At 36.6% G+C, this 106,057-nt stretch overlaps 5 protein-coding genes across 17 annotated transcripts; 2 read left to right on the forward strand and 3 right to left on the reverse strand.

Annotated features, from left to right (window-relative positions):
* Positions 1-2,593: 2,593 nt before the first annotated feature.
* eif5b (eukaryotic translation initiation factor 5B) lies at positions 2,594-25,305 on the reverse strand. Its single transcript, XM_048196472.1, has 24 exons — positions 25,156-25,305; positions 21,244-21,351; positions 19,135-19,213; positions 18,348-18,999; positions 17,026-17,237; positions 16,795-16,945; positions 16,624-16,716; positions 16,452-16,538; positions 16,072-16,140; positions 15,660-15,964; positions 15,469-15,576; positions 15,279-15,389; positions 14,268-14,335; positions 11,753-11,894; positions 11,549-11,680; positions 11,249-11,431; positions 9,264-9,425; positions 9,024-9,155; positions 8,706-8,837; positions 6,387-6,463; positions 6,147-6,311; positions 5,337-5,475; positions 5,019-5,180; positions 2,594-3,712 (listed from the first exon to the last, which is right to left on the reverse strand). The coding sequence occupies exons 1-24, from the start codon at positions 25,188-25,190 to the stop codon at positions 3,605-3,607; spliced, it is 3,612 nt and encodes a 1,203-aa protein (XP_048052429.1). The 5' UTR covers positions 25,191-25,305; the 3' UTR covers positions 2,594-3,604.
* Positions 25,306-26,749: 1,444 nt separating this feature from the next.
* lipt1 (lipoyltransferase 1) lies at positions 26,750-28,070 on the reverse strand. Its single transcript, XM_048196473.1, has one exon. The coding sequence runs from the start codon at positions 27,889-27,891 to the stop codon at positions 26,773-26,775; it is 1,119 nt and encodes a 372-aa protein (XP_048052430.1). The 5' UTR covers positions 27,892-28,070; the 3' UTR covers positions 26,750-26,772.
* A 275-nt stretch (positions 28,071-28,345) lies between these two features.
* pnpla6 (patatin-like phospholipase domain containing 6) lies at positions 28,346-73,202 on the forward strand. 6 transcript variants are annotated; one of them, XM_048196477.1, is made up of 34 exons: positions 28,346-28,364; positions 38,293-38,375; positions 43,291-43,344; positions 44,568-44,655; positions 44,789-44,963; positions 45,404-45,544; positions 45,686-45,845; positions 47,618-47,698; positions 47,977-48,105; positions 48,202-48,282; positions 48,426-48,555; positions 50,501-50,575; positions 50,712-50,815; positions 50,973-51,140; positions 51,260-51,337; positions 51,835-52,040; positions 52,187-52,318; positions 52,950-53,073; positions 53,185-53,374; positions 54,563-54,712; positions 56,837-56,900; positions 57,001-57,169; positions 57,413-57,595; positions 57,696-57,814; positions 58,152-58,308; positions 58,430-58,546; positions 59,721-59,790; positions 67,557-67,673; positions 68,939-69,087; positions 71,026-71,178; positions 71,356-71,472; positions 71,569-71,656; positions 71,763-71,911; positions 72,006-73,202. In XM_048196477.1, the coding sequence occupies exons 2-34, from the start codon at positions 38,331-38,333 to the stop codon at positions 72,081-72,083; spliced, it is 4,041 nt and encodes a 1,346-aa protein (XP_048052434.1). In that variant the 5' UTR covers positions 28,346-28,364; positions 38,293-38,330; the 3' UTR covers positions 72,084-73,202. The 6 variants fall into 6 exon arrangements, with proteins under 6 accessions (XP_048052434.1, XP_048052437.1, XP_048052432.1 ...); XM_048196475.1 differs by lacking the exons at positions 28,346-28,364; positions 67,557-67,673 and adding exons at positions 30,475-30,612; positions 63,052-63,168; XM_048196474.1 differs by lacking the exon at positions 28,346-28,364 and adding an exon at positions 30,476-30,612.
* On the forward strand, positions 73,053-75,486 carry LOC125272000 (flagellar attachment zone protein 1-like). 7 transcript variants are annotated; one of them, XM_048196486.1, is made up of 6 exons: positions 73,053-73,172; positions 73,221-73,244; positions 73,293-73,496; positions 73,555-73,902; positions 73,961-74,522; positions 74,570-75,486. In XM_048196486.1, exons 1-6 carry the CDS (start codon positions 73,107-73,109, stop codon positions 74,635-74,637), a joined length of 1,272 nt encoding a protein of 423 aa, XP_048052443.1. In that variant the 5' UTR covers positions 73,053-73,106; the 3' UTR covers positions 74,638-75,486. The 7 variants fall into 7 exon arrangements, with proteins under 7 accessions (XP_048052443.1, XP_048052442.1, XP_048052445.1 ...); XM_048196485.1 differs by having other exon boundaries at positions 73,221-73,496; XM_048196488.1 differs by lacking the exon at positions 73,221-73,244 and having other exon boundaries at positions 73,067-73,172.
* A 7,917-nt stretch (positions 75,487-83,403) lies between these two features.
* map2k7 (mitogen-activated protein kinase kinase 7) lies at positions 83,404-105,284 on the reverse strand. 2 transcript variants are annotated; one of them, XM_048196489.1, is made up of 12 exons: positions 105,053-105,284; positions 100,596-100,643; positions 96,996-97,140; positions 96,830-96,896; positions 96,623-96,736; positions 92,104-92,223; positions 88,977-89,084; positions 88,683-88,862; positions 88,374-88,454; positions 87,621-87,763; positions 87,473-87,518; positions 83,404-87,360 (listed from the first exon to the last, which is right to left on the reverse strand). In XM_048196489.1, exons 1-12 carry the CDS (start codon positions 105,174-105,176, stop codon positions 87,220-87,222), a joined length of 1,317 nt encoding a protein of 438 aa, XP_048052446.1. In that variant the 5' UTR covers positions 105,177-105,284; the 3' UTR covers positions 83,404-87,219. The 2 variants fall into 2 exon arrangements, with proteins under 2 accessions (XP_048052446.1, XP_048052447.1); XM_048196490.1 differs by lacking the exon at positions 100,596-100,643 and having other exon boundaries at positions 105,053-105,283.
* Between the last annotated feature and the right edge of the window lie 773 nt (positions 105,285-106,057).

Here is a 106,057-nt window from a genome sequence, read left to right on the forward strand (position 1 = left end):
GTGCTGCTTATTATTTTTTTAACGTGATATTTTTTTCAGGATTCTTTGATGAATAAAAAGTTCAAAACAGTGAAGCATTTATTTAAATTAAATCTTTTGTAACAATAAACACTGCTGTTCAAAAGTTTAGGGTCAGTAATTTTTTTTTTCTTTCTTTTTTTTGGAAGAAATTAATAAAAAAAATTCAGCAAGGATGTGTTAAATTGATAAAAAGTGATAGTAAAGATTTATATTGTTAGAAAGTATTTCTATTTTGAATAAATGCTGTTCTCTTTGACAATTTATTCATCAATGAATCCTGAAAAAAGTATCACAGTTTCCAAAAAATATTAAGCAACAGACTGTTTCCAACTTTGATAATAACTGAGTATCAAATCAGCATATTAGAATGATTTATGTGACACAAAAGACTGGAGTAATGACTGATAAAAATTCAGCTTTGAATTACAGAAACAAAATTATATTTTAAAGTATATTAAAATAGAAAACTATTATTTTAAATTGTAATAATATTTCACAATATTACTGTTTTTTCTGTATTTTTGATCAAATAAATGCAGGCTTGATAAGCATAAGAGACTTCTTTCAAAAACATTAAAAATAGTAATGTTTCCAAACTTTTGAATGGTAGTGTATTCATTATACAGGTGCAGGTCATATAATTAGAATATTGTGAAAAAGTTCATTTTTTTATTGTAAATTATTTTTAAAAATGAAACTTTCATATATTCTAGATTCCCTACATGTAAAGTAAAACATTTCAAAAGTTTTTTTTTTTTTTTTTAATTTTGATGATTAGAGCGTACAGCTCATGAAAGTCCAAAATCCAGTATCTCAAAATATGAGAATATTTCCTAAGATCAATCAAAAAATGGATTTTCAAAACAGAAAAGTTCAAGTTCTTTAAAGTATGTTCATTTGTACACTCAATACTTGGTCGGCAGCACATATTACAGCAAATGACTTGCTCCTAGCACAAATTACAGCATCAGTGAAGTGTGGCATGGAAGTGATCAGCCTGTGGCACTGCTGAGGCACTATTGAGCCTTCAGATCATCTGTATATTGTTGGATCGACTGTTTCTCATCTTTCTCTTGAAAATATCCCATAGATTCAGGGGTCAGGCATGTTGGCTGGCCAGTAAAACACAGTAATATCATGGTCAGCAAACCACTTGGAAGTGGTTTTTGCACTGTGGGCAGGTGCTAAAGTCCTGCTGGAAAAGGAAATCAGCATCTCCATAAAGCTTATCAGCAGATGGAAGCATAAAGTGCTCCAAAATCTCCTGGAAGATGGCTGCATTGACTTTTCACTTGATAAAACACAATGGACCAACACCAGCAGACGTCACACCCCCCCAAATCATTACTGACTTCAGAAACTTCCCACTAGACTTCAAGCAGCTTGGATTCTGTGCCTCTCCAGTCTTCCTTCAGACTCTGGGACCATGATTTCAACATGAAGTGCAAAATTTACTTTTATCTGAAAAGAGGACTTTCATCCACTGTTCACTGTCCAGTTCTTTTTCTCCTTAGCTCAGGTAAGATGCTTCTGACGTTGTTTCTGTTTCAGAAGTGGCTTGGTAGTCCTTTTCCTGAAGATGTCTGTGTGTGGTGACTCTTGATGCGCTGACTCCGGCTTCATTTGACTCATTGTGAAGCTCTCCCAAGTGTTTGAATCGGCTTTACTTGACAGTATTCTCAAGCTTGTGGTCATCCCTGTTGCTTGTGCACCTTTGCCTAACCAATTTCTTCCTTCTAGTAAACTTTGCATTTAATATGCTTTAATACATCACTCTGTAAACAGCCACCACATTCAGTAATGACCTTCTGTGACTTACGCTCTTTGTGGAGGGTGTCAATTATTGTCTCCTGGACCATTGCCAAGTCAGCAGTCTTCCCCATTAGTGTGGTTTCAAAGAACAAGAGATACCCGGAATTTATACTGTAGGGATGGTCATTTAATGAAACTCAAATATAAATATTCTAATATTTTGAGATACTGGATTTTGGACTTTCATTAGCTGTATGCTCTAATCAACAAATAAAAAAATAAAAAAACTTTTGAAATGTTTTACTTTACATGTAGGGAATCTAGTATAAATGAAAGTTTCATTTTTTAAAAATAATTTACAAAAAAAAAGAACTTTTTCACGATATTCTAATTATATGACCAGCACCTGTATATATATATATATATATATATATATATATATATATATATATATAAAATGTAATAAAATATATTAATATATGTAATTTATCAGTATACTAATATATATATATATTACATACATTATATATATATATATGCATGTATATATATATTATACACATACATACATATATACATACATGTATACATTTACACAAGTGAACACATATGAAATACTAAATTCGTATAATAAACAAAATCTCATTCTATGCGTTGTAATGAAGTGTGTGAAAATAATCCTTTAATTATTAAAATCAGTATAAATTAAATAGCCTACAACAAACACTATCATAATGTATACTTACATTTTTATTTCACTTTTTCCACATTACATCTGATTATTGACATTTTGGGGCAAAAATAATATCACGAATCTCTGTTGTCCTCAGAAAAGGGGCTCTTTTTATTTAGGCAAAATATGTAATTTCCATTTAGTTTTTGACATTTTGTAAGCTTCACCTTCACCTTTATTATCACCAAAAGCAAAACAAAAGGACAACAATGTCTATAAATAGGCCATCTCTTTATTGTTGTTGATTTTCACATATCAATCTCTGAAATTACATATTCAAAATGATTAAGGGAAGGGCTTTCATCCAAGTTCACACACCCAAGAGATGGAGAGGAGGAGAGAGTTAATCTCTGGCTGGAGGAAGAGGAGGAGGATCGTTTTAAAAAGGACCATTTAAGAACTGTACTCCAAAAAGGAAGGGAAAAAAAGCAGGGCAAAATGAAAATACTGATAAGGTAACTGTTTTTTTGATATCTAAAATCCTGGTCAAATCTCCAGCAGTCATTCACGAAAGCCACACTGTCTTCAATTTATACCATTTGATGTTTTAAACCTATATCTAAGGTCAGACTTCAGGCCCAAATCAGCAGCTCAAGTTTAATCCAGCCATAGTGAACTTTGAAATGGAGAAAATCATGAAATAAAAAATAAACTGGATTGATCCGAGAGAACAGGCACATTTGGAATAATTGTAAAGGTTGTCTAACATTTTCTAACATTTGTCACTGTTTAAAACAGTGGTAATAGTTTCAGTTTCTCACAGAAAAACTTTTTTTCCTTGCTATTTTTTCCACTTTTTTTTTTTTTTTTTTTTTTTTTCCCATCTTTTTTTTTTTTGGTCTCCAACATTTCCCACCACCCAAAAAGAGCTGGAGAGGAAAATAGGAGTGGTGTGAGTTTTCTCCCATGCACACAAGAGGAACTAGTCCTCGATACGGGACTGTGCAAGGCTGTGTCTGTGTACAAATGTCCTTAAATGTATGAGCAACACTGATGACTCCATAATCACATGTGACCTTTAGGAGTGTACAACATAAAGCATTTGTTTGTGTGCACGGGGGTCATTAGAGCTCTAGAATCAGTCAGTCGCTGGTGCGTTCAGATGATTTCAAAGGTTTTCTTCAGTTCCATGATTAACTGCCAGTCTGATTTCTGCATCTCGTCTCTGAACCAGTTCTTCAGAGTGTCGATTGACTGACGAGTGATCTACAAGAAATAAATGAATTAAATGTGAGAATCGATATCACGTTTAAGAGGGCATCAGATTGAATACAGACATTATTTTAGTAATATTTGTATACTGGTGTAGTATTTATTAAATATTTTGAATTATATTTTATATATTCCATTTTCATTTTAAAGTGCCCCAATTTTGCCATTTTAAAGGCTCCCAATTTTGTTTTGGAGATGTAGGTTTACATGCATACAAGGTACAGGCAGCACAATAAATCGCAATTAACATGAAATCACAATTAAACTGATTTGGCTTAGTGATTGTTAGCGATTATTTTTTATGAACATCTAATTAGTCATGTTTAATCAAAGCATTTCAATCTTCTGTTTATTCGTATGACACCCAAAGGGATTTCCTGGAATGATTCTGTGAGTCATATTTGAAGTTCCTGCACATGAGCGCCCTCTGGCTTTCAGATAGAGCGGCATTTACTACTGATCACAGAGCCGTGCTTCACTGAGAAGTTGCGCATAAAAATAATCTGCAGCCTTTGTGAAATCACAAGCAGTTTAATTTCAATTAATCGTGCAGCCCTAAACGGTCAAAAACTTTTTTTTTTCCTCATAATATACATTGCAGCATCACCTCTTTTCTCACAGTATCTAATCTGATCAAGGATTCAGTCTTTCTTAACCCCTCCTTTCTGAGAGCCTACTCTGCTCTGATTGGTCAGATGGTCCAGTCTGTTGTGATTGGTCTACCGCTTACAGCGAGTGTTGAAAATGAAACACCCATTACCGAAACTGAATTTCAGCTCCGGAGGCTTCATCAGCGCTTGTGTACACAGTGATACGAACAGCAACGATGGCGTCATTGTTTGTGGGCAGCCAACAAAAACCACAGGCTGGCATTATGCAAATTTGTTACAAACTTACATTTGTGCAGGAAGTAAAACTGGAATTACTGACGACTCGTTTCGGGCAGTTCAGAATCAGTTCTTTCTTTTGGGAGACAATAACTCCATTTAACTTTGATCTTTGAAAGTTTGCAGACCTTTTACATTCACAAACAACTATATTACCCACTACATGAAGGGTAATATCCGAAAAAGCATAATAGGGGCACGTTAATTTTAGTTTAGTAATTTTGTCATGTGCTTATTTTTATTTTATTTTATTTTAGTACTTCAACTTATTGCATTTCAGTTAGTTGCCAAGGAAACATTTCTAATTCTCATTTTTGTTCATTGAAACAATGCTCGTAATTAACAAAAATCAACACTTGGCATCATGAGAGCTCCAGTGGCTTTATTTCAGGATGTAGGGAGAGAGAGCATACCTTGCTAACAATGATGTCTACAGCCTCAAAGTGTCGGCCGTACATCTTGGGTGATTCTCCAGGAATTGGCTCTATTTTCACACAGATCTCCTGTCCCTTCTTAGCGCTTTCCACAGACTTGTGATTTATTTCAATACCAGTCACGATGCCAATGTCTACAAACTGTGAAAGAGAGAAAAATGAATGCAAACAATAGCACTACAAATTTGATTTTACTGGAAAATAAACAATGTAGAAACTGACAGAAGATGAAAGCAGTTTCTCTGCTGCTTCTTTTATTATTAAGCATATAATGCACACACTGTCTAAATTTCTCACCCCTTTGCTGGGCACACACACGGGAGTGCCTGTTCTCAGAACTCCAGCATCCACTATGACGCCCATGACGATGGGATCTCTGGAGTTGAAGATGAACTGGGGCAATATACGCAGCTTACAGGGGAACACGGCTAGTTGTCTGAAAAAAAAAAAAGAGAAACTTTCAAATATTCAGACTGCAAACATTCAATATACACAGGAAAAATCTTGAGAATCTTTAAGAATCTTGACTTGTTTGTGTTGTGAAATGACACAATGACCCAAAATCTTTTGGCTAAGATGAGTTAAATGTTACGCACACTACTATGGGCAGAGTTAGATGTGTTTCTTGCTCAATAATGCTGAATTTATTTCATTGAGAATACAGTAAAAACAGTAATATTGTGAAAAATTTAAATAATGCATTTTAAAATGTAATTTCTGTGAATTTTCAGCATCATTACTCCAGTCTTCAGTGTCACATGATCCTTCAGAAATCATTATAAATGCTGTTATGTGGCTCAAGAAACATTATTATTTTCATTATCATTGTTGCTGCATAATATTTTTGTGGAAGCTGTGATAATTATTATTATTATTTTTTTTTTTTCAGAATTCCTTATTGAATAGAAAGTTCAAAAGAATAGCATTTATTTGAAATAGAAGTCTTTGGTAACAAATATATTTGCCGTCTCTATTGATCAATTTAATGCTTTCTTGCTGAATAAAAGTATTAATTTTTAGTATTAACTGTACTGTGGTGTAGTGTAGTGTATATCAATGTTAAAATGAGAAAAAAAGGGATGAGTATGAGGGCGGTAGATAACGCACTTGAACTCATCCTGTTTCTGTTTCTTGTAGTCTTCTCTGTATTTGGTGAAGGCGTCAAACAGATGGTAGATGATCTCGGCGCTGAAAATGCGCACGCCGAGACTGTCAGCCATCTCCTGTGAATCTCGCTCTATTTTCACATCAAACGCCAGGATCACTGCATACCTACAGGAAAAAAGAGAGTGATTAGAATGATATAATCTCATAATAAGAGATAAATGTATTACTCAGAATACATACTGTGGATCATGCTCCAACATAGTGGAAGCTTTCATGACGTCTTTCTTGTGGACAGGGCCAATGTTGATGCCAGCATACTGAGGGACAGAGAGAGAATCAAAGTGGGAATGCAAAAAACTGCAACAAGCTCAATGGAGAAAATAAAAACAATTAAGGCTGCCACTAACAATAATTTTGGTAATATAGTAATCATAAATGATTTATAAATGATAACCGTGCAACACTTCGCTATGAAACACATAGTACATCAGACCTTTTTTTTTGTGTTTTGAAATGCAGGTTATTGGAAACCCAAACAAACAGCACATGCAGAGACGGAGTTTGTGTGGAGCAGCATTTACTGTGAACCGAGCAGCTCTCAGAAACAAGTATCCTGCACGCATGTAAATAAAGTGTCGCGCTTCGCGAAACCCACTGTGCATATAATTAACTGAATTGCAGACTTTGTGATTTCACAACAGCACTATGCTATATTATGATTTTTAAAAGGTTTAATATATTGTGCAGCCTTATAAAGTGGTCTAATAATGCGGTTCATGGATTCCAGTGATGCGCGGGTCAATGTATAAACAACCCGCACCCGACCGACGTTTTCAACTAACCCGCCCGCAACTCGGACCGCAAAAAAAAAAAAAAAAAAGGAAAATATTGTACCCGACCCGCTTCCTGACCCGCATTTTTTAAAAGTAGTAAATGCTCATTGTAGCGTCATTGGGCCATAGACGTAAGAACTAGGGGTGCGGGGGGTGTGGCCGCCCCCCTCCCATACGCCCCCCATCAGCCTCCCTGGCCAATAATATCCATTAATCCAGCCTGTGGAGGAGAGAAATGTTTCAGGACCTGACGTGGTGCCCTCAGAGGTGCAGCGGCGAGAGCAGGCAGTTCTTGAGGCGGCCCATCATTTTCCATTTCAGCTGTCTAGATGCATATTATTGATGAATGCGATGTTTATGTTTCGACCCTGCTTGAAGAATTAATCAGCAGGTCAACTGAGAGAAGGCCCACTTTTGGAAAAGTGTGAAAGCCCTTAGGAGCGCAAACTGTTCTTTTTCTGAATGTTGTATGATATAGCCTAGTGTTATGTAATAAAGGCTTGATTTATTCATTTATTTCGTTTCATTTTCTTAACAATTAAGATGCTGCATGTGTTTATCCAATCTAATCGAAGTGTGCGTCTCTCCCCCGACTTTCCCAACAAAAATCCCGCCCCCCTCTCAGAAAATACATAAAACTGACATTACTGAGCTATATGCGTTTAAAAGTAGGCTAGCCTATTAAAATGGTACAATGGCATTGCTCAGTTCAACGTGTTGGGAAATCGGGCATTTTGTCCCGCGTCAGCATTTATTCAAAAGTTAATAACGCTCAACATTCAAAAGGTAGCCTAAATAAGGATTTTTCACTTGTAGGCTTAGGCTATTTCGCCACGTGAATGCCCAATTGAAGCTCTCACAAGCACAAAATGCAGGGATAGAATATGTTAATAAAGTATTTATTAACGCATTTTAGACGAACAAAAACAGGTAGGCTAAGCCAAAGACTGAGGCTACAATATTCATAAATAAATATTCACAAATAGGCTACCCATGAAAGTAAAACTGAAACCTTTAGTAAGTAAAACTGAAATTTACAAAGGTTTAATTGGCATCTTTATTTCAAACGATCCGACCGACCGCGACCCGAATATCATTAAAAATATTTTTGGATGACTCGTAACCGCGGGTGACCGCAGGCACCCGCTCATTTTGGATCAACCCGCGCATCACTGATGGATTCTCTTCCTTGGAATGTGCCATTTCCGGTATTTTTCCGGTAAATCGACACAGGTAAATTGCAATTGGATTTTTTTTTTTTAAATCAAGTACTCGAATTTAATCAAGGAATCGTGAAGGAATCATTCTTAATTCTGACATACTCCAATTCTTGACACTAGACATGAATATTCTGTGCATTTTGAGCACTTTTTGTGTGAAATCATATTTATTGTCCATTAAAAGTGTACTTTCACTTTAATTGAGCGTCAGCAGCGCAGCAAAAGTAGACTCGGCGCCGAGTCTGCTCCTGCTCCCGGTGTGAACGCAGTCATTGGTTAACGCACACACACACACACACACAAAAACTGCACTGCTCACGCACCGCTCACGGTTGCGGTGTGAAACCAGAGTTAGAAGGCAACTGCTTATGTAGGCAGCTTGTTTGGTTTTGAAAGCACTTAGATGACAACATCTATTGCAAAACCATAATAAATCCAAGTTAAGTTCTTCAATAACTGATTTATAGAAAGGGTTTTACGAGAGTGTGAGGTGTTTGAAGACTTACAGGCACTTTGGATGTACGCAAGAACTCCAGTAGAGCCTCCAGAGAGCCGAGCGTGGAGGCCTGCACATACACACCCTTCTCCTCCAGCTTTATGGCATTCAGAGTCTGTTTCAGCTCCCGGATCAACTCGTCCTACAAACAGCGAACATCAGGATGCAGGAAAGCTCACCAATGTAGCAATTAGATTAATGGTTATGGCTGACTTGATTAATGAAGGGGCACGAAATGAGAGGAAAGAAAGAAAAGTACAGTGTGTTCTTAAAGAGAGAGAGAGAAAGAGGGACAACAACTGATTGGTTTGTAAAGGAACATGGTTACCCTCAGCACTGGAATTTCATCCTCTTTATGAGCGACGAGGAGGGGCAGACCTGCCAGCGTCTTCTCCAGATCTTTCCCCAGGATCTTCACTCCCTGAGCCGTGGACACTTCTTTATGCTTCTCATACTGATTCTGTGCATAGAGAGAAGAAAAATACAGAACGTGATCAAGTGAGACAAGCTCAGACCTCTAATCGCAACATAACAGATATGGCGAATTAAATAGAATTGTGCATGAGACCTTCACTCTGAGCTCTTTCAGGGGTGGAGGGAGGAGCAACCCTCTGATCTGAGTGACGATTGGTCCATCCACACCGGGGACGATAATGGTCTCGCCCTCCCGCAGACAACCATTGATCAGGATCACGTCTATCGTCGTACCCATGCCAGGCAGAGCTTTAACCTGAGATATAGGAGATGGACCACAGAGTTTATTTTTAGGTAATTACCTTATTAAATGAATCTGTGTCGACTTGTCTCAAATACTTAAATTTAACCAATTACTTTAATCAAAATACTATAGATGGTTACCAATAAAATTATCAACATCAACAAAAAACTCTGCAAAGGTGGAACAGAAGTTGCATCTGACATGGCATTTTAAAGCCCAGATCAAAGAACAAGAACTAGTGTGACGTCATTTTGAACAAAATCGGGCCAAAACAATGTTTGTTTGGAGTTCATTTCGGGAGTTTGAAACAGCTTGCCAAAGCAAACTTCCTGGGAAAAAAAAAAAAAAAAAAAAAAAAAAAAGGCTCACTCCTTCAAACTACCTATTATGTAAATTAATAAAATATATATAAATAAGTTTTGCGTTTGGGGAAATGGCACATATTCTGGCTACACTGACAAAACAAGGTAAAAACCGTTTCCACATTAAAAAAAATAAAGACCATACATTGATTATTTTAGTAGAATGAAAAACAAAATGGTTATTCAAACAACTGGGAATAAATTATATACAGAGAGCAAAGAACATTCTCCATCATTGAAGCGGTCCATGACTTAAAGGGTTAGTTCACCCAAAAAATTAAAATATTGTCATTTATTACTCACCCTCATGTCATAGCCAGCAATGACATTTCCTCTCTCAAGATCCATAAAGGTACTAAAAACATATTTAAATCAGTTCATGTGTGTACAGTGGTTCAATATTAATATTATAAAGCGACGAGAATATTTTTGGTGCGCCAAAAAACAAAAAACAAAATAACAACTTATATAGTGATGGCCGATTTCAAAATACTGCTTCATGAAGCATCGGAGCACAAATGAATCAGCGTGTCGAATCATGATTCGGATTGCGTGTCAAACTGCCAAACCGCTGAAATCATGTGACTTTGGCGCTCCGAACAGCTGATTCGACACGCTGATTCATTATGCTCCGAAGCTTCCTGAAGCAGTCTTTTGAAATCGGCCATCACTATACAAGTCGTTATTTTGTGTTTTTGGCGCACCAAAAATATTCTCGTCGTTTTATAATATTAATATTGAACCACTGTACTCACATGAACCGATTTAAATATGTTTTTAGTACCTTTATGGATCTTGAGAGAGGAAGTGTCATTGCTCCCTATGGAGGCCTCACGGAGCCATCGGATTTCAACAAAAATATCTTAATTTGTGTTCCGAAGATTAACGAAGGTCTTACGGGTGTGGAACGACATGAGGGTAAGTAATAAATGACAGAATTTTCATTTTTGGGTGAACTAACCCTTTAACATAATAAGCGATCGATTCTCTTTAGAAAATTTGGACTAAACCACTCTATTCTTGAAGTTTTTGAAGCATCAAAATTTCAGTTACAAAGGCAGTCTATGGAAGAAAATCTGACAGCATTCTGTCAACAAAAAAAACCTTCATTTGTCTTCCGAAGACGAACGAAAATTTTGCGGGTGTGGAACGAGATGAGGGTGAGTAATTAATGACAGAATTTTCATTTTAGGGTGAACTAACCCTTTCAGTCAAGTGTATCTGCTGTCAGTACATTGTATCTGCACTTATTTGTTTATGATGAGAGAATTTGTGAAAGCAGTCAGTAAGGGAGCACACTGTGGCTAATTTAAATGCCTCTGATTGGTCATTGTATTCATATGCTCAACAGGAATGTGTGTGATTGGATATAATGCTCAATGCTGCAAAAACTTGTAAAAGCAAAAACTGTTGCAATGTGAGCAAATCTAAATGTAATGTCAACTCATTGAATCTTCTCCTTTGATCTCTTACCTCCATGACCTGTGCCCGAAGTTCGTCACAGTGAGCCAGTCGGCGGGCTAGCATGGTTTGAGTGAGCTCAACCAGCAGGGCGATGAGGTTCCCCATCCCATCCCCCGAGTGGGCAGAGGTGGGAACCAGGGACACAAATGTACGAGGGTCTTTGTTCTCAAAGAAGAGGGCGGCATTAAGACCCTGAAGATTGAAGGACACACAAGATAACACTTAAGTTAAGCTCACTTCTTATATACATGTTAGAGTCAACAAAAACAGCATTTATAAACAAAATGAAAAAGGAAAGTGACAACAGACCTGCTGTGCGAACTCTACAATGATAGATTTAGCCCTCTCATCAAACTCATCCTTGGTGTTCTTCTTCTGCTTCTTCAGTGTGGCAACCACATCTGTGTCTGGACTCTTTTTCCAGTCATACAGACGGTCGATCTGAGAAAGAAACATTAGTATTCATATACTTGTAATCATCAGTATCAGTATTCAGTAGTCACTATCTGGTACCTTGTTAAGTGCTACTATGAAGGGGCATTTCTTCTCCTTCAGCAGGTTGATGGACTCGAGCGTCTGTGGCTCTAAACCGTGCATGATATCCACCACTAAGATGGCGATGTCACACAGAGAACTACCCCTGTTCCTCAGATTACTGAAGGATGGAGGAGAGTGCAATTAAACATACAAATGCTATAAAAATAGAGTTCAAAACGTCATGGTTTAGTAGATGACTGGTATGGATTTTCTACAGTATCTACACATTATACAAATTTAATGACAGCAAGGTAATATTTAATAATGATTTTAAAATGAAAAAAATAATATATTTCTAAATATATATACACAAACAACAATCAAAAAGTTTGGGATTGGTAAGCTTATTTAGTCTCTTATATTCACCAAGGTTGCATTTATTAATCTGAACAAAAATACAGTAAAACTCATGATGTAACAACTGTGATCTTTTGACTTGACTACCCTTCTTGTATTTAACATATAAAGGATATTTGTCTTTGACATCTCATTATTTTGTTTCCACTTAATTCTGTATGTTTAAATGTATACTGTACTGTTGTTTCACATTTTGGACATTTTGGATGTTTGATGAAGTGTATGCCTTACCAGAAAACTTCAAGAATGTATATATATAAAAAAAAATATCCAGTAAAACAATTACTATGTAAATTAATGTGAAATAACTTGTCAATTTGAATATATTTTAAAATGTCATTTTATTCTTGTGATGGCAAATTTTCAGCATCATTACTTCTTCAGTGTCACATGATCCTTCAGAAAACAATTACTAATGTGCTGATTTGATGCTCAAGAAACATTTATTATGAATATCAAATGTTGAAAACTACAGAAGAGGATTAGGGCCAAGCAATAATAATAATAATAATAAAAAAAAAAGAGATTAAAGTTGTTAAATTTCGAGAAAAATCTCATTAAATTTCAAGAAAAAAGTCGAAATAAAATGTTGAGAATAAACTCGTTAAATTACGAGAAAAAAACTCGTTAAATTTCGAGAAAAAAAGTCGAGATAAAATGTTGAGAATAAACTCGTTAAATTACGAGAAAAAAGTTGTTAAATTACGAGAACAAATTCGTTAAATTATGAGAAAAATGACGTTAAATTACAAGAAAAAACTCGTTAAATTTCGAGAAAAAAAGTCGAGATAAAATGTTGAGAATAAACTCGTTAAATTACGAGAAAAAAGTTGATAAATTACGAGAACAAATTCGTTAAATTACGAGAAAAAAACTCGTTAAATTTCGAGAAAAAAAGTCGAGATAAAATGTTGAGAATAAACTCGTTAAATTACGAGAAAAAAGTTGTTAAATTACGAGAACAAATTCGTTAAATTATGAGAAAAATGACGTTAAATTACAAGAAAAAACTCGTTAAATTTCGAGAAAAAAAGTCGAGATAAAATGTTGAGAATAAACTCGTTAAATTACGAGAAAAAAGTTGATAAATTACGAGAACAAATTCGTTAAATTATGAGAAAAATGACGTTAAATTTCGAGAAAGAAGTCGAGATAAAATGTTGAGAATAAAGTCATTAAATTACGAGAAAAAAACTCGTTAAATTTCGAGAAAAAAAGTAGAGATAAAATGTTGAGAATAAAGTCATTAAATTATGAGAAAAAAACTCGTTAAATTTAGAGAAAAAAAGTCGAGATAAAATGTTGAGAATAAACTCGTTAAATTACGAGAAAAAAGTTGATAAATTACGAGAACAAATTCGTTAAATTATGAGAAAAATGACGTTAAATTTCGAGAAAAAAGTCGAGATAAAATGTTGAGAATAAAGTCATTAAATTACGAGAAAAAAACTCGTTAAATTTCGAGAAAAAAAGTCGAGATAAAATGTTGAGAATAAAGTCATTAAATTACGAGAAAAAAGTCGAGATAAAATGTTGAGAATAAACTTATTAAATTATGAGAAAAAAGTCGTTAAATTATGACTTTGTTCTCGTAATTTAACGACTTTTTTCTCATAATTTAATAAGTTTATTCTCAACATTTTATCTCGACTTTTTTCTCGAAATTTAATGAATTTATTCTCATAATATAACGACTTTTTTCTCGTAATTTAATTACTTTATTCTCAACATTTTATTTAGACTTTTTTCTCGAAATTTAACGAGTTTTTTCTCGAAATTTAAGAAATATTAGAAATTTCTCGAGATGGTTTTATTTTTTTATTATTGCTTGGCCCTAATCCTCTTCCGTGGAAAACAGTTGTGCTGCTTAATTGGAAACAATGATTTTATTTTTCAGCATTCTTCGAAGAATAGAACATTCAAAACAAACGGCATTTATTTGAAAAAGACACATTATGAATGTCTTTACTGTCAGTTTTATCAATTTAATGCATCCTTGAGGAATAAAAGTATTCACTTTTTATAAAAAAAAAAGAAAAAAACCTTTTGAATATTTTGTATATAAGCTATTGGTCAATATAATATGGCACACACACACACACACACACAAAAAAAAAGAAAGTATAAGGTGTACCTGAAAGACTCGTGTCCAGGTGTGTCGATAATGAGCATGCCAGGGATCTTCACATTCTCCCTCTCAAACTGATATAAACATACAAACATTAGGGTTCATTCACATTATTTCCAATAAATTTCCATGACTTTTGAGGCAATATTCATGACCTAATGTCCCATGAAACCTATATATACACACACACACTCATAAAATAGAAATAAAAATCCATGTTCAAATTTATCATAGCATATCTGAACTAAAATTAATGATTATTAATGCTATTGTTTGCTTGCTAATTGTTTTAATAATAAGTAAAAGCTGCAAAAAAATATCTCTCAGACAGCAAACAAATACACTGGCCTGATTGGGCAAGAGACAATTCCGTCAACTGTCCTGAAACGAGAGGCTCAGAGACTGGAGCAGGTCAGTGCAAAGACACAGTCCCTCAAGATAATGGTGTCAAAGAGACTTTCGCTCTCGTTTCAGGACAGTTGAGGGAATTATCACTTGCCAAATCGGGCCAGTGTACTCGCACGCTTTCTGAGAGATGTTTTTTTTTTTTTTGTGCGCTCTCAGCCAAAGCGTGCACACATAAAGCAATGCAGCTCATTTTTAGCGCAGAGTACAGATGTGATGTGCAGATCTGAAGCCATTTGTGCATCATAAGCTAGTGAGAGAGGAGAAACACCGAATCACTCACACTGTTTTCAAATTACTGAATTGATCTGATATTCTGTGTGGATTCATTTACCCATCTAACCTACATGCTATAGTGAATACATCTTTGTGGGAATTTCTCATTTTACAAGCACGAATGAGTAAAACTATGCTCAATACCTGCAATCCATTGCCGAAATTCAGGTTAAACATTCTATTATACAAATATTTGTGAAACAAATTTCAATGATTTTTCTAAAACTATTTATTTTTCCAGGTTTTTCAAGACCCTGAAACACTTCTTTAAAAATAGAAGGGAAAAAAAATGCATGGGAAAACAGAAGAGAATGTGTATTACATAAAGATACTCACATTTTTCACCATCTTGGTTTGTTCTAATATGGTTTCCAGGGGCACATTTGTGGCTCCGATCTGCTGTGTGATACCGCCAGCTTCACCATCCTGAACATGTGTGTGTCTCAGCTGATAGACAGAGAAGAAAACAATATTAAACAAAAACCACACAGGTGCTGAAGTCCACGTCAGTCACTTTGAAACGCACCTTATCCAGGATTTTGGTCTTCCCTGTGTCCACATGACCCAGTACACAAACCACAGGAGATCGGAGCTTGTCTAAATTAATGTTCTTCAGGTTTTCCTGCCTTCGTTTCTGCACACAAATAAAAACATGATCGATTCCACTTCACTGACTAAAATGTGTGCAAATCTGTACACCTTTTGTAGTATCTGTACCTCTATGCGCCTCTTGGCCTTGTCGTAAAGTCTCTCCTCTTTGCTTCGGTCATCATCTGAATCGCTCTCGCTGCTTGAATCTGAGCTCGGCTCTTTTCCTGCTTTGTTTGTGGTCGCCTTGTTGCTGCTGTTTTTGATGTCCTCCTCACTCTCCTCCTCTCCTTCACCCTCTTCCTCTTCTTCCTCCTCTTCATCCTCCTCCTCTTCATCATCGTCCTCTTCCTCGCTGCCATCCTCCTGGTCTTCTGTGGGTTTGTGTGTAGCTGTAGTGGTTTCCTTCACCTCGATGTGAACCTTCTTCATCTCTGAGTGCAAGAATGTCAAATTAATTAGCGCCCGTAGCAAACTACCATCATATGACTTTATGATTTTAAAAGATATGCATCTGTGGAAAAGGTTGCTTTAACCCCACCTTTCTCTTCATCGCTGGCCATGGCCTCCCAGTCGTCCAGATCAGCAGCCTCCGCCTTTGGCTCCTTGACTGTAACAATTAAAATTACCATTTTAAAAAGCCATCATACTTCCTAATAGCCATAAATCATGAACACACAACTTTACTGTATAGCATGCAATGTCACAGAACTTGGCAAATTTTGGATTAAAAACTCAAAAGTAGGGCTGTAAAATTAATCAAGTTCAAAATGCGAATCCAGAAAACTTTATACGGAATTTGGGGGGAAAAAAAATATACAGATTTCATAGGGTTCTAAATCTGAGAAATCAAAGTAAAGTGTTTTTATTTCATTTTAAATCTGTGTAAATCTAGCAGAGCAGGCTGTGATTGGTCATTACCTGGCTCCGCTTCAGGCTTGTCGACTTTCATCTCTGTTATGATTGGCTGAGGTGTCTCTGATGTAGGTGATGTCACTTCTGAAGTTTCTAATATGAGCAAAAAAAATTGTTAGGATATTTTAACCATCTTTGATTATAGCAGGGATCAAGTTATTGTCAATTGAGATCTAACCTTCAGGAGTTTGTGCTGTTGGCTTCTTTCTTCTCTTGTCAGAGTAAACAGGCTTCTTCTTTGGCATTGCATCTTTGGATGGCACTTCAACACCTGAAAGGTAGCCAACGACACCACCAGGTCAAAAATCTATCATAACTTCATCATAAGCACTATCAGACATGTTCTCACCCTGAGCCTGCAGCGCTCGCAGTGTGGCTTCTGCTCTGGCTCGAGCCTCTTTCTGGGCCTTGGTAAGGAGTTTTCCCTCCTTCTTTAGTCTTTCTTTTCTCTCCTTATCCTTTTGCTTCTTCTTCTCCTTCCTCTCGGCCTCTAGACGCTCCTGTGGATGAAGGTTTCAGAGATGAAGGAACTATAATCATTTGACACCATGATCTTGAGTGACTATGTCTTTGCACTGACCTGCTCCAGTCTCTGAGCCTCCAGCTCCTCCAGCCGTTTCAGTCTCTCCTCCTCTTCTCTTTTGGCTCGTTCCTCCTCTTCCTTCATTTTGGCCAGGGCCTCCTGCATGGCTTTCACCGTCGCTTTGCTGGGACCCTTTTTCTTGTCTTTCTCCTCCTTCTCGCCTTTCTTCTTCTTCTTGTCCTTTTTCTTTTTGTCACCCTCATCCTCCTCTGTAGAAAAGTAGAGGAGAGAGGAAAATTAGCACTAGAAAGAAAGAAGCAGTGATCATGTAGGCTTGAAATAACCCTGACGAGAATCTCGGATATAAACCAGTGTCTCTCAGACATTATCAACTAATTTATGGTCTTAAAAAAAAGCTTAGGACTTGGTGATATACTGAATATTCACAATCATGATGCCTTTCATCATCTTTTTATTTTTCGACCAAGTTTCCTAAATTAAATTAAATCTAAATTAAACCGCACGCGATTTAGCAAAGGCTGCGATTTTTTAATACACAGCTTCTCAGTGAAGCACGGCTCTATGATAAGTAGTAGTAAATGCTGCTCCATCTGAAAGCCAGAGGGCGCTCTCACGCAGAAACTCCAAATATGCCCCTCAGAAGCAAGATATAAAGCATGTCAGCTGAATAAACAGAAGATTAAAACGCTTTGATTGATGATATATATATATATATATATATATATATATAAAATATACACTGCGTTCCAAATTATTATGCAATTGACATATCAGTACGATTTCAGTACAATAAACATTCAGATTTTAGTTTTTCTAAGAAAATGTTTGTTTGTTTGTATGTCTTTTTAGATAACTGGTATCAATCTCAGACAAAATAATTTGCCAGGTCTATGGAAACCCTACTTAGAGGTTGTTCCACATTATTAAGCAAGTCACAGTTCTCATGCAATATGGGGATGAAGAAAGATCTTTCTGAAGATGAAAAGCATGAAATGGTGCAATGTTGTGCAAAAGGCATGAAAACAACTAATATTGTGTGAAACTGAATGGAGATTATCGAATTATCATAAGATTTGTGAGTGATTTAGAGCACAGCAGAACTCGGTCATATAAAGGCTTATTGATGAAAGTCCCCGTCAAAAAAATGTATTGTATTAAAAGGGCAGCTATAAAAAAAAGCCAGTGTTGAGCAGCAAACAGGTATTTGAAGCTTCTGGTGTCTCTGGAGTCTCGAGAACCTCACCATGCAGGCTGGCAGTTGTGCGTAAAGATGCATTTTAGACACCACTAACCAAACCTAACAAAGAGAAACATTTACAGTGGGTTTACACTCCTAAGTGGACTATGGAAAATCTGACCTTCTCCCTGGACATCAGCTTCATCCTGCTCCAATGAAGCCGCAGTCTCTAATTTCGTGCTCTCTGTTGAAGGTGTGGTAACAGGTTTCCCTCCATCTTTCTTTAAGGCCTCTTCCTCTTTCTCTCTCTTAGCCCTCAGCTTGGCCCTCTCCTCCTCTTTCTTCTTCTTCTCCCTCTCTTTTTTCTCCGCTTTCTTCTGCGCAGCAGTCTTCATCTTGAAGGACGAGTCTTCTCTTTCGTCTTCCTCACTCTCTGGTTTACCTTTGCCTTTACCTTTCTTCTTCTTGCGTGCGCTTTGAGAATCATCATCCGATTCGTCATTGTCGGCTGCTCCTCCACACTTCTTCGCACCACCATCTTCATCGTCCTCCTCCGAGTCAGACACGCCCTTTCGCCCGCCTTTCTTTTTAGCCTTGGGTTTCTGCCGTGACTGTGAGCCCTCGTCCTCAGAGTCTGAAGCAGGACCAGCAGGAGCGGGAGCCGCCACCGTCTTTGTGTCTTTCGTCCTGTGCTCGTTCTCCATGTTGTTCTGACCCTGATCTTCATCACCTTCCTCATCCTCCAGATTCGCCTTCTTACCTTTCTTGGCCTTCTTCTTGTCCGCTTTTGTCAATGTGGGCTCAGGTTCAGCGTCCTCTACTGAATCAGATTTCTAAGATGGAAACACACGGAGGAATTGCTGTCAATGGCACGTGACTCAACTTATGCCTTATACACTACTAGAAGGGGGAGGGAAAAAAAGAAAACGTGTGTTGAACATATGCTTATCAGTGTTACTAAAGAATACCTTTGCTGTTTCTTTTTCTGGTTTTCCTGGTTGGTTTTCTAATGAGAGGGTCTCCAGTTCTTTTAGGATGTCATCCTCACTGCAATTAAAAAGAGGTAATCAGTAATTTGTTTTAAAAAAAATTTTTTAATGTAAGTTAATACTTTTATTCACATATTAAATTTATCAGTGACAGTAAATACATTTATAATGTTACAAAAGATTTCCATTTCAAATAAATGCTGTTCTTTTCTATCCATCAAAAAAATCCTGAAAAAAAAAAAATGCACCACATCCGTTTTCAACTGTGATAATAAATATTTCTTGAGCATCAAATCATCATATCAGAATGATTTCTGAAGGATCATGTGACGCTGAAGGCTGAAGTAATGATGCTGAAAATTCAGCTTTGACATCACAGGAATAAATTACTTTTTATAATATATTGAAATAGAAACAGTTATTTTACATTGTAACATTTCACGATACTAATGTTTTTATCTTAGATCAAATAAATGCATCTTTGGTGAGCAGAGAAAACCAACAATATTAAATAAATCTTAACCCTAGGGATGCATAAAAAATATGCATATCACAACAGCTAGTGTTATCTTAATAAGCTAATTCAAAATGTTGTCGCCGCATTTAGCACAGAATAGACTGGGCACGCGACTTTACGCGTGACTTACCTCATGTTAAAAAAGAGTTAGTAAGCGCAATAAGCTATGGATAACTCATTGCTGTACTCGTGCTGTCTGACACACACCCAAAGCGCGCACAGAAAGCCGTCTCTCAGACAGCGTGCGATCCCAAATTTAGTTCTCTTTCGGGGCAAATACACAGAGAGCTACACTTATGACATAACGAGCGGATTCGGATTTTATCCAAAATATCTTAATTTGTGTTCCGAAGATGAACAAAGGTCTTACGGGTGTGGAACGACATGAGGGTGAGTCATAAATTACTGAATTTTCATTTTTGGGTGAACTAACCCTTTAAGCCTTTAACCCTTTTTCCTCCAAAATTACCCAGAATAATTTGTCCCAGGAACTCCCCCCCGCCAGACCTGTTGCTGTCTGCGTTTCCATCGCAGTCTAAAGTGAAGAACAGTCCGGTGACGTAGGACTGCGCACGACTTTCCAGTTCCCGCTGGATTTCGTCCTCCGGATATAAGCTTAATAAAGACTGAACCTCGTCATATTCAACGACTCCATTGTTGAATCTAATAGCAAATAACTCTTACTGCACGCACCGCAGCAGACTTTTAAAAAATGGCGGTTGACATAAAATGCTGCGTGAACTCAACCAATCAGTATGTTCAGCGTCCTTCAAGTCCCACCCCCGAAAGTTCCTGATCTTTGAAAAAGTACAGTAGGGACTTTTTGAGGGGAGAATTTTTACCCGGAACTTTATTTAGACCCTGGTTCCCGTGGTCAAAACACACAAAGTACCACCCCAAAGTCCCTAGTTCCTGGGGAAATTTCCTGCGTTGAAAATGGGGCTTTAGATCTAATGAAGGCCTACCTGAAAAACTTAAAGCAGTGTTTATTTAATTTGTATCTTTGTCTTATTGTATTTGTCCAATTGTTTGTAATTTGCCTCTTTGTTCATATTTTTAATAAACATAAATTAAAATAACAAAAATAACAAATTGTCCACCCCAATTTCAGGTGTTTTTGTTTACCAAGTTGATATAACTATATATTACCAAGTTGAGCAAAGAGTTGTTGGTATTTAAAAATTTTTTTCTTTTTTTTTTTTTACATTGATGTTAAAATCACATTGTCAGATTTGTGACAAATATTTATGTAATGCTAAAACACTGCTGTTCACTTTCCAAAGTTGTAGTGATGCTTTCTTTTCCCAGAAAGAGTGTGAAAAATATATATTGGTTATATCATTTTCAGTTTTTAATTATTTTTAAATATAATTTAAATAGATTTTACACACTTTAAGCATTATTGTATCAAATATCACATTATTTAACAAGATATATCGCATTTGTCTACAATATCGTGCAGCCCTACATGACCCCAAACTATTTTAGCAGAAGGTTACCTGTATAGCAACGGAAAATCTCTTCAGGCTTATCAACTGTGTCAGTGTTGGAGAAAAGATATGTACACTTACTCATATTCTTTCTTTACTTTCTTTTTCTTGCTCTTTGATTTGTTCTGCTCCTTGCCTGCTCCCGCTCCTTCAATCTCTGCCGCAAGTGCGTCGATGTCGTCTTTGGCACTATGAAATTCAGAAAAAGACGGTGAATATACATTCAATTTGACTAAGGAACTTTTAAGAACTTTTTTTTCCCATGTTCTTTAACTTGGCGGTCTTCTGCATAGTAGTGCATTTCTAAAAGTTGACTTAAAAAAACTTAGACACAAACACACTTAACATTTACAATGTAACTCTTCAAGGACAGCTGACTATACACAGACTCTCTACAAGAAAGATTAAATGGTCAAGTGAATTTTCAGGGTCTTTAAATGGTGTACATTTAAGATACAATATTTTGCATTTAAATAAATGTGGAAATGTTTTGAAAAAGCAAATGGAAATGTACATAAAACTCCAATATTTGATGGAATTGGGTTAAAACACACCTATAATGCATTAAAAAAATTAATGGTCAATGCAGACCACCAAAAATGATTAACTATAAACTGACCAGGAAAAAAACAAAACAAGATGTCCTATTGTGACTTTACATCACACTTTCACTAAAAAAAACTACCATTATAGACCAGTGCTGTACGCCAATACACTTCTAACAAACTCATCAATCAGCATTACAACAGCAGCACAGATGCATATTACACCACAAAAACAAGCAATGAAAGCACATATCTATATTTACAACAAAAACTGAGCATATTAAACACCTAAACACAAGCACCTTACCTATCAAGTCAAACACAGCAATGAGGAGGAAGTGAACTTGTGCTGCTTATATAGTGGACTCTAAAGCCCTCCTTGCATGCTTGTTGCATCAGAAAGGGAAAAGCACCATTTACTGGCCTGTCATCACAGGGCAGAGCCCTCTCACGTATATAAACCTGCTGCCCTCAGCAAACACAGAGCAGGTGATGAAAGACCAGCTAATACAAAGATGGACAAATGACTTAAATGCATGGAGGAAAGATGGGGATGTTTAATAAATGCAAAAAAATGTGTTTTGCAGACCACAGTCATTTGACACAACGCAAAGCCTTTTCAAAAGTCAGTAATAGTTAAGTAACAGGTAATCTTGTTTTGATGCAACTGAAAGTCGATAATTCATGGCTGGATCTCATGACATCTTCTGAGAATACTGGAGCAGGGAATGACATAGCAAGCAGGTTAACGCACTCATTAGGGCGCTAATCAACTTAACCACCTCCAGCAAGGCCAGAAGAGCAAGAATCTGCTCAGCATCTGACCCAGCTAAATTTAGCCATTCAAGCGACTATATAAAATGGAAGGAAAACAGGTCAAACCAGGTGAAACTACTGACCCACATTGGCCAGTATTAAAGCAAAACCTAAAATCTAAATAATTTCAACCAAATGAACTAAAAACAAACCAAAGCTTACAGAACAGAAGAAGATAAGCTTTATAAACTAAAACATCCTCCTCGTTCATTTTTTAAAGTTGGACATCATCCTTCTTGGTATTCCTCAATTAATTCATTATAAAGAATATAACAAGAAAAAAATCATAAAATTATAAAAGAATGCCTATTTTTGTATTCATTTTTTGTAAAAATTATATAGGGTCGCTAACGACCCGAGCTGTGTATGAGTGTACGTATATTTTTTCTGCACAACAATAATTGAATCTTAGATGACGGAATAAGTGCAATTCACCTTTATTCCACAAGGTGGCAATGTCTGAAACACAATGCTGAAGTAACGACTCATTCAGACAGAAAATGAAATAAGGAAAACATGAAATGGCTCAGCGATTTACTGCAGAGCAAGTACTGAACGCAATCAAATATGACTGTAACTGTCATCTGGTGAAGCTGTTAGCGATCGAAATATTGATTTTTAAGATGTTGAAAATTATATAGTTTTGAGAATACGTTTGAGATCGCGAATGGGCTCATATTCGTGAACTCAAACATAAAACTAGCCCATTATTTGTTGAATTTACTGGGAAATGAGCTCTGACGAGGACAGTGAGGATGGCCAAAAACATCTGCTCAAACTGAAAGCTTTCAAGCTCCAAAAGGTAACAAAATACGACTTATTTTATTCTTCTGTAATTGTTACTCTAATATCAGAGGAGTTTTATATTATCGCGACAGGTAGAGATCCTTCCGTGTTAGATATATATCCGGGTCGATAAAGACCCGAATATGTAAGAATGATTGGCGAAACAGTCGTGCATTTAAGCGTTAATGCACTTTAAATCAGTTTAAAACTCCAAAAACAAATGATATGCCAAAATCACTATGGCATACACAAGCATTTTTTTTTTTTTTACTATGACCAAAAACAGTTTGCATGACATTTCAAATGATAAATAAAATGTATACTCTATTAAATTGATATACGTTCATGCAAGGGAAACAGAAGTCATATTTATTTATGTATTTTCCATGTTTTCCATGATTGTGAGAACCATGAAGAATATCACTCTTAAAGGGATATTTCACCCAAAAATGAAAATTCTGGCATCATTTACTCCCTCTCAGGTTGTTCCAAACCTGTATAAATGTCTTCGTATTGCTCAACACAAGGAAGATATTTTGAAGAAAGTTTGTAACCAGGCTGGGCTTTGGGCCACCATTGAATCCCATAGTACAAAAAAATAAAAAATAAATACTATGGAAGTCAATGGTGGCCCAAAGCAGCTTGGTCACAAACTTTCTTCAAAATATCTTCCTTTGTGTTCAGCAGAACAAAGAAATTTATACCGGTTTGGAACAACTTGAGGGTGAATAAATGATGACAGAATTTATTTTTGGGTGAACTATCCCTTTAACTTATGGTTCAAATCATCAGTGAAGTGTTAATAATTTCTCTCATCCCAGACCTGTGGTGACAATATATTCAATAATTAATGATTACAATGTTTATAAAACACATAGAACTTATAGACAAGTAAAGTTCAGATGCTGCAGCAACCCTGACAAAACACACACACACACAAATGTTTAAATACAGTCTGAATCACATTTGTTATTTAACATAAATCCTCAATATTGTCTAAATTTGACAGGCACAGTCCATTTAAACATTTTCAAAATCACCTCCCTTGATCTCAGTGGGAAGGTTCACCCAGCCCAATCTAGCTGATGACAGGCTGTCACAGTCCTGGGAGCATTTCACCATTTACACAGCTTGAGATTTATAACTGTTACAGTTGAGTTGTTGTGCCCAATTCTGACCCCTGGAGTCCCAGGTAGGTTTAGGAATAGGCAACCATCAAGCGAGGGGGGTAATAATTCATCAGATCAGGGAGTTAAAATCAGGCAGAACACCGTTTGTACATGAACAAAGATCGATGGAATCCCATAGAAGAGAGTTTTACTAAAGACAATGCGCAACCGCCGGGCAGCACAATAGAAACGGATGATGTTGCACTGCCAGGCGAGAAATCAGACACTGCGTGTAACTGACAGAGGCCACTGCCCTCAAATACTAGTGTCTTCTGTGCTCGGACAGCGTCTGATATGACAGCAGATGTTAAGTGCATCTAATCGAAAACTCACAGCTGGTGGACCTCGACTCAGGGTAAAGGCAAAACCTGCTCGTGTCTCATTTTAAAGCCAGAAACGCGACAAATAAGCAATGCTTGCAATAAATGACCCAATCAGCCTCGTGTCTAGACCTGTATTAATAAATGTCAGTGGTCTCCTGATTATATTCCTTTAGTTAAGCGGTAAGTATGGTAATGATCAAGACAGGCCTAGTTACAGCGGCACATGAACTCATGTACATCTGAAGCTAGCCAGGTGGCTAACAGTGTCTCCTTAAACATTACCCTGTCGAGATTACAAACAGCACGGTAGTTCGCAGTGGTCCGTGTTAAGCACTAGCCCGTGTCCTAACTTACCCGTCATCTCCCTTATTTTTCTGTTTCTTCCCCATTATGTGTGAATGGCTGTAACCTCCTCGTTGCGGTGCAGTGTAGTCAGTGTTAGCGCTTCAAGTTGGTCGTGCTCGTATTGCGCATGCGCACTTGACAATGAGTAATCGCGCAGCGGCCTCGGCGCAGACCTATAGCGCATCTGGATAGTCCATTCGGCTACATATATAAAAGCATGTATGCGATTTTAATGCGATTTCGGGATGTTTGACTCAGACATAATATCGTTCTTCTGCTGATTTTCAAATGAACAGCACAAAAAGCAAAAAAGAAGACTATAATTAAAGAATAAAATTATAGGCCATCTACATGATATACTAATCTGCGCTAAACTGCGCGTCAGGAACAGACGAGCGCGGCATGGCAAGCATGTTACCAGCTAAGCCATGACAATTTGACAAAAAACATATTAATTTACATATACATGTAAAAAAAAAAAAAAAAAAAAAAAAAAAATATATATATATATATATATATATATATATATATATATATATATAAAATATTTTTTTCGAAGAGGTGGTGGTTAATTATATTATTATTAATTATAAAATAAACAATATTAATTATTAATTCATTTTTTAATCATTATTATTCACATAATCGCGAAATTGATTCTACCTATCTATAGATAGATAAATAGATAGATGATGATGATGGATGGATGGATGATAGATAGGTGGATGGGTGGATAGATAGATAGATAGATAGATAGATAGATAGATAGATAGATAGATAGATGATGATGATGATGATGATGATGAAGATGGATGGATGATAGATAGATAGATAGATAGATAGATAGATAGATAGATAGGTTGATGGATGGATAGATAGATAGATAGATAGATAGGTTGATGGATGGATAGATAGATGATGGTGACGATGATGGATGGATGGATGGATGGATGGATGGATGGGTGATAGATAGATAGATAGATAGATAGATAGATAGATAGATAGATAGATAGATAGATAGATAGATAGATAGATGATGGTGACAATGATGGATGGATGGATGGATGATAGATAGATAGATAGATAGATAGATAGATAGATAGATAGATAGATAGGTGGATGGGTGGATAGATAGATGATGGTGATGATGATGGATGGATGGATGGATGATAGATAGGTGGATGGGTGGATAGATAGATAGATAGATAGATAGATAGATAGATAGATAGATAGATAAAATTTGGGGGATATTAGTTTTTATTATTACTATGTATTATTATTAATGTAATGTGTTGATTAAATATTAACAATACCATTGTAATATGAACATTTCTTATTTAATATTAATATAATCCGATATTATTTTTCTTTTAATATTTGCAAACACTTGGTGGTTATATATAAATAATTACAACATGTGCATTATATCTGCACTACTAGAATCTCTGCCCAAAGCTTAAAGCTTATTTCAGTGGTATTCATCATAGAATTAGCAGCAGTATTTGTGTTTCATATCAATCTCTGCATTTGTAGATAAAGTGTGGCTGTGCAGGACACAACTTTGAAGTTAACATCCATGGTTTCTGAAACAAACATCACAATGTTTATTTGTGATTTCATTTTTATTCACATTACTGACAGCACACCTTCACACAATCTATGAATCTTCTCAGCAACATCAGCGGTCACCGAACGGGTTCTCATGAACGCCGCCACCAGCACTGCAGCTTCCTCGGGACAGTATCTGCTGCCGTGGAGAGTCGACGTTAACTCCTTCACCATCTCCGGAGGAAGCCAGTCTTCAGGGATTTCCACAGCACATTGTTCTACAGTACCATTTTTGATGTCCATGTCAAGCTTAATATCAACATCATCTATAACTAAAGACGTGCAAACACTGAATTTGGGAGTTTTGCCATAAATCCACTCCCACATCTGAATATCCTGTGTCATCTTATGAATGCCAGGCATAAGAGCTTCATGAGTGGGGTCAACTGTGATGACCGGGCTGTCAAAGCCAAATTCATTATTGTACCAGGAAGCAATAGCCTCCATGATAGTGTCGGAGTCCAGAGTGGGATCCACATCCGAAAGGTTCTTGACAGGGGAAGGAACGCTTGGGGTAGCGTTGCTCTTGATGGCTTCAGAAGCGTTACTCTTCAGAACCGAGGACAATACTGACCGATCCACAGAACACAGTAACGTACAGTGATGATAAGCTGAGCTTCTGCCTATTTTTGCAGCAGTGCCTGAAATCTTGTAATGCCCATTCAACAAAATATCAAATCTGTCTGTCGCAGCAACATCTAGATCTGGTCTCAGAGCTTTCAATGCACTAGTAATGACTTTGAGATTTCTGGGACGGTCATATTTCTTCTTGGAGGTGAAGAAGGTCATGTTGATGTTCCCAAAATCATGGAAAACCGTCCCTCCTCCACTGCGACGTCTCGCTAGCGGGATCCCCAAGCGCCTCATCAAGGGAAGGTTACACTCCTGCCAGGGGTTTTGATGTCTGCCAATGACCACCACAGGGGAATTTCTCCACAATAACAATACGCTTCTGTTTTGCAGATCCACGTGATCGTGAATCCAGTCTTCTAAGGCCAGGTTCTTATATATGCCAGCTGACGCAGATTTAAGGATGATACCCGCTTTTCCCGTCTCATCGAAGTAGGTTGACAAAGTGCTTTTGAGTCGAGCTGACCCAGAGAGGACACATGCCCTGTTTGACAGTCTCAAAATCATCGCTTTAATCTCTCGAAATGTTGGTAAAGCTCTAATGCATTAGAGATTATTCGTTTCTGAGGTGTGTAGCGAATACTTTCGGGACCATATCGTACTTCAAAAAGTGTCTGCACAGCTCATGTGTACCGCTTATTCCCATGCTTGCAGCAGAAGCATGTTAACATTAACAACCGGGTCACAGGATCACGTTTCTTTACAAATCAAAATAAAAGTCCTGCGCGACGAAATTAAATGATAAAAGACTAGAATATTTAAAGCATGTAATGTTAAATAAATAAAATAAATATGTCAACAATAATAATATAAACGCTTGTATTAATATATTAATAATTAAATCACAAATATGCACTCTTGAAGCTCTTTTATTTTGACATGTTCTAGAGGCAGGCGTTTGGGGCCAGTTGTTCAAAGAGTTTAATCTGGATCAGAATCATCTGGATTTGGAAATCCCATGTTTTGCTATCCAGGATCAGGTAATCCATCTTACTTTTGTGCTGGTTTTTCAAAGCAAAATTGGATTGGATCACCCTGATCCAGATACACACTTTTTCAGATTCCAAATCTGGATTATGGAGCCCCTGACGGGCCATGGTGATAGATAGAATATGAGATGGGTTGGATGCTTTTGCATTCTCTCAGAAAAGTTCTGCGAAGCATTGCATCCGCTCGCAAAGAACTTTTAACTGGTTCATCTCTTATGATTGTGCCAATGTAGTTTACAAACAGTGAAAAAAAAATCTGAATCAATATAATATTTTTGTTTGATATTTACAGCTGTTTGGGGATTATTTTATGGCACCAAAATCTCTTTTTCACTTTACAGTAGGTTACCGAAAGGCTAAATATGCTAAATAGGCCTAATGTCTACTTCTAATTAAACTAATCAAGAGCAAAATAAAATATGTGTGTTTATGTATATTACATGATAAAATGTTGTATTTTTTGACCAGTTTTAAAGTTTTATTACATTTTTGTTCCTGAAATCCACCCTTCTGATGGGATCAGTATAATCCAGATTTTTTGGATCAAATAAAAAGTTTTGAACAACACAAACTGATGATTTGATCTGGATGATCAAAACCGAGATTGGATTTTGTGATCTAGTCTGATTTCAGAATCCTTTTTCCTGTTGAACAACCCCTTTTCAAGATTTGATCCAATCCGATAGCCAAAATCCAATCAGATTACTTTTGAACAACTGGCCCTTGTTGGTCAAAGTTGGTCACATGTTTTAGGAGGTTGTTGTTGTATTTTATTTCCATCAAACTTTTGGCTACAAACATGAAACCACTGTCTCACTTTACCTCCAAAAAATAATAATAATAAAAAAATCTTAAGCAGAATGAGTGCAATGCAGCACCAAACTGCATTGGAAAGTACTATTAAAGGGTTAGTTCACCCAAAAATGAAAATAATGTCATTTATTACTCTCACTCATGTCGTTCTAAACCCGTAACACTTTTGTTCATCTTCAGAACACAAATTAAGATATTGTTGATGAAATCCGATGGCTCAGTGAGGCTTGCATTGAGAGCAAAGCCATTCAAACTCTCATTCAAACTCAAACTCTCAAAAGTATTCTTGTCGCTTTATAATATTAAGATAGAACCACTGTACTCACATGAACTGTTTCAAATATGATAGTACCTTTATGGACCTTGAGAGTTTGAATGGCTTTGCTCTCAGTGCAGGCCTCACTGAGCCATCGGATTTCATCAAAAATATCTTAATTTGTGTTCTGAAGATGAACGAAGGTCTTGGGGGTGTGGAACGACATGAGGGTGAGTAATTAATGACAGAATTTAGATTTTTGGGTGAACTAACCCTTTAATTATCATATACTTTTTCAATTAGGAGGGCTGTAGAATCACACAATAAAAGCTTTTTAACTATAACATTCTTGAATTTATATTAATGAATTATAATATTATTATAATTATAATTATTATCAATCTGCATGCTGTTCACAGTCGGTGTTCGTCGCACTGTGTGAAGAGTCTGTATAACCACTAGGTGGTATTAGATAATTGCTCATGCATAATGCAGTTTGACATCTGTAATGTGATCAGTACAAGATCCAAGTTACTCCTCTCAAAGTAGTTAATGATTAAGATTCGGGATGAGATTAGGAAATTACTAAATTCAATCAGAATGAAAGCATTTTGATAAATGATGTGCATTTTGATCAGTTGATCAAGCTCACCCTTGTCCTCTTAAGTTAATATCTGACTTATTCCGAGAATTTGATCTTCCTTGAAACAAACTGCACTTATCTAAATTCGGTTCCTGCCATAGATCATAGTTAGTGATATGCACCTGAAATTTAGATTTAGCTTTGATTACACTTATACTTGTAAATAGCTATTTTAAACGTATTTTCAAACTTTACAACTTTGTATTTTAGTTATTTTTATTTATTTTTTTTTGCTTCAAAAGATGACTCGATAAGTCATGGGGAATGTTTTGTCCAGTCTAAAAAGCTGCAAATAATTAAAAAAAAAAAATATTACATTTTCTTTTTAGGTGTTTCGTATGTGAGAGTAAGCTAGACGTTTTGTAAATAACAATGGGGGAGGGAATCGGCGAATGTCAATTCTCTGAGATCTGATTGGTCAGCTTGTCCTCTCTGATTGGTTGTTGGGCGGAGTCTACGCAGAGCTCTGAGCGGATGTTTCCGGTATGACCGTTGTTTGACAGATCGGGACGGACCCTCGCTTTCAGGTAAGGTTATCAACCGTCATTATATACAGTTTACTGGTCATCCGGATCATGTGACGGCACGTTTTATATTTAGTGTGAGTTTATAGTGCGTGTAACCCTGAGAGTTTCCCGCTTGAGGTCGCAGATGGTGCTGTGTGTTGATCTGCCGAGGTCACCGCGCAGCATCACCGCCGGACGGGTCACTTTACAGCACTGAATGCAGAGGAAAACATCAAGACCTCACGGCTGAGTCATGGCTTTCAGTAGCGGACAAATCTTCAATCACTCTCTTAAATGCGTGTTTAGCTTCAGTGTACCGCTATCCATGTTTTAACCCATGATCAGCTGATGTGATGCAGTTTCCTTACCCCAACAACTAATGACATGTTCAGCTTTGCATATGACATAGGGATGGTTATGTCTCGTGGATTCTGACTTCTCAGGTATAATAATGTGTTATAGTAGCATGTGGCCTACAGCATGTGATAGTCTTTGGGCAGTGGGAGACAGACCAGCCCGCTTCAGCTGTGGCTGTTGTCTGCAGCAGGCACTTTTAATGAATTAGGGTCCCATTACTGAGCAAAGGTGCTAATTTCCTTAGCTATCCGGGGTTTGCTGTTCGGTAAGTTAGACAAACTATTAATACATTTAATGTAGGATGAAAAGTAGCTAGTTTTAAACGCATCAAATGTCTGTATCCCCCCTTAAAATATTGATTTGTGGTCCATCCCTCCTTAGACTGTATCTGATAATTACAATCATACAAAAAAAAAATCATAATTTTATGATAATATGTTGGAAATGTAGTAAAAATGACAAAACATAATGTTTAGCAGTGTTTATCAAAGCACGACCTGTTTTGTCAGAACAACATTCAGCATGTTAAGTAGAATGTTAAACAGATAAATTCATTACATTTATGGGAAATGTGTTTATCAATAACTAACCAAGATTTGGCTCCAAACTAGCTCTTAACGACTGACAGTTTAAGCTAAATTGATGGTGTATCGGTTATTTATATATTTCATACATTTGATCTATTCTATGTGTAATGTGTACTGCTAGAAAAACATCGTTGTTAACTGTATTCTGACATTTCCCTAATTTAATTAGTGATGCACTGAAATAATTTTTTTTTACAGAAACGCCAAAACTGAAATTAATGTTTTCATTTAGCTGAAACTGACAATAATGTTTAATTAAATTTGGGTAATAAACTCAGTATGCTGTTCGGGGTGTTATTTTCTCAGGTGAAAAGTGCTAAAAAAAAGAAAAAAAAAAGAAGAAGTTTCACTGTTGTTAGTTTTACTCAAACCATCCATGTTCACATTACTTAAAAACACATGTAACTGCATGAACTTAATTTACGCTGTACAAGGGACTGCATTAGAGTAAATTTAGGGTTTAAAGTGTTATTTTATGTGTTTTTCAGTAAAGGGAAAGATGTTGTTAGTTGTATGTCAGTTATGTTGGACATTTAGAGGAGTTTAGGGCTGCAACGATTAATCGCGATTAATCGTTTGCAAAATAAAAGTCTGTGTTTACGTAATATATATGTGTGTGTTCTGTGTATAATAATTATTTATATATAAATACACACACATACAGGTATATAAGAAAAATGTTATATTTATATATAAAATATTTATGTTTATATGTAATATAAAATATATATAAATATATATATTTATAATACATGCATATATTTCTAATTTTTATACCTGTATGTGTGTGTATTTATATATACATAATTATTATACACAGAACACACACATATATTATGTAAACACAGACTTTTATTTTGCAAACGATTAATTGCGATTAATCGTTGCAGCCCTAGAGGAGTTTCTGTAATGTTTTTGAATTTTGTGGTTACCATTATGCAGAAGAGTGGCACCTGTGTTTAGGCTTTGAGCCTCATATATACATGTTTGTAGGAATTTCTGCGTTCAATTCAGTTGAGCTTGTTCAGTGAGTTATTTTTTGAGTGCATTCTGTGGAGCAAATAGTTAATTTAATAAGGTAAATTAAGTCAATAAATGTGTTCAACTTACGTAATAAATGTAACATTATTAAGTAAATTGCAGATATAAATATCAATGTAACAGTGACAAATTCAAATTATTTATATTTACTCAAAGAAATTTTGTCCGCTCTACTTGAGTTTCTTTTGTTCATACAACTAAATTGTTATTTGTACAAATTACTCAATATAGTTAGGTTGAACCACTTGACACTGCTTTTTTGAGTAAATCCAACCATTCATTTTTTTGAGTTGTCACAAAGTTCTTCAAAGTTACGAGCCACCTCTTGGTATTTCAGACGAACAAATTTTAAATATTGCTATTTTTATTTTATTTTTTGTCGCGGTGTGGACAAAATATATGCTGACATGGTCCAAAGTGAGAAGCGCTAATTGACATTTTTTCGGTCAGTGATTTCCATTTCAGGCAAAACTAATAAAAATACTTTAAAAAAATAATTTTGTAAAAAATTTTGTATTACTCTATTCATGGAAAGTTTTCATGCTTGAGTTTATGCATGAGTCGTCTTTGTCGCAGCAGATTTATATGCATAAAATTTTAAATCAGTGTTCACAAAAATGTTGACTGTGTTTAGGCTGTTGGTCTCATTTCTTGACCGCTGAACATGTCTAATATTGTGAAGTGCAGCTTTGACAGTTCTTCTTGAATCATCTAGTGTTGTGTCTGTCAGTTGGGGGCTTTGAAACAAAACTGTGTCTGTAAGTCTGTGTGTGTGTGTGCGTGTGTGTGTGTCTTCTTCTCTCATGCTTAAGGGTGCATACTAAGGGCATTGTTAACTGAGGACAATGGCTATTAGAAGGTGCCCATTAGTGAGTAATGAATACAGACATTTTAGCTTTTCTTTCTCTTTCCCCCGTCATTATTGCCCTGTGGTTTCCATTTACTCTCTTGTTATTCTATAGTGTGTTATTGAATGTCAGAGTTTTTCAATGCTATCGCAGCCTATAATCAGTCTGAATGTGATACAATCACTTGGTAGGCCTCTTGTTTCTGTATAAGCTTTAAATCTCTGATAGATGCACTGTAAAAAAATTACAGCAAAATGTTTTCCGAAAAATTATGTAAAAAATACAGGAAAAATGTTAAAAACATTTGAACGACCTGCAGTTTTTACAATCTAAATTAAATTGTAATTTACCAAAAGAAAAATACATTTTAAAGGGGTGGTTCAATGCGATTTCACTTTTTTAACTTTAGTTAGTGTGTAATGTTGCTGTTTGAGCATAAACAACATCTACAAAGTTATGACGCTCAAAGTTCAAAGCAAAGGGAGATATTTTCTTTTAAAGATTTCTCTGTTTAGGACTACAACAAACAGCTGGTAGGGACTACAACGAGCTTCTTCCTGGGTTGGTGACATCACTAATCCTAAAATTTACATAAACCCCACCCCCGAGAACAGGCAACAAAGGGGTGAGGCCATGTTATTGCAAAACAATACATAACACAAATGTCATAAAAGCAAGATGACAAGTTATAACCATAATTAAACAAAACCATACCTGTTCTATCTTCATGCAGCATATATTCTCTGGCTCTTTAGGTATCTTACAACAGTTCCCACAGGAGTGATTTATAGATCATCATGACAGAATATGCTAATCAATGACTTAATCAGCTACATAAATTCATCAACTTAACCATTCAGAAACTTCCTGTTGCATTCTACATGTTGTCACTTCTTGAGTCTCTCCATCATTGTCCAACTCCGTTTTGAACATAAAAGGATGAACAATTTCTGACATTTTCAGTGAGTCTGAGGTAATCGGCGATGCTAACATGAGTTCTTGAAACTCCGCCCTCTTCGTAGGAGCAGCAGCTCATTTGCATTTAAAGGGACACACACATGAACAGCGTTTTTGCTCACCCTCAAAAAGCGACAAATTTAACATGATATAAAAAATGATCTGTAGGGTATTTTGAGCTAAAACTTCACATATACACTCTGGGGACATTAGAGACTTATTTTACATCTTGTAAAAGTGGAATTATATGACCCTTTTAAACTGGTAAATCTAACAGCCCTTTTCTGCTGAAATAGCAAGGCTACGCTGCTTTTAAAATCTGTTTTGTATCTTTACCACATACTTAAATGTGCCGTAGAACGTCTTTTTAAAAGATGTAATATAAGTCTAAGGTGTCCCCTGAATGTGTCTGTGAAGTTTCAGCTCAAAATACCCCATAGACTTTTTTTTAATTAATTTTTTTAACTGCCTTTTTTGGGGCATCATTAAATATGCGCCGATTCAGGCTGCGGCCCCTTTAAATTCTCGTGCACATCCAGACGTCCTGCCCTTGTCTAATGCCTTGAACATGAGCTGGCATATGCAAATATTGGGGGCGTACATATTAATGATGCAGACTGTTACGTAATAGTCGGTGTTGTGTTGAGATTCGCCAGTTCTTCTGAGGTCTTTTAAACAAATGAGATTTACATAAGAAGGAGGAAGCAATGGTGTTTGAGACTCACTGTATGTCATTTCCATGAACTGAACTCTTGATATTTATCTATGCCAAGGTAAATTCAATTTTTAATTCTAGGGCACCTTTAATACACAGGGATGTGATTTCTGTATTTTCCAACCTGCAAAAATATGACCCATGTGAATTGTGTAAATCCGAGAGAAAAAAAAATTGTTGTGGAGGGAGGAGTGTTACTGGTTGCTGTGTGATGAAATGGCCTTAAATAATTACCAAATAGACTGCAAAATGTTACTTTTTCTAATACATTTATTTCATGGACAGATTGCTTCTGACAAAGCTGAATATTAGCAGCATTCAAAGCGTCAAGTGCGTCAAATCTGCATTGAAACTGTGTTACTCGCCAGTTGCTCACTAACTTTTTTTTATGAATTTTGGCAATGCGTGGTTGTGGATATGGCTTTGTGTGATCATCAAATTGCAACAGTTTTAATTATGTAAATATATAGTCTGACATGCTGCATGTTTCAGAGTAAAGCACAGCACGGTCAGGTTTTCCTTCTTTTTTTTCTTTAGCTGATCAAACATGCATAACACAGGGGCTAAAGAGAAACACATGATGAATCAAAGTTCATCACAAGCAGCTTTTCCACAAGCTGAGAGAAAAACTAATATATAGATGGTGCATGGTGTCATTCACACAAATACTAAACACCATCATGGTAACACACATGACGCTAAAATAATGCAGTGAACTTTCATTTAACAAGATGTAACAGAACATACAAAATAAGATGTAACATAAAACCCTAATGTACATAACTGAAAAAAGAAGAAACAATTATTAAAATGTGAAGTGTTATACAGGGAATTTTGTGAATGTCAGTTTACAGCTATTCACTGTAAACTATAAGATAATTTGTTCTTTTTTACTTCCAAAAATGTACATTTACCAGTATTTTACTGTAAAATTCCATTAAATTTAAGGTTAGATCTGTTACAGTTTTCCCCCATGTATAGTAGCTAAGGGAACGTACAACCAACTTACAGGTTTTTACTGTAGCATTTTTAGTCTTTTACAGTTAAAATTACAAACATTTTTACAGTCATCTCCAGTCATTACCAGTGAACCATTTTATACACGTTCACAATCAGATTTGGATATGTGGATGAATCCCTTTATGTTTGCTGTGATCTCTGTAATCTAATCCTCTGTCCACCCCCAATGATTTCAGTTGTTTGCCTCTAGACACGGTGATGTCATCACTGAATGGCTTTAGCATGGTCTTTTGCTCATGTTTTTTTTTTGATGGTAGATGCAAGCGAACATGCAGTTTTTGTTGTAGGTTTGGCTCTCAGTCTCACGCTATGAACGTGTTTATGCATGTAATGAATGTGAAGGGCTTTTATTGTATGCTGCATAGGTCAGCAAAATCAGTGAGCGTGTGGTTCAGTGTACATGCAGTCTGCTTACGCAACCCTGGATGCGAAAGGAACAAGTGAAGATGGAGTTATGCTGGGTGTTAGGAGGAAGATCAGAATGAAAACTAATTACTCGTGCTGTAAGGCCATATGGATGTGTGTGTGTGCTATTGGGTGTCTGTTAGGGATGATGACATCAGTTTGGGGAGGGGCTGTGATTGGAGAGTTTCCTCTGCTGATTGTGATCTTTGGCAGACCTGTTTTTGAGCACTGTTTACATTAACATTACTACTATAAAAACAGTATTTACATATTCTCTGTTTACTGCCAAATGCAGTGAATCATTTCTGGGAGCAACATTTTTTGAATACTGGTTTTACTTGTTTGTGCGTATCTGTGTGATGCGCAATAAGGGATTAAATATTATAATAATAATAATTTTAATACGTTTTTAATAGGTTGTCTTATAAAATTTTGTTATTTTAATATTATTTTATGTGTTATTATAGTGTTTATTAATATTTTGAATTAGCTTTTAATTTTATATTTCAGTTTTTTGTAACTGGTGTGTGCTTTTGTCATTTTTAATAGTTTTATTTCTATTTATCTTTAATTTATTTTTTATTCCAGTTTTAGTGATTTTTTTTTTTTACTTCAACTTAAACATATTTTATTTCTGTTATTAGTAGAGCTGCATGATTAATCATTAAAAGATCATGATTTCGATTCAAACATCCACGCAATCTTATTCCTAAATGACAGCACTTCTCCTGTGTCTATTAAACCTTTGATACAATTACACTGAAACATTCAGATCAGCTTTGGCACTGCCGCAGACCCAGAGAAAGCAGTTATCATGTATAGATACAAAACAGCTTTACAAACGGTCTTTTCAACATCGCGGTATGGTTATTTTTATTCAAATTATCACAGAAGTACTAGGATAAAAGTTTAAAAGTTCGCATATAAACACTGATTTGGTAGCGATCATAATAGAGCAAATCACCTTTTGAAAGTAACTTCAAATAACAATTGTATCAATTACATCATTACACCAGTAGGTGGCGACAAGTGACTGTTAAAAACTGTATTTGTCATTGAATCATTCATTCAGGAGTTTAGTAAAAAAAAATGCTGATTCATGAGTGAGTCATTGAATCATTCATACAAACAAGATTTTTTTAAAATTAATTAATTCAAATTAATTTAACATTTTTAAATAGACTGCAGAAATTAACATTTTAGTCAGAACCTCTATTAAATTACATGTTATTTTGTTTAGTTGTCTTGTTAGAATCATGAGAAAATCATGATCTCTATTTGAAACAAACAAACAAAAAATTACGATTCTCAAAAAAAAAGTTTTTTTAAGTTTAAATTTGATCTAATATTTATATTTTATTTCAGCATTATTTCAATTAGTGAAACACTTTTTTAATTTAGTTTTTACAATAACACTGTAAAATGTGTAATACGTCATTTAAAATATTAATGGCACAAATTTTATTAAGATTTTCTATTAAGCAAATTGCATGCCCTAGCTGTTAGTACTAATAGCTGTTACTATATTGTGTATTTTAGCGTGGCTGAGAAGCTGTGTTGACTAATAATCATCCATGATCTGTTTTTTAATCTAGTGCCATTTTCTTTTTTGTACTAAAATCCATCCAGATAATCCCTGTAATATGCATGGACTTGAACTGAACACATGCGTAAAGATCTTTTATTTCAGCCTGTAGTGATCCTGACTGAATGTGCGTGATGGTGATCTTTGCATGTTGCATGAAGCCTGTTGTCTTGCTGTGTGTTGCAGTGCCTGTTGTTGATGGCCCAGCTGTGCGTTGAGGTAGAATGGGACAGAGCACATCGGGCCCCGAGTCTGCAGAACCTTCAGAGGTGAGCAGCACCACCCTAATGCTTTATCTAATCCACATATACACATAACTTTACCCTCTCAGTCTGAGCTTTGTAGAAGTTTCAATGTGAGTGCAATGGAGTATTTAATTAGACAAATTAGCCCAATTTCCTGAGCTCTCTGCATGTCTTCGATTGTTATCTATCAACATCTCTAACCCAATCTGCTTCTGTGTTTATATTTCCTATACTATATCTTTTTTAGTGATGCACCGATCATGATTTTTCATGGCTAATTTTACTAACTGGCCAATTCCAATACTTGTTTCCATTTTTCGTCTTTAAGCAAAGTTATTTGTTTATTTGCTCTATAACAGGCAAACCAGCCTTAAACAAAAATATCTATAGCTATTTGAAATTAGAGGCAATCACTGACTGCATTTAATCACGATTCAAACAAAGATTCTACACATGTGTAGCATGAGCAGTTGTTTTTTATTTGAATTAGATTGTATAACTTGAAGATTTAAAGCAAAAACAGAATGGTCTGAATTTAGATTTGTGAAATTATGCTGCATAAGACACACCTGCACAAAATAAAAACAGCAGACAGGCTGGTGGTGCTTATGGAACAGCAGCGATAAAGCGTTTCTTTGGGTACTGATGTACACAAAGTAATAAACACTCATTTAAATTGAGGTAAGAGGAAAAAATGTCATCAAAACTTTTCTGAAGACAGTCAGTTCCCTTCATAGATACATTCATATTAACCCCAACCCCCAATTCAATATTAAAGGTCCCGTTCTTCGTGATCCCATGTTTCAAACTTTAGTTAGTGTGTAATGTTGTTGTTAGAGTATAAATAAAATCTGTAAAATTTTAAAGCTCAAAGTTCAATGCCAAGCGAGATATTTTATTTAACAGAAGTCGCCTACATCGAACGGCCAGTTTGGACTACATCCCTCTACTTCCTTCTTTACTTGACGTCACTAAAACAGTTTTTTGACTAACCTCCGCCCACAGGAATACACAAGAGTTGCGTTTGTAGAGTGTGTTTGTCGCCATGTCGTCGAAACGCTGTTATTTTCATCCCACAGTCCAATCACCGGGTCTGATTCCGGCTCAAATTGATAGGGTAAAATTAAAGACATGTTTACAATAACACTGAGCGCGTGCATCTCCACGTTATGGTAAGAGGCGTGACTTTTCCGGCACGGTGCGCTCAGAGCTGTCGAATCACAACACAGGAACCGCTGGCACAATCAGAACTCGTTACGTATTTCTGAAGGAGGGACTTCATAGAACAAGGAAGTCATCAGCCCGTTTTTATGACAGTGGAAACAGCGGTATACAGAGAAGTAAATTATGTGAAAAATACTGTTTTTTTTTTACACGCGAAACATGAACACATGTTATATTGCACACTATAAACACAATCAAAGCTTCAAAAAAAACCACGAAAAACGGGACCTTTAATATTTTTCTTCCAATATTTTGAGCGTCGCAAACAGTGCCCGGTACAGAGTTCTCTTCTTTGCATCCATCTTCATCGTGTCCCGTCTCTGGTCTGTGTTAACGTCCTGTTTACAGATTTTGTAATAATTCCACATAAATGACATTTTGTGAAATTATTGCAATGCAGTTTGTGTGCAAGTCTAAAATATAGATATCCACCAAAATAAAACTAAAAACCAATTTATGGCCTGTCAACCAGTGCATCTCTAATACCTTTGAAGCCATAACTGCTCTTGTGCGAAATTACTAATGTAAAACGTTTCTCAGACCTGAGTTAAAAAAGCCATTATCCATAGTTAGGCATAATGTGAATATCCCTCAAGTTTTGGACTCTTTCGCATTGCGGATTGTCTTATTTCACACATACAGACAAGCAGCTGCACTGCTTTCCCATCATGCACCTTGCACCTCATTCACGTTCCTTCACAAACCCAACCCCACTTTCACCAATCTGTTCACGCGTCAATATCAGCAGCTGTTCACTTTTGTTTTACCACCTTCTCTCACAAATCTTCTTTGTTTAGATCCTTGGCAGCTGTGTTTTGTAGTTGGGCAGATTGTCTGCAGCTAATCTGATCATGTGACTTGTTTAGAAAGCTTTTTTAGCTCTGTCATGATGGGGAAGGTGAGAGTTTAGAGTTTTGCCCAGCAAATTTCTTCCTGGAGTTGAAATGCCGAATTGCGCAAATCCATATCTCAGTCCAAAGATTACAGATCGCAAAGGCGTATATGCTTACGAAACATCATTGTGAATGTTGGCCTATCAAAGCATATCTAAGTCCATAAACAGTTTATATTAAGGTATATTAAAGGTGCTCTAAGTAATAATATTTTCAAGGCTTTTATTCACATACAAACATTGATCAGCAACCATACATAGAGCTCTCAAATATGGTAAACATAAGCTGAACTGTACTTGCTTGATGTGTGAGTCTTATGGGTGTGGAACGACATGAGGGTGAGTAATTGATGACAGAATTTTCATTTTTGGGTGAACTAACCCTTTTAATGTGAAAAGTATTAAAATCAGTGGCCTAGAAAAGTCTACATTTATTGTACATGGGGCATTGTACATTGTACAGCTGAGATCACGCTACTCATTTATCTCCATAGCCCCTGAAATATTTAGTGCACCGAGTGTTGTTTTTTAATTTTAGTTTTAGTCTAGTCTTTGTGCAAGCGGTCATTTTAGTTTTTATTAGTTTTAGTCACGTTCATACTCTTTTTAGTCTAGTCAAGTTTCAGTCGACTAAAAGTCTGAGCATTTTAGTCTTATTTTAGTCAGAATTATCCATGACTATTTTCGTCTAGTTTTAGTCGACGAAAACTGATGATATTTTGGTCTAGTTTTAGTCGACAAAACCTGATTTTAGTCAATGAAAATTGTATTTTAGTCTCTTTTTAGTAATGCAATTCTATTTAACCCAGTCAATATAGTATAAGTACCTAGTATTATAGACGAAACCAAAATTTTCTTTTAGCCAAACCCATTTCAAACAAGGTTATCTTATTATATTATTGTTACCTTATAGATAATACCTTATAATGCCTTGAGATGTCTCTTAACCCTTTAAGACCTGAAGGCTTTTTTAGAGGTTTTTTTTTGTAAACCACATTTAGTCTTGTTTTTATTCGTCAACAATATTGCATTATACGTTTAATTATAGTCATTCGTCACATGAGTAGAATTTTCGTCGCGTCTCGTCTCGTTTTCATCACGTGATAAAGGTTCGTTGACGACGATATTTAGTCACAATTTTTGTTGACGAAAGCAATACTAAGTGCACCTTTAAAGGGTTAGTTCACCCAAAAATGAAATTTCTGTCATTACTCACCCTCATGTCGTTCCACACCCGTAAGACCTTCGTTAATCTCCGGAACACAAATTTTTGATCAGGTTTCTGATCCCCAAGAGAAAGCAATGTAATTACCACATTCAAGGTCCAGAAAAGTAGTAAAGACATCGTTAAAATAGTCCATGTGACTTAACCTTTATGAAGCAACGAGAATACTTTTTGTACTTTCCTGTCAGCCTCTGACACTGTTCACATTGTAAACACAGTGCAACGCTTCCAGGTTCTACATCGGACATTAACACGGAAGCGCTGCACTGTGTTTACAACGTGAATAGTGTAGGAGACTGACATGGGAGGGAAAAAATTGTTGAATAAAGATGTTATTTTTGCACAAAAAGTATTCTCGTCACTTCATAAAATTAAGGTTGAACCAATGTAGTCACATGGACTATTTGATGTCTTCACTACTTTTCTGGACCTTGCTTTCTCTTGGGGATCAGAAACCTCTCAGTTTCATCAAAAATATCTTAATTTGTGTTCTGAAGATGAATGAAGGTCTTACGGGTGTGGAACGACATGAGGGTGAGTAATAAATGACAGAATTGTTTTTGGGTAAATTAACCCTTTAATACAATGGGCAGATAGTCCTTTAACACAATTGTGAGTGACATTTGAGAGAGATTCTAAATACCGCACACTCTGAAGTCGCCAATAAGTATGTCTTAATAAATTCAGAGGATGTTTTAACTTTCACATGGTTATGTGGTTTTCAACAGACACTGATAAAATCTACCACTTCTGTTTTAATGTACTTCAACATTTAGAAGAATGTTGCACTCATATAAAATGCGTACTAACTTAAGGTAATTTTCATCATTCTCACTGCAATAAAACAACATTTATTAGTCATTAATACATTTTTTTTATTTAAAAAAAAAAAAAAACTTTTTTTTTTTTTTAAATGTACACATTCTTAAACAAGAAAATTTACTTGAGTAGCATAACTGCATAAGATATTAAGACTTGTTTTTAGAGAAGTTTATTTTTCTTCCCCATTTGTTTTTTCCCCTTCTTTAAACATAATTCAAATAAAATCTGCAAAAAAAAATCTTTACAAGAAAAACATGCTTAGTTAAAGATGAATTAGCTTCATAGTCTCTTTATCATAGACAAATGGTCTTCTCAACTGATCTTGTTTTAAGGATGTTGAGATATTTTACAGTAAAACAAGATGATTTTGGCAGTGTTTTGTCATATGTATGTCTGTGTAAGATTTATTATTATTCAGAAGCTAGAAACAGTTCTGCTGTTCACTTCAGATACACTGTGGGCCTTGTTAACAATGCTTTATTGAAAATAAATAAGCTGAGAAAGAGAGAAGAAAGGAATGAGTGAGAAGAAGAGTGACAGAGTGGGAATGCTTGAAGGAATGACGGCACGAAGGAGAGAGTTGAAGGGACAGGAAAATATGGTTGTGCTTGATGGGTTTTTCTTGTGCAGATTTCTCTTCCTGTCCTCTCTGTCTCTCATAGACCCATGTCTAGAGTTAGTCTTTTTTCTCATGTTCTCATGTTCTCCTTTTTAACCCCAGTGTTGTGTTCTTATCCAAATCTGGTTATACTTACATCCTGTGTGTTTTATGGCAGGACGGGTTTGGAAACATCAAGAGTTTAGTGGAGGATCAGCTGCAGACCAGCATGGTCAGTAAACACTGAATCATAGTCTTATGTCTTATAATCTTTCACTATGAATTACCAATAAACATGTGATCATACACATGACATATGAGGTATTTCCTGAAACATTATATTATTTTGGGGGTCTGTAATTTTATTTTATTTTATTTTATTTTATTTTATTTTATTTTATTTTATTTTAAGAATGATTCATTATTTGATCAAAAACACAGTAAAATGGTAACATTGTGAAATATTATTACTATATAACTAAATAATGGTTTTCTATTTTAATATGTTTTAAAATGTTTTTTTTTTCCATGATGGCAATGCTGATTTTGCTCAAGAAACATTTTTATTATTATCAATTTTGAAAATGAAAACAGTTGTGCTGCGTAATATTTTTTTGGAAACCGTGATACATTTTTCAGGATTCTTTGATGAATCGAAAGATCAAAACAGAAGCATTTATTTGAAATATAAATCTTTTGTAACATTATTAATGTCTTTACTGTCACTTTTTTAAAAGTACTAATTTCTAAAAAAAAAAAAATCATACTGACCCCAGACATTTGAACAGTATTGTTGCTTTATTTTTCCAGATTCAAGTTCGAAGTCATTATCTATTTTCAAAAATTTAAATTAAATGTTGCCATTAATTAAAATTAAAGGTGCACTATGTAACTTTTTTTGTGTTCAAAATGTATAAAAATTTATATAATAAGCAAGTACATAATGAATAAATCAGCTTTCCATTGATTTATGGTTTGTTAGGATAGGACAATATTTGGCAGAGAAAAAACTATTTGAAAATCAGGAATCTGATGAAAATATCAAAAATCAAAATATTGAGAAAATCATCTTTAAAGTTGTCCAAATTAAGTCATTAATGCATATAAACACACAAAACTACATTTTTGATATATTTACAGTAGGAAATTTACAAAATGTCTTTACTTAATATTCTAATGATTTTTGGCATAAAAGAAAAATCGATAATTTTGACCCATACAATGTATTGTTGGCTATTGCTACAAATATACCCGTGCAAATTATGACTAGTTTTGTTGCCCACGGTCACATTTTCGACCGAGCGGGACGACAACCCTTGCGGGGTAGCCCAGTACCTGTGTGACTCGTCACAGACTTTTGCCCAACCTTGGTTTCATGACACGTATCTCATACTGTACCTCACACACATATATCTCATACTGAACATCACTCTCTTTCTTTCTGTTCCCGTACAGGTGGTGGGAATCATAATCGGCGCTGGAGTCGCCATCCTTCTCATCGCTGTCCTCATATTTTTTGTCCTGCGCAGGATGCAGCTCCGCAGTTAGTTCTCAAAAACTCATTTGTGAAATGAATATTTATTTTATTACCTTTGTCTAAGCTCTTTAAAGTGATCAAGTAATCTAGATTTCAGAACATTCCTATCTTATTTATCTTATTTGTTGTGTTCTCTCAGAACTCGAGGCTCAGGAAGCCCCGAAGTATCGTTTTCGTAAAAGAGACAAAGTCTTGTTTTATGGAAGGAAGATTATGAGGAAGGTGTCTCAGTCCACTTCCTCACTGGTGGGCTCCACCTCCTCGTCCAGGCCCCGCCTCAAAAAGAAACAGAAGATGCTAAACATTGCCAAAAAGTGAGTTTCTGTAGTGTCTTTATAGAGTGGTGCAGGGAGGACGTCCTGTGGGGTTTTATAATGCGGGTTTTCAATTTATGAGTAAAATAAGGTCTGTGGTAAACATAACTTGACTATACTTGAACGTTTTGCTCTACAACGTAAACACACATCCATATCAAAAATGCAAATTTTGAACCTTTTTAAAAAACATGTTTCTAATAAGTAACTAGATAAGCACGTTTGGGGTGTGTGTGTCCAGTTTACGTTGCAAGTATCATCAACTTATGTTTACCACAGACCTTATTTTTCTCATAAATTGAAAAACCCCATTTGAAAATCTCGGGAACCTGTGACAAATTAGTCTTCTGGGTTTTGACGTCATCCATGCACCACTATATTTGGTCATTTTTACTGTCTCAGAAGATTCCCAAGCATCATGTCATGCCTCTGTCCCTCAGAATCCTGCGCTTTAAGAAGGAAGTGCCCACTCTGCAGATGAAGGAACCTCCTCCGTCAGTGCTGGAGGCAGATCTCACAGAGTTTGACGTGGCCAACTCTCACCTGCCATCTGAGGTGCTCTACATGCTCAAGAACGTGCGGTACGCTCCCATTGTGGTCGTTGTGTTACATATGAGTTTTATTCGCATCGAAATGAGTGAAATGAAACACTTGATTATGATGTAAAATATGACATATAATGTATGTATTTGGTCTGGTGTCTCTGTTTCTCTCTCCCATAGTGTGTTGGGTCACTTTGAGAAGCCGTTGTTTCTGGAGCTGTGTAAACACATGGTGTTTCTGCAGTTCCAGCAGGGTGAATATGTCTTCAGACCTGGTCAGCCTGATAGCAGCATATATGTAGTACAGGATGGCAAGCTGGAGTTGTGTCTTACTGGACAGGTATGTGTGTGTGTGTGTGTGTGTGTGTGTGTGTGTGTGTGTGTGTGTGTGTGTGTGTGTGTGTGTGTGTGTGAACACTGCTGTGGCAAAATGAATATAAGGCACTGCAATCTGTGTATGTGCTTATTTGTGTGTGAGTGTGACTAGATTTTTATATTTTGAATTAGTTTTTATATTTATTTTTTCTGTATTCATTTCAATTTGAATGTAATTTGTTGTTTTTGTTATTTTTGTTGTTTTTGTTGATCTGTATATTTGTATTTATTTTTATTTCAGTTTCAGATATTTCAATACTTTGTTAAACTAAACAAAAATTTTAATTTTTTAAAAAATGTTTTATTAATTTTATTTGGGTTCCTACGCAATTTGGAAAAGTATGGAAAAGTATGGAATTTGATTTAAGTAATTTCAAGGTATGGATAAGTATGGAAAAAAGAAAATAAACTGACCCTGTTCAGTTTTCTAAAATATAAAATTAAGAATTTTTAAAAATAAATTTATCATATAAGCAGAGTGTTTTCATGTCAAAAGTTTAGTGATCATTTAGTGATTGTCGAACATGAATTAATTAATTCAATGAATTCACATTTTCATTACGCAAAACTTGTCTTTACCGTAAGCGACTCTATTTTAAACAAATATGGAAAAGTATGGAATTTTGAAATTTATATTAGGTGTCTTTAACTACTATTTACTAACATTAAAGGTGCCATCGAACGTTTTTTTACAAGATGTAATATAAGTCTAAGGTGTACCCTGAATGTGTCTGTGAAGTTGCAGCTCAAAATACCCTATAGATTTTTTTAAATTAATTTTTTATTTTGAGGCATAATTAGAAATGCACCGATTCAGGCTGCGGCCCCTTTAAATCGCGTGCTCTCCGCCCCCTCCCAAGCTCTCGACTCTATCACTGCATAAACAAAGTTCAAACAGCTAATATAACCCTCAAAATGGATCTTTACAAAGTGTTCGTCATGCAGCATGTCTAATCGCGTAAGTACAGTGTTTATTTGGATGTTTACATTGATTCTGAATGAGTTTGAAGCTATGCTCCGTGGCTAACGGCTAATGCTACGCTGTTGGAGAGATTTATAAAGAATGAAGTTGTGTTTATGAATTATACAGACTGCAAGTGTTTAATAATGAAAATAACGACGGCTCTTGTCTCCGTGAATACAGTAAGAAACGATGGTAACTTTAACTACATTTAACAGTACATTAGCAACATGCTAACAAAACATTTAGAAAGACAATTTACAAATATCACTAAAAATATCATGCTATCATGGATCATGTCAGTTATTATTGCTCCATCTGCCATTTTTCGCTATGATTCAGTCTGATGATTCAGCTGTGCACAGATCCAGATGTTACTGGTTGCCCTTGTCTAATGCCTTTCATAATGTTGGGAACATGGGCTGGCATATGCAAATATTGGGGGCGTACATATTAATGATCCCAACTGTTACATAACAGTCAATGTTATGTTGAGATTCGCCTGTTCTTCTGAGGTCTTTTAAACAAATGAGATTTATATAAGAAGGAGGAAACAATGGAGTTTGAGACTCACTGTATGTCATTTCCATGTACTGAAATTCAATTTTCAATTCGATGGCACCTTTAATCTTTTGATATAATGCACTTATTATGTTGATACCTTTTTTTACATTGTACTTTTATTATAGTATTCCAATTTTTTTTGTGGTTTTAATTTTATAATAATAATAAATATTATAATAACTCTATACTGACTGACCTCTCTCTCTCATAAGGATGGGAAGGATGGAGTGGTCAAAGAGGTTTTCCCTGGAGACAGTGTTCACAGTCTACTGAGCATCCTTGATGTCATCACAGTAAGTCACACCCACAATTCCTTTCTCTGTGTAACATAATTATTTTATAAAATGCATTAAACAACCTTTGTCTCTCTTTTTCTTGATATTTTCCTTCACTTCCTTTTCCTCCTTCACTTCCCTTTTCTTTTAAATGTTCCCTTAAAAAGGTCAAATAGCAATTTTTGTTTAAAAAAAAAAGCACTTTACATTGGAAAATGCTCACAGGAGATTACATATTCTGGATATTATGCATAATTCAAGTATGAAAGTGCTTTGAACATTTTTGTGTATTTCAGGGTCACCAGAGACCATATAAAACCGTCTCGGCGAGAGCGGCAGAAGTGTCCACTGTCCTCAGACTGCCAGTTGATGCCTTTCTGTCCATCTTTGAGAAATACCCAGAGAGTCTTGTGCGAGTGGTTCAGGTCTGGATTTATGAGACGGCTCAAAAGATTTCATTGTTATCAGTAAGGATACCTCAAGTAACTGAGAATATGCTTCCTGTTGTGTCTTCACTGCAGATCATCATGGTCCGTCTTCAGAGAGTGACGGTTCTGGCCCTGCACAACTACCTGGGGCTCACCAACGAACTCTTCAGCCATGTGAGTCAACACGCATCTACACTCGATACACATACACTTTGTTTCTCATGATTGGTTGTATTGTAAGTCATATAGTAAAGGTTAAAATATTTTACAGTATCCAACATATCTTCAGATATTTTCTTCTGTCTGCCTTCCTTTAGGACATGCAGCCTCGTCCCTCTCCTCTCTCTCCTCATCCGACACGCTCCAGTCCCGTACGACACAGCAAACGCTTTGGCAGTCTCACCGTTCCTGATAAACACCGTGAGGCCGCTGTCCAAAATGCTACTGGTGAGGCAGAATATCATAATTCCCACATATTTACATTGTTTTTCCTTACTTTAATGCAAATAAATAATTATATATTATTTATATTTTCTTCTGTGTATCAGTTGAGAATCTAATGACTAATCTCACAATGCAAAACATTTTACTAGTCCTAAAAATAAATTGATTCAAAAAGTGTAATATTTTTTAAAAAATTATAAATATAAATTTATATAAAATAAATTAATATTTAAAAGTAAAAATTAACTCGTTTTCTCCATAGGGAAATTATATAAATCCATGGTATTTGCTTCTATTGAAGCATCAGCCCACATTATTCCAGCTTATTTTTAAAATAATTGTGTTTAAAGGTGCCCTAGATTCAAAATTTGAATTTACCTCGGCATAGTTGAATAACAAGAGTTCAGTACATGGAAAAGACATACATTGAGTTTCAAACTCCATTGTTTCCTCCTTCTTATATAAATCTCATTTGTTTAAAAGACCTCCGGAAAACACGCGGATCTCAACATAACACCGACTATTTCGTAACAGTCGGGGTGTACGCCCCAATATTTGCATATGCCAGCCCATGTTCCCAACATTATGAAAGGCATTAGACAAGGGCAGCCAGTAACGTCTGGATCTGCACAGCTGAATCATCAGACTAGGTAAGCAAGCAAGAACAACAGTGAAAATGGCAGATGGAGCAATAATAACTGACATGATCCATGATAGCATGATATTTTTACTGATATTTGTAAATTGTCTTTCTAAATGTTTCGTTAGCATGTTGCTAATGTACTGTTAAATGAGGTTAAAGTTACCATCGTTTCTTACTGAATTCACGGAGACAAGAGTCGTCGCTATTTTCATTTTTAAACACTTGCAGTCTGTATAATTCATAAACAACTTCATTCTTTATAAATCTCTCCAACAGTGTAGCGTTAGCCGTTAGCCACGGAGCATAGCCTCAAACTCATAGAGAATCAAATATAAACATCAAAATAAATACTTTACTCACATAATTCGAAGCATGCATACAGTATGCATGACGAACATCTTGTAAAGATCCATTTGAGGGTTATATTAGCTGTGTGAACTTTGTAAATGTGCTGTAATATAATCGAGAGCTCGTGTGGCAGCCGAATTAAAAGGGCGGCGCGCTGAAAAAATCAGTGCATAGTTAATGATGCCCCAAAATAGGCAGTTAAAAAAATTAATTAAAAAAAAATCTATGGGGTATTTTGAGCTGAAACTTCACAGACACATTCAGGGGACACCTTAGACTTATATTACATCTTGTGAAAAAGCATTCTTGGGCACCTTTAACAGCAGAATTCCTTGTGAAAAAACTACATTACCCATAATGCTGTACAGAAAATTACACCAATCAGTCAGAGAGTTGAAAAAGCAAAATGCTAGCTTCACCCATGAAGCACTGCAAATGTAATTTAGTCAATCTCTCTGCGCTCTCAAAATATTTAAATATATATATATATATATATATATATATATATATATATATATATTCAATTATTTTAATCACAATGCTTCATGGGATTGTAGTTCTTTCCCTCATAAAAGCCGTTAAGTACACAGTCTTGTACCTTTGTCTTTTAGTCCGACTTGATTCATGGCTTATAACTCTTTAACGAAGACTTTTAAAATCCCTATGGGAGAAATTAATGGAAAAAACACTTCCAGAACCAGCGCCACTAAAAAAGGGGGCGGGCACTGTTGCACTCTATTAAGGAAGCCTCATGCTAATAGTTTAGTAGTTTACGCACTTCTGAAAATCAGACCATGTGGACTTTTTAGGTCATCGATCTTGATAAGCATTGGTTAGTTCATTAATTATGTAAAACACTTTCCAGTGCGAGTCTTATCTAGGTGTTTGTGTTGAGTGATGTTAGGCTTTTACATTTGTTTAACAGTGAGAGTTTTGATGATGCACCCCTGTCCGCAGGTGGGGATCATGGGAAGGATGGCGGCACAATACCGACCCTCAGTAGGACCATATCGATGCCTGTAGACATCGCGGGTAAGCATAATCACATAATTTATACAATATAGAAACATGTAGAAATGTAAAGTGTATTGTGCTTATGTTGGTGTCATACTGTGATGTTACTGCTGACCTTTTCATAATCTCTTTTTGTCATATACGTGTGGCACAGGAATGCAGAAGAGTCTGCGTTCAGATTTCGACATGGCATACGAGAGAGGCCGTATCTCTGTATCTGCCGAAGATGGCGCTCCCACTCCACCTGCTTTCACACGAGTGAGTTTTTTTTACTCATATTTAACATCTGGGAATCATCATTGAGAATAAGAATTAGAAAAAAATACATCTTTTGATTTTAGGTTAGAATGAGCCAGACAAAAAGATTTGAAACATTGAGAGTAAAATGTAAAGACATCATGCTTTTGTGTCTCAGGAGCAGCGTGAGAGGAAGGTGACGGTGGACGAGGTTCCTTCAAGTGTGTATTTGTATCCTGAGGAGGAGTCAGGGATGGATAACATTTTTTGCCCGTTTCAAGGACGACCTAACGCTACGCTGTTCGAGGAGGCCCAGAAGGAGATTCTCAAACTCATGAGGATTGAGGTATATCTGTGTTTGTGTGGTACAGTTCATTGTTCAGTGAAATGAAATCAATAATTTCTGACGGTCAAACCTGTGTCTCTGTTGACCCTCTTTCCTAATATGCTCTCTTTCATCATCAGGACCCTACACTGCTGAATGGGAGGGTGACGTTTCATCATGCTAAAGCTGGATCTGTGTTAGCCAGACAGGGAGACCAGGTGCTCATCCTCTCTAATCTCCTTTCCTTTCTTTCTCTGCTGCCCAATTTCGTCGGCAAACATTTTGTATTGAAGAATCAAATGCTTGTATTTCCTTTCAGTCTAGGACTATGTTCACACTGGCAGTCCAAGTCTGATTATTTGTGTATCCGATAGGAATCTGATGTAAATGATTGACTGTCCACACTGTGTATCGCAGCAGTTCAGATATGATAAGCAAAAAAGCTATGCAAAATCCAATCGGAGCATTCAGACTGAAATGAATATCCAGAAACGAGATTTGAATAGGATTTCAAACCATAATTAAATTGTAGCTTGAAACAGATTTATAAAAGTCATTTTTTGCCATTCAGAATTGCTAAATATGATCTGATATGCACAAAAATCAGATTTGGACTGGTCAGATTTTTTTAGTTCCACATTATCACTCCATATATACTCAGTTTCTTCTTTGCTATCCTGTTTCTTCCTCTTCTTTTCTCTCTTCCCTTCTTTAGGATGTGAGTTTGCATTTTGTCCTCTCTGGCTGTCTTCACGTCTATCAGAAGATGATCGACAAGCAGGAAGCAGTGTGTCTGTTTGTGACCCAGCCGGGTGAGATGGTAGGTCAGCTGGCTGTTCTCACAGGAGAGCCGCTCATCTTCACTATCAAAGCTGAGCGTGACTGCACCTTCCTCAAGATCTCCAAATCCGACTTCTACGAGTGAGTGTTTCCATACAGTTCTGCAGCTGATTTGACTCTTTGAGTCTATCGAATCACACTCTATTGCAAATATAAGAACAAAGAACAAATCTACATCCAAAGAGCAGTTTTAGTAATATTGTCTGTGTATGTGCTGCCCCCTGTAGGATCATGCGTGAACAGCCAAGTGTTGTTCTTAGTGCAGCTCACACCGTGGCTATCCGTATGTCCCCATTTGTACGACAGATGGATTTCGCCATCGACTGGATGGCTGTTGAAGCAGGACGGGCTCTGTATCGGTACCATCACTCTCTCCTGTATTTTTGTGCAATTAATCAATTACTATTCAGTTCAGTAAAATCTTTTTTAGCTGACAACAATCACAGATAATAGTGCAAATGTAATTCTTTGTAATTTGTTGTTAATTATAAACATTTTCATCTATTTTTTAATAATATCTTGATCTGCAATCATATTTTTTTAATGCAACAACAGCAATAATATTTTGAAATATTATCGCAATTTATATATTTTTTTATCTATTTGAATATATTTCAAAATGTAATTTATTCCTGATTCAAAGCTGAATTTTCAGCATCATCACTCCAGTCTTCAGTCACATGATCCTTCAGAAATCATTCTAATATGCTGATTTAGTGCTCAAGAAACATTTATGATTATATTATCAATGTTGAAAACAGTTGTGCTGCTTAAAATTTTTGTGGAAACCGTGATACATTTTCATTCAGGATTCTTTGTTAAATATAGAAACTTCAGCATTTATTTGAAATAGTAATCTTTTGAAACATTATAAATGTCTTTACTATCACTTTTAATTTATTTAAATTTAATTTCTTTACTAAATTAAAGTAAAAAAATCATACTGACCCCAAACTTTTGAACAGTCATTAAATTTGTTGTGTTCTGTAGGCAAGACGATCAGTCCGATTGCACCTATATTGTGCTGAATGGACGACTGCGTTCCGTCATTCGAAAAGCCAATGGGAAGAAGGAGCTGGTTGGAGAGTACGGACGAGGAGATCTCATCGGAGTTGTGAGTCTAAAGCTCTGACGTGAACCCTAAGTTTTAGAGTCTAAACCAGTCTAAACTGATTTAGGATCACTAAACTATGGCTAACCCTGAGTTTCCTCTATTTCTTCTCAGGTAGAGGCTTTGACACGGCAGCCTCGTGCCACCACCGTCCATGCCGTCAGAGACACCGAGCTGGTGAAGCTTCCAGAAGGAACGCTCAACAATATTAAGAGAAGATACCCGCAGGTGGTGACGCGCTTGATCCATCTACTTGGGCAAAAGATTTTGGGAAACCTCCAACAGCCCCGTGGACCTTTCTCAAGTACGTTTAGCCCAAAAGCCAAACATTAAAGGTGCCATCGAACGTTTTTTTACAAGATGTAATATAAGTCTAAGGTGTCCCCTGAATGTGTCTGTGAAGTTTCAGCTCAAAATACCCCATAGATTTTTTTAAATTAATTTTTTTAACTGCCTATTTTGGGGCATCATTAGAAATGCGCCGATTCAGGCTGCGGCCCCTTTAATTGCTCACGCTCTCCGCTCTCGACTCTATCATTGCATAAACAAAGTTCACACGGCTAATATAACCCTCAAAATGGATCTTTACAAAGTGTTCGTCATGCATGCTGCATGCATGCGTCGGATTATGTGAGTATTGTATTTATTTGGATGTTTACATTTGATTCTGAATGAGTTTGAGGCTATGCTCCGTGGCTAACAGCTAATGCTACACTGTTGGAGAGATTTATAAAGAATGAAGTTGTGTTTATGAATTATACAGACTGCAGGTGTTTAAAAATGAAAATAACGACAGTCTTGTCTCTGTGAATACAGTAAGAAACGATGGTAACTTTAACTACATTTAACAGTACATTAGCAACATGCTAACGAAACATTTAGAAAGACAATTTACAAATATCACTAAAAATATCATGATATCATGGATCATGTCAGTTATTATTGCTCCATCTGCCATTTTTCGCTATTGTTTTTGCTTGCTTACCTAGTCTGTTGATTCACCTGTGCAGATCCAGACGTTACTGGCTACCCTTGTCTAATGCCTTGATCATGGGCTGGCATATGCAAATATTGGGGGCGTACATATTAATGATCCCAACTGTTACGTAACAGTCGGTGTTATGTTGAGATTCGCCTGTTCTTCGGAGGTCTTTTAAACAATTTACACAAGAAGGAGGAAACAATGGGGTTTGAGACTCACTGTATGTCATTTCCATGTACTGAACTCTTGTTATTCAACTATGCCGAGGTAAATTCAATTTTTAATTTTAGGGCACCTTTAATCAGTCAACTCAAATTAAAAGCTTCAGTAAAGTTAATTTTAGAGAGCAAACATCATCTTAGGAGGGAAAAAGAGAGGAGTTCTGTTCATAATTTTAGATAAAACTAGTAAGCCAATGAACAGGAAGCAGAGCTTTTTGTGTTTAAACAAAGGAAGAGTGAAGAAATGTAAGTTTTAAGAAATTTTAAAAATTTTCTTTTCTTTCTCTAGGCTCTGCGCTTGGCCTGCCAAGCATGGCATCTAGTCCTGACGTCACTAACCCAGCCAGTAATCTCTCCACTGTGGCCGTGCTTCCTGTTTGTGATGATGTGCCAATCAATGCCTTCAATTTGGAGCTTAGCCACGCCCTCAGCGCCATAGGTACACTTAAGCAGTTATTGACATTTAAAGGGTTAGTTCACCCAAAAATGAAAATTCTGTCAGTAATAACTTACCCTAATATCGTTCCACACCCGTAAGACCTTCGTTCATCTTCAGAACACAAATTAAGGGTGTACTTACACCAGGCACGGTTGCCTTTAACCGAGCCTGAGTGCGATTGTCCAATTAATTACATGAATTGATAAGTGTACTATCAGAGTAGTAAAAAAGATGTTTGCCGTCGTAATGATGACAGCAGTACACACAAAAGTAGCAGCTATTCCGTGCTCAGGCACGGTTAGCGCTCACACAGCATGCGAACCGTGCTCGAGCCCAACCGAACCGCGCTCTGGCCCACCTGTTCCAAGCGGGCCAGGGCCGGCTAAACGAACTGCGCCCGGGCATGGTTTGGAACGATCACACCAGTGTTAATTTTGATTTAGTTTTAGTCATAGTCTTTTGGCTAAAATGCCATTTAGTTTTAGTCATATTTTAGTCATCGGAAATTGTTTTAGTTTTAGTCTAGTTTTAGTCAACTAAATATCATAAGATATTAACTTATTAGATAACTATTAAGCATTTCTCTAACAATACACAGATCTTATACACTGATATAGGTACTTCTGATATTCCCCAAACTGTTTATGTTCACCCAACCGTACTTTGCTCACCAAAGCGGACGGTTTTTGACCGTTCAAGTGCAAAAAGACACGAAAGAGCAAAATTCTGTACTTTTCAGGGACTGACACACTTATCATTGAGGTACTATTATAGTTTTCGTTTAAAAATTTATTAGATTTGATTTTTAGTTCATTGTAATTTTAGTTAAAAGTTTTAGTAATTTTTTGTGTTTAAGTCTTTTAGTTTTTGCTTTTAAATGTCTATATAGTTTTTTATTTCTGTTTGTTATTTTAATACCTCAGGTTAAGCTAAAGCTTAAAACTAGATGAAATAAAATAAGTTTTTATATATATATATATATATATTTACTTTTTTATTTCACGTAATGAAGATTTCTTTGGGTTTAGGTTTAGTTAACTATAATAACCCTTATACTTGTAAAGTATATTGAATAATGTGTCAAATAATGTTCTTAGTCTTACCTTCCTGTGACAGAAGATACAGTAGTTTAAAAAAATAATAATTATAAACCATCCCGAAATACACTGTGACTCTTATTCTGAAATGTCTGCAGTCTGCACTGTAGCAGGCTGCTCATGAGGGTGATAAATATGCATTCTTACAACCATCTAAAACATGCTACCATATAAACATTGTGTAGTAAACATTGTCATAATTCATCAACATTACCTTATAAGCAATCGCTTGGCATAAATGTGCGTTATTCATTAATTGCGAAGCAGTCTTAAGTGCTGCTGAGCGAGCCTGTAGAGCGCGTAACAGCGCCGCGTTTCCCGCGGTTAGATCAGCACGTTACACTTCAAATGTGTGCATCTTCCACACAGGACCGCAGTCTGGATATCTTCCCAAATTGTCCCTCTCTTTCATTTTCGTCTCGTTTTCATTCCTTGACGAAAATTAGACTAGATTTTAAAAAATGTCGTTGACGAAAATTATTCGTCGACGAAATTAACACTGGATCCCACTACTCAAACGAACCAGGCTTTGGGGGTCAAACGCGCCCGGTCACGGTTCAGAACACCTAGTGTGAGTACACCCTAAGATATTTTTGATGAAATCCAAGGTTTTTTTTTTATCCCCTTTTTCTGTCCCTCCATTGACAGCTACGCAACTACCACTTTGACACTTCAAAAAGTTCATAAAGAAATTGTAAAACGAATCCATACGAATTGAGCAGTTTAGTCCAAATTTTCTAAAGAGAGTCGATCACTTTATATGATGAACATTAAATGTAGGCTTTTATTAAATTAAATTTAGACTGAAAAAAAGAAATGAACCAGAGAAGATTTCCATGTCAGAAGGTGAAGCACACCTATCTATTAAGTAATCTCCACGGACCAATGTTAGTTCGAAGGTGTTTTTGAACTTCCGAAACTAACTTCGTTTTGGACTTATTTTGTTCGAAATGACGTCACACCAATTCGTTCTTTGATTTCGCTTGAAGTATATCAGGGCCTTAACACCCTCTCATTCTTCAAACAGGACCAACCCTGCTGCTAACCAGTGACATCATCAGAGAGAGACTTGGTGCTTCTGCTTTGGACAGGTATATATGATATCAGTACAACAATACGTACTTACGCATGTCATGCGTCTTTTAATTGTAATATGAAGGCTTAGTTACTTCTCTGCTTCTCTTTCTCTAGTATCCATGAGTACAGGTTGTCAGGTTGGCTGGCTCAGCAGGAGGACATTAATCGTATAGTGCTGTATCAGACGGACAGCGGTATGACCCCATGGACTCAACGCTGCATCCGACAAGCTGACTGCATCCTCATTGTGGGGCTTGGAGACCAGGAACCTGCACTTGGAGAGGTATTTGTATGATTCATTTAATTGAATTTGTAAAAATTCTGAATTTGAAAAAATTGTTCCTGAATTAAAAAACTTATGAATCTTAAATTTAATCGATACGCTGTATTCCCAAAGATTCTCACCCCTAGCATTCACAGATTTGTGTCCAAAAAGCTCCAAACATGGATTATCCAATCAGAATTTAGATTCAAACTTAATGGTAAAAGGTTCTGTTTTTGATTCTCCGTATTCTTACCTACTCAGCTGGAGCAGATGTTGGAGAACACAGCGGTACGGGCCCTGAAGCAGTTAGTTCTGTTGCATCGCGAGGATGGGCCGGGTCCTTCGAGAACCGTCGAGTGGCTGAACATGCGAAGCTGGTGCTCTGGACACATTCACCTGAAGTGCCCTCGTAGAGTCTTCTCACGAAGAAGCCCCTCCAAACTGGTAAAAAAAAAAATGTTTAGCTCCCTGTTGATTTAAATTTTAGAGAACAAAGATTTTTATTAACCCTTGTGTTTGGTATGGATGTGGTTGTGTTATACAGCGAGAGGTATATGAAAAAGTTTTTGAGAAGACTGCAGACAGACACAGTGATTTCTCCCGGCTGGCCAGAGTACTCACAGGAAACAGCATCGCCCTCGTGCTGGGTGGAGGCGGAGCCAGGTGAGTGACACCAAGCAATCGTTATATCAAACCTGAAAAATGGACTAAAGGTTTTGTTTTTTTTAAAATTCACTTATTTTCAAATTTGTCTTTGTCAGTATTACTTTAGTCGTAGTTTCATTCATGTATTTTGAATTAATTTTTTTAAATATAATTTTTATATTTTCAGTTCTTAATTTAAGTGTAGTTAAATTCTTTTGTCATTTGAATTAGTTTTTTTTTTTTAAATATTACTATGTAGATTTAATTTATTTTTTATTTCAGTTTTTATTTCAATGAACAAATATGTTTATAATAGTTTTAGTTAATGATAATAAATCAATGTTCAATCTTGCAGGGGCTGCTCTCATGTTGGTGTAATCAAAGCTATGGAGGACACGGGAATTCCCATCGACATAGTGGGAGGAACTTCCATCGGCTCTTTCATTGGTGCTCTGTATGCAGAGGAGAGAAATGCTGTTCGGGTCAAGCAGAGGGCGAGAGAGTGGTCCAAGGTAACATTGACTCTATCTGTCCCATCACACCCTCTACCTTGCTTTGAGAAATCAGATAAGATATAAGATCTTGATTTATTAATTGATTTAAGTTTGTTTAACCTATTTCTCTTGCCCTTAGGCAATGAACTCTGTGTTCAAAACGGTACTGGATCTCACTTATCCAATCACGTCCATGTTCTCGGGCTCTGCCTTCAACACCAGCATCTCCAAAGTCTTTGAGGACAAACAAATCGAGGTGAGAGGTCACCACAGCTCTTTTGGGGTGCATCTGTTTCAGAAATCTAACCCAATGTTTCTGAAACACATATTTTGTCATTTTTAATTGCTCTGTATTATTACTTAAAGGTGCCGTAGAACGTCTTTTCAAAAGATGTAATATAAGTCTAAGGTGTCCCCTGAATGTGTCTGTGAAGTTTCAGCTCAAAATACCCCATAGATTCTTTTTAATTAATTTTTTTGACTGCCTATTTTGGGGCATCATTAACTATGCGTCGATTCAGGCTGCGCGGCCCCTTTAAATCTCTCGTTCCCTGCCCTCCCGAGCTCTCGACTATAAGTGCAGTTATACAGTGCATAAACAAAGTTCACACAGCTAATATAACCCTCAAATGAATCTTTACAAGATGTTCGTCATGCATGCTGCATGCATGGATCGGATCATGTGAGTACAGTATTTATTTGGATGTTTACATTTGATTCTGAATGAGTTTGATAGTGCTCTGTGGCTAAAGCTAACATTACACACTGTTGGAGAGATTTATAAAGAATTAAGTTGCGTTTATGCATTATACAGACTGTAAGTGTTTAAAAATGAAAACAGCGACGGCTCTTGTCTCCGTGAATACAGTAATAAACGATGGTAACTTTAACCACATTTAACAGTACATTAGCAACATGCTAACAAAACATTTAGAAAGACAATTTACAAATATCACTAAAAATATCATGTTATCATGGATCATGTCAGTTATTATTGCTCCATCTGCCATTTTTCGCTATTGTTCTTGCTTGCTTACCTAGTCTGATGATTCAGCTGTGCACAGATCCAGACGTTAATACTGGCTGCCCTTGTCTAATGACTTGAACATGGGCTGGCATATGCAAATATTGGGGGTGTCCATATTAATGATCCCGACTGTTACGTAACAGTCTGTGTTATGTTGAGATTCGCCTGTTTTCCGGAGGTCTTTTAAACAAATGAGATTTATATAAGAAGGAGGAAGCAATGGAGTTTGAAACTCAATGTATGTCTTTTCCATCTACTGAACTCTTGTTATTCAACTATGCCGAGGTAAATTCAATTTTTGATTCTAGGGCACCTTTCATTTTTTCATCTTTAAAATAGCTGGTGTAATTAAGAAGGCGTTTATCATATGCGTGACATGTGTTTTTCGTGCTTGTATTTGTAGGACTTGTGGCTGCCTTACTTCAACGTGACCACGGACATCACAGCCTCTGCTATGCGTGTTCATAAAGATGGTGAGTGATGAATGAACTGTGGAGTTCCACAAGGTTCCGTGTTAGGGGTATTTGACTTCTCGAATATAAAAAAATATTTTAATAATTATTAATAATATATGAATTTAACAATTAAATAATCTTGGTATATGTCAATGTCAAATATTAATATAAAAATGAGAAAAAAAATCCCTTTACAGCAGTGATTAAATACTATTAAATCTGAACTTTGGTAAAAGGGCTTTTCAAATGTTTACTGTTAACACATAACCTTGACAGAAATTTGGGATGTTCAGGCTGTCTGGTTATTGTATAAGTTATGAATTTGTAGTGATCGCATGCATCAAGAAAGAGGAGCTAATGCTGCATGTGGATTGTGCAATTTGCTGAAAAGTCTGAAATAACTGATTGTTTCTATTGGCTCGTTTCCACTGAGCGGTATGGTTCAGTACAGTTCGGTAATTTTTCACAATTTTTGCCGTACCCTAATTCCGAACCATATTGCTTTTTTGGGACCCTTCCGTTGGGGTACCTAGCACAATAGTACCAATAGTACCAGTACCAAATGGGTGGATTTACACTCACTGCAGAAAGTTGATTGGTTGACAGAGAATCGTCACTTGTGCGTGCTACAAGGGAAATGACAACACAATATCTTTGCAACACAATGTGTATTTTTTAGCCTTCAGCCTTTGCTCAAATAAAGCTGCTATATGTTCTCCATTGTTTACTGTCACTTTCATCTTCACGCGAGAATGATGTCGATCGCTACTTTCCGGCATACACCACGCCTATGAAGTAAGGGTACTGTTGGTGCAAGCCGGACTAGGGTTTACCGTCCCGAATCGTACTGTACTGAACTGAACTGAACCGAACCGTACCACTTTGTGGAAACAAGCCATAAGAGAGATCTAGAAAATGCCCATTTCATTTTGCCTGTTAACTCGCATTTACCCAAGCGAGATGTTAATGCAGTGATTAATTTCCTTTACTGTGTTTGTTGAATGCATAATCACTAATATGCATTTTGGGATTGACCAATGGCATCCTGTATCTCTGAATTCTGGGTTTGGTCCCCAAATTCAGTCAAACATGTATAATTCAGGGAACAGACATATTGTAATGTAAGTTCATTCACTCTGGATAGATCAGTTAATGTTCATGTTAACAACACTGGCTACAGTTTAGAGCTGTAAAATGCTGGATTTGGGGCCTTATAATGGTCATGTGGTCACCCCTGTTTGCCCAAATGGATTTTGGGGTTGAATTTGCATGTCTCACTAACTGCAAGGACAAAGCTTGTCTCTGTTTTTTTCCCCCACTTCATTTCTATCCCCCTTTTTGTCAAAGTTTCTGTCTTCCCTTCTGTCCTACCTTTCGTCTTAACCGGCTTTTGTCATAGAATGGCTAATCTTGCATTCATTCTTGTCCTTTTCACACATCTTGATCTCAATATTTTCCTTCTATTATATTCTAAATGCTTGTCATGTCAAAGTAAACACCATTAGCTGTTGTAGAAGGTAAAACCCCTGTTAGTGGTGTCTGTAGGATCCAGAACGCATTACCCATTTGCTTCCCCCTGCCCCATTAATGCTGTTTCCTCCTCATTCTGCTGTTGCAGCATTGCCTCTTCTAATTCTCACACTGCACAAATAAGGAATTACAAGTCCAAACACTTTACTGCAACATTATGCCTTCACTCAACTGGATGCTGGTCAGGTTGTGCCCATGTGTTAGAATGTCTTCCTATATTCAAGCAGTTTCAAAATGTGAGAGTAACATATTCAAACTCATTTCACAGATTACTGAATAATAGTAGTTAAATGTGAGTATGTGGCCATATTGAGATTATTGGCATTGGCAGACTGATAGCTATGTCTGCTTATTTAATAAGAGAAGTTTATTCATGTTTGTTTATTTTAGTAACTTTTTCATAAATCTTATTTGCTCTTATTAAATTATATTTTAATATACATGTACACTACTGTTCAAAAGCTTGTGGTCAATATTTTTTATGTTTTTGAAAGAAGAGTCTTAAAGAAATAGGCTGCATTTATTTGGTCAAATATACAGTTAAAATCAGTAATATTGGGAAATATTATTACAATTTAAGAATATAACTCTTTTAATATGTACATTTTTCAGCAAATCTGAAGTGTCACATGATCAGTATCATGTGATCCTTCAAAAAAGCATTCTAATATGCTGATATGGAGTTCAAGAAACATTTTTTGTTATTATTAGTTGAAAATGGTTCTGCTACTTAATATAGTGTGGAAGTTTTTTTTTTCTTTGAAGGCATTTATGTGACCTTGCTGAATAAAAGTATCAAAAATACAAAAAAAATTCTTAATGACCCCACACTTTTGAACGGTAGTGTATATTACACGGCTCTCTGGAATACTTGATTGATTTCGATTGGTCAGTCGCAGCATTCTCCAGTCAATTTTTTTATTTTTATTTATATACATAATGATATAAACTGTATAACAGCAGTGTATGTCCATTGTCCATAGCAACCACTTTCCTTCATAGTTTTGTTAGCTTCATGTAGGTAGTTCACAGTCATGGAAATATTATTTTGAATAATATTTAAATAATATTAATTTATTAAAAAAAAATGTTTGATTGTCAGACCTGGAAAAACTTTGTATTTGTAAAATTTTCTAGTTCATATATTCTATGTAAATTCCTGAAAATCAGGCCTCCAATCAGTCTTTCACCTTAGCGTCAGTCAGTGGTTATAAATCAAGTGACCCTCAAGAAACACAAATCACACAGATGTAGACAAGCTGCAGTCCACATGATCATATCTTTCTTTAGTTTAACGTTGTGTGTGCCATAATACTTAACAGCCTTCAGATCTCTCAATCTCACCCTGTTTGTGCTCTTCCACCTCTTCTGACACCTTTTCTAATCTGTTTATTTGTCCTTTTTGGCATGGCTTAGATTGACATCTCTAATAAATGCAGTTTGCCGATATATTCAGCTTTCATTCCCTCTTTGGTTAAGAAACCACACAGTTATGTTAGAATCGACATTCAGGCTTTTGTGATTTTCTTTTTTTTTCTTTTTATTTTTTTTCAAGTTTATACTGATTAGAATAAAATGTCTGATTGGCATAGCCAGATGTCCATTAAAACCACAGAGGGTTATCTGAGAATTTTGGGTCACCCCTGTCATTCTCACTCATCTGTTTCCTGTTGTTTACTGTCCCTCCCTCCTCTGTCTCTCTCCACGTCTTGTCCAGTTTTGATTTACTCTCCATCTTCATTTTGCCAGGCTGTGTTTGGCGCTATGTTAGAGCCAGTGCCTCCTATACCCCTTATCTGCCTCCTCTCTGCGACCCCAAGGACGGCCACCTCCTCGTGGATGGTTGCTATGTTAACAATGTCCCAGGTCAGGATTCTGCCCCCTTTCCCCCCTCCACCAACTTCCAGAAGCCTAAAGGAGGTTTAGCTACACCAATATCCCTGCGACAACCAACCACTCAGTTACCCTTTGCTTTTTATTGTCTCTTGTCCTGTTTAAAAACAAATTAACCCCCAGTTTACATTGGGAACCCATGGCTTGGAAGGAACAAGGGATAGTATTAAAGGAGAGAAAGAATAGAGGAGAGAGACTGCTTTGATAATCACAATAAAAATTACATTTGGCTGAATCTGACGAAAAACATGTCATGGACATTTGCATTGTGAGATTATTTTTTATGGCAATTAAGCACAATTATCCCACATATTCTCATGACCATAATGTGTCCGGATGTGTAATTTATGTAATTTCCATTATTGTCATTACATTTTCATTACTGTAAAACAGCATTCTGTATTAAAAAGTACTTTAATACAACCACTATATAGAAATAGCAACTCTATTATATTTATATATATATATATATATATATATATATATATATATATATATATATATATATATATATATATATATATTATCGTGCTTAATTGTCATGAGTAGTACAAAATAATCTTAATGGTAGTGGAATAGTCTTAATTTTCTTGTTTAACTTTGTTTTAGCAAAATATAATGTCATGTTCTTGATCAGTTTCGTAAGATTCAGCCATTTACTTTTAGGACCACTACGTGCACAATTTACATTCAGTTTTTCTATTCAAACCATCTCTTCCCTGTTTAGCTCTATTGTAAACCACACTTTACACACATAGACTCCTATCTGTGGATTTGTAGTGCACACAGTCATCCGATGCTCAGATTTCCTTTCCTATTTCAGATGATGTACGGTTACAAATGTGCAGATATTGGTTATTTTTTTCAGCAGGTTTGTTTTTTTTGTAATTTGATGTTTCAATTTGCATTTCAAATTTAATAGATGAACAGTATAGTCTTCTGGAAAATATGGCACTGTTAAGTTTAGAATGATTTTTGCTTTAGTTTGTCATTCACTGAGATGTATTTAACAAGGTCTCTGTGTCAGGATAGTTGGTGAATATTGTTTTGCTGTCTATTGTCAGTTGCTCTCGCTAAACCACTGCATAATTATGTTGATTTTCATTAAGCTACAACCAACATTGAATGTTGTGATGTGACTTTTGATGTTAATTGTTAAGGATGTTTTTGTTTTGTTTTTTGGAAGAAATACTCCATTTTAATTAATTCTGAACATGATATTGCTTCATTTTTCTGCATCCTGTAGATATTTTTGCATCATAGTTTTGCTGTTCAGGTTGATATATTTGATATACACAATACATCACATGCACTCTTCCCATCTACCTTGAGCTTGGCTGTCATCAGCACACCAAACACACTGTGTGCATGTTTTTGCATGTTTATCTATTGTAGGACGCTGTTCTACATGTATGAAGTATTTCTGAGGTCAAGGGTCACTGGGAGGTGTTGTTCTGGATCCTGCAGCACTGCTAGCTATTGGCTAACTTATTAGGAATGTCCAGTGCTTGAAGTGGGCACCGCCCCCCCCCCCCCCCCAAAAAAAACAAACAAACAAACAAACAAAAAAAACCTAAAGGCAGGAACACACCAAAAACACAAATCAACAAAAAAACAGTTTTTGTTCATCGCCCGACTAAGTTTTCTCACCGTCGGCTGAAATTGGTCCTCGTCGGCTTTTTTTCTGCCAATTCGACATGTTGAATCGGCGTCGGTCCATCGGGCCATCTGATCATTCTGATTGGCTGTTCAGATATTGCCACCTGCTGGTTCGGAAAGGCATTTCATCTCACGCAGGCGCAGAACGGACGTGCTGCTTGGCCGTCGGCTGTCGAGCGTCGGTTTGGTGCGTCAGGGCAACTTTGGACACAGACGCTGCCGATGTGAGCCAACCCCGCAGTCTGCTTTCGTCGCCACTAGTTCGTCGGCGTTAGCTTGGTGTGTTCCTGCCTTAACTCCACTCCCGGAAACTCAATTTCAACCAAGGTGGACCCTCTACCCAGCCCCCAATACCCCCCACCCCATCGGGAACGGTATTTCAACCTGCACCCACACTTTTTACTCTTTTCCCACTTCAAGCACTGGGAATGTCAAAAGTTTTAAACAGACAGATCTTTGTATGTTGTTTTACCTTTATCAATGGCCATTCTTTTGCTTCAAAGTAGTTCATCCCAAAATGAAAAATCTGTCATTATTTACTTTATCAACATGAGGGAGAGTAAATAGAGCACTGAAGTGATGATGAATTTTTGCAGGCCAGCCAAGAAGTTTATTACCCTGGTTCCCTTAACAAAAAAAACAATAGGATTTTTCCATTGGCTTTTGGATTATTGCAGAAAATATGCTATGTGACTAAACAAAAGTTATTCATCATGATAATCTTCACTAATTATGAATTTATGAATTTTAAAGCCTAAATACAATCGCCTGAAATAAAAAGCTAAATGTTAAACTACACCACGGTTGACTTCAACATCACCACCATTAACGGTGCAATGATATTACGCAGCGCCTCTCAAATGTTTCCATGGTTGCAAGGCACGCTCCCTGTACAAACAGGGGTTCACAGCCGCTGCGTAATATAATTGTGCCTGCTGCACCCATGGTACGGCAGCAAAGTTCCTTGATTATTACGCCGGAATGAGAGTATAGTTCCTAACCATATCGGCCTAGAAAATCGCAACTTTTCATTTTTCGTCGGTCTTAGTACACGATGTAACTACAGAAGAGTCAAGTTTTAAATAGGAAAAATATCGAAACTCTTTGGTCATTTTTGAGCGAGATGCTAACGGTCTAATCAGATTCAATGAACTATGCTAAGCTATGCTAATAGTGGTACCGCCAGACCCGGAGATCGGCTGAATGGATTCGAAAACGGTAAAACTCAACTGTTTAACTCTAGGGGAGTTGGAAAATGAGCCTATTTTCAAAAAAAAGTGGAGTGTTCCTTCAAGCTTCTGACTATTTCAGTCTATATTTAAAAAATGTTTTTCCTGAAAGTTTGTTACAATAGTTCACCAAAACATATATTATAAACACACTGGGGCTGTGAAAGCAGACTAGTGAGTAGACGAGTTTTCCTGTCCGGCTTGATGACATTCAATGTTCCACTCAACCTCTATAGTCCCATTTACACACTTGTTAGCAACCGCATATTTCAAGATAAGTAAAAGGATTAAAAAAATTAAAAGGAGGGTTTTGTGTCATAGAATAAGATGTGAAAATATCTTGAGCTTGTGTTAACAACAGATCTTATTTCAGGCATTTAACCAAAAAACCCAACCCAAAAACAAACATTGGCTTCATGGCGATGGAATTGGACTTGCTAAAATGCAAACTCATCTCTGGGTTTTGGCATACAAAAATGCATCAATCTATAGTGACAGAATTTGAATTTTTGGGTGAACTATTTCTTTAAGTGTGTCACATGCTGAATGCACCTGCCTCTCTCGATTTATCTCTGTCCTTCCAACCCATGTCACTGTCACGCCTTTCCTGACACCTGTAGTGCAGTACAGGCTGGCAGTGCCCAATATGTTCACTGACTGTCTTTCAACTCTGTCTCCTCAAGACTCTCTGCCCTAAAAATACATCATTATTGTCATGGAGTAATTAAAGATGAAAAAAAGTAAATTAATTGTAACAATATTAGCTTAAATTGCAAATTAGAAAAGGGGATCCCACTTTATATTAAGTGGCCTTAACTACTATGTACTTGCATCAAAAAATAAGTACAATGTACTTACTTCATACTGAATTGCAAAAACTTTTTCTGCTATTGAATTGGGATACGGGTAAGGTTAGGGAAAGCTTTGGTGGTATGAGTAGGTTTAAGGGTAGGGGTAAGGTGTAAGGGATGGGTCAACAGTGTAATTATAAATGTAATTACTGAAATTAATTACAGATGTAATTACATGCAGGTGTTTTTCAAATATAAGTACAATGTAAAAACATGTATGTATACAATAAGTGCATTGTATCAAATCATTCATTTAAATGTAAGTACATAGTAGTTAAGGCCACTTAATATAAAGTGGGACCGAAAAAGAATCCATGACAAATTGAACATTTTTTTTTTTTTTTTTTTTTTAAAAAGGCAGTGAGGCAGGGTTGAAAAATAAGTCAACCTTACCTCATGGGTGTTTACTCTACTTCTGTCAAGGTCGGGTTCACTGTATGAGGTAGGCCAAACTAAACCACCGCACACCGTCCTTGGGGTGACCATCACTGTATCTCCCTGCTGGTCTGTGCGCTACTAACCAAAAATGTGACTTCAGGGTCACCTCCAAACGCTGCTGGGGCATTACGTATACGTTCTTTAGTTGTTATTAAGAGGTTATTGTCCCCTCCTGGTGTGGTAGGCTCCCTGTGGCGCTATGTCAGGGCGAGCATGACCCTTTCCGGGTACCTGCCACCCCTCTGCGACCCTAAAGATGGAAACCTGCTCATGGATGGAGGATACATCAACAACCTGCCAGGCAAGTACGCCCCAGAGCAACCCTTACTCCACTGAGAGAGGGCCACTGGGGCCAGAAACACAATCTGGCTTGGACAATTACTTAATTTTTGCCTTTAAAGAGCTATGTGGCTCTAAGTAAGTATAATATGATTTTATTTTTGATAATATCATTTTGAGGGTAGAATGAGTGGTTTTGCTTTATCCATTTGAACTCAGAATTAGTGTCTATTTTAATATGATAATCAGTCAATTTGGCATTTGGAAGATTTTCAGTACATTTGAAATTGTGTTTTAGACCATCTGGTAGTTAAGTTTATGAATTGTTCAGAGACAAATGGATAAAGTTTTGCAGGGATTGGGTGGTGGGGACAAAGATGGTCAGTTGTTTGACCTCTAGTCTTCACCAGTCTTTTAAAAACATGAAATTTGATCCGATTGTAAATGTCAGTCATTGTAATTTGATGTTGTTGTCTGGTGTATGATTGGTCTTAAATTGCGATTATAAATATTTGATGTCTCTTCTTTACAATATAAGGAAGTGCAATTTAATGTAGTCAAATTTTCAATTGACTAATATCCTGAATAAAAAAGCAAAGAAAATGGCCCTAAAAATCACCAGATGGCAACAGCATAAAGTCCTTGAGTTTGCAGTGCAACATAATAGGCAGAAAGACAAAATTCACATAGTTTAGATGTTGCATTTCAAATTGAGGCTTCTTAATTAAGGGGAAAAAGACAAGATTTTGCATGTGACGTTCCGTGTTTTTATTTGATCCGATTTATTTCACAGCAATCAAGCAGTTTGCACTGCCAAAGACAAAATTATTCCTTGCATGAAGATCACCTGTGTTTCATCCCTCTGAACATATAAAGCTAATTGGAAAACTCAATTTTTTGTAATGCATCATTTACGTTTTAAAGCTAATTTGTTAAGTTTTAATTGCGTCTTTATAACTAGTCATCATTGATTGTCTTTTTCCATCCTTTGTCCTGAACTCCTGCAAGGCTGTTTCACCAAAATTCTCAGCAAAAGTTTTTAGAATTCATTTACTTCTAAAATGTCTTACTTTTGAACATAGATGTTTATTCGGTCATATTCCTGATGAAAATGTCAGCTTTCCAATTATGGGTTTGGTGAAACAGTGTTGATTGGTGATCAGTTATTACTGTAAGGATTTTGTCTGAAATATTAACATTACTTTGATTCTTCCTGCTACCATGTGGATGTCTGTCTTTGTGCGTGTGCATTTGTTTGCATTCAACTGGCATTCTAACGCCCTGCAGCGGACATAGCTCGTAATATGGGCACAAAAACAGTCATTGCCATTGATGTGGGCAGCCAGGATGAGACTGATCTCTGTAACTACGGTGACAGTCTTTCTGGCTGGTGGCTGCTATGGAAACGAATCAACCCGTGGGCGGAGAAAGTGAAGGTGAGTCAATATTGTGGGATATTAGACTTCTTATGAAGCCAGAGCAGTTTCAACTTCAGAAAACTATCAGAAAAATTCTTGACCATGATGACATTTCTAAATGTAAAAAGCTATTTCATTTTTACATGATCAGAGTAAAATGTTACAGTGCACAGCATAAATGAGTACACCCCTCTGAAACTTAACAAATTCAGGAATTACTCTTTACTTAGAAAACATGTTAGGGTTCTTTAGAGATTCCAGCAAGCCTGTTTGATCAATTACCAAAGAAGCATGTCAAAATTATTCAGGAAAATAAGATTTTCTTAGCAAAGTGATAAAATGTTATGTTGCAAAAATGAGCACACCCTCTTGAAAGTTGCTAAATAAAACTAAATAACAAAATTTCTGGTGTAAGTTTAAGGCAATTTTTGATCAGCAGGTAAGTATGTTGAAATAAAAACATTTAAAGAGAAGTAATTTATAGACAGTTTAAAGTGTTATATAGCCCACTGAATCATTCTCAGACTTAATGCTGACAACAATGGAACCACTTGGGAGAGAACTGTTAGGAGACTTATTTCTTGGCACAAAAGAGGACAGTGGTACAAGAGGATTACCAAATCATTGTTTTAAGTGTGAAATTATAGCAAAAGCAACACAGAAATTCAAAAACAATGGACTTGTGACAAGGCCCCTGAAATAATCAGGCCTTCATTTTAAGCTTTCATTTAGTGATGAGGGATTTTTTTGCTAGATAAAGAGCAGGAGAAATATCAACTGAGTGTCTCAAAGCCAGCAAAAGCTATGAAAAGAGTGACTGTTTATCTCACAGAGTAAGATGCAGCCTGCAGAAATGACATGCATGGTTGTTGTTCTCACTGGGACTACCTACTGTAGCCAAAGCACAATATTTAGGCCCATATTTACAAAATATAGATTCTGGGAATCAATACTGTGAGACCAAATTAATCATTTTGGATCTAACAGCATCCAAAATGTTATGGTGTTGCTAGAGGAGGAGTACAGTGAGAAGTGCCTGGTTCCCACAGTAAAGTTCAGTGGTAGTAAAGCTCTTACATAGATAGAGATGAATGAGTGCTGAAGGTGTAAGGGAGTTTATCAATGCTGTCATGAATTCCCACAACACTGTGTAATTTAACACACAAACTTGAAACAAGATGTTACCCTTTCCTCTTTCCCTGCATTGTTGGGCATTTTTTCAACATGACAATGAGGATATGCATTCTCCCAAGGTGAAAAATCTACTCAATCTTAACACTCTTGAGCGCCTTTGCGGGATTCTGTAGAGACGAGTTGAGCAACACTCCCCATTAAAGATCAGGGCATTTAAGGAGCTCATCATCCAGGAGTTAAACAGAACAGATGCGACAATTTGTCATGAACTTGTACACTTCGTGCCAAGAAGGATCAGAGCAGTATATTTAAAATTATGGAGGGCATACTAAGTACTAAAATATTAAACATTTGTTGAATTAACTCTAACGTGTACTCATTTCTAAAATCCTTAATTTAAACAAAATTGGCTAATTTACTTTCTTTTTTTCTTTTCTTTTTTTTCTACAGATATTAATGATGTATTTCTCTGTTTTTATCATGTATGTTTAATACATTTCAGTTTTGCCATCTGTCCATGAATTGTATTAGGAATCATTAAGAAAATGCATCTTTTTTATTTGTTCAGGGGGTGGGGGGGTGTACACATTTATGCTGTGCACTGTATATTTTCATTGTTTAAATGTTACATATTTTATTCTTTACAAATATTTATTATTTAATTTAATTACACTGTTTCTGTGTGTAGGATATTTCAGTCATAATTTTACAAGGTCTCTGAAGAACCTCTAGAAGTTTATGAAACTGTACTTCACAGAACAAATGTACAGTGTATGGAATTGATTGTGCTAGCTTAAAAAAATGTTTAAAAATGTCTTTCAGGTGCCTGACATGGCTGAAATCCAGTCCCGTTTGGCCTACGTATCCTGTGTACGGCAGCTGGAACTTGTCAAGAAGAGTGCATACTGCGAGTACATTCGCCCACCCATCGACCGCTTTAAGACCATGGACTTTGGGAAATTTGATGAAATCTATGTGAGAACACAAAAGCCCATATCTACAATAAACACAGGGGGCGATTATTCCATATTGTCTTGATACTGTATAGTTAATAGCAGTAGAGTATTTATTTTAGTGTGCATATAGCTGTTATTCCGAATTATAAATGACCCCCCACAACTGGCATACTGAAAGTTTTCTGTCGTCTTTCAGGATGTGGGTTACCAGTATGGTAAACTGGTGTTTACTGAGTGGGCTCGTGGGGACATCATTGAAAACATGCTGAAAGACCATCGCTCAGCGGACTACAATGACAGCAAGAAGACTGATGTGAGTTTTCTTAGTAACTCATTTAAACAAGCCATCGTTCAATCACCCTTTTTTGTCTATTAATATCATTCCCGTGTGATTGGCTGTTTGTTTCAGTCATGCACGTGTCCCAGTGCAGACTTCACTGATCTAGCTGAAATTGTGTCCCGGATTGAGCCAGTACAGAGTTATTTAGGAGCTGATGGTCAGTTAATCAAAGAACATTTCTTTTACAACTCTGACAGAGTTAGTATCATATCATGTACTTGCTGTACATTGTACTTGTACTTAACTGATGTTCCTGTGTCTAGCAGAGGAGTCTGACTATGCGACGGAGTACGAGGAGGATGGGATGGACACAGTCAGAGAGGAGGAGGGTGAGGAAGAGGAGGAGGAGGATGCTGAAGACCCTGAGGACCAGTCTCCTGGAGAATGGGGACCAAACGGGATCTTCACAACAGTGAGTATATACACACAACCTATTATATATGGCCTTAAAAGTTAACACAGTAACTAACCACATAACCGGTGAAATTAAAAACATTTTTGTGTAGGATGAAGAGAAGACGATCCGTCAGAGGAGGAACATTACAAGGGACCTCAACATGGACTTCTCTGGAGTGTCAGATTGATGAAAAGCGAGTAATGCAGGGTCCAAAGGTTAAAGGGCAATGGAAAGAGAAGCAGAGTCCCACCAAGGGCTGAGGAGTGTAAAGATAGATACAGAAGAAAAGACTTCTGAATTAATAAGATTGTTGGGAAGTCGCCAAAGATACTGTGATTTAGACCCATTAACACTACATTACCCACAACTTGTCACCAAAGCTGTGACTCCCTCTATTATCCTTTTGCTTTTGGAATTTTTTTTCAGCTCAAGACTCTGCAATAATGGGGTCCAGGGACTGTGGGGGCCTAGCTAGGCAGAGGAATCGCTCCTTGAGATGCTGTGCCACTGAAAAATAGGGCCTCTATATCTTTTGAGATGTTTTGGTATTTTACGTCTTAAATGTCTAAAGGGAGTTTCATGAGAGTGATGTCTACAGTGGCAGTCAGTATACCTCTATCCTTACGTTATGGTCTGTTTCCAGACTATACCAGTTCAGTAGAGATAGTGTGTAGTGTGTCTGGTTTGTGATTTTTTTATTTAATTTTATTTAATTGAATTTAATTTTTTGTGAGGGTGTGTTTGTGTGTGTATGTGTGTGTGTACGGCACGACCTAAACATTCATTGGCAACTTCTCCCATAAAATGCCTTCTAGACTTACAGTGGTTTTCCCAGAATGCATTTTTAAAGGTCTGAAGCAGAGAAAAGACAGCATAGGTTTAGAAAGACTTCAGAGGGAGTAATGCTGATCATTTCCATTACAATGATTAGATTGTAATGGTAGATTAGTTTTGATGGTATTTGATGCAAGGTTGCCATGTCTGCACGTTAGTAGGAAGTGAACATGGTAGAGAGCGAGGAAGTGAGCATTGGGGGTGAAACACAGAAGAGAGAGCAGCAGAAAGCAAGGAAGTGAGAGGTGCAGAAAGCAAGGAAGTGAGTGTGGAAGTGAGAGCGTCAGAGAGCAAGGAAGTGAGTGTGGAAGTGAGAGCGGCAGAGAGCAAGGAAGTGAGTGTGGAAGTGAGAGCGGCAGAGAGCAAGGAAGTGAGTATGGAAGTGAGAGCGGCAGAGAGCAAGGAAGTGAGTGTGGAAGTGAGAGCGGCAGAGAGCAAGGAAGTGAGTGTGGAAGTGAGAGCGGCTGAGAGCGTGGAAGTGAGTGTGGAAGTGAGAGCGGCAGAGAGCAAGGAAGTGAGTATGGAAGTGAGAGCGGCTGAGAGCGTGGAAGTGAGTGTGGAAGTGAGAGCGGCAGAGAGCAAGGAAGTGAGTGTGGAAGTGAGAGCGGCAGAGAGCAAGGAAGTGAGTGTGGAAGTGAGAGCGGCAGAGAGCAAGGAAGTGAGTGTGGAAGTGAGAGCGGCAGAGAGCAAGGAAGTGAGTGTGGAAATGAGAGCGGCAGAGAGCAAGGAAGTGAGTGTGGAAGTGAGAGCGGCAGAGAGCAAGGAAGTGAGTGTGGAAGTGAGAGCGGCTGAGAGCGGCAGAGAGCAAGGAAGTGAGTGTGGAAGTGAGAGCGGCTGAGAGCGTGGAAGTGAGTGTGGAAGTGAGAGCGGCAGAGAGCAAGGAAGTGAGTTTGGAAGTGAGAGCGGCAGAGAGCAAGGAAGTGAGTGTGGAAGTGAGAGCGGCAGAGAGCAAGGAAGTGAGTGTGGAAATGAGAGCGGCAGAGAGCAAGGAAGTGAGTGTGGAAATGAGAGCGGCAGAGAGCAAGGAAGTGAGTGTGGAAGTGAGAGCGGCAGAGAGCAAGGAAGTGAGTGTGGAAGTGAGAGCGGCAGAGAGCAAGGAAGTGAGTGTGGAAGTGAGAGCGGCTGAGAGCGTGGAAGTGAGTGTGGAAGTGAGAGCGGCAGAGAGCAAGGAAGTGAGTGTGGAAGTGAGAGCGGCTGAGAGCGGCAGAGAGCAAGGAAGTGAGTGTGGAAGTGAGAGCGGCTGAGAGCGTGGAAGTGAGTGTGGAAGTGAGAGCGGCAGAGAGCAAGGAAGTGAGTTTGGAAGTGAGAGCGGCAGAGAGCAAGGAAGTGAGTGTGGAAGTGAGAGCGGCAGAGAGCAAGGAAGTGAGTGTGGAAGTGAGAGCGGCAGAGAGCAAGGAAGTGAGTGTGGAAGTGAGAGCGGCTGAGAGCGGCAGAGAGCAAGGAAGTGAGTATGGAAGTGAGAGCGGCAGAGAGCAAGGAAGTGAGTTTGGAAGTGAGAGCGGCAGAGAGCAAGGAAGTGAGTGTGGAAGTGAGAGCGGCAGAGAGCAAGGAAGTGAGTGTGGAAGTGAGAGCGGCAAAGAGCAAGGAAGTGAGTGTGGAAGTGAGAGCGGCAGAGAGCAAGGAAGTGAGAGCAGCAGAGAGCAAGGAAGTGAGAGCGGCAGAGAGCAAGGAAGTGAGAGCAGCAGAGAGCAAGGAAGTGAGAGCGGCAGAGAGCAAGGAAGTGAGTGTGGAAGTGAGAGCGGCAGAGAGCAAGGAAGTGAGTGTGGAAGTGAGAGCGGCAGAGAGCAAGGAAGTGAGTGCAGAAGTGAGTGGAGGTGAAACATGGAAGTAAGTGCGGAAGTGAGAGCAGCAGAGAGCAAGGAAGTGAGTGCGGAAGTGAGAGCGGCAGAGAGCATGAGGAAGCATGAGGATTGCGGAAGTGAGCAGGGAAGATGAGAGTGAAAGATGAGTGACAGAGTGAGGATGGGTGTGAGAAAGTGAATGAGGAAGGGAATGCAGAAGGCAGGGAGTTTCATTATTGCCAAAAATATCTCATGTGGATTTGAATGGGTGTTTGTCTTTAAACAGTGTTTTTTTGTTTTTTTAGCCTTTCAGAAATGCAGAGCTACTTGTGCTTCAGGTAGATGAGGTTGGATGCCTTATTTTGTTATTGCACATTCACAAAGCAAAAAAAAAAAGAGAATATGAACAAAATGGACACCTCCAATATTATATCAGACATGAAGATGTAAGGAGTTTAAATTGACATATTGTTAAATGAGTGCCAGGAATGCAGTATCTAGTACTGAAGGAGATTTTCCTTGCACTCCAAAGCCAAATGTCATCCTTTCCCATATTCATCAACCCAAAAATTGTCCATAACAAATGTATATTTCCCTGAAACCTTACCAAGATGTACAAATTCCTCAATCCTTGATGCTTTTGCTTTGTTTCGGTCTTTTACGCTGAGACATCTTTGTTTTATATGTTTATGAGAACTGAAATGATTGCCAACTACTATTTAATTTATTTGTTTTACCACTGGCTTTTTTAAAACAGCTTTTTAAAACACTTTAGAGATTGTAGAGAATAACAGTAAACGATTTCTTATTTTGCTTGATTAGCATTTTTGCACTGATGATAATGAGGAAATAATTTTGAATGTGTAATACGAGAGTCTGTTGAGGGTCAGACAGGTTATATGTGTGACCGTTTGAAGCCTCAGAAATAAATACTGAACAATGAAAAAATTATTAATAAAATCTTATTTAATGCCATGCTGACTAAATCACTTTTTGAAATATGATTTAATGTTCCTGAGTGATTATTCATGCCTTTTTGAATTGTAAAGCAACTTTACGCATGGGAAAGTCTACATTTATATAAAACCTATTCTGTTACATTGCTGTGAAAGGACAGATTTAGCTTTAAAACTGGATTTTTTCAATTTGTTATTAGCAGCACTGTTGATCGTGGACATAGAGGTTTATTCACATTAACAAACCTGAGGAAAGGAATGAAATCTCTCTGGGTCATCAGGATTCTGCTTCGACATGTTTCATCTTTTCCATCAGACATTCGGAGATGAGTGTTTGTGAGATCATAAGCATCTGTTGAATTTAGTAAAGAGAACAGGACACTGACCAAGCAAATATAGTAAACAATAGGATAAAAACAACAAATTATTTCCGTGTTTTTTGCCATAAAATTACATTTTATTATGTACAGAAAGTGCACACACATACAGACACACACTCGCACCGAAATGTGTTGTCAGCGCTGCTCTGATGATTTTATCAGTAAAATAGTTTAAATATTTTAAAAGAAAATCAGACCAATCGTCAAATGACTCGAACAACCGGTCGGGCAGTATTGCCAGATGCTAAAAGACATGCTTCATCTTGGAAATAAAAATAGTAATTTTGCAAGCTAAAATCCATTTTATTATTAGTATTATTTATTTTTTTAAATATTTTTACAAAATAAAAAATAAAAAATGAATTTTAACTTCAGTTTCTTTGAGCATAGGTGCATTCCTACCAGGACATTCTTATCCTTCTCAAATGATAAACCATGGTTTAATAGGAAACTCAAACAGCTTTGTCATGTCAAAGAGGATGTTTATAGAAGTGGGGCAGTTTTCAGTCAACGACCTGGCATCAGTCTGGACCATCACAAAGTACAAGTCACCATTCCCCCAATCTGTGGAGAATCAACAAATGGCTGAGGATCTAATTTAGTTTTAATGCAGGTTTGAAAAGTTCAGACTCACCCCACACCCACGCTTTAGACATTCACCAACACCTCCTGCAACCCCCCTCCAGCCATCCAACCTGCACTTCAGGTCTTGTGTGGAGGACGTATTCCAGGTCTTCGAAAAATAGAAGAGTAGGAAAGTGTCATGCCCAGACTACAGACCTCTCACATCTGTAGTCATGAATTCGTTTGACTGGTGTTGGTCTACCTGAAGAACATCACTTGACACTTCCTGGACACCCTGCAGTTTGCCTACAGAGCAAACAGGTCTGTGGATGATGCCATCAACATGGGACTGCATTATATCCTGCAACATCTTGACAGACCTTGGACTTGCGCAAGGATCTTATTTGTGGACTTCACCTTGGCCTTTAATACAATCATGCCTGATCTTCTCACAGCCAAACTGACTGTCAAACTGGCTCTCCATGCCCACCTCAATCTGTCAATGGATTACCAGCTTTCTGACAGACAGGCAACAGCTAGTGATACTGGGAAAACTCACATCCAGGACTCTCACAATCAGCACTGGCACCCCCCAGGGTTGTGTGCTCTTCTCCCTGTATAGTTATTACCTAAGATAGGTAATAACTAGGTAATAACCAATCTTAGGTAATAACTAGGTAGGTAATAACTAGGTAATAACCAATCTTAGGTAATAACTAGGTAGGTAATAACTAGGTAATAACCAATCTTAGGTAATAACTAGGTAGGTAATAACTAGGTAATAACCAATCTTAAGTAATAACTAGGTAATAACAATCTAGGTAATAACTAGGTAGGCAATAACTAGGTAATAACCAATCTTAAGTAATAACTAGGTAATAACTAGGTAGGCAATAACTAGGTAATAACAATCTTAGGTAATAACTAGGTAGGTAATAACTAGGTAATAACCAATCTTAGGTATAACTATATAATAACTAGGTAATAACCAATCTTAGGTAATAACTAGGTAATAACCAATCTTAGGTATAACTATATAATAACTTGGTAATAACTAATCTTAGGTAATAACTTGGTAATAACCAATCTTAGGTAATAACTAGGTAATAACCAATCTTAGGTAATAACTAGGTAGTAATAACTAATCTTAGGTAATAACTAGATAATAACTAGGTAATAACCAATATTAGGCAATAACTAGGTAGTAACTAATCTTAGGTAATAACTAGATAATAACTAGGTAATAACCAATCTTAGGTAATAACTAGGTAATAACCAATCTTAGGTAATAACTAGGTAATAACTAATCTTAGGTAATAACTTGGTAATAACCAATCTTAGGTAATAACTAGGTAATAACCAATCTTAGGTAATAAGTAGGTAATAACTAGTCTTAGGTAATAACTAGATAACTAGGTAATAACCAATCTTAGGTAATAACTAGATCATAATTAGGTAATAACCGAAGATTAGTTATTACCTAAGATTGATTATTACCTAGTTATTACCCAAGATTGGTTATTACCTAGTAACGACTGCACTGCATTCTGTCAAACTCCTGAAATTTGCAGATGACACAAAAGTCATTGGTCTTAACCAAAATGGTGAAGAGTCTGCTTACAGACTCAAGCTTGAACAGTTGGCTGTCTGGTGCACAACCTTGAGCTGAACACACTCAAAACAGTGGAGATGATAATGCACCCCTGCACTTCCCCCACTCACCATCATGAACAGCACTGTGGCAGCAGTGAAGTCATTCAGGTTCCTGGATACATCATCGCTCAGGGCCTGAAGTGCTGAGGAAGTTCAACCTGCCACAGGAGCTGCTGAAACAGTTCAGCCGTCATTGATTCTGTCCTGTGATCATCTATATTGTTTGCTTTGGTTCAGCTACCAAATCAGACATCAGGAGACTACAATGGACAGTCAGGATGGCTGAGAAGATTATTGATTTCCCCCATCCACTCTCCAAGATCTTTACACCTCGAGTGAGAAAAAGAGTCAAGAAAATCACTTTGGAACCCACACACCCAGCCCACTCTCTCTTTGAACCGAAAGTAAGCATTATAGGATTGTATACTACACAGTATCCAGTAAGCTAAATTTAGTAAACTATTCTATTTTGCCAGAGGGGAACACAAGAAGGTTTGTGTATATTTTATATAATTTATATTAAAAGCGGACCCATAATGCCACTTTTACAAGATGTAATATAAGTCTCTGGTGTCCCAAGAATGTTTCAGCTCAAAATACCCCACAGATCATTTATTATAGCTTGTGACCAAAAGCACCTTTTTGTGTGTCCCTTTAAATGCAAATGAGCTGCTGCTCCTGGCACCCTTTCCAGAAGAGGGGGGAGCTTTAACAGCTCACGCTTCGGTTGCTTAACAACAACAAAGCTGGAGAATCTCACGCAGCCAAAATGACGATTGTCAGTAGCGGTGTTCAGCCTTACATTGTTCAAACCGGAGAAGGACACTGATGGAGAGACTCAGGAAGAAGATACAACTTTTAGAATGTATCTGGACATTTCTGAATGCTTAGTGGATACATTTATGTAGTTGCAGTGAAGTTGATTCAACTCATCGACCAGCATGTGCCGTCGTGTTAATCATTTGTCTAAATCCAGCATGGAATTGACCCTCATTTGTGAAGCAGTCCGGTGTAAAATGACGGCATGGTAACAACACTCTACTACAACAACTCTTCCTCTTCTCTAAAGCAGCCCAACATGGCCTCACCCCTTTGTTGTGTGTTCACAGGGGGAGGGTTTATGTAAATTTTAGGGTTATGTCACCAAATTGGGAAGCAGCTCATTGTAGTCCCTACCAGCCATTTGTTGTAGTCTTTAAAAAGCGATTTCTGTAAAAGAAAATCTCCCTTTGCATTGAACTTTGAGCGTTGTAACTTTGCAGATGTTGTTTATGCTCAAACAGCAACATTACACACTAAAGTTAAAGTGAAATCAATCAATGACCCCTTTAAATATTGACATTGACTATCAAATACATCTACTGAGTTGACCTATGCCATATAGCCAGAGAACTTCACTCATATAAACATTCAACATTTTTTTGAGCATTTTCAATAATCATATTAGCAACCGATCATGGCAGGGTAAGTAATGCCTCCCTGTAATTACTCTGCAAACAATTTCAGTGAAATTCATTGTGGATTGGTGGTAATATTGTATGTTTTAGGGTGATCTGTATCAACGACGGTCCAACAAAGATTGTTCAAGCATGAAGATCTTGCCCTTTTTTCAGGGGCAGAACAGAAAGCTCTGATTAGAGTACATAAAGAAACCACAAACACTTTTTTTGTATTTTATTTGTTTTAGGTTTTTGAAAGTTTTGTAATTTTTCCCAAAAGAAAAAAAAAATCCTGAGGTATTCACAATATAATGGCATTTCTTTCATTTGAAATGAGAAAACAACAAAAAAGTGGGGAAGGGGGCATCAAAATCATGATAAAACTGTAATGGCTGTATTTCAATACAATATAACAGTTTGGGATATTTCTGCTCCATTCGAATATTGGTACCCAAAAAAAAAAAAGAAAAAATAATAAATAGTAAAAAAAAAAAAAAAACTAAAACAAAAAACAATATTCACAAAAGACAAGCTGTTGTAGTTGCGTCTTATTTTTAAAATACCACATCAAATATCTTAGTTTAAATCAAACTAATCCCAAAAATTAAAAACGTTGCATCATGATATCTATATTCTATAACTTTCATATATCTATATACCAGAAAACATGAAAGGCTGTCTAAGTTTGTCGTTGGCACAAAGCATTTCTAATTTTTACAATATATTTTCCGAGCTGTTTAAAGATGCCAACAACAATAGAGTACATTATGGAAATCTGTTCTTTTTGACTTGAACAGCTTGTCAACGGCCGCATCAAACAGAATTAGCAGGTTTAAACACTTCTAAACTCAGTCTATGAGAGTCAAATAGAATTTGGTGAACTACATGGTTCTAAACTCCATCATGACAATTTTTAATAATAATAATAACAATAATAATTTAAAAACCTCCAGTGCAACAGCAGCTAAAAATTGTGAGATTTCCACATAAAGACACATTGTAACCTTACAGCAAAACAGAGCTGTGATAACAGCTCTAGAGGAAAGAAAACGAGCTACACAAAAAAAAGAGTGAGAAAAAAAAGAAAAGAAAAACAGAGCAATAAATGATTGCTTAGCTTCAACAGAAAAAGACACACCTTTGACGCAACATTCCCAGGAACCACTGGTGAAACAATAACTCGCAATCTGTTCCACTTTTCTCATCTTAATTTGGTGTGATCTTAACCCTGAAGATAATAGTATAACAACAATAATAAGAGCAAACAAAATGGTAATCGTATTCAAAATTGAAAATAAACGGTTACAAAGGACCACAACGGATACAAAATAATAGACTTTTGGTTTTCTAACAGCTGAAGACACAATGTCTTGCTAAAACCTCTCATAGCACTCACTCACAGATCAACAGACACAAATACAACATGGAAGAAAAACAAACAAAAGGTCAAGAATCAATACAAATGACAAAATATCATTAACGGCTTGAAATCAGCCAATGATATACAAGTAAAAATTGTACAATGCATATTAAGATCAAAAAGTCAGGAGACATAAAAAGGCAAAAGTGTGTCTTTTTCTAAAAACACAATGTATTGGGGAAAAAAAAAAATACAGGATATATATGTAAAAATCATAAATAAAGAAAATATTCGTCTCCCATCCCCCCCACAACAAAATGTAAAATCAATGGCAGTTACTTCAGAGATCATAACATGCAATTGATATACTTACAGCACTTGACAAACTATTTCTCCGAACTACCATCCCCAAACACGCCCCACCCACCCCATCCCGGTACAATCCTTAAATATGTCAGCTCATTGAAGAAAAACAAAAGAAAACACTCTTTCTATTGATCACAAATTCTCTCTCCGCACTAGCTGAGGAAGTGATATTCATTCACTCACTCGTCACAGAGATAAAGAGACTCCAGTAGTTGTGTATATACAGGAAGTTCAGGGGGGAAAATGCAAACGGACTTGATTTAAGTGACTGCATAGTGAGTATTTGGTTTAATTACAGATGGGGCATTATCATGATAATTTAAAAAAATAATAACAATTCTAAAAAAGTAATAAAGACTCATACAACATGACAGCAAAGTACACGCCTGAGCACACACTCCAAAAATAATGATGCTGCAACACACACACACACACACACATACACATACACACACACACACACACACACACACAGATAAACAATAATGCTAATGAAACAGCAGCACGCACTGGTTTAGATAACATCATTTGGTGTTCAGGGGTGTGTACTACTACCACCGCCAGAAATGGGTGCGGTATCTCTGTCCTATTCACAGAAACGCCTATTTCAAAAAATAAAACACACAAATGACTGATGCTTTGATTCAATTAAAAGCAAATAAAAAAATAATAATTACAAATTTAAAACAAATTAAAATAGTGCTAGAAAACAGTGAATGGAAGTACACTTTAAACCAAGCATAAACCATAAAGATCAGCATCTCAGATCATTTTTTCCTTAGAGGTGTGTTCTGGAAGCTTGTTTCTGCCATGGAATAAAAATAAAAAAGGTAATCGCAACTTTTTATCTCGCAATTCTGACTTTTTTTTTTTCTTTTCACAGAATTGCGAGAAGTAAAGTCAGAATTGCAAGATATAAACTTGCAATTGCATGAAAAATGTCAGAATTCGTTTCTCACAATTCAAAGTTTATAATTTGCAATTCGGAGAAATAGAAAGTCCGAATTGTGAGATATAAACTATCTCACAATATAAAGTTGATCTCGCAATTCTATTTTTTTGCAATTGTGTATTAATCTCTCACAGATATCTTGTTAAATAGTCACGATTGCAAAACAAACCTGAAATTCTGACTTTTTCATGTAACTGTTTATATCTCGCAACTGACTTTTTTTCTTGTAATTGTGTTTAGATCTCACAATTCTGACTTTTCTTGTAATTTTGTTTATATCTCGCAATTCTGACTTTTCTTTTAATTGTTTATATCTCGCAATTCTGACTTTTTTCCTGTAATTGTTTATATCTCGCAATTCTGACCTTTTTCCTGTAATTGTTTATATCTCGCAATTCTGACCTTTTTCCTGTAATTGTTTATATCTCGCAATTCTGACCTTTTTCCTGTAATTGTTTATATCTCGCAATTCTGACCTTTTTCCTGTAATTGTTTATATCTCGCAATTCTAACTTTTCTTGTAATTTTGTTTATATCTCGCAATTCTGAATTTTTTCCTGTAATTGTTTATATCTCGCAATTCTGACTTTTTTCCTGTAATTGTTTATATCTCGCAATTCGGACTTTTCTTGTAATTCTGTTTATATCTCGGAATTCTGTTTTTTTTCCTGTAATTGTTTATATCTTGCAATTCTGACTTTTCCTGTAATTTTGTTTATATCTCGCAATTCTGAATTTTTTCCTGTAATTGTTTATATCTCGCAATTCTGACCTTTTTCCTGTAATTGTTTATATCTTGCAATTCTGACTTTTCTTGTAATTGTTTATATCTCGCAATTCTGACTTTTGTCCTGTAATTGTTTATATCTCGCAATTCTGACTTTTCTTGTAATTTTGTTTATATCTCGCAATTCTGAATTTTTTCCTGTAATTATTTATATCTCGCAATTCTGACCTTTTTCCTGTAATTGTTTATATCTTGCAATTCTGACTTTTCTTGTAATTGTTTATAATCTCGCAATTCTGACTTTTCCTGTAATTGTGTTTATATCCCGCAATTCTGACTTTTCTTGTAATTATTTATATCTCGCAATTCTGACTTTTCCTGTAATTGTGTTTATATCTCGCAATTCTGACTTTTCTTGTAATTTTGTTTATATCTCGCAATTCTGACCTTTTTCCTGTAATTGTTTATATCTTGCAATTCTGACTTTTCTTGTAATTGTTTATATCTCGCAATTCTGACTTTTCCTGTAATTGTGTTTATATCTCGCAATTCTGACTTTTCTTGTAATTGTGTTTATATCTCGCAATTCTGACATTTTTCTAGTAATTGTGAGTTTGTCAATTCTAACTATTTCTTGAGATTGCAAATTAATATCTGAATTCTTTTTTTTATTTTCCAGATTTTTTTCTCAGAATTTGGAATTGTGGGAAATAACGTCACAATTGCAGTTTATATCTCGCAATTCTGACTTTTTTTCTTGTTATTGTGAGTTTACATCTAGCAATTCAGACTTTTTCTCACAATTGCAAGTTTATATCAAAATTCTGATGGAAAAAAAGTCTGAATTGTGAGATATAAATTTTCAATTGCAATTTTTATTAAACAAGCTTCCATAGGCATGTGTGTGTGTGTGAGCAAAATAAAACCACAACAGTGAAGGGTGAAAGACTGAAAAATAACATAACACTAAGATGTAATTTCCAGTACCTCACCCCCCACGGTCTTGCAGAAAATTACATACATGAAGCTGTATATCCCTCATTTGAGGTCCTCAGAATAACAATCCAGCATCATCTAGTATTAACAATAATCATCCTAATGACAACAACGCCACTGGTTTGAATTTGTTTTATTGATGACGCCTTTGGTGTGTAATGCTGCGGTCATATCTATAAGGTCTACTGAGAGAATGACGGACAGACAGACAGGCAGGTCGCACAGTATCTGTGATGAATATCAACACCAAACAGGAAACCAGTATTATGTTGACAGCAAGAGTCTTGTTAGAGATTCTATTTGGCATCTGAAAGGAGTGAAGAAACTATTGGGAGGTAAATATTTACAGCTCATTAAATATAGTGTTAGAAAACAAAGCATTTTCCACATTTCCTGTGTTTTATTAGCTCTTTTGATTAATTTGTCAATCCAATTCAATGGAAAACTTCCAAAATGTCTATCATGATCAGATCCAAAAGGAATCTGCAAACTGATGAATTTGGGGCAAAATCTCCAGAATTCTTTTACTAAATAGGTGTTATTGCATAGTCAAATTAACACAATCAAAGCAGCCAAAATATTTAATGAGGTGAATAATAACTGATTAGGTGATGAATAAAACTCATGAATTCATCCACCGCAGAACGGACACAGGAGGACAATTACAAACATATCTGCTTGCGTGACCCACAGCTAATGGTGTAATAAGGGAAATCTAGCTCAAATATATATAGATATTACCAGCTGGTGTCTACTATTTTGTACAAATAACGAAGTCATTCTTGTTAGTTGCTGAGAGTGAGCAGTGACGTTTGTGAGTTGGCATAGTGCCATAGTTTCAAAAACAAACTACTGAGATATAAATATAGATATAGGTATATATAGATTCTCAATTTACTTCCTTGCTTGGTTCCTCTATGTCTCTTAATGAACCACATCATGCGTTTTACAGGTAATCATTCTTGTATTTGGTAAATGTGTCGACATTGCAGTGTTTTATGCATTTGGTTTAGAAAAAATAAAAAATAAAGATTCGTCCTTTGGGGAATATAATCACTGAGAGCAGCATCTAAAGTAAACAGTAGCAGCAGTAAGATAATAAATAAATATAATAATAATAATAATAGCAGATAATAAGAACAAAGTTTCAAGGATAATGAACAAAACAGTAAGATGCAAAACAACACAAACTAAAAATAACCCTAAAAATAAAAATTGGTACATTGGTTCAAAACAATTGAAAGCTTTTATGCAACGTCCAGCTAGCTCACAACACAGCGATCTATAAAACAACCAACACCTGATACGGTCGGCCCTGAAATATCACCAAACCTCTCAAAAAATGAGTCAATACTTTCTATAAGACTTCACTGGAGACTTTCTTTCATACTTTCATACGCCTTTCTCCTAATTTTCTCTCCCCTCCCATTATTTCCTCTGCTACGTTCATTACTCTTTCTTCAGTCCCTTATATAACACCGTACTTCCTGTCTCTACGTACGTTACCCTCTAAATCTTTGTTTAGTCATATTTTCTCTCTTTTTTTCCCCCCTCACACTCTTCCTCACTCAGTCTAGCAGTGATTTGGCTTCTTAAAGCAGTGAATCTCGAACTCTACAGCTTTGGTTGTGAAAGTCGCTGAACATCTTCAGCACGACCCACGAGCAGGTGCTGAAATCCTCTGAGAACAACAGCTTGGCAGGAAAAAAGCAGTGCTGTGTCAAAAAAAAAAAAAAATGCTTTGGTTTGCGGGAACTCAAATGCTCATGGGAAAGCGAGAACGGAGAAGAGAATGAAATGATGAACGGCTGTCTGGGTAGATGAGTCGGGTGAATCAGAGCAGAAATGTTCCACTCATACAACGAGACGTTTTTTATTCTTGTGGAGGAAACGCTTGAAACAAACTGCGAAAAGTCCAACTCCCCCACTTGTCTTTCTGAGTGCTGACATCATCTCTCATGTTTGCTTTTGGTGACTCTGATTGTGGTTTCAAGACTGCTAAATCTTGTTAAAATCCCTATTTCTAACACTTGTCTTCCTGAGGTGTGCATTCTGTATGACTTTACAAATTCTGGGCTAATTTTTTTTGTGTTTTATCTAGTGATAGACCGATACATAGTGCAAAATTTGGCCATTTTAAGATTATTGCCATTGGCCGATGAACAGAAGTCTTTCTAGACTTCAGCATCGCCAGTGAAAGTGAAGTGTGTAATTTCTGTGTGACTAGCATTAACATAATTGCGTTATTTATAAACAATGATATTATAAATGGTATAATAAAGTTTTTCTGAAAAATCCCTCCATCTGCAATTGGTTAGATAAAACATAGTCCCACCCCAAATTCGCACCATTGGACAAACCAATGTCGCTGGCTAAGGCTGCTCAAACAAACACAAATTGTTCATTTAAAGTTGTTTTTGCATATTAAATTGGGATTGTAACATGGAGAAAATTCTACACTTCACCTTTAAAAACACCCTTATCGGTCAACCACTAGTTTTATCTTATTATACAACCTTCTCTCTTAGCCAATATATCTATTTCCATACATGAAATTCCAGACCAAACTAGTTATAAAAATCTAAACATCAAGGATTAGAATTTCTACCGCTAAGAATCACTAACGCTGTTACAATTACTGAAATATCTGCTGATTTTTGCTAGCATAGAAAAGAACACTTCTACAAAACATAATTTATGATATTATCACACAGCTATTATCTCGCTAGTTTCTATTTGCTTGGATTCAATTAATGGCTGTGAACAGAAGGTGTACTTGAATCGTACAGGAAAGCGAAGAACTAGGACTGGTAAACGAATAGCACACACTCACACACACACCATTGCACAGTGTTGTTCGACTACTCTGTTCAGTCCCTGAGTAAGGGGCTACGGAGGACCTCGTGATGTGCAGATTTGGATTTTGAAGTGAACTAAATGGACTGTACGCGTACTTATATGGCGGTTTGGTGAAACAGTGTTACTGCAAATGTGCGTGTGCGTGCGTGTCACAGTGAATGTGTTAGACCGCAACCTGTAATGGTCCATCCTGTTCGATGGGTGGATGAGAAGGACAAAAATATTTCAGATTTACATCAAACCTGCCCAGGATTGTCTGTCGATCAGTCAAACTCCAAAATGAACATTCTATCTTTTGTTTCTGCCACTTCTCCCCTCTCAATCGGTCCATTTCCATTCCATCCTGTCTTTTTCGTTAACGTACTTTACATTTCAAACCTGTCCATCTGTGTCTCTACATCAACTTCTCAACATCGCATCACTCTTTCTCTCCCGTTTCTGCCGTTCTCCACCTGGCTACCTGCTGAAGAGAGAATGGAGCTGGTGATGACTGAAGCACTGGCTGCTGCGAGGAGACTCTGTGCGCTCCATCACCGTCTGGAACCAGCCCGCCACGTCTACCTCTGACACCTCGTAACGACGGATAAAACTGTGTTCCTATATATATATATATATAAAAAAGACAATGATCAGAATAGGCTATTTAAGATCTCAAATCTTTGATATTAAACTGAGTACTACAACTAATGCTCAAGTTACAGGGACTTACAAGCAGCTTGTGGTATTTTGGCCTTTTTCTGTGATCCTTTGTGAGGCTGCAGAGAAAAAAAAAAAATTGATGTGTACAGAACACACACAAACACAACGGACTGATACTGGTGCTTAAACTTTATGTTTATTTAAATATGTGGGTGTACCAGTCTTTGACGAAGGACTGAAAGTCAGGGGAAAAGCCCATGCTGAGAGGAAGGACCGGCGGGTCCTCTTGCAGAACTTTGGTGAGAACCTCAAAGTCTGTTTTGCAGTTCTTGTAAGGAAACTGTCCTGTTGCTAGCTCCACCTACAGGCGGGGAGGAATATAATCAATCACATTTAGTTATTTAAGTAGATTGTGTTTTGAAATACAGCTCTTTAATTACATTTACAATACAGTTCAAAACTTTGGGGTTGGTAAGATTTGTAATGTTTTTAAAAGAAGTCTCTTATGCTCACCAAGGCTGCGTTTATTTGGTCAAAGTTACAGTCAAAGTGGTGAAATATTATATTTTAAAATAACCGTTTTGCATTTTAATACATTTTAAAAAGTAATTTATTCCTGTGATGGTAAAGTTTAATTTTCAGCATCATTACTCCAGTCTATAAATTATAAAATTATAAATTATTCTAATATGCTGATTTAATGCGCAATTATTATTGGTTAATTATTAATAATGGATGTTATTATTATCAATGTTGAAAACAGTTTTTGCTGCTTAATCTTTTTTGTGGAAACATGCATACTGAAGTTTTTGAATGGTAGCATAAATTCCACATCTAAGCAAATTAAAAGAATGATCATTAACTTTATATAATATTTATGTAACACCCCCTACGTGAAACGAAGCGCTGGCCAACAAAGTAATCCCAGTAAACGAAGGTCAGCTCAACAAGATGTAGGAAGAAGAACTCACCAGAGAAATGCCAAGACTCCAGACGTCAGCTCTGATGTCATAGTCTGGCTTACTGGGGTCTGGAGGGTCTATTCTCTCAGGCTAAAAAAAACAACAACAAAAAAAAAAAAAACACAAGAGATGAAAAATATGCAAGATGCATAAAATGGAAAAGGCTGTCACTGAGTAAAACAGTAATTCCTACATTATGTCCACCTTTTGCTTTAATGACAGCAGGATAAATTAGCATTTTTGATTAGCGACCTACAAATACCGCAGAATTTTATAATCCTCAAACTTTCTGACTTTGAAACCCCAGTGTGTGCTCACCGCCATGTAAGCAGCACATCCGGCGCTGCGAGTCTTGGCCTTAGAATCCACCAGTCGGCCACTGATGCCAAAATCACACAATTTGATCTGCCCTTTGGCATCCAACAAGATATTAGATGGCTTCACGTCTCGGTGAATGACACCGTGTTTCTCTTTCAGATAAAGCAGAGCCTTCACAATCTACATACAAAAAGAAAAAGTGTGAAATAGGATCTGAGAGATTTAACATGCAAACAGAACAGTATCTAACCAATAATAGATGCCATTCTGAATCAGGTGAATTTAAAGTCTTACGGCCACAGTCATCTTTCCCAGAATGGCCTCTGGTATGGGACCCTGGATCCTCTTCTTCAGCTTCTCTGCACACGTCCCCATTAGTTCCATGGCGATGAACACATCCGTCTGCAGAGGAAGAAACACCTTAATTCAAGTAATTCAATATATTTAAAGTGCCCCTATTATGCCGTTTTAAAGGGTCCTAAATTTGTTTTGGAGATCTACAATAGGTTGTCTGAAAATGGTTTGTTCGAAGATTCAGTTTCTCTAAACTGCTGATCTTCTACTGGAGTTGAACTGGCTGCAGATAAAGTCTTAATTGTTAGTGATATTAATATCCACGCAGTCAATGAAAAAGATGCATTGGGATTGGCATTTATAGACATTTTAAACTCTATTGGAGATAGACAATACGTGTCAGGAGGACCCACTCATTGTCGAAATCATACTTTAGATTTAATATTGTCACATGGAATCAATGTTGATGGCTTTCTGCAGCAGAGATCTCAGATCATTATCTAGTTTTGTGTATAGTCCATTTAGCCAAGGTCGCAAAAACCAACTCCCTGTTACAAATGTGGAAGAACTATCACTTCTACCACTACAGATTGCTTATGAATAATCTTCCTGATCATTTTCATCTCAACATACCAGATAGCTTAGAAGAACTTCATGTTGCAATAGAAACTACTCTCTCTTTTCCAGTATTTTAGACATGGTTGCTCATTTGCGCTTAAAAGATAATGAGTACACTCATGCCCTCAAGAGAGCAGCCCGAAAAATGGAGTGCAGCTGGAAGAAGACAAAACTAGAAGTATTTCGCATTTTGTGGAAGGACAGTGTTGCTGCATACAAAAACGCCTTAAAAACTGCTAGATCTGCTTACTTTTCAACTCTCTTAGAAGAGAACAAACACAACCCTGGGTATTTATTTGATAGTGGCTAAATTAATGAAGATATAAAGCTTCAACTTCTGACATTTCCAAACAGTACAGCAGTAATGACTTGCATGAATTTCTTTACTTGCAAGACTGATGCTATTAGAGAGAAAATTATAACCATGCAACCATCTACGGCATCGCATCAGACAATGTGCTATAGACCCCCTGAGGAACAATTCCATTCATTCTTGGCTATAGGAGAGGAAGAATTGTCTAAACTTGTTAAATAATCAAAAAAACAACAATATGTATGTTAGAACCTATACCGACTAAGCTACTGAAAGTGATGCTTCCAGAAGTCATAAAACCTCTTCTTAATATTATTTATCATTGTCATTAGGATACATACAAAAAACGTTTAAGCTATTAAACCTCTCATTAAAAGAAACATAACTTGATCCTTGAGAATTAGTTAATTACACACCAATCTCAAATCTCTTTTCTGTCAAAAATACTAGAAAAAGCAGTATCCTCACAACTATGTTCCTTCTTAGAAAGAAATGGTATCTGTGAGGATTTAGACAGTATCATAGTACTTAGACTGCTCTTATTAGTTAAAAATTATTTGCTTTTATCATTCAATAAAGGTTGTATCTCTCAACTACTTTACACCAGGCATTAAAAACACATGATAGAGACGCATGATATAATTTGGCCAGTCAACACAGTCAACTTGTGCGCAGTTATTGCTGTATTTTAAAAAAATTTCTAGGACATAAAAGATCACAATCTCTACGGTTTTGTTGAAAAGCAGATTATGGATGTCTTCAAGATCGATCACGATTTAAAATCGTCAGATCGCTCACCCCTAGTCTGTCTGTCTCATCCTTATCCCGAAGTTACCGTAGTCAGGTCGTATCCAGATCAGATGGTGGACCTGCACCTAGACACAACCTCACTGCAGCCCTGAATGTCAGCAGAGAACGTGTCTACTAGAACAATCCCCTGTGAAGACCTCATCGACATGATAGCCATCGGCACAGATCCTCAGCAAAGACCACAAGAACCAGACAAGTCCACTGCACAGACCCCTATGGCCAGCTTGGTCTCCATACCAGCGTGATGAATCCGATCTTCAAGCAGAAGGAACTGGATGAAATATTTTGAATGCTACCGATCCACAATCTGACTTGTGATGCAGCCTGAATCATAAATCACACCATGTTCGTTCGTTGACCAGAGGAGAACTGGCCCCCCGACTGAGCCTGGTTCTTCCCAAGGTTTTTTTCTCAATTTCGGTCACCTGTTGGAGTTTGGATTCCTTGCCACTGTCACCTCTGGCTTGCTTAGTTGGGGACACTTAAGCCGCTTTTCCACCATCGGGGCGAACGGTTCTCATTGCGTAACCATTCCATTCCGTGCCAGCCGGTATGGTTCCGGTTTCGTTTTCCACTGTGGGGCTGATAACGGCCGTTCTTTGGAATGTAATACAAAGCGTCAGTCGTTGCCTTGGTAACGCAACTGTTTACTGATAAAATGAGATGTAAATAATGACCGCGTTATGGAGGATGATTGGATATTTCTTTTAATTTGATTATTTTATATTTGTGTTTCCATTGCTCAAATAGAGCGCTTTGCCAGCTACAGAGAAACAGGTAGCCAGGCAACAGACAAGTGGCAAATCCTGTGTGCCAACGTCAGTTCACGCATTCAACCAGGGGTGCGTTTCCCAAAGCGAACTATGGTCGTAAGTTCCGTCGTTACCAATAGAGTTCAATGGGACTTACAACCATAGTTCACCAACGATGCTTTCGGGAAACGCACCCCGGTTAGACAACCGTGCAGAGAATTCCAGGCCGAGAATGGTTTGTAATCATGCCATGCCATGCTAGGCTCCAGTGGAAACACAACTGGAACCGTTCCTTACCATTCTAAGAACCGTTCGGCACGACGGTGGAAAAGCAGCTTTAATATTCAGCAATATTAATAATTGGACACTATTGAATAAAAACTCAACTTACTGTATAGCTCAATTGAACTTATTTCATAATTGATGTACTTAACAGTTATTGAACCAAAATGACTCAACATTGATCTGATTTCAACTGATTAATGACTGTTTACTGTTGACTTTTTAGAGCTGCTTACAGCAGAACTGATTTCTGTTAGCATCACTGAATCGTAATTTTCCTGTTTATAACTGTAAAGCTGCTTTGAAACAATCTGTATTGTATAAAATAAAGGTGGCTTGACTTGACACTTACATTGGTGACTATTGCTCCATAGCACTGAATTATGTACGGACAGTCATGACTCTTCAACACGACGTCCAGATCCATGAGGATTCTCTTATTCTCGTCTTTATTACCCGTCCTCCTCATTTGCTGCAGGGAAAAACACACACACAGGGAACATGCTCAAATAAACACTACTAGAACAACACAATCTATCCACACAAAGAGCAGTGATGTAATTAGTAGACAGTAATTACTCCTGCCTTAACCGCTGTTTTAATGACTCAGTAATTACAAGGAAAGTTCAAGAAGACAAATACATGGATACACAAACTCCATCATTCAAAAATTTATATAATAATAATTTCTGGATAATATTAATAACATGTATTATCCAGATAATAATATTATAATTTCTTTTGGCTTTAGTACAATGACAATATAAATAGCAACTATTTTTATTTTTTATTTTTGATATCACACCTCACACTCACAGTTTGAGTTTTAAAATATATAGAATGTTTTATAATTTAGGAAAGAGGACTCTCATAAGAGCATCATATTTAGGGCTCCTTGATCAAAAAGTTTGAAAACCCCTGGTTTAATCCCATCCAGAAAAACACTAACTCTGTATTATCAGTAGTGATGGGAAAAACTAAATGTTTTGAAACTGAAAAAATTTAACCAATTGCTTCACAAAATAATTCACTCATTTTGAAGCGCTCGAAACGTCACGCGCTGGTGATGCCTGATTGGTCAGAACACTGTAAACGCAGCGAAAACTCAGCCCAAACATGCATAAAAACACCATTTACAAACAATTGCAAATGTTTCATTGAAGGTGTAATCTATTAAATGCAATTAACAAATCATCTAATACAACTAAATATGTAGTGTCTCCATAATATGTATTTTCTTAAATTGTAGAACTTATTTACTTTGTTTTATGGAGAGCTTGGTTAATTAGACCAGTAAGAGACTTAACTACAACTCTCCCTTTTTATTATACAAATGTGTCATTAAATGTCGAAAAATGTATAAAATTGATCCGAGATCAGGTAACAATCATATTATATGTGACCTGATCCAGCAAAATGAGTCACAGTGACCCAAATTTCAAAATTGAGATTTTGGTATCAATGGAAAGATGAGACAATAAGCTTTAAAATGATATCCTCAAAGTCAAAGTCATACCTTGAATGGTTTTAAAGATATACCCATCTGAATTATGGTTGTCTGCCCTCTTTTTCAAATTGAAAACCTGAGAAAATCGCTTTTAAAGTTTTTTGCCCGTTTTTTGTTGATATCTTTCAAAATCCATTGCATTTAAAGGGATAAACTATTTATTTTACAGCTTAATTTGACCAAAGACATTTTTATATACATAAATGCTAAACCAGGCTGAAGCTCAAATTATTTGAAAGTATTTATTTGAATTAACCCTTTAAGACCTGAAGGTTTTTTTAGAGGGTTTTTTTGGGGGGTTTTTTTGTGGTTTTTTTCCCTGAGCGACACACACAAAAGTAAAGACTCATAACTCCAAAGCTGTAGCAAGGAGAGTCAAAAGGTAGGTATCATTTGATAGAAAACATTTAAAATTTTAAGAAAATATAAATTACATTACATTTGGAAACAGCTGATAAAAGACAAAAATATATATACTTTTTCTTTTTCTTTTTTTTTTTTTGACGGAATAACTCAGGAACACAATAAGATCGCTAAAAAAATATTTTTTTTGTGATGCTCTCCTATACAGGTGCTGGTCATATAATTAGAATATCGTGAAAAAGTTCATTTTTTTATTGTAAATTATTTTTAAAAATGAAACTTTCATATATTCTAGATTCCTTACATGTAAAGTAAGACATTTCAAAAGTTTTTTTTTTTTAAATTTTGATGATTAGAGCGTACAGCTCATGAAAGTCCAAAATCCAGTATCTCAAAATATTAGAATATTTCCTAAGATCAATCAAAAAATGGATTTTCAAAACAGAAAAGTTCAAGTTCTTTAAAGTATGTTCATTTGTACACTCAATACTTGGTCGGCAGCACATATTACAGCAAATTACTTGCTCTAGCACAAATTACAGCATCAGTGAAGTGTGGCATGGAAGTGATCAGCCTGTGGCACTGCTGAGGCACTATTGAGCCTTCAGATCATCTGTATATTGTTGGATCAACTGTTTCTCATCTTTCTCTTGAAAATATCCCATAGATTCAGGGGTCAGGCATGTTGGCTGGCCAATAAAACAGTAATATCATGGTCAGCAAACCACTTGGAAGTGTTTTTTGCACTGTGGGCAGGTGCTAAAGTCCTGCTGGAAAAGAAAATCAGCATCTCCATAAAGCTTGTCAGCAGATGGAAGCATAAAGTGCTCCAAAATCTCCTGGAAGATGGCTGCATTGACTTTGCACTTGATAAAACACAATGGACCAACACCAGCAGACGTCACGGCCCCCCAAATCATTACTAACTTCGGAAACTTCACACTAGACTTCAAGCAGCTTGGATTCTGTGCCTCTCCAGTCTTCCTCCAGACTCTGGGACCATGATTTCAACATGAAATGCAAAATTTACTTTTATCTGAAAAGACGACTTTCGACCACTGTTCACTGTCCAGTTCTTTTTCTCCTTAGCCCAGGTAAGATGCTTCTGACGTTGTTTCTGTTTCAGAAGTGGCTTGGTAGTCCTTTTCCTGAAGATGTCCGAGTGTGGTGACTCTTGATGCGCTGACTCCGGCTTCATTTGACTCATTGTGAAGCTCTCCCAAGTGTCTGAATCGGCTTTACTTGACAGTATTCTCAAGCTTGTGGTCATCCCTGTTGCTTGTGCACCTTTGCCTACCCAATTTCTTCCTTCTAGTCAACTTTGCATTTAATATGCTTTGATACATCACTCTGTAAACAGCCACCACATTCAATAATGACCATCTGTGACTTACGCTCTTTGTGGAGGGTGTCAATGATTGTCTCCTGGACCATTGTCAAGTCAGCAGTCTTCCTCATTAGTGTGGTTTCAAAGAACAAGAGATACCCTGAATTTATACTGTAGGGATGGTCATTTAATGAAACTCAAATGTAAATATTCTAATATTTTGAGATACTGGATTTTAGACTTTCATGAGCTGTATGCTCTAATCATCAAAATTAAAAAAAAAAAACTTTTGAAATATTTTACTTTACATGTAGGGAATCTAGAATATATGAAAGTTTCATTTTTAAAAATAATTTACAATAAAAAAAATGAACTTTTTCACGATATTCTAATTATATGACCAGCACCTGTATGTGAGCTGCATCTGGTTCAAATTTCGTGGTGATAGCATAAAGAATAGTTTGAAAAATTGTTGTTAGTTTTTTCCGCAGCCAGGTGGCGCCAACGGGCGGTAAACTCCGGTTTAGAGGTGCTTCTCAGCACTCGTTAGGAGTTTTTCAAAATGGTTAGATGCATTAAAAAGATGAGATTCTAAGCTTTAAAATGATATCTATTTTGTGTTATTCCACGTTGGAAAACGAACATGGATGGGTCCGGGAACATTGGATACACACTGCATCCCGGAGAGATGAGAGACATGTTTTTAGCCAAGTATGTTAAATCATTCCGTGAGTAATATCTTGTGATCAACGCAATATATTATATTGATTTTGGATTCGTTTTAATCTTGAGAGTCTGCTTTAAATATTGATGTGCCATTTTTATGATCTGTGCATTTTTCATGAAGTTATGAGCACGTGAAATATACATACTTGTATTCAGTTAGCGGCTGTGCTGTTTTTGTTGTAAACACCTATTACTTACTTGATATGAAAGCTTAAAGTCTCTGGTTTTGTATGCAAAAATAATTTTTGTGCTACCTATATGGATTCAATTTTTATTGGCTTTTAAAGAGAGACACGCAAATGGGAGTTTTATTTTATAAGGCGCGCTAGTCTGACAGGAGGATGGCTGGACCGATCGCGTGCCTGTCAGTCGAAAAGGGGCTTCCCATTGTTAAAAATCAGCATTTAGGTCAGTGTGTTTACATTTCTAAGTTTTTGATTGGTTCTATACAACGTGTAACACCATATTTGTAGAGCAGAGATAATGACATTTCAGGGGATACCGGGAAATGCTCATAAGTGACGAGAGGAGTTGAGAAGTTAGGGGCATCCAGCGAATTTAGTAAAACCATGTCAAATTTAATAGCCATTTAAATACCTTTACTCAATTATCTGGACTACGAAACTTTGGGAGTTTATTTTTGAAAGTCTGTTCTTTGAAATTAGCTTAAAAAAAAAAAAAATTGATTTTTTCATTGTTTTTCCACATTATTGGCCCATATCTTAAAATAGAATGTTGCGACTTCCGACTCATTTCGCCAGATCGGGTCACATATGGTTCATGGGTTCACAGAGATCATCTGTCCAATGAAATTTCAAAACGTTTCTAAACAACCTCATTTACTGAAATCACCTCTGGCAGTTTTATACAATCCGAAACATTAGTTCGAAGCAAATGATTCGCAAAGGTTACGAAGCTTCACGAAGAGAAACCGAGTGCTGAACTGACCTTGACAGCGATGACATGGCCAGTCTTCTTAAAGCGAACTTTAAACACCTGTCCACAGGTTCCACTGCCGATCTCCCCCTCACTGATCAGATCCGTCACCTCTGCAGGGTAACGCTGGAGAACACACATGCACAAGAGGTCGGACACTTTTTCCACATTCAATACCACCAGGATCTATAAAGACAGACTCTGACTCTGGCGACTCACCTGTCCGTCAATCTTCAGATATCCGGTTTGTTTCATGATTTCCTGAAGCTTTTGATCGATTTCAGCACTGAAGACAAAACCATAAGCAACAGATTAATACACCAACACCTTTACTTTTTTAAAATGAGAACTGAGCAAACTACACTATGCTGTGCATGTGACGTACTTCTCCAGGCTCTTCTGTAGGCTGTAGGGTGGGGTGGGAAGTGTGAGCATTTGTCGGGGTCTGCTAGGGTACGAGGGGTGTTGAGGAGAGCTTTCTGAAGAGGATGAGCGACTTCCTCCATCGTTGGCCAATGGTAACTGTAAAGCTGTAAAGACAGATCAGAAGGTTGGAAGGAGTGGAAGAAAGGACAGAAGACAGCAAGTCAGTGACTGTCAATTGATGGCCATTACAGGGACAAATGTTCACGAAGGACCCTAAATTAAGAGCCTCAGGTCTGAGGGTCCAGAATCTGACAGCTGACCCAGACTCACTCTGAGGTCTATTTATTATTAAACAATATAAATAAAAAATACATTATTAAACAATAAAATAAAATGAATTTGTTTTCTATTGTTATTACAACTAGTGTAATAAAAAATAAAATTAATTTGTTTTCTAAATAATTAATAATTTTAGAATAACAAAATATAATCAAACAGATTTGTCATCTAATAAAAATCAATTATTATTATTATTGTTATTATATAATGATAATATACAAACAAAATACATTTGTTGTCGATGTTATTATATACAACAAAAATATAGATACCAATGATTTCTCTCATAATAATAATAATAATAATAATAATAATAATAATATGAAGAGTTTGGTTCCAAAACGCGATAAACGCCATTTTCAAAAAATTTAGTTTCCGCCAAAATCAGTATTGTATCTGGTCGGTATTAAAAATAGTCATTTATTAATTTTGCGCAAAATGCGATATCCGTCGTGTTATTCTGTCATGTTTTCTCCATTTCTTCCCAAAACGCGACAAACGCCAGTCTCCTTTTTCTGCAGAACGCGATATATCCGCTCTCCACCAATCACAGCGCACCATTCCACACACTGTAAACATTAAAGGCTTTTTTAAAAGCCGTTTTTAATACCAATGTACTCGGCAAATGTGTTTATTTAACCGTGCGGTGGCGCCAGATACTCTTTAATCGGTAATGACAAATAATTCATAACATTAACAAGATGACCATTGGAGCGACGGCTGAATGTATTTTTAGTAAATTGGCTGAATATAAGATAAATATTGGCAAAGTTTAGACTCTGTCATACATGTGAATCAACTTACTTTGTTGTGCATTTTCAATTTGAAAAATAACTTTTATATTGATGGATTAATTGCATTTTGAAAAAATAAATTGCATTTTTTATAATAAACTTTTTAAAATCAAAATGTAGATTTGAATTTTTTTATGTTTTTATATCCAAAAGATGCTATGTGAAAGTTTGAAACAGAAAATAGTGGTTTTCATCTTGCCAATGTTTTGGTAAAGAAAACACCTTTTTACTCAAAATAATCAAAATGGAGTTATTGCGTTTTGGAACCAAACTCTTCATATATTTTTTTCTAATAATAATAATAATAAAAAAAATATTAATAATTTTTTGAAATATGACCTGGGCATTTCTTGACAGGTTTTGTGAGATTCACTACATCTTGAGTGTGAGTTGTTGGGCACATTTTGGGTTAATGTCCGTCTATGGAAAATCAGTCAAAGTCTGTTTTACTGTCTTAAAGACATGAGTGACTATTTAAAATCCTGAGGAAATATCAATAATATTTCCCCAGTAAATGAGTAATAACTGTCCATGTCATGCCAAGATCAGACACACTCATACACAGAAGTGAAAAGGCTGCCAAACAGTGAAAACCAGCCATTGGAGTTAGTGTTAGCATTCCCAGCATGCACCGGGGCAGAGTCTTATGAGAGACAAGCAGAAGTCACCAATGGGTGACATTTGACATTCGCTCACCAAACCGTGCAAAACATTTTATACATTTTATACATGTTGTTTGAGCATAGAAATGACACTGCTTTTCAGGGTTGGACAAATAAAGTAAATAAAGAGGAAAAGGGTAGCTGTAGAACTTCTGATTCCTCCTCAGGAATACCTGTTCATGGGAGAGAATCGGTTAGCTTAGGTTAGTTAGTGAGGTCAAGCAATTCGGTGCAGAAACCCCTGCTGGACGCACACATACAGGCAGCTACGTGGCCGTAGTTCACGTCTGTGCAGAAAACAGAGCCGAAGCAGTCTCTTCCGGAAAGAACGGACAAAGAGCTGAGAGACAGGAGAGGCCAGACAAACTCAAACCCAACAGTTACTCAACACAGAACACCTTGTCGAGTGACGCCATAGCCTTGTGCTCGTGTGTGGAGGTGTTCACTCGGTCGGGCCGTGCAGTTATAGCCACAACATGCACAATGTCTGATCTTCCAAAAAACAAGTTAATCCTGCACACAGGTCTCACACCACACACACGCTCGCAGATCCCGTTTCATGTTCAGGTGGGAAAAGGGAATGAGAGATGGAATTAAAGAAATGAAAGAAAGAAGATGATGATGATATTTGAATACAGACAAAGTGAACAAAAATAGTGTGAGATTTCACTGAAAGTAAGGAAAATGGATGTGTTCCCTAAACAAACATCATGCATTTGATGAAATTATAGAATTTTTCTATGTAAATGAGATTAATGAAAGAAAGCTGTATGAGATTTAAAGCCAACATGAAATAGCCCAGAAATTACCCTATTTACTTTATTAATCCACTTTTCTGAACTTATTAACAGTTAAAATGTTTTTTTTAAAGAAGTGAATAGTTTTATTCTGCAAGCATGCATTAAATGTACCAAAAGTGACAGTAAAAATGTATAATGTTAAAAAAGAAGAAATATTTCTTGAGCAGTAAATCAGCATAATACAATTATTTCTGAAGGATCATGTGACACTGAAGACTAGAGTTATGATGCTGAAAATCCAGCTTTGCATCACAGGAATAAATTACATTTTAAAATATTTTAAACTGTTATAATATTAAACAATATTTCTGTGTTTTTGAGCAAATAAGATACAGCCCTAGTGAGCATAGACGTCTTTCAAAAACATGTAACTGACTTTGTTTCTTAAACTTCAGATGTGATTATAATTTATAGATAAATTACAAAATAAATTAAAAGGTAAATTCAGTAAATGTTTAAACTTATTTAATCTTACACAATCATTAAACTGCTTGAACTCTGCTCAATAGCAGCACACAGAAAATTAGCTAAATTAAGATAATCGTATTTTACTTCCATATAAAATTGCGACATTATTCTGAATGAGACATAAGTGCATGATAATCCAGAGAGGGAAAAAAAGGATTTCATTGTTATTCATCAACATGTAGGAACTAGAATATGCTTCTTGCACAACTTTCCTCTCAAACCACTTTTCACATCAATCAATTATTGTTGAAAAAAACCAAGTCATTTCTTGCATTTAAGACCTCAGCGTTTCACGTCACAATGCTTAAGTAAGAAGGGTGGCAAATGCCATTTCAAATGCCATTTCATGTTGACTTTTAGAAAGAGAACATGAGAAAGAGACAAAAATGATAGTTGATATTTGAATGATAGTTGGTAGAATATTAAAATGGAGAAGAATGACTGAGAAAGAGAAGAGAGCAAAAGAGAGATGATGAAGTGAATGTAACCTGCAACGTAAGAGGGAGAGAGAAGGTGATGCTGCGTGATGTAGTGATGATGATGATGATGATGGTACCTGCACGCTGGGAGGGAGCTGGAGCTGGACTGAGCTGGATCACGATGACTAGATACAGAGGAGAGAAAATATATACACACACTCATTACAAAAAAAAGCCCACACACACCTACGGGAATCACTGTGTCCTTTCTTCAAATGTTATGATTCACCTTCAACATGAGCACACTTCACCCTGCATATTTAATACCAACACCACCAAAGAAAAACCACACATACACATCCAGCTAATGACAGAATCCCCCGATATAGGGGAAAATCTGTTAATTAACCCAAATGTATTTTAATATGGTTATATTACTTACACCTGAGAAAGCACTACACTAGGCTGAAACCCTAACCCAAAATCAAAAATTCTGTCATCCTCATGTAGGTGAGGTGCATGATATTGACAAATTCTCTCTCAATATTTTCAGGAATTTTGACGATATTTTGATTCTGGGTGAGAAAATAATGACGATTTTCATTTTTGTGTGTACTGTCCCTTTAAATTGATCATTAGTCCAGACTTTTTGCATATTCTTACTGTACACATACAGATTAATCCTTATTAAAGCTACTTAAGATATTCAGTCAAGATCAGAGGGTGATTTTTGTTTGTTGTTTAATTATCATTAATGACAGACAGCAGCAGGTTTATTAGGCTACAGTCACTTTAAGAGCTAATGCACGGATCCAATATACTGTTACAGACGCATTTTCTTTCTCCGTGTACGTTTACTTAAAGGATTAGTCCACTTTTAAATAAACTTTTCCTGATAATTTACTCACCCCCATGTCATCCAAGATGTCCATGTCTTTCTTTCTTCAGTCGAAAAGAAATTAAAGTTTTTGATGAAAACATTCCAGGATTATTCTCCTTATAGTAGACTTCAATGGGAACCAAACGGTTGAAGGTCAAAATTAGTTTCACTGCAGCTTCAAATTGTTCTACACGATCCCAGATGAGAAATAAGGGACTTATGTAGTGAAACCATCAGTCATTTTCTGAAAAAAATTGAAAATTATATAAGTTTTAACCAGAAATGCTCATCTTGAACTAGCTCTCTTCTTCTTCTCCTTCTCCTCTATTAGAATTCTGGCAGTGTTGACACTGCTAAGTGTATTACTGCGCTCCACAGGCCAAAGTTTGAACTAATTGTTATATACTATTGAGCTAGCATATTGCAAATAAAAAGTAGTTCAAACTTTGACCTGTGGATGGCAGTAATACACTTAGCAGTGTCTACACTGCCAGAATTCTAATAGAGGAGAAGGAGAAGAAGAAGAGAGCTAGTTCAAGATGAGCATTTCTGGTTAAAACTTATATAATTTTAAAAAAAATTTTTCAGAAAATGACTGATGGTTTCGCTAGATAAGACCATTATTTCTCGTCTGGGATGGTGTAGAACAGTTTGAAGCTGCAGTGAAACTAATTTTGACCTTCAACTGTTTGGTGCCCATTGAAGTCTACTATAAGGAGAATAATCCTGGAATGTTCTCATCAAAAACTTTAATTTCTTTTCGACTGAAGAAAGAAAGACATGGACATCTTGGATGACATGGGTGTAAGTAAATTATCAGGAAAAGTTTATTTAAAAGTGGACTAATCCTTTAAGCCATAACCCACTGTATTTACGTGAATACTCTCCAAAAAGGCATTTTGAAATTTCTAACATTTTTTGTTTAGGTGCCTTTTCCAAAGCCCATTTGCTTATCCACGTTCGCCTCTGACTCAGAACGTGCACATAGAAAGCCGCCTGGGGAACAGTGACTCTTTTGCGGCTTAATGTGCTTTTAATAACACTGTTTAATATCAAACACATCCCGCAGTATAGCAACAGTACACTGCATTTTACAGCACTTATTTTGCTGATTTGGATGTTAAGTTTGGGCTTTTAGGGAGGAACGAAAGTGCACAATAATCGTTTTACCTCGATTATCTTGTTTTCATAATCGTTGGAAGCCAAAATCGAAATCGAAAAATCAATTATGATTAATCACACAGCCCTAGGTCATATAAAATGATGCTATTTTAAAGTTCATCATTTTGACTACTGGGTGTAACAGATTCGGTTAACTTGCTTTATTTTTCAAAAAACATTTTTCACATTCTGTACATTATAGCAGCAGCACCTCTATTCCCAGTCCGTCTGAAACACACAGATTTCTACGAAGCCCCTCCTTCTGAAAAGCTCAGAACGCTCTGATTGGCCAACAGACCCAGCGTGTTGTGATTGGCCAAACACCTAAACTGTGTCGGAAATGTAACGGCCTTTACCATAATCACGAGTCACGACGCAAGCTAAGCTTCCAAGGCACACAGTTAATACTGTCATCGGTTTTGCAATACGAGTTGGAGCCCGAGTTGGATTCTGTTGGAAAGTAGTCTTTGTATATAGCCTATAGCGCTGTACTCTCCCAGGTTCAGGAAGCTGTCCTCTGTAAAACTGTGCTGTGCACAAGCAAACTTTTGAATTGCTCAGGAACAGCACTATAAATCTTAACCTCTGATTCCAATTTTCATCTGTTTTTGGAAGGCCAAACAAAGCTGTTTTGCTTGCGCATCTAAACACACAGTGTCTCCACGACATGCAACAACACTACAATTGACCCTTCGCAAAAACCCGCCCCCCTTAGTTACTGTTGCTTTGTCCGACAAGCCATGGCGCTGTGTCACCACACAGAGTGAAAAATACATCGCGGAGCAAAGAGGACACTGACAACACATCGACAGACAAGACAGAGTAGGTTACTTATGATATTAAACAAAGACCCAGCTTTCGAACTGTGTAATTTTTTAAGAAATTCAAACAATAAAAACAGTTTTGTGGCTCTTTAATGTGTCGTGACAGATTGCTGCAGCGCCTCAGCTCAAGCGGCTCGTGAACCGATCATCTCTTCCTACTAGTCCATTTATAGCATCAAATAAACATGAATGAACATGAGAATGAATGTTGTTTCAAATGCGGAAAGACGTCAGTACACATTTTTCAAGTTCAAGTCCACCGAGGTTAATCTTCTAACTCCTGACTGCTTTGTCGGACAAAACGGTGGATTCGGCATTATGATTGGTTAGATCGCTTGTCAATCAAACTCCTGGCGAAGGGTCAATTCACTAGGGGTGTAACGATACCCTCATGTCACAATTCAATACATATCACGATATTGAACTCAATACACATTGACAATCACATTCACATTGTGACCTAGACGTTTGCGGAAATAATATCTGGACTTCGATTGAGGTGTTTTAGGCAGGTCTGGGGCAGTGTTCTCTGTTAGACAGAATAAATCGCTTTGTGGGACACTATGAGCTTTGTAACTTGGCGAAAACAGATACATTACAAACGAAAGGAAAAGTAAAACATTTAAAAGCATCAAAAAACCTCTTGAAATGATTCTCAGATCTTTTACTTTTTACTGATGAAAACAGCAAAACATCAGTGAAACAATTTCATTGATAATTTATTTTTTCCCCTTGACATTTACCATGCCAAATGTAAATATCAGATAAGGAATTAGTTTAGACATGCAGTCTACCAGCTTCAGTCACTGTCTATGACCATCCAGATAACAGCATCCAGAGACTAAATTATTTCTGCATATTATAAATACACAAGCGGTCAATCTGAAAGTGTGTACGATTAGAGTAAAAAAGACAAGGAACAGTGAGCGTCCGGAAACTTAACATGCTGGGACATCAACACATCAATTTCAAACACACTGTCAGTGAATATTTCTCTGTGTGGATGAGGTTTGAGAACAGATCTTACATTTCACTTACACAGGAACAACCCAAATCTTTCACATAAAATGAATGTTAAAATACTTTTAATGGTCTGAAATGTTTAAAAACACTCCTAACATGATTCCTTCATCTCTATAAATCACTACCATTTTTAAAGACAATTCTTAGAGACAAAGATTTAAGACATTAAATTATAAAGGAGAAAGAAAACATGTGTTTTCTCTAAATACCTACTAGTGACAGTCTCAGTCAGAGAAAAAAACCAAACCAGCAATTCACAACAACACAAGTCTGCCATGACTGATGACTTTACAACACTAAACACCAACAGCATCTCTAAATGATGATATTCCCACTAATACTGTGTGAGAACAAGACAAGAGTCGGACAGATAAACAAACAGATAGAAATGTGAGAACCAGACAGACACACAGTCAGAATGATATGTGAGTATCAGGGCCTGCTAAACAGCTAGCCGCCAGGCTAACGATAGTGAGCTGACTGCCAGATATTTTTATTTAATTATTTTAAAGAACAAACCCGTAATAAACAATTTGGAGTACAAACTCTGACAAACAACCCCCCCCAGACCATTAAGAGCAAATCATGAGGGTGATTGTGAGTGGAGTGTCAGGATTTTATCGGTTTGTTTGTTTATATCATGTAGACAGTATTTCATCCCTCCGTCACTATGATCAATCACTCGTTCACTCTCTCAAACACTCACTTGGCCTCGGGCGCGACCGCTGCGGGCTCATGTCGATGTTCAGGTCGATTCGTTTGCGGGCTTCTTTATTTTCCTGCTTGAGTTTCTCCTCGATTCGGGAGAGTCTCTGCTCCAGCGACGACATCTTGAAAACTTCAGCAGCACCATCAAGCGCCGCGACTCACTGCTCTCTAGCGGCGGCAGAAGAAACACAAGCGCCGCGACTCACTGCTCTCTAGCGGCGGCAGAAGAAACACAAGCGATTGTTCTCTAGCGACCAGTGAGGAGAAAAGGGCAAAATACAGTAGTTTATCTTTTACAGTAAAATTTATATATAAAATTACACAGAAATCAATCACTAATCATATTTTTGTTTATGTATCCAGGAGATAATCTTACTTCTGATTCATGCATTTTTAAATGTACACTTTATTTTATTATTCTCTAATATATATATATATATATATATATATATATATATATATATATATATATATATATATATTTTTTTTTTTTTATTATTATTATTATTTTTTTTTTTTTAATCGTTCCTAGCACTTTTTTACGGAAGAGGATTAGGGCCAAGCAATAATAAAAAAAATAAAACCATCTCGAGATTAAAGTTGTTAAATTTTGAGAAAAAACTCGTTAAATTTCGATAAAAAAGTCGAAATGAAATGTTGAGAATAAACTCATTAAATTACGAGAAAAAAGTCGTTAAATTACGAGAACAAATTCGTTAATTTAATGACTTTATTCTCAACATTTTATCTCGACTTTTTTCTCGAAATTTAACATTTTTCTCATAATTTAACGAATTTGTTCTCGTAATTTAACGACTTTTTTCTCATAATTTAATGAATTTATTCTCAACATTTTATCTTGACTTTTTTCTCGAAATTTAATGACATTTTTCTCATAATTTAACGAATTTGTTCTCATAATTTAACGACTTTTTTCTCATAATTTAATGAATTTATTCTCAACATTTTATCTCGACTTTTTTCTCGAAATTTAATGACATTT

Source organism: Megalobrama amblycephala, linkage group LG7, assembly GCF_018812025.1.
Source record: "Megalobrama amblycephala isolate DHTTF-2021 linkage group LG7, ASM1881202v1, whole genome shotgun sequence".
Taxonomy (NCBI): Eukaryota; Metazoa; Chordata; class Actinopteri; order Cypriniformes; family Xenocyprididae; genus Megalobrama; species Megalobrama amblycephala.

Coding starts and splice junctions, on each gene's coding strand:
- eif5b (XM_048196472.1), bottom strand. CDS start 25,190: ATGGGGAAGAAACAGAAAAATAAGGGAGATGACGG. Junction 15,577..15,659: donor AGGCCAAGAGGCGCATAGAG/GTACAGATACTA, acceptor ATTTGTGTGCAG/AAACGAAGGCAGGAAAACCT. Junction 9,426..11,248: donor TTCGGGCACAGGTCATGGAG/GTAAGAGATCAA, acceptor CCTATATCTCAG/GTTAAAGCTCTGCCTGGCAT.
- lipt1 (XM_048196473.1), bottom strand. CDS start 27,891: ATGATTTTGAGACTGTCAAACAGGGCATGTGTCCTCTCTGGGTCAGCT.
- pnpla6 (XM_048196477.1), top strand. CDS start 38,331: ATGGGACAGAGCACATCGGGCCCCGAGTCTGCAGAACCTTCAGAG. Junction 44,656..44,788: donor GCGCAGGATGCAGCTCCGCA/GTTAGTTCTCAA, acceptor GTGTTCTCTCAG/AACTCGAGGCTCAGGAAGCC. Junction 67,674..68,938: donor ATACATCAACAACCTGCCAG/GCAAGTACGCCC, acceptor AACGCCCTGCAG/CGGACATAGCTCGTAATATG.
- LOC125272000 (XM_048196481.1), top strand. CDS start 73,107: ATGGAAGTGAGAGCGGCAGAGAGCAAGGAAGTGAGTGTGGAAGTGAGA. Junction 73,497..73,554: donor GAGCGGCAGAGAGCAAGGAA/GTGAGTGTGGAA, acceptor GTGAGTGTGGAA/GTGAGAGCGGCTGAGAGCGT. Junction 73,903..73,960: donor GAGCGGCAGAGAGCAAGGAA/GTGAGTGTGGAA, acceptor GTGAGTGTGGAA/GTGAGAGCGGCTGAGAGCGT.
- map2k7 (XM_048196489.1), bottom strand. CDS start 105,176: ATGTCGTCGCTGGAGCAGAGACTCTCCCGAATCGAGGAGAAACTCAAG. Junction 89,085..92,103: donor ATGGAGCAATAGTCACCAAT/GTAAGTGTCAAG, acceptor CTTCCTCTGCAG/ACGGATGTGTTCATCGCCAT. Junction 87,361..87,472: donor CAAAATACCACAAGCTGCTT/GTAAGTCCCTGT, acceptor ATATATATATAG/GAACACAGTTTTATCCGTCG.